This window comes from Chamaea fasciata, unplaced genomic scaffold, assembly GCF_029207755.1.
Source record: "Chamaea fasciata isolate MVZ Bird 193981 ecotype frontalis unplaced genomic scaffold, bChaFas1.0.hap1 SCAF_3, whole genome shotgun sequence".
Taxonomy (NCBI): domain Eukaryota; kingdom Metazoa; phylum Chordata; class Aves; order Passeriformes; family Sylviidae; genus Chamaea; species Chamaea fasciata.
Genome location: NW_027094088.1, coordinates 17,027,321 through 17,153,477, shown reverse-complemented (window position 1 = coordinate 17,153,477; position 126,157 = coordinate 17,027,321). Strand labels below are relative to the sequence as shown.

The 126,157-nt window shown below is 40.5% G+C and overlaps 1 protein-coding gene across 8 annotated transcripts; it reads right to left on the bottom strand.

Annotated features, from left to right (window-relative positions):
• Window positions 1–19,035: 19,035 nt before the first annotated feature.
• Window positions 19,036–109,651, bottom strand: ENAH (ENAH actin regulator). Of its 8 annotated transcripts, none has more exons than XM_066178172.1 (15): window positions 109,303–109,651; window positions 64,673–64,838; window positions 63,093–63,270; window positions 51,878–51,962; window positions 37,500–37,819; window positions 35,485–36,285; window positions 33,387–33,694; window positions 32,998–33,134; window positions 32,561–32,615; window positions 32,219–32,267; window positions 30,064–30,130; window positions 27,583–27,645; window positions 24,115–24,193; window positions 22,836–22,893; window positions 19,036–22,054 (listed from the first exon to the last, which is right to left on the bottom strand). In XM_066178172.1, exons 1-15 carry the CDS (start codon window positions 109,305–109,307, stop codon window positions 22,017–22,019), a joined length of 2,409 nt encoding a protein of 802 aa, XP_066034269.1. In that variant the 5' UTR covers window positions 109,308–109,651; the 3' UTR covers window positions 19,036–22,016. The 8 variants fall into 8 exon arrangements, with proteins under 8 accessions (XP_066034269.1, XP_066034273.1, XP_066034270.1 ...); XM_066178176.1 differs by having other exon boundaries at window positions 35,485–35,595; XM_066178173.1 differs by lacking the exon at window positions 27,583–27,645.
• Window positions 109,652–126,157: the final 16,506 nt, after the last annotated feature.

Genomic DNA, 126,157 nt, shown 5'->3' with positions numbered 1-126,157 from the left:
CCTGTGCATAAATCAGCATCCCTTGGCTTGAAAATATGTTTTTCAGAAACACCATAATCAGACCACTAAAGCCAATTTGTAGACAGCAATTGATCCAGCATCTCTCGCCGTTCCCCCTTTCTTCTGCAGCCCTTACTTCAAAAAGTTCTATTTCAAAAATGCACAAAATCTGGGGAGGCTTCTCCCATTCCTTCAAAGGAAAACCTCAGGGAAAGGCTTTTCTGTATATCCTTTCTTGCCCACATATTTACATTTCAGTGAAGGAACTGAGCAGCTCACCCAAACTGCAAACTTTGCCAGTGACGCTGCTGCTCTGCTGTTCACATGAAACCCAGTTTTGCTTTCAAGTTCAAAATGAAATGCTTTTCTCTTCCTGCACACAGCAGCTAAATGCTCCTTGAGCCTTCTGAGGCGCGGCACGTTTCCTTTGCTGGGAGAGGGGAATTTCCTCTTTTCAAAGCATCAAATCCCTCTCCACACCGCAGTCTATCCCTGGTTACTGTATACAGCCCCTCAGAAAACTGAAATACGTGAAATATGACTTGTTTGGCCACTTTGTATTTATTCAGTTGCTTTGCTCGTTAATTGTACTTGTCTAAACTTTCCTTTCCTTGCAGGGGCGTGGATAAGGAACTAAAATCATCACTTTTAAGACCAAAGGGAGCCCAGATTCTGCTTTGCTTCCCTCTGTGCTCCCCAGGTGTCCCTAAGTCAGCACCAAATATTTCCACTGACTTCCCTTTGCAAAATGAGAGCCCTGCTAGTCTTTAGTGACTTATGCCTACTCATCCTCTTTCGTCTGCCTTATTTTTATTAGCATGGTAGTGCTGTTTTGGCTTTGCCACAGCTTTTCGTGTGCAGGCAAACAAAGTGTCACAGCTCCCAAGGGGCCTGGGAGGAATGGAGTCATAGGCTGGAGAGAAGTTGTCTATAACTCAATGATCGAAACAAATCAGAGCTTATGGGCTTATGAAAATCCAAGAAACTGTTTATAAATACATAAGAAACCTGTAACTGCGGATTTATCTCATTATGTAGGCTATATTTTGCAAATAATCCCCAATATGTTACTGCTATAGAATTCATTTCCATACAGCTATGCAGAATGATGTGATTTATAATATAAAACCCCCATGTGTTATATATATGTGTGTAGAATAGAAACACCTTTTAAATTTTATAATGCAAAATTTATATGGTAAAGTCAGCTATGAGACTTCTCTTAAATTCCTGAAAGTACTTTTTACTTGAAATCTGCTCAACCCTTTTAAAATCTAGTTTATAGTTTCAACACATCCAACGTGTAAGAAGCTTGCCTGTAAGTGTTTCCAGAAGCCATGTGTTTGAGCCTTATTGTTTTGTTTCTCAGACAGGAAAAATATTGTATCCCTGGCATCCTGAGCAGCTGCTCCAGGGAGGGCAATTCTGAGATACAGTCTTCAGCCATGCTGCCTGTCACAGCAATTTCTCCTAAGCTCCTGCAAATTACCCCATTTGAGAACATGGCACAGTGTAAATGTGAAACAAAACACGAAAAGAAAGGCGGTAAAAAAGAAAGGAAAAAAGAGGAGAAGAGAAAAAAGGGGGAAAAAAGTAAGAAAAGAGAAAGAAAGGGGGGGGGAAAAGTAAGAAAAGAGAAAGAAAGGGGGGGAAAAGCACCTCAAGCTTCTGATTTTAATCTATCTGGTTTCTTTCATTACTTGTTTGCATATATCTTCCCACCTCTCATTATCCCATTACAAAGCAGCCAAACTTGCCGAACATCTACGCTAGTGGCACGGGTGCAGAGCTGAGCTTTGATGTTGTGCTCTGGATATGTGTAGCTTCATGTGAGGAGCAAAACAAACCCTCAGCCATTCCTGCTCCCTAAATTTCATGCTCAGGGTGTGAGTGCTGGGCTGCACGGCACAGCAGGGGCACAGGAGGGGAAGAAGCAGCGCTTTGCCCCTCCCAGAGCAGCATTACTGCAGTGACACTACAACCATACAGACCAGTTTCCAACCTAAAGTATCGGGGGGCTTAGATTTGGGACCATCCCCGCAAGTTATAGATTTTTTTTTAATTTATTTGTTTCAAGCTGTTACTTCTCAGTAGAAATAACTTTTAGAGATATTCTCAAAGAAACCACAGACACCAAGATCGTGGCAAGCTACCTCTGAGCTTCGCCTTGTGGTCTCAGGGGGTGGTTTCCTGCAGGACCATACAGATGGGGGGAAAACTGGGCAAGGCAGAGGGGAGAAATTCTATAATTAAATATCTTTTGCACAAAGCACAGCTGCTTTATTCACAGCTACTTTATTCACAGCTGTGGTACCCTTGCAGTCTAGTCTACGCTGTATTTGCTGTCTCATATACAGGATACAGAACAAAATAATTTTAAAATAGCAGGGGTAAAATTAACAAATACACAGCTCAATTAGGAAGAATCTGGTTTTGGTAATGAGAATATGACCTCCACGTAAATTGGTGGAAGCTGGAGTACTATGCTGGTAAGAAACATGGGAACATTATCCATATCCAACAGGACATTAAGGCTGTGGGCTATCCCATGCCTCACTGGTATTACTGTAATTCCATGTTCCTTTGGAATACATATTTCAGCTGCTGTAGTTTGTGTGTGATTGTCACTGAGCAGATCCCAACAGCCCCCTCACCTGTCTACTTGATGTGCCTACACTGAGGGCCTGACTTGGTGACTTGGTGACATTGTCTGCTCCAGGCCGGCACCTTGTGTCAGGGATGAACAGCCCACACACTGTTCACAGCATGGAAGGAAAAGGCACGCGCAAGTTATCCTGGTTTCTTCCCTCCTCTCCATTCAAAGTTGCACCTCTAAGCTGTCCCCTTCAGGTTGTTACAGGGTTTTGGCTCTGAACTGGCACTCACTGGGTTTAGGGGAAAATCCATCTTCCTGCTGCCACAGCCAGCTCTTCCTCTCCTGTGCTTTCTGAGGCCCTTTGGAAAAGCTTTCACAGAGATAGAAGAAAGAAGAGCAACCCTTACACCACAGTTGACTTGTCCTGATATCTGAATAACCCCAAGAATTGTTGGGACTTAAAAAAAACCCACCAAAACAACAAACAAACAAACAAACAAGACAAAAAACTCCATTGTTTCACTAGCTTGATAAATTTTTTTTCCAGGAAACAAAGTTTCCTCTACATTTTATCTACTGAAATTGTAGCAGCAAATTCCATCTGTAACAGCTTTGGTGGCTGTTGAAACTCTCACTTCAAATAGCTTACATTACTAAAGCTTGCAGGGGATATTTATCACAGGATAAAACCACACAATTTAGTGACTGCAGAACCAGAATTGGGTGACTTCATGACGTGATTTCTGAACCTGCATCTACTGCCCTCTCAAAATATGCATTTCTTTTATATCTTCTTGGAAGAAGCCATTTGAAAACCACCTCAAGTGCAACTTGAGGGAGACAGACAGAGGTAAACCTGTTTTTCCACTTCCTGCCTGAAAAATAGGATTGATTTGTTGTGTACATCTAACAAGCTAATGATACAACACTGGTATGAGCTGAGAAATGTTGCCCTGTGCCAATGCCATTAATATATTATTAACTGAAAAATACCTCTCAGTATTAAAATGGCAACAGTTTGCTCTTTTCAAATGCCCACCTGGGGATCAGAGATGTTCTCTGAGTGCTTTTGTGTCCAGCACCAGCACTCTGCAATAGCCTCCAGGTCTCATGAAGCAGGAGGTTGGCCAAGGCTGTGCAAATGAGTTCCCTTCATTCTTGGATTCACTCCCCTCATTAAAAATCCATCTGAATCAGCAGTTCACATGTGTGTGCACGAAGCCAGCCTGTAAAGATCAGGGCTGTGGGCAGGGTTTGCATCATTAGCAGCCGTCTCTGATGGAGGACCACACAGTACTGAAAGAGTTCAAGGTAAAATACAATTTTCTCAGCAAAGCCCACGTCCACAGCAACCTCACACAAAAAACCAGAGAGGATAACACTCTCAGAGCACAAGAGACCATTTACCAGACCCTGCCTTGCACCATGAATATGTGATTTCTGGCTTGACAGCAATTAGACCAGGGGAAAGCCAAGAAATCAGTGCAGGCTGTGACCTCTCACACTAGGTGTGTGTTAAACACATCACAATTAGCATGCTAATTATCTGTGAGGAAAACTGCTGTAAGGCCTCCAGCCCTGCCTTCTCCTGGGAAGGGGAGAAAGTACTTGCTAGACACAAGGTATCTCACAGTATTCAACTTTTTTTTTTCCTATTTTCTGTGAAAGTGGAAGCTACTGCTTCATAGAGGCAGGACTGAATGGAAGGCTTGAGTTTCACCATTTTCCTCTATGTTTTCCTCAGTCACTGGCAGATCACGAGGGCTCATTGGGTGAGAATGGCAACACTTCTTTGCTAAGCAGTTTGACCTGGCTGCCACCAAGGCATGGCCCGGGGTACACTCCCTACAGTGGTCTCCTCATGCACGCCTGGGCTCGATTCCAAAGCCAGGAGCCTGTGAGAGAATGTATGTGTGTGTGGTGTGCTTGGGAGCCAGGCCTTGTGCTGTCTTCCCCGGCACACAGCTGTGACCTCATCCTGGCCTACTTCAGATGTTGTTCTTGGGTTTATGGCCCACTTAGCTGACTAAATCCAACTCTGATTTACAAGATGTTGGTCTTTAACAGACTGTAAAAAAAAAACCCAAACAAAAAAAACCCCACAAAAAACCCAAAACAAACAAACAAAAAACCCCCAAAAAACCAAAAACCAAAACAAAACAACCAAAAAGCCAAGGCTGAGATACTTCTCATCCCTGCTCCTTCTCCCTTCCCACCCTTGTTTGTGGGAAATAATTTAGAGTATAAAATCTTGCCCTGATTCTTCTTCCATGGTCTGTTCCTTCCCCACCTGTACTTGATGCTGCTTAGAGACCTCCAAGAGCAAAGCCTGCATTTGCTGTGCCACAACACTGGTGTGTTATTTACTATATGGTACTTCTGCAACATGGTTTTAATGACCTGAAATGCAGGAATATTTCTCTACAACTTTACAAGGATAATTTTTGTCTGTGGCGATAAAAGGTGCCAGTTTTTACCTGTGATTTCAGCATTGTGAGGTTCACTGTTTACACATAGGCTAATGCACATGTGAAGATGCTGAGCAGCACAGAAAGGATTGGTCTTGTGCTTACTGGCTCCACCCTCAGCTTCCACATAGTGCCGAAAGCAGGGAAGGCTGCTTTGGCTGGCAAATTGGAGGAACTAATTGGGCACACTCTTTCACCAGGAAACAGCATCCAGCTCAGAACAGCATGCTTTGAACAAGCAGATGAATTTTTATCTGGAGAGAGTCCATGAAAACAGCAACCTTGAGGACCCTAAGGGAGCGGACGTCAGCAGAAGCTGCGGGTGCCACGCAAATCAAAAGGTACAGCATAAACACACAAGAACCTGCTCCTTTTGAAAGCCCAGGAGATTCCAAGGGAATCAGTTGTTGTGAGGCTGATGCAACCACCCCCCCCCCCCACCCCCCCCGGCACCATCGCTGCCCCCACAGAGCGATCCCGACACTGCTGTGACCTACATTGCTCTTCCCAGCCGCGCTCCGGCTCCCAGCGCGTTCTGCAGGGTGAGCACACAGCCCTTGCCTCTCGCAGCACCAACAGCCAACACAGCATCATTAGTGGGTCTGGCAGCCCACGGAGCAATAATTGCAGCCTTTATGAAGTAGCCACAGCTATGACAGGCTCAGAGGGCAGTGCCATAATCAAGGGAATGTATAGATAAGAACAATAATAGCATACGGGAACTTGGAGAAAGATAACAAGAGGGTTATTGAAATGTGCTTCGAGGAGTAGAAAGATCAACTCAGATAGGAGGAAAACTGACATTTCTTTTAATTCTTATGATACTATTATTATAAGAATTCTTTAATTCCTCTAATCAGTACGTTCAGGGCTAGCTCCAATTCAGACTACCGACAGACACATACACACCCCACTGCTTCACGTATGGAATTGAGCTAGATCACTTTAGACCTCAGCTGCACCAGAAATATTTTAAAATGTGGATTTATATAAAGTTCTGAAAATATTCAGGAGTAAATTTTTCTCTAGAAGGTTTTTGTCTTGCTAGGCAAAAATGCAGGAGTCATTGTGATTAAACCTTAGACTTGGGAAAGAATGACTATTTAAATTTTGATTGTTGAAATATATATTTTATAAGAGATTTTTAAGGCATTCAGAAGTGTTCAGAAAATTAAAAGTTTTAACATACTGGAAGCTACACATGAAAAAGCAGTTACATCCCTTTAGCATTACATCTGTGGCCTCATCAGCTGCACTTGGTAGCAACTTGTGCATATTTTGATTTTGGAGTGAGATACAGCATTTTATGCTAAACCCCAAAGTCTGACAGTTTTTACTGTATCCTATTTACAGTGGGATACTTCTAGACAAACATGCAGCAAAGCAGCATCAGTTCTAGAAGAACCTGCCTTAGAAAAAAGGAACAGAGGCTAGTTCCTGTGATTTTCTGGGTGAGGGTACACCTATAGGTCATTTACTGCTTGCTTTTCACCCTTTCCCCAAAATAAACAGCACACGCTTCAGTGTCACGTATTTAAATTCCTGTAATTCCAACAACCAGTTTAGGACCTTCCCAGAAACAGGGCCCAAAGCACAGCTAACCTGAGCTACTGGCACCAGCTGTACCTCCAGGACTCCCCGTCCATTTCTCCCCCTGGGCTGCCGGGCTGAGGGAATTCAGAGCCTCTTCCCCAGCACTTGGATTAGCAAAGGAGGGCTTTACTACTGAAAAGCAAAAGAGACGGTGAATATGGAAACTGCCACTGAGGTTCAGAGAGAGTTCACGGCTGAAGTTTGCAGGAGGGGCCAGACGCGAAGCGCGGCTCAGCCCCGCTCGGCAGGAAATGAGTTCGCCGGGGCTGCTGCGCTGAGCCCCGTCCACGCCCGGCACCTGGGGCGAAGCTCTGCAGCGGCGCTTCCAACTTCCTTCGGCCCTTGCTGGCCCCCAGGACAAGCTGGTGGCACCCGAGGGCTGTGAGGCAAGCGGCCAGGGGTTTTGCTCGGGTTTTTGTCGGATTTTTTGGTGGCCGATGACAGCGCTGGCAGCGCCCATCCCTGGGCCACCGATGGTTTCCTGCGCGCTGCCGCAGCACGCTGCTTTCGCTCTGGTCGTGCTCGCCCTGCAGCGAGGGGCTTTCCAAACAAAAGGAAGTTTCAGTAATCTCTCGGGAATCAACCCCCCAGATGGCACAGCACGAGTTTTTAAGAAGGAATATATTGGATTATTTAGGTCAGCGTTAAGATGGTTTTATGCCTTTTGTCCTTCTGTTCCCGAACAGATCCCGTTGTAGTGTTCCCAAAGTGTAACATACCGTATCAGAGCATCGGTCCTGTTGAGTTGCCTTAATGAAAACCTCAGACACTGCTCAGACAAAAATTGCACTCTATTAAAATAGTCTGAATTGCACTGAGTTTATGCTGTTGCAGCTCTGAAACATTACACTGAAAACAATTTGGTTTGCAGTGCACAATAGGCTTCATAAAGGTCCAGCAGCACTTTGCTGTGTCATTTCTCTCTTGTTTCCCGCTGTAGAGGATAAATTACATGTACAAATGGCTCTTGAAACTCTGCAGAAAAAAGGTAAATTGTATTGTTATGCAGTACAGTAGTAGGCCCATCTAGCTAATTTAATGTTTCACCATTTAATTACAAAACAGGTAGATATCTTCTGTGGAGATCTGAAACACTGAACCCAAAGAGTATCTGTGCAAGTCTACCATGCCAAGATAAAATTTTCCCAGGGGAAAAACATGTATTTCAGATGGTTGCTCCCCCCCCCTTTTTTTTTTTTGTAATTACTTATTTACTACTATAATAATTACTTATTTAAAATACATTTCAGATAAAATATGCAGCTTGAAAACAAACATATAATTTGGGTCTTCAAAGACAGCAGTACCAGACTGCTGCTTTGAATTATACAATAAAATGAGCTACAAGGATTTTTAAGCTTCTGATTGTTTCTCATTTACCAGTGATTTTGCATGTAAAGAGGTGTGTTAACAGAACTGAATGCACCAAATGCATCTTTTTACATCAGCAGTGAGTTCCTTTTGCTTTAAAAGCAGACGTTGTGTTCTTTTGCGTGATGTGTGAGATTCAGATGACTCTATCTTTTCTGGTGGGGACCCTTGGGGGTGAATAAAGCAGAGTTTTTCTTGTTTAGTTCAAATCACTGAATATTTGTCTCTGAAGCGACTTCTTTCAGCATTTAAAACAAGGTCTGTCCCTAGTGGTGAAGGACAATTCCCCAGGCTTGTGCGGTGTTTGATGGGTTTTCACAGCAATCTTAATTCGAGTGTGATTTGCATGACATATGTTCTCTCTTCCACACATCCGCGTCAGCAACTCAAGGTGACCTCAGAGAGGCTGCACACATCTGGATGAGCGCCAGGGAAATGCTTACACAGCTGGAGACGTGCTCAGGACTCTTCAGTCCCTCCTCTTGCTTGCATTGCTCCTGTCCTGGGACATATTCCTTCCTTGGACAGTATCCTAGTGAAGAACTTTGAAATTAACCAGCCTGACTAGGGAAACACATCTGCCATTTTTCATTTGTGACAGACCTTGAAGAAAAGTGACTTCAGCTGGTCTGAGATGTTCTAACACTGACATTGATTCAAGGAAAGCAAATCCTTAAAGTAAATAAGAATCAGTGGGTTTAGTCCATGATATTTAAAGCAAAGAATCAAACTCATAAAGTTTGATGTGCAGGGAAATTCCAGCTGGAACAAACCCAGGGCTCATCTAACCTTCATCTCAAAACAAGGTCAGCTGTTAAGGCCAGGCCTGCTCACTCAGAGCTTTAAGTGTCCTTGATATGGCATTTTAAATAGGTCAGCAGAACATTCCTTAGTGCCTGTACTAACACCCAGCAGTCCCACCCTGCATCTGTCATATCGCTGCAAATGCTGCAGTTGTTAACCTTGCCAGCAGATGCCACTGCAGGAAATTTGTTACAAAAATACATAAACCAGTCAAGATTAAGATTTTTTGTTACTGGCTACATTGTGGTACCTACCCAGCAGCTTTCCAGAATTGCTTAAATCAGAAGCTGGTGATTTATTCCCATCACCAAAAGCCCAAGTCCTGTATCACTGACCTCCCTCCCAGGGGACTGAGTTCTCTTAGGTTTGGTGCAGAAACCACAGCATGGCACAGCAAAGAGTGAAGGTACAGCAGAAAAGCCGGACATGACAGGCGCTGGTCACTGCGTTTAACTCCCTCTGGCAGACGCCAGATGGACAAGGAGGGACATGACAGAAACCTCAAGAAACAGCCACACCTGGAGAATCCTGCCCACGCTTTGTGCTGCCCAAATCCTCGGAGACCTGCTGGGGCTCAGGCAGCCTTAAGTATCACAGAACTATGGAATCAGTTGAGTTGGAAGGTATCCATCAGGATCATTGAGTCCAGCTCCTGGTCCTGCACAGGACATCCCAAAAATCCCACCCTGTCTCTCAGCTCCTTCCATAAGGAAGAGACTGGGAAAGGGCTTGGGATTTTTGTTAGCTTCTTTCTGAAGTTTCACTGTGAACTGTTGGTTCTTGATACAAGAAACCTGGCCAGGCACTCACATGGAAATCCAGCAATCAGCCAGCACCAGCAGCCACGTCTGGGGAGCATCAGGCTCTGCCTCTGCCTGGAGCATTTTCCTGGTGAGGTTCTCAGTCTCTGGACAACCTGACACTGTTCAGAGCAGGAAAGAGCAGCGCTGTTGCCAGTAAACTGTCCAGACAATGCATGTCAGTCCCTGAAAAGGTTGTGGGAGAGTGGTGGAAGAACCCATCTGCTTTTCTTGGCCTACATTCGCTGGAGACAGACACTTGGTGACAGGAGAAGCCCAGCTGCTGGAACACTCCTGCCTGCTGCCAGCTCAGCAGCCTGAGAAGCTTTGATAAGGCTCAAAACACCGCATGGGGCTTGGCAGTGGTGCTCTGTGACTTATCCAGGCAGCAGCTCACTCCAGCAGCCAGGCAGGAATCACCACACCCCAGCCTCCCCCAGCTGCAGCAGCACCTTGGCTTTGTTTTTAAATGAAACTCATGGGTGCAGAAGTGGTGGTGGGAGATCAGGTGTGGTGGGTCATGTGCTGGAATAAAGGTTGGGTAATGTGGAGGTGAACCTGCAAATTGCAGAGCAATAATTAAGGGACCACTGCTTCTGAGGAGAGCAGTGGTGAGCACATGGAGGCAAGAAAACCTACCTTCGAAAGGGGAATAGGAACAAGACAGACCCTTAAACAACAAGGTGTCCACACAGCTCCTGGACATCCTCTGAACTGAGGGAGCCTACCAGCTGCTGAAAGAGGTGAAGAGGGACACAGAAGAGAAGAACTCACCTACCAGCAGAAAATTCCACCCCAGGCTCCTGGATTTTTCAGAAGGGAATTTCTCCCCAGGTGCATCCCACAGGAGTCCACTCCTTGTGTAACGAGTCTCTTTTCCTTTCACTGATCTCAAGTTAAATGATGAAAACCTCCTTACAACAGCACCCAGACCACCCACCAGCAGCACAGCAGCCAGGGAACTGGAACAAATTCCTTGGGATAAAAAAAGAGCCTAAAGGCTCAGCTTGAGCAATTAAGGCCCCCTATTGCCAGGCCACGGTCTGAGCCAGATGAAGCCTTCATCCTCTGGAGATGCTGTTTCTCTCCAGTCTTTGTCTAGGCTGGGCAGTTTAGAGTTGGAGGCCTAACCAAGAGGACAGCGCTGAGATGGTGCCAGTCCCTCCTGGAGCTGTAGGTTTCCTTTAGGGTTACCAGTTTGACCCTTGGTATCTATAGCTCATGACTTTTTCCTGTTCCCAGGACGATTTCTTCCAGTCACAGGAAAAGGGGATGTCTCCTTTCCCTCAGCACCATTCCTGATTACTCCTCCATCTCTCCATGGTCAGAGTGGACTTTTAGGCAGATGAAGATGGCATCTGTTCTGCAGCAAGGTGTAACCCCCCAACACACCCCACTGTGTAGTAGCACCAACATTCTCCTAACAAATAATATTTCCAGGCTCCTGTCAGCAACAACTCTCACTTTACCAACTCCCCAAAGGCTTTTTGCCCTACCAGCCTCAAACTCCACTGGCCATGGGATGGTACCACCTGCACATCTCTATTCTGAATACATGGGCAGGGTTAGGAGCTCACGAGACAATTTTCTGCTAACTTTGATTAACTGTGTATTTGTGGCACACAAAGATGTTGCCTCACGACAGGAAGTAAACCACAGAAACATTTCCTTTTCTTTCTTTTTGTCTTGAAATTTTGGCAGCAGGTTTTGGGGTCAGCCTCTTAGAAATGTAGAAGTGTCACTCTCAGGTTTGTGCTAGAAAGTAAAATGCATATTTTTTCACTGGGTGTTTATTTGAAAGATGGTAATTTTTCCCCTTCAGAAAATTCTACCTGAATGTAACACCAATGGCTGAGGTCAGGAGCACTCCAGTCACTGGAGTAAAACAAAAGAAACAGAGGAATCATTTAATAAAATGATTAGAATTAGAATTAGAATTCTAATAATTTAATAAAATGATTAGAATTAGAATTCATCCCTTAGAAGAATGAATGCACTTGAGCAAAACCATCACTGACATGCACCAATTGCATATTTGGCAGAACTGAAGCAGCAGATGCAGATTTTCCCCTTACCCCCAACAACTACTTGTGTTTGATGGCACCCTACCATCACCACTTTTTGTTTTAACAGTTCTTTTGGAACATGACACAGTATCTGTGCATGCTCAGTAGAAATTTTGGTCCATGGGCAAAGCACGCTAAACACACAGAGTACATCTGGCTGTCCACAAACACGAAGTTCTGTCATCTGCATCCTTTTTGCACTTGAAAAAAAGTAGAAATTGTTAATTGTGGGCTTAAGTAAGAGTTCAGATTTATGGGTTAAAAGCCTATAATGAATTAAATTGCTTTTCTAGACTAAGAAAAGAGCAGATGCTGATGCAAGGAGTGGAAATACCACAAGTGTCTTATGATATTCCCTATGTAGTTTGCTAGGAATATTTAACCTGGGTATGGAAAATTCCTTTTAAATAGGAGTCCTCACACAAACAAAGCTTTGGTTTTGAATGAGAACAAAAGGGTCAGATCCTTTAATCAAAATCTTACTATTGCCACAATCTAGTTTGTGTTCTTGCATGGATTTTCTTTGGGCAAAAGTAACAGAAATGTGGAGTGTGGATGGATCATGCAGGGAAACTCCACTCATTTCCACTCTTTTCCATGAAAAGCACACCATAAGACAGAGAGGCTGGGAAGCTACAGTGGTATTAATCACTTCATGTAAGAAAAAATAAAAAGGACGACATTTTCCTTACTCCTATCTTGGTCCAACTGTCAGTGATCTTTTTGTCTCTGCATCCCACACAGTCCGCCATCTCAACAATCCCATTATATCCTGAGGCCTTGGAAAGATCTTTGATCAATTTTTCTTTTTAAACAGAATCTTGTGTGTCTGGGAACAGAGGTCATGCACAGGAACATTTTCTCCTAATAGGCCTTGTATTTTTCCTGAAGCTGCTACAGTGTAAACACACATTACAATTTATACCTTGGTTCCCACAGACCTTATTTTTCTTCTTCATGGGCTCCAGCTATTTTACACCTTTCTCATGACACAGCACAGTATTGGGCATTGTTAACTGGAGGGGAACCACCCCGCCATTCGCTCCGGCTGCTGCCTTTGCAGGGGGATTTCCCGGCAATAATTTACTTCTCAATACACAATAGCCTGAGCAACACTCCAGACTGAGCATTCCTGAGGGGTATTCCATAGATTTTATTTTTAAGTTGTATCCTTGATACTGAAGTACTTGGGGTGTTTGTACTGCTGTGTCCTGAGGCTTGTCAGGTGTTTTTCCTGCTTGTCTAATGGAAAAGAGCGTTATGCCAAGCAGCACAGTCCACATCACCTCCCTCCCCCCGTCCCCTTCCTTAGCTCCAGACTATTTTGCCATTCATTGCAGCATCACCGTTTTTGGATAACAACTGAAAAAGATCCCATTGCGGTGACAAGAGAATGAACACACCACTAACACAGGGTTGCTAATAGAGGGCCAGTAAACTCCCAGGGAGGAAGAGATCTTTTGGAACCTGAACTGAATTACTGATAGCCAATAACCCAAATCACCTTGGCCAGGTGCCACTGTTTAACCTCAGCTGTCAACTAAGTACCACACAGCTGCTTGCTCATTCCTCCCTCAGTGGGATGGGGAGGAGAATAAGGGAAAAAAAAGTAAAAAACCCCAAACTCACATTGATGGTACTATTACTATGAATGGAGAGAGAAATAAACCCCAAGGGAAACAAGTGATGCACAACACAACTCTGGCTCTGCCAAGAACTGAGGAGAACCTTCTCAACAGGCAAGTGAGAGGATGCTGAGGGAGAAGATTTAGGAAGCCTGGAGGAAAAACATGAATCCATGTCCATGGGCCTACCTTTAAAGATGAATTTAAGCTTTAAAAGACCACGAACAGTCTGAACAGTCACCCCCTTCCTCTTCTGAAGCTGTTTTTAGACTATAATCACCTTGTGGAAATTGTTCTCCAGACTCAGAAGGAAACAGTTGCATTAACAGTTCAGTGATGCTTCAGCTGTTCCAAAGCATATTTTCAGGAGGAAGAACTGAAATTAACTGGAACATGAAATCTGTATGCAGTTCACAAAATACAAAAAGACTGTTTCCAAGCCACAGTTTGCAATACAGAATCTCATGATGCTGTGATGCATCTGTGCAGCACTTCAGTGAAGTTCTCCTCTGGGTGCATTAGCTTTGGCATGACATTAAAAATCCCCTCTGCGATAACTTTGTAATGGGAGCATTTTCATTCCCTTTAAAGCAGACCTGTAGCCATTTCTGAAATTCTAGTGAGGAACACCTCTCCCTAAAAAGGAGTTACCCTTACCTGTTGCAAATTTAGTGCTACTGAAACTCAGTAGCAGAACTCAAAATTCCCTCAAGGCTTGCAGTGGTTGCATCCCCCTGCAATGCCAGCTCCAAACTGCACTAGCTGGAGATTCCATCCAGCTCCTTGCTCAAAAAGGAGCCCTTACTTGTCAGCAATTGCTGTTTATCTATCTAGTATCTCTACCTCACCTATTCCAGCTATTCAGCAGATCACCAGTTAAAAAGAAAAAAAAAAAAGAAAAAAAAAAAAGAAAAAAATAGAAAGAAAAAAAAAAGGTCCCATTTCCTGCAATTCACGTTGTATTTTATTGCTTAAAGTATTTTTCATAGATGCATAAAAAATGCTGGGCAGTATTTACTAGCTGTCAGTAACTACAAGATGATTACATCTGATGGTTGGGAACATTTCAGACTAAAAAACTAAAACTATTGACTTCAGAGAAGCTGAGAATACCCAGGCTTGAACATGTGCAATGGTTTTCTTCCTGATAGCTGCGAGCATACAGGGAAACCTTCACTATTTGGATCCAGTAAATGAAACACAAACCCTTTTGCCTTTAGAGTAATGTAGAAGGTAAATTTAGTCTTTTTATTTATTTATTTGCTCTAAAGGTTGCAGGCTGACACTGAGGAAGAGCAATGACTTCATGGCAATGAAGCTGGCCTTTAGCAGATATATAAAATGTAATCATTATACAACGAAAAAACTCAAATTTCCTGGTGGTGCTCAGGGCTTCAGGGCCAGGCTGTGTTGGATCCTGCAGTGCTCAGTCCCAAGCTATGCCCCTGCCAGGCTCTGCCTTCAGACCTGAACTCATCTCCCTTTATGCTAGTCAAATATGTAAAAGGCATGATTATGGTTACGTAGTTCACCTCTAATGAAAAAACAAAGGCATAGAAGTGAAAAGTAACGCAGCAAGAAATTGCAGTAATTTTGAAGCGCTGATTCCCCTTCTCTTGTTCTCCTCTGGCTTTCCTCACAAACAATGCTTGGGAACACATGAAAATCAGATACTCCAATCAACATTAATTGTTTTGACCATGCTAAGTGTTCCACTATATTTGAAGCCTTTTGCAACTCTACTCCTTCATTTTCAAGGAATGAAGGAATTTGTATTTTTGGCTGTCAGAATCCCTCTCTTCTGGAGTCCTCTCATTTGCCTACCACTGCCGTGGACTCCTGACTGCCCTACCTACTTGCCCTGAAAGTGCAGTACCCCCCATTCATTCCCAAGTTAACCAATAAATTGAAGTACTGTCACATTTTCAGCTTGCAAGTAATTCTGTAGAAGTCCTCAAAGAGTGCTTTTATTTTCTTTAAAGTAATTTATTTAAAGAGTACTTGAAAGCTGTCACTGGTATGCGGTGCGTTCCCATTCCTTGTATTTTGAAATCTGTGTGGGCATGTGACCTTGTGAAGATTTTGTGTAAGTTTGCCACCACAGCTTCACAAAAGCTCTCCTGACCCCAGAGCAGCTGAGAAGAGCGTTTAAGTCTCTGAAGGATTTTGTTTCCCCTCATGAAACAGAACGACCAAAGTAGATTTTAAGGCCTCACTCAGCAATGCTGCCTCCAAAAACATCTCGAGTACAAACTGAATTGCCAGGTTAGGGAGATAGCCCAATCTCTAGCTTTGTTGTGTAACAGGTACTCTTCTCTTTAATAGCAGGCTTTAGGGTGAAAAGAAAAGAAAAGAAAAAAGGTGACAAGCAGTGGATTTCCTTTCTCTGCTGGACAAAGGCGTCCTGACCATCAGACAAACCTGGCATCCATGCATGTGGCTGACTGCACTCTCCCTCGGGGGACACAGTATTTATTAGGCACTGCACCTCCCATGTCCCTGAACTTCCAGTGTCCAAAAGGACTGAACTCCTCAGCTTCCCACTGCTCCTGGGTGTGGTGGTCACCTCCTCCTCACTTCATTAAGTCATGGAACAGCCAATCTCAGTTTTCTGAGTGCCTAACTCCTACTTCAAGTCACTTTTGGGAGGTGGAACACATCAACTTCCTCTGTGACTGAGACATTCACTCTCATACAGCTAGTAAGATGGAAAGTAAGAGTAGGATATAAAAAGGTTCTCACTTCTGAGAATCCAAACACTCTGGCTGCATTTCTGTCATCACTTACTCTGAACTCGGGCAAGGATTTTTCACTTACCCCATAAACTCCTTGAGGAACCAACTCCATCAGCACTGGACTCCTTGGACCCCTCTCAGCTTCCTACACTGCACTGTCAACCTGTGGGACTGAGAGCCAAGAAGAGCTTTTCTCATTAGTGGTGCAGAGATTACTGAGCACACTGTTGACGCTCATGTTTGAAGCAGAATTGGCCAGGCACTGGCAGAGAGAAAGATTTCAGCCTAAAAGCCATGGAAAATTCAGTTTCTCAACTTCTCCAACCACAAGGCTTCCTGGCAATGACAGACACCTCTAGATCCAGTCAGGAGGCATTTAGGAGTGTCTGCACCCCCCTTTTCCTCAGGGGGGCTTCTGGGGCTGATTCTGCAGCATCATAGGGCTTACCGAGCTGTGTAGCGTCTAATGCATTTCACAATAACAGGGCTGGGGGGGAAAAAAGTCAAGTAGCAGAAAATTTACCTTCAACACAGAGGTAATTTTTTTTAAAACTTTCTAGCCCCACAGTGATGGGAAAGCAGCCTTCAGACTGCCCAGAAAGCCACCCCTCCTGCCTATCTCAATTTGTGGATTCTATCAGCATCCAGAATAGGATTTAAAGCTGTGTTTTCAAGCCTCTTGCAGCCCCGTTCATTCCAGCAGCATCCTTCCCTGCAGGTAGCCTGAACACTTCCAGAATCCCTTACACTTCTCTTCCTGTACCCACTTCCTCACTACTTTTTCTTTTCCTCTGCCTGTGTCAGCAGGACAGTTCCAGAGACTCTGCAAGGAAAAGCAGTTCAGCACACCTACAGCACATTAGCACAGGCAACTTTATTGCTGAGCTGATGTTGTTCAGGGAATAGCTGGGGACTGAAGTGGCTCCAGCTGGTTGGTGATAAAAAGTTACATTAAAGATGGTAAACATCAGATGATGATGGGAGATCCCTTCCAACTCTACTGTGCTTGAGCAGCTGAGGGAGAGACCTGCAGTCACAAAGAGAAGTGAAAATGTCACACAGGTGACAGCGCTAAAACAGGCTGAGAAGAGAGGAGAGGGCAGTGCCCATCATGAGTAACGATGGCAAAATTATGCATCTCAGAGAAAATGTCAGCTTGCAGCTGCCACAGCCAGAGAAACAGCACAGCCCAGCTGCAGCAGCTGCTCCACATCTCCTCCACTGAACAGTTTATCAGTAGGACATGAGAATAATACTCACTGAGATCCAGGACACCAAGCTCTACAATGTAAATGCTAGAGAACAGAGTCATATAATGACAGAGTTCAACTGGGATCCAGTTATAAAAGGGAGGCAATTTCCAAAGCTCCTTGACTTCCAGCAACTACCCAAGGAAGGGCCTGTGCAATGGAAGATGTTGATTACCAGGTATCCTGCAGACTGGGCTGTGACTGTAAGGTTTGCCTGAGCTTTTCCAACATCCAGAACCACCCCTCCCCTCTGCCCTATCTTTGAAAATTCCATCAATTCCTATTGCACATGTTTTTAGTTAAGATTATAAACCTAAACTGACTTGAATACATCTCCTGACGTATCAATTTCAACAGTTTCAGGTGACCATTTCCATGGTGTTAAAATAAATATTAACTCCTGGTATGCCCCAATACAGGCTGACTTAAAAACACGCTCTTCTGAATGTGCAAATATATATTGTGACAGTACTGATTTAACATACTAATTCTCTCCTTTAAGACTCCCAGATAGCATGTAAAAGCAGCCTCATTTCCCAAAACCATCCCTTAAGACAAACAATTTAAGTGGTTTTTAGCCTGTTCTTCGAGAACTTTGAACTGGCCCCAGTTTCTCTAAGATCACTGACTTCTCCCTTTTTACCTTCTCTCCATCACCTCCTGCCCAGCAACAGCCTACAGAATCAAGAAAATATACAGCCTCAAAAGGAATTCTTAAGGTCTTTGGTAAAAAGCCAATTTGAGAAAAACTTTTCTTGCTTCCCATCCTGTTCACTTACTGAAAACTGAGGGAATATTCTTGATTTTGCAAGCTTTGTATGACTAGATGTAGAAGACACTGCCAAGTAATATTCAGTACTGGAATGAAGTCCAATTAAACATTTTCAGAAGAGCGCATGACAATCCCCACTTTGATCAACCACAGACCATCTCCCTACCCTTTAGTACATAACTTCAAAAAGTAGCTACCGTCCATCTCTTGACACTGATGGACTGAGTTGGTAACACTGTAAGGACATTTAGATCAGGAATGTTTTCACTTGGCGCCTTAAAACACAGCCCCAAGAACAGCAGACCATTTTAGAATCTAGTGATCATTTTATTTAAAAAACCCCAAACCTTTATAACTTATTAAGGTTGGTGCCAAACTTGGCACTGGGACCAAGGTTTGCCAAACAACAGCAGAAGCGAAGTACAGCTACAGGATGTCAAAGTCAAGGACATTTGAGCAGCTCTGCTCAGTATTCTGCTGTAAGATAAATTAAGCAAAACTGTCCTTAGTGCACAGAAACTTCTAATCATCTGCCATGGTAGGTTTGCTTTATTACAGTATTGAAAATAAGTCATGAACATAAAAGCAGCAAGAGAAGAAGTCAGACTGACTGCAATTATTTCCCCCCCCAGTCTTTCCTTCTCCCTCCCATGTTCTCCTTGGATACAGAGACCAAAGTGTGTATGTACCATGTGTAAATCACATCATACATTTGAAATTAATTTTAATTTATGTACAGCAGTTACCATTCATGAATGTACACAGTCCCTGCAGTTACATTCTTTATAAGGTTAAGCCTTCACTATTCTCTACTGGATCTTCTGATGGAGAAACAGAAAGGAGAGGTGGAATCAAGGAACAAGGAATGATCACAGTCATTAAAAATTTGGGGACTTTGAATAATGAAACTCAGAGAGTCTTCCATGAGGTTCCAGAAATAAATGGTGGCAACGTGTATATATTGCAATTTTATTTCATTCGCTCAAACAAAACGTTAGCATGTAAGAAATTTAAAATGACACAATATGATAAAAATAGCAGAGAACGAACTGAGAAACTAAAAAGAAGGTAAACCTAAATGCATGAAAAGTCAACATTCATTAGTGAACAGCTTCAGTCTTTGATTGACACTTGATAACTTTAAAACAACGAACTGGAAATCATTATGACTGTCTGAAGAGATTTCAGCACCAGCACTAAGGGTTTTACATTCAGTTGGTTTGCGGTTGACTTGGTAGCCACTTATCTATAGTGCAGGTTTATCACAGGTCAGATCACAGTGTTGAGGAAAGCAACGCCCTCCTGGCATTAGGAAGGATCCCTTAAACTGCCCTCAGCTTAAGACATCCATTGTACAAAAGCACAGAACCACCACAATATGGTTTTTAAAGAACTTAGTCACCAGTAAGCAAAATAATCGTAGCTTCTGCAGTTCATTTTCAATACTGAAATCTCTGGAAATGGTGCAACTGTCAGTAGGTCAGGAAATGTCTACAGTAATCTTTAATTCAATCCGATTTTCTGGAAAGAACCAGTTCTGCAGGTCGGGATTACAGAAAGTATGTATGTAGAAGCAGCACAAAAAGACAACAACTGTTCCTTTTTCTTTTAAACAGAAATCATGTTAATTGTAGACCAAGGCACAAAACGTTTAGTGCATAAGCCAGTTCCTTGCACAATCTAGAAGTTCAGCCTTTAATTTTGGACCACTTATAGCCATCCATGCTATTCCACTATGTAACACCTGAACCCTCCTAGAAACGAATCAAACGTGATTTCTGACAAGGGTAAACATCCTTACTGCTCAAAAAGTCTGTGTAAAACAAAAAGCTACATCAACAAAGATGAAAATGCCTCCTCTTGTTTTGAGATAAAACAGTACTTGACAAGCTTACTATGGATTTTTTCTTTTTAATGCCTTCAATAAATGCATGCAGAAAAGTGATGTTGTTTCTCCTCTTTATTAAAAAAAATATTAATAAATGGAGTTAGACAATATTTCCACTGTTGTCTTCCCTTAGAATCTGAACCTATAAGATCAGGCAATGTTTGAATGGAAGAAAAAATTTTCTATAGATGACTCTCTGAAGCTGTTAAGTGCTGTTTTGCTTTGGTGTTCAGCATTCTAGACAGTCTGTTATTGAAAGCATCTGTGCCACGAATGGAGCTGCCTGTACTTGTAAGCAAATCTCTCCACAAGTTGTAAGTCAACTTTTCTTCTGGATCAGCACAGATCCCAAAGCAAACACAGCTTGTAAAAATGGACAGTGCAAAGGAAAAGGGAAGATTTTCATCCATATTCTTTGTTCAAAGCACTACAGAGCCAATTTGCAGAATTTCTATTCCACTGAACTTTACCACATTAAAAAAACAAAACTAAGAAAATAAAAAATTTACACTTATAAGATTGAAAACCCTGGGAAAGAGAGAGGTTATCACCTCCCCTAACAAGGATTCTCAAACTGTTGAGCAAAACCAATGGCATATCATTGCTGTTTTTTTCAGGGTTTGTGTTGTGGGGGTTTTTTGTTGGTTTTGAGTTTTTTTGGACAGGAGGGTGGCAGATAAATTAGGAGGAGAAGGGGCCATTTACTGTGACCTGATCATTCTCAGGTAACTACTGCTGTTCTGTTTCAATAAATGACCAAAAAAAAGGAGTCTCAGAAAAGAATGAAGCAGAGGGTCATGGTGAAAAGGTGAAGGACAACGCACTTACACAGGGGCATCCTCAGCAAGTCAGATGCCTACAACGTTTTTTCTCTCACCGAGAAACGAATTCGGTTCATGTGGGAGTTTCAGAACCATTACTGGAAGTTATTACTGAATTTCAAATAGAAAACTGAAAAAAGATACAAAAGGATCAAGTACCTGGTTCCATTAACATGGTTACTGATAAAAGTCATGTTTTCCTCATTATTACACATGCATGTAAGATGAAGAAAAAGTGTAGAAAGTAATAAAAATGTGTCACCTTCCCCCTCCCTCTTCCCACATCTTTCTGGGCATAAATTAAGCCTTACAAATGAAAAGGCTACTCTGTGACATGCAATTTTTCTTTTAATTAAAAAGCTGGCTGTGTTGTGTTACATTACAAAATGTCCACATGCATAAATCTAAAAAAAGCCCCAAAATCTACTGTAAATCTACAACATACTAATGATTTACATTTGACTGCTGATTCGCTTTATGTCGAAGTCTTAGATTTGGTAAAGCATCGTAACAATGTAGGAAGGCATCTACATCTTTAAACTCTGGACTGTATTTGCTTTTTTTTTCTTTTAATTTTCCTAGAAAATTGCATGAAGGCTAACTAGAGAGGCTTCCTATCATAAAATTCCAAAATCTTGATATGTCATCACCGTCTAGGTCATCCTTACTTACAAATACTGCCCTTTAAAAGCACGCGTCTCTAATTGTTCCTTGCCTTGTGAACTGAACCTCTACACATCTGATCTCTTAAATTACTCATGGAAATATCAGATATGATAGGAAGACAAACCTGAGATACATTTGAAGTACAACAGTATAACTTGCTAACTCCTTCATTAACAAAGAAAACCTCTCTGAAAAGCCTTCCCAAGCTTTTCCCTGTTTTTTTGTCTTAACAACAAATTCTGAAACATGTGCAATTTTACCTTGACATGAGTAGACTTCAAAGCACTGTGATCTTGTCTGACAGATGTAGGAATTTCTGCATAATCATTACAGTAACTTTAAGAGTCTTTTCCACCCTGCTGAAAAGGTCAGAAAAAAGCTGCAAACTAGGAGGGGAATAGCATTATCACCAGAGTGATGTGTCTGAAGCTTTTCAGAATAGGTTGTTTCTCCCTCCTTCCAAGTGTCTGTCTGTCTGTCTCCATTTTCTTCTAACAGCTCACAAAACGTAGTCAGTTTTATAACAAGTTAAAGAGTCACATCGGCTTAGTACGAGTCTTTCTATGCAGTATTGGACTTGCTGAGTTCCTGCCTGATAGCTGCAGAGAGAGAGACAGAGTCAGCAAATCAGATAAAGTCAGGGCAGGAAGCTGGAACACACAACTGACCCCTCAAAGCAGGCTCACCCTGCTCTCACAACATGAACAACCTACACCTAAGGCAGCCCCACGTGGCTTCAGACAAGTGGCATTATCAACCAGGCACTACCTTTCTTCTTCCTGTAAAATTTATGTTAAAATCTTAATTCCCACCTCCACCAGGGTAGTAAATCATACACAGTTTTATTTAATTCCTGACAGGTGAATTTTTAAGATTATGCTTTCTCAATGATTTCCCTTAAGTACAGAAGACTACATAGGAAAAGAGCTTCTCTTAAAATAAAAATGAGAACAGTGAGAATTCTTTTCTTAGACTCTGACATTACAGATCAAAGAGGTAACTGAAAGCTGGAAGCACAATTCTCCTATGAATATTACCAGTTTTGAAATATGTACCTTGGCAGCTCTGGGTTATTTAAAAATAACCTACCTCGCACCACATGATAGTAAGGATAACTTCAAATCACTCAAATACAGCGTCACTTCAACCACTCTTAAAAGACATACCGGTATCAATGTTCTAGTAAAAAACCCCAGGAGACAAATCACTGGAGCACATCAATTGGAATAGGTCTGGCACCAGTGGTTTGCCATCAGATGAAGAGCAAAGCTACTTTTACCAATAAATCACTCTCATGCTACCAATACATTTTATTTACATTTTAAAGCACCTGCAGCTACTCTAAGACTGAGCAGCAGCAGTGAACAGAGCAATACTTACCATCAATGAGTTCTTCCTTTAATTTCGTTAACTCCTTCCTCATTTCATCTAAAATGTCCTAAAATGTGTCAGAGCATAAATAACAGATTAGCAAACAGATTCGTTTTGCTACCTGTAAATTTCTGTAGAGAGAAATCCAGAATCCTGCCACTACAATCCTTCCCATCAATCCTTAACCCTTCTGAGAAGCATAACCCACCCCGTAAGCTTCCAAGTTAATCCTCAAAACCTAAGGCATCCCTAGAACATTATTAGTGTAGGTACAATGCAGGAAAAAGCAGTCCCTACAAGTGCCACAAATTGATTCCTGTAGAATTTATGAGAGAAGGGAAAAGAATGAGAAAGATTTGCTACAGGTGAAATGTGATGAGGAATGCAAAAGAGCTCACTTAACAACCACAAGCCAAGGAAGTATTCCCAGGGGAAAAAGAAAAGAAAAAGATAATCAAGGTATCAAGATCCCAGTCCCAGTGGAATGTGATGGAATGAAGGCAACAGAGTGAAGTGCTGTTCCTGCTTACTGTTTTTTCTATCTTTTCCTCTCAGCTCCTCCAGAAACACTCACCAGGCCAGAAGCCACTCTAGAACTACCTGTTGAGGCAGGACCCAATCCAGAACAAACCAGAACTGATCCATTACCCAACCTAAAGCCACCCACTACGTTGGGGACATGCTCTAGAAACAACTAGAAGTTGCTACCAAAGTAAAAGTGGCTCTAGAATTACCCAGGGAGCTGCAGCCTGCACCAGAATCACCCTCCCCACTTGGGGATGGACCCATTGATCCAAACGCCACTTGGACATCCTTCACCTCCAACACCACAATTCCCACAGGATTCCTCTGCTGTTGAACTGGAGAGCTACACAAAAGACAGCATATCCCTGGATGCTCTTCCACCACCAAACTTGTGACTCACATCTGATACTAAAATATGGTGATAGTTCTGCTAGAGCTGCCCCAAGGACTTGCTGCTTGTTTGGGTGCAGAGAAGAGAAGGAAAGGTTTTCCAGGTAAACTGATTTTCCAGTTCCATCTATAATGTCAACAAAGCAGGAATTTTGTGAGAAACTAACGGGGCTGTCTAAGCCACCATCCTACAGCTGTAGCTCCTAAGAATACTGACCCATGCTTGGGCAAAAAAAAAAAAAAAAAGAGTAGTCATTACTAAATCATTCACTTTGGAACTGGCTAACTAAACAGCTAAAAGTAGGTATTGGACAGCTGCAAGTCTTTATATCCAACTTACATAGCAATCCTTTTTAAAGCATTATACACATACCTGCTTCAATCTGTCATAATCTAGACCTTCTGACTGTACTCCGTTGGCACTGGGCTGTCCCGTTGGTGTAGATTTTGGTCTGCAGCACAAAACCACAAAATCCATGAGTTACTGGTTGCTCATTATTACAGGATACCTAGGACTCCCCCATCAAAATTGCTGACATTTGTCTAACAAAAACATAGTAAAAAAACCATCAGAATGGGAAAAAAAAAAGTTGGGAGTGGGAGGCTGGGAAAAATCAAGCAGACCCAAAATACCACACAGAATAGAAAGCAACACCCAAGAATGTTTTCCACACACTGAAAATATTAATTACCATAAGAGTTATTAGTTCAAAACAAGAACTTTCAAAGCAGCAGACAGATTTCACTGTCAGTGGTTTCTGATTTCTTCCTAATGGGCACGAAAAGCTGAATGCCTTCAAAAGTCAAGTACTTTCCTTTTTTAACTGCTTGCTCATTCAAAAGAGGCTCTCCCAAGGAAGCACTCCCACTAACTAATGACTGCATGTTGATGCTGACTGTGTGAATGCTGAGCAATCACCCTGGGGGATTTTCAACAGTTGACAGACCCAAGCAATGTTATCCAACTCCTCTGCAACCTCAGTTATTCCATCCAGCATTCTAAAGCTACTGAAAGCAAATAGTGTAACAGCAGCAAGATTTATCAGGTGATACTTGAGAGGAAGTTCTAATGTTTTGGACTATGTCATGTTTGATGTTTGCTGATGAAATACTCTCTTTTAGACATCAAAAACTTGCTTACCCAGATCACTTTGCATTTTTAACACAGATTCCAAAAGAAGGGGCATTCCCGCCTTTCCACTTCTCTTTCCTGATCCTCTCTTTCATTCAAGGGGTAATTCAGACTCATGGACTTTACTAGAGCTATGAGCAGAGACAAGAGCCTGGATGTTCACAGCAGGAATACCAGAAGAGTTTTCCAAAGAGGGAGAAATGTTCTGCTGCTCTTAAATACATTTTACATCTTGGCTAGCATTCTCCCTCCATTACCTATAAAACTACAAGCCAAAAAGCAGCTGTTAATAAAATTCCTGACAATTAATCTCAAGAGGTTTCCCTGATGTTTAGAATTATCACAGTATGCTAACTTTAAGGAAGGGCAGAGTATAAAGTAGAATAAGCTGGGTCAAATTTCATGGCCCTTCTATGTGGCATCTCTGAACAAAATAGCCTAGCCTACACTCAGTGTGTCCCTGCAAAATTCCTATATAGAAGGAATTAATTCAGCACTGCATTTTTCTGCATTTGTTACATGAGGGTGCAGACTGATTCACTGCAATGAAGGTGGACAGGAACAAGGAAAAGACTTTATTCCTTAGTTTGTTTTACAAAATCACTACCTTGAGCTTTCATGCATCTTCCCTTACAAGACAGGAGTTCATCCATAGGGAAATTATCCTATTACACTGGCTTTCTTCAGTAAGACCTGAATGAACCTCACACTGGATTGTCTTGTTGACTTTTACAACCTGACAGGACTATTTTCTGACTTGCTAAATAAAGAACACTCAAAATGTGACTCCCAACAGAAAAGGGTGCACATATCAAAATGTTGGTTTGATACTTGTTCTTCCCTAGGGATCACAAACCTCAGTTGTCACAGCTGTAAAGACTTAAAACAGTTTAAATCTAAGTTCCCAGAGAGAAATTGCTAATTACCTGAAACACACCAAAATTAAACACACAATCCACCGAGTAAGACAGAAGATGAAATATTGAATAACTTGATAGTGAAAGAAGCTGGAAAATAGAATTCACCTTGCAACCACCAGAGAACCTACTGTGTGCACTAATGCTATGAAGGCAAACCACAGTTTAGGATCTTTCACAAAAGTCTTTACAGGTTACAGTGCTTAGTTCTGTATGGAAGAATTCCTTGCTCAAAAACATTCATCAGCTGAGATCTTTGGCAATTGCTGTTTCATCAGGTATCTCGTATTTAAAGAGTTACTTGCAGTTTACACTTCAAATTGTGAGCCCTGACTTACTCCAGGCAGAACTGCTGAGTTTTTCAGATAATTCATATAATTTCTGATCATTTCCATTGACTATAGTTCTGTTCCCATACACTATGGCATGACAGCATTTATCCAACATGACTGAAAAAAATCCTCTTAAATGCAGCTCCTGGCAACTGGAAACAGGTATCTAGTGCCTGCCTTAATGGAAAAATCCAACCAATTGTATATTTTAATATTTTTTTAAAATTACTTTCTAGTTTAATGTAATAATAAGACGACTTCAAAGAAAAGCTTCACACAAACGGACTTTTTCTATTTCTTCATATCTTTAGAACAAGAAGTCAGTTTTATCCACCATAACTATCTATTGCTGCTATCTGTTAAAAAGCTCCACAGGAAAGCTTCTTTATGAACACTGCCCCTCAATCTTGACAATGTGTTTGTTACCTTTTCGCTTTCCAAAATGCAAAACATTCTTAATTCAAATACTGAAATACCACAACTAGCAAAATAGATAATTTCTAATCTCAGGAAAATCTAGCTGTGTTCCTCCCCAGATTATGCTATTTCTTTTCTTTTTTCAGCCTGAATGCAGTTGTCATTTAGGAAAACAGTAACCATTGAAATTTAGTGAATAAAAACTTCCCAGCCATTCGATCCCAACGTGGCTAAAGAGCTCTCCCGTGTGGTTTTTCATAGCATTGCCTAACAGGACAGTGAGGCAACCCTGAAAGTCCCTAACACACCTTCAATCAAGCATGCAAAGGAAAGATTTTATTCATGCCAACATGCAGAATACACCACCCAAGATAAGTAGCTAAAAGGGGAACTTTTCATACAAAAAGATTAAGTAATCACCACAACGAGTACCTTTGTGAAAAACAAAGCCAGAATTTGACTCAGTAATTCTGAGGGGCTCTGTAACACATTTACCTCTGGAAAGCTCTCAAAACCTGAAGGGTTTCAATGTCAGTATTTTATGACCACTAGAGAGTAAAACTTAGATCTCCAGCAAAAAAATACACATGATGTTAACTAACTTGTGAATATATTCCAAATAGAAACATTAATTTATGTTTTAAAAGTCTTTAATCAAAAAGCAGGTGTGAAAACACACCAGGAAAATTAATTCCAGTTCCTCTGTATCTAAACTTACAGTTTTGAAAACCTGCTTCTTAAAACACAGCAAATGGTCCACTAAATCCTGGCATATTCAACAGGAATTTGTACCTTTGCAGGTGGAGACTGCCAGAAAACCAGTATTTTATATGAATTCATACCTAGTAGTTCTTAAGCCATCTCAATTTGCCTTTCGCATCATCTGCTTTTAACCAGTCCAAAAGTGGGCTCCACTGGGCAAACAAAATGAGGAGGAGGAATGTGGTGGTGCATGTGGTGATTACCAACCCATGTAGAAAAAGCCCAACCCTGAACTGGTCAAAGGGGTTATTAGGAAGTCTCAAATCCCAACAGGATGATACCTGTTTAATGAATCATAGAACCTGTTTTCAGAAGCAAGCAGATTTTTCCACGGAGATTCCCGTCTATTAGGGGGAGAAACACTACCTTTAAAAGCTATAATAGGTCTTAATTTTGTTCAATTTTAGCACCTTAAACACCATGGGGTTTCAGTAGATTCAAGGGTTCTACCTGCATGTTTCAGGAAACATTAAAAACCCACAGCTTAAATCTTTTCTATTTGCTACAAAAAGAAAAAGCCTCATTTTAGACAGGACACTAACTTCTTTTAAAATACTTACAACATTCATTCTGAATAACAACAACTGCATCGTCTACCTCTGTGGAAGCTCTGAAGAGGAAATTTTGCTGACTTGCCAGCTTCTTAGGTGTGCTTTGCTTAATCCCTGTAAGTGACTCACATCCTCCCCTCCTGCAGAGGTCAGGAGCAGGCTCTCCAGCCTCACCAGGGGAAAAAAATCCCCTCCTGGCAAACACAGTATTAGGTGTTTTAGACAGCAGCTCCCCTTGACTAACTCACTCAAACAAAACTATCTTAACAAACTGCTTGCTGAGAGACTTGGCAAATGTAGAGAATTAAGAAAAATACAAGGATATTCAAGAGAGACTTCTAACACCTTCTCTTTCTATGAAATTTTCCTTATCCTGGCAGAGCAAGCTGTCAACACTGACTAGAAAATTGTATCAGCAGGCCTAAAGTAGGTGCTATGGCACCTTCCAGCAGGTTATGACAGCACTGGAAAAGAATATTGACATTAAATAAACACCGAATTCTTATTTTGTAGGTACTTTTAGAATATACACTCAGAGAAGCTCACATCAAGTTAAATTCTATCCACATTTTCCACTGGATGAAAGAAGACAAAAGCTTGATGGAGAGAGTGCTCCAATACATCTAAGAGGAATCTCAGAAATTCTCTGTATTCCTCTAGGTCAGAAAACATTTTTAAATAGACCTCAGCAACCTCTGAATTTCACCAGCTGGAAAAAGATCAGTGAAACTGGATGCATAGAACAGTTTACAAAAACCTACTGCTGTAGGGGCAGGTAGAGTCAAGACTTCAGAACATTCCAGACTCCCCAAAAGAGTCTGATATTGAGAGTAGACCTACTTATTAATCCCTTTACCCTATGGATAAGCAGTTTGAGCAAAGTATTTACAGTCAATGGGCTGGGTCAGAAACTGTCTTACAAAACATGAACTCTAAAACTCTCTTTAGGATTCCTCACACCAATTATTTTTGTGACAAGTTCCCCCTCAATGCCATATTTTGAAGCAGATCAAGGTATCAGCACAAGAGACCTTGGTTAAAGAAGGTCAGACCTACTGAGGGGTGAAGGGGAAGAGGGCAGGGGAAAGTCAAGGCCAAGGGTGATGCAGTATTTTGTTACACTGACAGTGTAGCAGAGAGAACATCACCACCAATGACACCTGCTTCTTGACAAAAAAAAAAGCAAGCAACCAGAATCAAGGCTGCAGACACATTAAACTCCTGAATTTATTCTAAAAGACAGAAAAAGATACTGAGAGTGTTTAGTGTTGCATTTTAGAACTGAAGACCTCAAGGACAGCCTCAACTACAAGTGAGGTCACTCAGAGAACAATTGCTTTTAATACTCGGATCACACAACCTTCTATAGCTAATTCCAACAGCCAACTTTTAAGGAGACCTCAAGTAATTTCAAACACAGCATTCCCAAGTTGAATGTGTTCTTTTGTTCTCTCTCAAGAAATTCTGGTAACATTCTCAAGATTATGGGGTTACGGTAAGGACCCTTTAACCTCTGTGTACACAATACACAGGAATTCTAAATGAACCACAAGCCTTCTGCTTAAAGTAAATGACAATTAAATATACCTCCAAAAATTGGTAAAGCAGCCATTTCACTCACTGAAAATGCTTACCAAAACGCTCCCAGCCTACCAAAGTTCCTGGCTGATGCATTGAAGGATCAATGTAAAATATTTCTAAACTTCTTTAGAATGGACTTTCTTAAATTGGTACAAGAGCTACTGAAAATTGTCACAGAATCAAATCTTACCAAGATGGCCTAAATATCCACGTAGGCATTCTATGAGCAGCAGAGAAATAGAAAGAACACCTGTTGTCTAGATTTACTACTGAATATGTGAACTGCACCTTGCAGGAAATTTCAGACTTCAAAATAAGGAATTAAACATTGGTGTAGGCAAATATACACCTTTTTAATTCAAGTTATACACCAGCAATTGTTAAAGAAACTTTTTTGGGTACAACTTTTGACTTTACTGTCAAAAATTTCACTTACCAACATTCTTCAAAAGTAACTCTTCATTCCTACTTAAAACTGCTAAAAGCAGTTTCACAGCAGCAATTTTAAACCCATACATTTTGCTTTTAACAGTATCAAGACGATCTTTACTGTTCTAGTCCAGTATCTTTAGCAGCATGTGCAACAAGAACAAATGTAAGGAAAAGACAGCTGGTACAAAAGGGGAGTACCTGGAAATAACAGGTGACTTGCTTCCATTCACTGTGTTTGTCCTTTCCCAAGGCTTTCTTGTTAGTTCTGGAAAACAGAGTGAGGAGATTAAAAACTGTCTTTTTCTATTCACTGTGTAATTTATGTGAGGAAACTTCAAGTACCTGGCAACCCAAGTCAGTGGTTTGGTGTTCTTACTACATTGCTTTAGCTCTTTCATATTAAGCTACCTCTTGTTGTATTCATCTGTGCATGCATCAAGTGAGAGCATCTTATAGTCTCACTGGTCTCCCAGACACTGTAAATGCCATTTGATTCTTACAATTCTTACAATCTGCTTACACTTTATGTATTGGATTGGTTCAGTTGTGAAACATGGAATTCTGTAACCAGTCAGCTTCAAATACTTGAGGAAGATGTTTTTAAGCTAAAGGAGTTTTCCTAAACTGTTAATGATATAAAATTAATTCAGTGCCAGTTTCAGTGACGTGCCAGCAGATACAACCTGACACAACCAGAGTATCTTTCAGCAACAAGAAAGAAGGTGGTTCATTCCTTACAATCTGCACAGGTTAAAACAGCCTTTCTGTAGTGTGGATCATTATTACTTGCTATCATTACTTACTCAGGACTTCAGTGTGCCACTGATCTTATCAGTCTCCATTTCAGATTTGGAGTTTGTTTGGTCTGCACCCTTTCTTTCATATTGCTTAGCTCTGCTAAGCTGGGCAAGCAGAGAGGCAGAGTCTCATATTGACCAGAAAATTTCCTGGGATGCAGCTGGATACTGAGAATATCTAAATGGCAGAAGTCTGTCAGCATAGTCTGTAACTCAGCCAAGTACAGGCTACTTTTGCCAGTAATAAGCCTTAAACTTGATTTTATACATCAGTCTTGAGGATTTGTCCTGCCATAGGAATTATTTTAGCAGTATTTTGGCTGTATCTGCTAAACTGAGAAACCTCTGCTATGGCTGCAGTGTGCTCAAGAATGCCAAGCATTCCTCACAAAACACTTTACAGATATGTTCCACTGATGAGGCTCAGGATTACCAGAGCATCTCACAGTAAGAAACGAAGAAAACTTCTCAACTGGAAGGAAATGGTCAAATTCTGAATGCATCCAACATTTTTAACAGGTTTGATGAGGCTTCTTATCATCAGCAATTAAAGGAACCACTTCCACTAGTTTTAATTTCCATCTTTTTGGGCCTATATTATCAGAAGTGTTCCAAATGCAGTCATTTTCCTAAGGCTAAGGTCCTTTTTGCTTAACAGAATGTGTTTAACAGAATGCGTTTAGCAGAATGAAACAGACTCCCTTAAAAGAAGAGAAAAAAAGGGGGAGGTGTGTGAAAAACTTGATTTGTGTGATGTCATTTACTTCCTTGCAGTCTGGCCTCTCTAGATGAGTGCCTGTATCTCAATATTAAGTTTGCCAGTTATTTCCATCTGGACACAGAACTCCTAGCAGTCCCTTTTATTCCCCAGTCAGGTGTCACTTGGGTTTTGTTCACACTACAGCAGTGGTTTTCAATATTAAGGCCTGTATATCATCAAGTGGTTGAATTATGTAGAGGTGTACACATGAGCAAGCAATCAGCAGAGGAAGCTGGAACAGCCTGAATGCTGGTATGTTCATTATCCAGTTAATTTCCTTCTGCTTCCACTGCTTTTTGGGATGACAAACTGCAGGGTTTTATGGCACCCCCCTCACCCTCACTTTTGCAGGTATGTACTGAGAAGTGGTCAGGGAGACTGAGGGTACAACAAGGTACTGCTAAAGGACAGGGAAAGAAAGTCTTGAGTGTCTCTTGAGAGACAATAATTTACAATATGAACACATTTGTATGCTGACAATACCTCTTGGCCAACTGCAGAATGTGTAAGTTTTCCTTACTGACTGCAGCAGAGGTGTTGGCTACACAGCTCCAAACACTGCCTCTGCAGCAGAGGGATCATGGGCAAAGAATTTCAACACTGTGCACTAACATTCTTTATTCACTTATGTTCTTTTTATCCATCATCGTCTGAACCAGGACCCATTCTACAGCAAAACCCCAGGCTGTAATCATGGGAGAAGAGGCAGGCTCCAAAATTCAGCAGAGATGACTGAGATTTGTCACTAGATTTTAGCATTACGGAGTTCCAGAGTTCACAAACCTGAGCTACTTACCAGGTGTGCTTGTTGAAGAAACCTTAGAAGATGAAGACTCTGATTCTTCCTGATTAAAAGGGAGAAGAGAGGGAACAGGGAAAGAGGAGGGAGGAAAAAAAGAATTTATAATCTATTAGATTCAAAAGAGTCAAATCTCAACTGTTTAAATATTTCAGTTTTTATATATATTAAAATGGTTCTGTTCAACTATACATAGAAAATGAGCAAGCACTTCACAACGCAGTGGTTATATGTATGTATATTTATACAGCAAAGTATAAATAACCCCTTGTACACCACTGGAATCTCTGATAATCCTTGTATTGAGTAATGTGAAGTAGATAAAACTTCTCAACTCACAGCTTTATCTTCTTTCGGCTCTGGTTCTGTTGATCCCTTTTCAGCAATTCTTCTCCTGTAAGCAGAGACAGAAGTTACCAAGCTCATCATGGCTTTAAGATGGAAGAATGTTGTTTACTGCAATTAAAGACTTACACAGCCTCATGAAAATTAGTGTTTTAAGAAGTACTTTCAAAACACCTTCAAAGGCAAAGCCCTCCTGCCAAAGCAACTGTGCAATTTGAAGTCTGTATGCCTTCCCCTACTGCTGCACAAAGGCATACACAGAAGTACTGGATTACACTCAAATAAAAATGGCTATTCATGAAACACGATCAGCTTCCCAAAGCAAGCACGAGCTGCTGTCTATCTGATCCTCAGCAAACTGCAAGCAGGCACCCCAAATCCCACCTGTGTGATAACTAAGCAGCTGGAGCAGAGCAGGAACAACTCCTCACCTCCTGGCCAGCAGGGCACTCATTTCTTCCATCAACCCACTGCCTCCCAAGGGAAGGGGTCCATTTCCACGGCCACCGTCTGCTTTGGATGAAGCAGAGCCTCCTCCTCCTCCACTCGAACTGGAGGAGTCTTCACCCTTCAGAGTGCACAAAAAGACAGCAGAAGACATCTGAAGTCTGCTTCATGAGAGCTGACTCCATGAAACCAGCAAAGTTCATGTGCCAGAGGCACAACTGCATAAAGAACGCGACGGGCTGGCAGCACATCCTGTAATGCTTTTTTCTTAACGAAGTAAGCCTACCCTAAATGTCTTGATACTGCTGTTAACCTTGAACAAAGGTTAGAACCAGGGACAGGAATCAGAAAAAGAAATCAGAGTTATATTTACCCGTGAGACTTTCCTAAGTTTGGCTCCAGCAAGTGCAGCTGCTAGTCCAGTTAAAGGGCGATTATCCTCGGACACGAATCCCGCTGAAAACCCCGAGGCTGGGAGGGGGGGAGCAGGAGGTGGCAGGGGAACGGGAGGAACTTGGCTGGGCAGGGGAGGAGGCGGCGGTGGCGGTGGTGGAGGCCCCGAAGGTGGGAGTGGAGGAGGTGGTGGAGGGCCAGGAGGAGGTGGGGCTGCTACTGAAGACTGAGCTGGGCCAGGGGGCAGGGGAGGTGGAGGAGGAGGTGCAGGTGGTCCTTGGACAGCACCTAGTGTCAGAGAGAAAACAAACAGAAGACATTAAGGATTTAGAAAACAAAGGTCTTCCTTCCATTGAAATGGTGGTTCTTTTGCTCAGTGTATGAGACATTAAAACTGCTAAGATACTGGGCAAGAAAACACTGATTTTCAGCAGGAGAGAAGCATTCTTATTCAACGTACTAAAAATGTTACACAGTATGCTGTGAGAGATCAGACAGTTCCAGAGGCATTTACATGAAACCCCTCCAGTCAGGTTCTGTGCTGCAACCAAGAACAACTTTACACCAGGAAACAGGCAGAGAGTCAAGTCAGGAATGAGCTTCGTAGCAGGAGGAACAACAGGGTCTGTTCACATGGTGCTAAACAGCATCTTATTGTATTAACAAGCACTAACACATCACCCAAACATCTGAACCCTTGAACTGTTCTAGTGCCAATGCTAATTTCTAAGATGTATGTAAATCTTTCCTTTAAAATAATTCCAGCAATCAACTTTTATAATTTAATACAAACTAATTAGTGAGTTAGAAGACACATATTTCAAGCTGATGGGAAGCAGCTCTTCTATTTTTTATCTATCACTCTTTTACTTCTTTAAATTCATGTTGTTAGCCAAATACAAAGTGTACTTTGAAAAAAGAATATTCCGACGATCACTCTATTATTATTATTATTACAAGAAGAGTTTAAGAAATTTTGACTTAGACAACAGCTCCACACCTCCACAGATCCTACCTCTGTCTCACCCAAACTGCCATAAGGCAGGAAAAATGCTGCACAACTACCTTAATCTCTAAAGGCAGGAATTTCACATATGAGTCTTCCTGGTTTCCTACTCTGCTAACCACTGCAGAAATTTAAAAGCTTGTTAAACCCTCTTGGCATCACTCTTAAAAGTACACACTTTTATTCCATACTAGAAGTGAGGCCATTCACTCGATTTCCACTCCATCCCAAAGCAGCTCAGACCTTCATTTCAGAAAGGAGGATATAAACAGGCTCCATTCTGCATGGCTTGTACCAGGCTGCTCATCCCCCAGGAGCCCCTCTGCCCACACCTTTAGAGCTACTGCAGAGTTCTGTACAAAGACCTACATCTATTAAATCAACCTAAATCTGTTAAATCAATATAAAAGCAAGATTCAGGTTAACAAAGACATGTATCACCATGTAAAATGCATTTTTATTGTATTGGTGGAGTGCTCATTAAAGCTGTCACCTGCTTAATCAAACTTTTAGTCCAAAGTTCTCTTAGATACACTGGTAAAATACTGCAGAAAGACCTGTCTGTCTATATCTAAATACACACATATATGCGTATGTGCACACAGCCATATACCAAAATACAACCACTGTCCAGAAAGAAATGTTGTTGGTGTCACACACTACTTCCTGAATTTGAATTATTCCTCACTGAAGGTCATTTACATGTCCAAAGCCACACGTATGCTGTTGTATGTTGGCTGCCATTAGGAAACCAATGATCCTGCCTGGTAACACCACTTTCCAAAGAAACCAACAGTGCAGGGTTTCCCAAGCGAGAATTTGCCAAACGCTGCTCTCAACAGGTGAGTTCTTACGAAATTAGAACTTTACTCGTGACAGGCCACAGAACATCGGCTCTAGTTCAGACCTTTTCCGCTTCCCTTACCCCAGTTTTCCAGTGGGTGTTTGGCTGTGGCATTAGGATCACTGCAGCTTTGGAAGCACCGGGTTAATTCCAGGGGCAGTTAGGGGCTCTGACACCCACGGGCTCCGCCCTGCTTAGCGCATTAGTAGCAATAACAGAAAGCCTTACCCTGCTGGCTCGGAGGTTCAACCGGCTGAGAGGCTGCCTGCAAGACTGGCTCAGAAGCAGAGGAGTCTCCCAGCACAGAGTTTAGAGAGTTCTCAACAGAGGCAGGGGTAGCTGCAGAGGGAGAAGGGAGAACACTAGGCTTGGATGAGGGAGTCGAGGCATTCGGGGAGTTGGGAGAAGGAGAAGCTTGAGGTCCAGAGAGTGACAGAGGCGGAAAGGAAGGCAGTGGGGGGGGAGGAGGTGGCGGAGGCGGCATTGGACCTGAGGTAGAAGGTGAAGGAACCGGATAAGCCAGGTTTTCAGGAAGCCCGTTAGGAGCCGTGGGAGACGTGGACATTTGGGTCACCGGATTGGAAGCCGACACCGGGAGGACAGGCCTCGGGCCAGTAGCTTTGCCTGGTGGGCTGCTTATCATTACTGGAGGAGACGGGGGCAGGGGGGCGAAACTGGGCGCGGACCAGGCCACGGGCTTTGTGCTGGGAGGCAAAGTCGCCGCGGCGCTGACGGGAGAAGGGGGCCGAGAACTTTTGTTCAGCGGACGAGGAACCGTAGCGTAATGGGGGAGAACGGGGTGGAAAGCTGAGCCTAAGGATGTAGCAAAACGTGATGCAGAGTGCCTTAGAGGCGGTGTAGGGGGAGTGGAAGTCGGTGGCGCAGAAGTCACTACAGCGTACTCCGGTCTGGCCTCTGCCATTGGTGCTGAGACTGCTTTTGCATATGATGGAGGAGGTGCTGAAGGAGGCTGGCAACTGGAGTATTCAGGAAGTGGAGTGCTATACGGGGAGTTGTCGAAAGATGGAGCTGGACAGAAGATGGAAAGCAGCAGCAAAGGCAGGATAAAAAAAGGAGAAAGAGAAAAAGGGAGCTAATGAAGCAACAAAACCAGCATTCAAACAAAATGTAAAAATGTAGACTACAGTTAGTACCAGAGGATTAGGCACAAGTGAAAATACTGTTAGGAAAGTTTTACATATTATCAATGGCTGCTCTTAAATTTTACCAACTCTTTTTGTGCCAACATTTGAATTTACAAGTATGTTCTAGAGAAAGTTTTCTCAAATCCCATCTGTGAGATGGATTAGATAAAGGGTTGAGCGATCAGTCTTTTACCAGCTTTTATCTTCTTGTTTGGTTGCAAACCGCAAGCAAACGTAGCGATCTTAACATTTGTTTCAACTCCACTAATAAAACTCTTACCATAGGCAGCAAGTGTCATCTCTCTCTACTCCCCAGAAAAAGCTCCATAGCAAATATTGAAAGTACTGGGAGTAAAACTACCAATAAAATCCTCTGCTCTAAAATGACTTACACAGTATTCCTTGACTTTCACCATGAGCTGACTTATGTAAAATGAGTTTGAGACTGAAGAACAACGAAGCACTTGACTAATGTTCCATTATACTACCAAAATGGGAAAGCTTTCAGTTATCACTGGATACATTTCCACAGGCAGTGCATTATCTTATCTACAAATACATACAACACATTTCACTGAAATGTTACTACAATGATAGATTAAGCAAGACCTCAGACTGAAAAGCGTTTCTCACACTGTTGCTTTGCCTTATATAGGAACATAACTTCTATGTTAACACACTCAACCTGATATCTTTTTGGGGTTTTTATCCAGCTTATGTAATGACAATACATTTGTTGAATAGAGCAAACAATGATAAGGTATTTAGAAAGTTTAACTCATCACACTTTAACCAACATTGGAGGTGCCCAAAATGATTCAAGTTCTTCCACGCAATCAGAGAGTGTGGCAACAGAGTGAGCAAATAGCGCAAAAAAAATTATTTCAGAGGTAATGGAAAATTATGACAGGAAAGTCAAAGCTCTTGGACTTCTTGCCATAAAAAAAGGGAAGGAATTGCAGCAAAACAAAGCCTGAAATACTGACTGTTGCTACACAGCTGTACTCACTGCCATTTGTTGCTTCTCTCACACTCCATCACCCAAACACATAAACAGCAGTCTGGTGGTAGAACACGCTCGGGTTCTGAAATTCTTACCAGCATTTGAAATTCTTCTCTCTCTTTCCCATTCCAACTGTTCCCTTTCCAACTGTTCTTGCCGTTCTCTTTCTTGCCTCTCTCGTTCAAGTCGTTCAAGTCTCTCCCGGTCCTGCCTCTCCTTCTCTTGTCTCTCCCTTTCCAGGCGCTCTTGCCGTTCCCTTTCTTGCCGTTCTCTCTCCAGTTGCTCCTGCTCTAGGCGCTCTCTTTCCAGTCTTTCCCTTTCTAGCCTCTCTCTCTCCAGCCTCTCCCGTTCCATTCGTTCACGATCCAGCCTCTCCCGTTCCAGCTCCTTCTGCCTCTGTTGCTCTTGCAACTGTCTACAATTGTGAGAAAAGGAGAGAGATTGAGCTGCAAAGTGAAAACCAAAAATATCAAGCAACTGTTAAAAGGACAAGGAGATAAACTAATCAACAATCTTGGCAGCAGCGAGAACAAAAGCACAGCACTTGTACCTATGTGGAAGCCTTAATTCTAACATGCCATTTTTCTGAGCTGGATAATAGTTTTATTATGTTTACAGTAAAAAGAATCACATATCCGATTTCCTCTTAACTAATTGAACATTCTGAGAGACAGCCTTCAACAGGCAAGAATAGAAAGCTGATGCTGCTAATTTACTAACTGATACAATCTTCCCAGTTTGGGATATGGAGTTACATTTGTTCTTTGCATGGTATTTTATACTCAAAGCAGTGAACAGAAGTACAGTGAAATAGCAGTAAGACAAATACTCATTAAAAAACCACCCCCCAAATAAATGATGGTTTTTGGACTAACTAGTCAGGTAGAATTTATGCAAATTTTACAGAAGGATCAAAAGGCACACATGTCCATCCCCACTTGCATAGTTACACACACAGCTGAACTGGCAAGAACACAAGAACACCCTGAAGGCACAACAAAACTGGACACAGTAAAAAAATCCAGGGTGCAGCAGCCAAGGAAACACTGCAGGGAGCTGGCAGGGTTTCCAGCTCATGGGAGTCCTTGCAAAGCAAAGCAGAGGGGGAAGACATGAAGAGGAGGAAAACAAGTATAAGCCAGGCAGTGGAAATATCCAGAGAGTAAGAAGAAACCTTGCAAAATTCTCTGCCAATGCCACTGGTTTGGCTGAAAGGACTTTCCTTAAAAAAAAAAATACAGTGGGAAAAGCTATACCACCTTTCCGATCCTTTCTTATCAACTTGTTTTAAATTTTCTTTAGGGTTTTTAAGGGCTTTTTTAAAGATATATCTTCCTAGTTGGTTAGAATGCAGCACTTTGATTTTCAAAGCTTTTTCATCTCTTGGAGATAACTCACTGCTAAAAAAAAATTAGGCATATCTTCCTTCCAGCTGTGGCCAGTACATTGCTGTCAGTACATAACACTGAAAATGTTGCTACTTGTTCTTTATTTGAATTCTTGAATCCTTTGTTTAAAAAGAAAATAATAAAAAAACAAACAACCCCCCCCAAAAACCCAAAAAACAAAAAAACCCCAAAACAAACACCCACAAACCCCCCCAACCCCCCAAAAAACCCACAACCCCCACAACCCAAACCCACCAATCATAAGAGTTAGAAAGAAAATCTTGTCAATAAAGTACAGAGCCTTTTTTTTCTGTCAAGTTTCAGACACAAACTGATGACAGCTTCTCAACAAATATAAAGCACAGCCAGCTCTTAAATATAAAGCAGAGAGGAGACCTGAATTTTGACACGTCAAGTCACCAGATGTGTGTTTTCTATACTATGCCACTGGGCAATTTAATTTGGACCATCATTAGCAATATAATGCTGTATATGTAGAGTCATAAGGACCAAATTCTGAAAAGGAAGGGGACTTCAGCTGTTTCACTCCTTTTCATGCCCAGAAAATACCAGCAATAACTGCAAACTCCAGGCCATGAACTATTGTTACTGAACTCCATTTGATTTTTAAACCAATGTTTCTCCATTACAAACAAAAAAAAAATTTGTAAATATTGAAATCTCATCATTTCTATAACCAAGTAAGTTCCAGCTATGCACAACAAAAGGATTTTTTTCACTATTTAACTCATCACCCATCAGAAGCAAAAAAACCAATTCTGCTCCTCTACCATTTCTTCCCTGTGCCATATAACAAAGCTGTAAGAGCAGTCACTATGAAATCAGAGCTGCAACTCAGCTTGTAAATGACTGATTTTTAGCCTCTGAAGTCCACTAAAAAGTCTGGTGATTGACCCATACATATTTGGAACCAGTACAGGATTTCTATAAATGTTAAGAGAATATAATAGAAACCACATAAATTTAAGCTCCAAGAGGTATTAAAAATATTTTTCACATTATGTGTTTGCTTGTTCTGTACAAAGGTAATTTGGCTATGTGCTCTTTTTCCCCCTCAGATAAAACCTATTATTAGAGGAAAACAGGGTTTTCATCAAGGCTAACTTCAGCTTGGTCACGTTAAAATTCTTTTTTGTAAAGGAGAGGTGGATGCACGTGTTTGTATCTAAAAGGCTATTCAGAGCAGAAGACAACACTGACAGACTCCAAAGCAGCTTTGTTTATTTTCGTCATTCCTTCGCATTCATTTGCCAGAAATGAGCATATTCTACCTAGAAATGTACACTCTGTTCATCCTAAACCTCAAATGTAGATATGGCATTTGGGATCATAAACATTTCACGTTATATTTAGTTTATAATACTGGAAGGTATCAATTCCCTGGGTTTAACAACACATCAAGCAACTGCCAGAAAATTTCTTTTGCTTAAGTTCTTCATTTCTTTACAGAAATAGAAGCTCAATATAGGTCACTCCTCACACAAGGGCAGCATTGCCAAGGCTGTTTTGCAATAAGCCATATCAAGAGCTCTGCCATTTCATATTTCCATAAGCAACCTGGAAAAGAAGCAGCGAGGCACTCGTCATAAAGCTCCTTAATATTTAGTTATTTAGGGTAGCAAGGATGATGGCTGATTATGAAGAATTGCTGATGGATCTTCTAATTCCAGCTAACCTGGGAATAAAACTGGCAAATAAAACTCAACTGAAGTGAAGCAGGGCAGAGAGAGGGAAATATCTGCTAAATTAATTTACAAAGTGATGGACTTTGAGTTGCCTATGGACTCAGGAGATATTAGTGAGATATCAGTTCTACAACAACATCCGTTCATCAATATGTCCTGTTCAAAAACCTCAACCAGATGCTGTACATCAAGAAAGGATTACAGAGCAGTACAGAAATAGCACCATCCTGCCTCACAACCCCTGCATCCCTGTTCCCACCTCAACACAGCAGAACTGAAAAGCTTTGAAGAGCAGCAACACTGAGATCAAACATACTCAACACCTTCTATTTAAAAGTAATTAAAAAAGACGGAATTCTGCATTCTGGAAAGACAACTGGAGCTCTACAAAATCCTGAGCGATGAGGACACCCCTTTACAAGAGCTGGCAGGAAAGATGTGATGCAAACAATGAGAGCAATGCTCAAAAGAAAAGAGCACCTCTGCACACTAGGCAGATAAGCTATGGATTTCCTTGCCAGAGTGATTCAAAGAAAGAGCAGGAAAAAGCCCACAGGAAAAACAAAACAAAACCAACCACCATGGGAAATCGTTCAGAAAGCAGAAATTTCATTGTGCACAAGAAGCTCTTGAACCAAGGGATGCCCAGGGGATGGGAGAGCAGCAGAGGGAAGTATTCTAGGTGTTCGACCTGGCCCAGAAGGGTTTATGTCATAACAAAATGCATCCAAGTGTTTAAACTTAGTCTGAAGCAAAAATTATTTAAAAATTATTTCAGTTGGCAATGAACACTATCAAATTATATTGGCTAAGAAAGATCTAGATGAAAGATCAGTGAGATAACCACTTTTATTCACAAAGGACCTGAAGAACAAAGTACTCATTATTTAGTAAATATTGAGTGACGCAGTATTTAACTTTTTTCTTTACCTTTTTCTTTTTTTTTTTTTTTTTTTTTTTATCCCCATTTTCCATTTCTTCAGAAAATAAAAGAAATAAACCCAGAATTTTTTGCCAGGAACAGTTAAGCACTTTGCTTACAATACAAATGCTCTACCAAGAGAGGGCAGCAAAATACCTTGCAAGCATACCTTATACATATGAGATTAAATACACCATTGTCGAGAATAATTTCTCATTATATGTCACTGAAGCATCCCTTTGTCAACAAAGAAAAAAAAAAGCCAAAAACAACACGCAAACAAACAAAAAAACCCCACCCAACCCAAAAAACCACACCTCCCAACTCACTGTCATTTAAACAATTTTAATAAACCTTTTAAATGGCAAACCAAAAGGTGCACAGAAGATCAGTACGCCAGTAACGTAATCAAGTTGCTTTAACACAACTTAATAAGCAAGAAAGAATTTCATAAACTACACACTAGATCTTAGCAGGTGTTACAGTTGTAGCTAAAAAAGATTTAAAACACATTTGATTATTTTTTTAAAAAATGCATTAAATCCCTCTGATTTTGTTTAGCTAGCATTAGAGAGCATAATTTTATTTTAAAATTTTGTCAGAGATCAAAATTATATTAGACAAAAGCATTAGTAGATTAAGGAGAGTCATCACACATCAATTAAAGTACGACTGAATGTCAAGACTGGTAGTTCAAGAACCTGGGAAAGCAATACCTGAAAATCCTTCAGTCTCAGAGAGCACATCTGGCCACCAGGACAACTTTTGAAAAAGCTAAAGAGGTACTCAGAATGCCCCAGAAAGCTGTCTTGTAGTGAAATGCTCGTTATGCAAAGATAATGTGATTATTTTAACAATTTTAGAAGTGTGACTTATTAAATCAAAGAGCTAATTTACATTAAATAGCTGAGCCTGCTGTAAAACTGTATGTGTCAGTCACACACAAGGTACTGTTACTCATGTTTAGATTCAGAGTCAACTTCAGAACCTCAGAATAGCTTCGAGCTTTATCACAGGGACTATTCATGACACTTTCTTTGGGGATTTTAATTAGCTTCATGTAAAATGCATTTTGGGAAACTTTACTTTGGGGTGTTTTGGGGGAGGCTCTTGTTATTTTTTTGTGGTGCTGTTTTTAAATTAGCTTACTTTAATACTGCAGCAGCTATTAAAATTATTTCCCTTCTTCCCCTTATATTTTTGTCCAGTTAAGGAGATACTGTCTGAGGATAAAGAAAGAATGATATTTACAATACTAACTTGTGACTTAATATGAGCATTAATCCTGCAGTTCTTTGGGCAGCCAAGCAGCAGGAGCATGACTACATTCTTGAAATAACACACGGAGAAAAAAAATGCAGTGAGCACAATTAAGCACACACTGTTGCATCCCTGCTGAAAAAATCCCCCCACATTCTGTGATGGTGAAAGTGTTTAGAATTTCTCCTACACAACAACTGCAAAACAGAATTGCAGTTAATTTACTTACCCAGGTACACACAAAGCCTTCCTGGCTCGCTCTTGATTGTAAGAAGGAATAACAATTAAGAAGTCCTGCTGTCTCAGCTCCTGTTATTATATGAAATGAGCCAACACCACATGCACACTGAGATCACTTTCCATTTAGCAAGTAACATCACTTCATTCAAAACCCAGTGTGTGTGATGGGTAGCTAGGAAGCTATCTCAAATTAATACTATCCATTATTTTTTGATCTGTATTGGGGAGGAAGAAGGGAACAGGTGGGTTTTTTAACTTCTGTTCCTGAAGGTGAATGATTGTGAGATCCTCTGATCCTTTTGCTGAAGACCTCAACATAGTCAATCAAAAGAACGGAGTCCTCAGTTAATCCTCTTAACATGTACCATTACCATACAGGTTGAAGAGAAGACAAAGATCTCAACTAGATTAAGAAACTTCAGTGTTTACTGGTAAAACCATATTCTGTTTCAGAGCAGACTTACTAGCCAGAGGGAAACTGTCCTTTTCCAGGACACTTTTCACATCTAAGCCTCCCTATCTTTGTCACCTGCAGCAGAGTTACTGTATTTGTGGAAAGACTCCTTCCAGGAGAGCAAGGATGCCTTGAAATATGAAGAAACTCCCACTGTGTCAAAACCCAGAGCTGCTGTCACAAGGGTAGCAAGAGAAAAAAAATGATGAGTAACGAATCCAGAGCTTACAGAGCAGAGCTGCTCTGGCAGGTCACCTTGCTTCCTCAAGTGGAAGCTGTGCTGTACATTCACATAAATCTTCAGCATTCTAACACTAGCTTGCTTTGCTCTTGGCTGTGAGATCAAGCCATTACATTTTTTCCTAAAAAGATGATAGGAAACTGCACTGAGCCACCCATATATCAACCTGAATAACAAAGTTCAGCCACGAACCTGGAAGGCTTCTTGTCACAAAGCCAGATACATTAAAAACAGAGGTATTTCCATGAACAGCACAAAGGCATCTTTGTATCACATCCAAATTCAGCAGGCACTGAGCTGATAGACATTCCAAGATGAACAGAAAATTGTTTGAAGTATTTAATTTTAAAACTCACTGTAGAAAACAAAGATCCAATACAAAGCCTGCAGAAAACAAAATATCTTGAGGAACAGACCTGACTAATGTAATTGCTGCATTGAATGAAGAGGTCAGCTGCAGGCAGATAATACACAATATTTGACAGCTGTTAGTTGTCAATTATGAACACACCAATTTCATATTTCATTCTTTACTGGCAGAAAAACTGTGTGTCAAAGCAGGGCATCAAATCACTCAAAGATCAATACGAATACTATCCCTGTTTTGTCTGCTTAAAGATAAAAAAATAAGGCAAATGGGGGAGAAAAAAATATCACTAATGTGTATTGAAAGAAGACACCAAAAACCATCACTTGAGTCATTAAAAAAAACAACGTGGATTTAAAAAACATACAACTGAGGGAAGATTTTCTGTGTCCCACATGGCGTTTTTTCGCTTTTCTAAAATGACAAGGTGTGCCAGAAGAGACACAAGGATGACACCCAGAAGGCAGCATGAAGGTTCCCAGGCTATTGCTGGCTTCAAATAGTGCAGTAATATTCTGCACTTATTGTTCTGAAAGTTACCATCAGGACATTCAGCACAAGAAACCAAACGTGGTTCTAAGAAAGTACTCAACAGCATCTTTCTGTGCTTCACTAGGGGTTTTTCTAAGTTTTAAAGACAAGATCTCTAGGAATAACTACTATGCCAAAGTTCTAAAAGTAAATGTATCACCTCAGCTACGATTAAGGCCGGGCTCATCAATCCGAACCAACTGAGTTGTTCAGCCTGAAGTCTCAGCGTACTCAGGCTTTTGGGGCTGCCCCAGCCCCTCTAACCCTGCCTCCAACTGCGGAGCAACAAACAAGACAGCAATGTTTTGAGTTTTATTCTCAAAGGCTGTTAGCCCCAGCATGTGGGCACAGATAGCATTATCTAATCCAACAGTCACTACTTACTAGAATACATCTCACATGATGGTTCTCCTCCTCCCACCACTGAGTCACTGCAACAAACAGAGCAGCTGGCTGCAGACAGGCTACACAATGTCTGCCTGAGCCACCGGCACCAGCACCAGATGCAGGCTGACCTCAGCTCCATCTGAAGCACGCTGTCCTCTACACAAGATCCTTGTGATCACCCGGAACTGCATGTGCTCTCTGGACATCAACAGAAGTAGATACAGACACAGCCAACCTACTTTATCCCTGTTGAAACTATTAACAGGGGGGAAAAAAGTGCTTTGACACGTTATTTTGAACGTAGCTCCTAGCTTGATTTTTAATAGTTTAATCCTCTGATCATCTCCTGCACAAGTTCAGGAAAGTGTGTCTGTTATGGCCCTTCAAATTTGCAGGAACTTATCTGAGTAATCAAAATGGAGTACCAGCATTAAACTAGCTCTTCCGTCTTTAATATTAAATATTTATTCACCACTTCAAAATTCAGCATTTACCACAGAGCTCACTATCCTGTATGGTCACGCAAACCTACTGAATACATATCTCAGTGCCTACACATTATGTACCATGGAATGAACACGCACCACCCCCCAAATTTCATAATTCATGTACAAAGAGAAAATACATCCACATCTTGGAAATTTGCAATCTGTATTGACATCAAACACAGGCAGCCTCCACAGAGACTGAGAATCTTCATAAATAAAAAGTACAGGGATGCTCCAATAACATAAGCTCAGCAGAAGTGATCAATATTTAACCTCCTTGCATCTTCCTAAGCAATATCAGCTGCATAAACTTCACTTTACATTATCTAAACTAAACTCCTGCTCTAAAACTTTTACCAAGTCAGCTTTATTTTCTATCAAGTGCTTGACACTCAGGACAGCTCTACCTGGGCATAATGCACATGGTGTCAGAGAAACGCAGACAAGACTTAGTCAGCTTGGTACAACGAGCAAGAAAACAGGGACTCGGAATATTTGCCAAGTCTGACTGCTAAAGGCCAGAGGTTTGTGAAGTGAGTCTACGTATATGCTCTGGAACTGACAATTCCTGCCACTCTGAACAGTGCTGTGGACCTTTGGTTCTTTAAGCAGCAGTGAGAGGTGAGACTGTTTCAAATTATGGTTTGGTTTTTTTTTAAAATTCATATCAAACACTTTACACAATGTGAAATGATAAAGGCATGTAATTGACTACATGTATCATGATTTTGAAACACTGCACAAATCTAGGTCCTTACAGCTACTTCCAGTGTTCAGGCAGCTTTCTTTTGATCAGCCACAATTGCATGTAACACTTACAAAGTCCACTTGATTTTCCCTGTACACCAATGTGGTCTACAGGTTGGTGGTTTTCCTCTCTAAAAACAGGAAACTACTTGAACTCTCATTCTATTCTGATCATCAAAATCTGCAATATCATCCAACTCCTCCTGTTCTCCTTCATTCTCACATCTCAACTCACATCAGCAATGAGGACTTGCTTTTTTCAGCAAAACACCAAAACAAATTTGATTGTTACAGGTCCCATTGGTGCACTGATGCCGGTTCTTGCGCTCCTCACATTCCACAGCAATCCTCCTCTCTTCCACATTAACTAGGAAATTGCCTCTTCATACTTGTCAAATGCTTTACCAAAGACCAGGAACAGCCTTTCTGCTTTTGCAAAGAAAATAGTCTGGATCCAGTTTACTGTCCTATGTTTTATCTGTTACCAAAGTCAAATTAACAGGCTTTCATTTCCTTGATCAAAAGGGATTTAAGGTTTAAGAAGAAGCTTTTATGTTATAAGCTACAAATGCATTAGCTGGAAGTAATATGAACTAGGTTTTATCAGTCAAGCAAAAATTAGTATCCAGCCACCATGATAAAGACATGAAGAGACAAACAGAAACCTGAAATGTATTAGATAGAGGAATTCTAATAGACTAAGGGATCTATTAATGCTCTTGCATCAAACCTCATTAAATCTAATTTTCCTCATCTCCATCTTTTCAAAATATTATCTCAAACTAACAGAACACGAACTTTCCTGGCAGAAGCTAGATCACAGAAAGATGATCACCTGTACTCATGGAATCTTAGAAGAAGAATCTCAGCAAAAGAAAAACCTACCTTCACTGGTGACTCCCTTTCAGTATTCCAGTGAGTACAACTGGAACACAATTTCATCAAAGGGAACCACAATGACTAAAAATCTGGAAAAATGTAGAACAGCTGCTAACTCCGATTTCATGTTCTGCATTAAACAGAAAAAATCCCCACAGAACTGAATGATTTCAAAGCAATTCTATCGATGTCATCAGAACACTGCTTAATGGAAGAGTGACCTTCTCAGTCTTCTGAATACATCAATGCTACCAGCATCTACAATTATACTGTAACCACACAGCACCCAGTACACATATCCAAAAAGCCGGGTAAGTCTCTGAAAGCTTTACTACAAATAAAAAATGAGACAGGCAAAAAATAAATTAAAAAAAGGGGGGGAAAGCCCCTTTTGATTCAATTTAAACCATATCTGTGCAGAGTTACAAACAATACAATCACATGAGTGGATTCCACTGACGTCTCAAACCGTAAACCAAAAAGCCAACAACTCCATCATATTCATGTGTATCTCAGATTAGAGCTGTGTGCTCAGTTATAGTCTAACCAATCCATATGCCTTCTAAAGAAATCCTACTTCCTTGAAAGAAGCTGTTGTATAAATGGCATGATTTCAGAAGCAAAGGAAAACTGGAAGCTGTACATCTGGCCACTAACTAGGAAAAAGTTACAGGCTGTGGGAAATCAGTAGAAACAAGGCTACCAGCGACACAAAGCCATGGGCAAACTTTCATTCCTTTAATAGCTACATTGATACTGAATTGCAGGATGCAAATTTTTTCTCTTAGCATTTCTATGTATGTTTTCAAAACAGCTCAAGAGTACGAAATAATTACTAATTTTCAGGGGGAAAAATATTTTACTGTAGTTAAAAAGTAAGATTAGTAAAATTCAGAAAAAAATGGGTTTAATCTGTAAAATAAAAATTTTGCCTTCAAGTCTCTCAGTAAATAAGAAACTGCTACATCTGACAGTCTCTGAACTTGCACTAAAACTAAGAATCCTTCCACAGGATGTCATGAAAACCACACCATATCAATACTAAATTCTAGCACAGGCACACCCTGCATTTTCTTTAACACTATCATCACAAACCAAACTAAACCTATAAGCAAATAGAGTATTTAATAATTGCAATCCCCCCTAATATTCTGCTGTTGCGTTTTGCAAACTTGCAATGTTTTCGAGTACTTACGAAAGAATTCGGTCAAGTTTTGGTCCATGACGTCCCTGCAGGACGGTAGGGGGCTTGTACACCCTCATCATTCCTTACTATCTGTACAGTTCCTCTGTTCCTGGAGCTACTGGTCTCTTTATTTATGAAGCAGTGACCATTTTGAAGTTATTTATAAACATTAACTCATTAAATTCCCAAGTGTCATATTAGATACCAACTCAGTGACTCATATTCCTGACAACGTATTTACCAGGGCTGGGAGAGAAGGTAAATTTACATGCACGAGTAGCACACACAGGCATGCCATGAACTAATCTTGTATTTTAAAATGGTCTTGGGCATTAGGTAAGTCTGAAGTTATTAACAAACACGTGTGTCAACTGAAGCTGGCTCATTATCAATCAGTGGAATTTATAAAAACTGCCTGGCCACCATTCTGACAAAATGAAAAACAGCCCACAGAACAAAATATCCCTTCAGTTTTGAGGGTCAAAAATGGAAGCTGGAGTGTTTTAAAGCTTGCTATTACTGTACTTAAGAGAGTGCAAATTAAGGAAAATTACAGCTAGCTTCAAGTACTCCCTGAGAGGGAAAGCATCCGCCATGCGTTAAGGTTTCTTAAAAGACAGTAACAAAGTTATCAATTCACCAGAAGAAATTACTTCATTACACCTTATGTGTAATCTTGGCCTCATAAAAACCTCAGTGTTTTGGATGGCACATCTGGTCCTAGCAGCCTTAAAAACTGTATCACTGCACAGTAAGCAATCCAAATATTCAAGTGAGAAGTTATGCAGCAAAATAAACAAAGTAGTACTAGTACTTTAGCACTTTTACCCAAAATGTAAGGGCATCTGAATCCTTTCTAAAATAGAGAAAAATCTCTGAACCAAAATAATGTACTTCTGCTGGCAATGAACTAATTTCACTCTTCACTTCCCAATTTTCCCAAGATTCCTGAACACTGGTTATGAAAGCGAAGGAAAACATCAGATCTGTTGAAGAGCTCCCTTTATTATGCCACTCTTCACTGGTCAGTCCTTTGGCAAAATATTTCTGAAGAAATGTTTCTATTTCTGCCTAGAAAAACCCTGAGGCTCCAAGCCACATAATTTAACTTTGAAATTAGTCCTTCTCTGAGCAGAGGGTTGGACTAGACCTCCACAGGGTCCCTTTTTCAACTTTAATTTTCATGCAAGCAGATATTTTTCTCCAGCTTAGAATAATTTAAAAAACATTTTCCTGCACTTAACATGGGAGTCAGTTACACACTACTAAATCCAGGTACACCTAAGAGGAGGGATATGAGAGTAGAACTCAAAGACAACTATTACCAAGCCACACTTTTAAAAAAAACCCCAGCCAAGAGACACACATTCCAGAAGCCATAGACTTGGCAAAGCCTTTTTCCTGATCCATCACAAACCCCATGTTCCTTCCCACGCAGTAACATTTATTCCCATTTCTTGCATTCCCTGTAGTCTTACTGCTCCCCACAGGATTCAAGTCTGCCCACACTGCCTTTACCCTTTACTGAGATTGGAAATGTCACTTGCAGATATGTTTAAAGTAATATATACTTAAACCTTTTCTTCCCAACTATTTACTACTCTCTACATTATGGTAGTAACTCCTGTTCTTACAGCCTGAAAGCTGCAAGACAGTTACTACAGAAGAGAAGTTCTAACTCAGAGTTAATTGAACTTTATTGAAACCACATAGTTACAGGAGTAATGAGACTGAAGAAACATTTGTAAAATGTTTTAACAAAATTACATGTTCTTCTTAAGCTTAATGACACAACAGCAATAGTCTTTCCACGGACAATCTGTCTAGCAGCATAAGGAGACACTCATTCCAGTGCCTCATCCTCATTTCAGGGAAAAGCAAGACAAATCCAGAACCAGACTTCAAAGAGGACACTGCATTAAATGGAAACAAGTAGAGCATACTGATCAAAAAAGCCAAGCCATAAGAATGCCATCTGATAGGATGTCCTTCACATACCAAAAATTTCAAGAGACTTTCAGAGCTCTTAATATAGGGCAGCACTTTTTTCTGAGGAGATGCTGACCTACAGCGCTTCTCTCAAAAGTATTTCAGCATTATAAATTCCAGATAATGCAGCCTTCTACAGGAACAGACAGCAAATGAAAATACTAAAAGCCACTAATGTAGGACAAAAAAAAAATCAAAAGAAAAAAGGCTTTTTAAAAGTCTGTCAAAAGAACTGACATAAAAAAGTCTTTTATCATGACAGCAAACCTGCACACAAACACATCAAACAGACAAATTTGTAATGAGCTTCTTGCTATTTGTTTTTAAACAAGATAACTTTTAGATGAAGTGATTCCTGCTCAGATTTAAGAACACACGGAAGAAAAGAAACAGACAACTATGACCAGTTTTGCTGTCAACCCTTTGTTCAACATATATCGCTTGTTTATCAAATGAATTATTCCTGAATTAGCAATCTGGTTCTGCTCACCTTTTCATAAACAAACTAAATGCTGAATAGCAAAATAGAAAAAAAAAAACCTTGAGTGCTAATTAGACCCAACACATTTAAGCATTCTTCCAGTTACCACAAAGTGCTATTAGGTGCATTTACACCATCAGTCTGGACCACCTCCCATTTATTCAAGGCTCCTGTTCCTGTATCTGTCCTAATGCATGTGACCTAAACCATTCCCAGCATCCCTTCAGGAAGGGAACAGCTAATCTCCTGGGAGTATTTTGATGGTAAAATAATCCAGGATTGCACCACAAGCAGTGTGCTTGGGACAGCCCAAGGTCTTACTGTTTTCACTAAGCCCAGTGTGACAGCACTGTCCTATAAGACTTTGCCCTGACATACACCCATAACCCAGGCACTCACCCTACAGCACCACCCTATACTGCCATGAAACAAAAGTGGGAATATGGTAACCACAGAGTCTGTAGAAATTGGGCACTTCATCAATACATAATGACTATTAAAAGAAATGGGGGGAAAAAAAAACCCCTGTATGTTCAAAATGCTAGAGGTCTGAAAAAATATCCCACAGGGATAAAAACTGAATAGAACAGCTTAGCTTGGAGGAAGCACCAACATGTGAGGGGAACACAGACCAGTCACTGAGGGCAGCACACATATAACCAGCACTGCTCCAGTTGAAAATTAAACTCCTAAAGGCTCCATCAGTTTATACACTAAAGCAGAAAATTAAGGGGTTTTTGCTAAAGAATCCAGTGTAAAGGCAAACAAGATTACCAACAGAATGTCCTGACCTAGTACATCCACATCCAGGACAAAAGCTCTGTCGTTCGTGATGACTCAATTCTCTGTTTCTAAACCTTCCTTCCTCGCTTGCTGCTTTTTTCAGTGTCAAAAACTGAACACACAACAGTCACTGGAAAATTAATTAGCCTGGTTGAAAATAACAACAGTGAAATCTCCCAAGGCTTCCCCTCTGATCTTCAACTCTTTCCTGGCATGCCAATTCCAATTGCATTGTTTGAATGGGTGGAGAGCACGAACGAGGGATCCAGTGACGAAGATTTTACAGAGTGGTGCTAATGAAAACTGTGCACATACAAATGCTGCCCCCATGCAGGAGAGCAATTCAGTCCTTGACATTAATTTTCTCCTCATTAGGAGTTATCACGTCCTTGAACTGAACAGCTGTTCATTTTTAATACCATACCTTCTCTGGATTTCCATTTCTTCTTGTGATGGACCATTCTGTACTTGAGAGGGAAGCTGTGAATTCTGTCGAGGCAATGTAGGACCTAAGAACAAAGACAGATCATAAATTCATGGTTTGAATTTTTACCACGCAGAAAAAAAAAAGCACAAAATCAAGAAAAAAGGCCAGCCATCACACAACATTTTAAGAACTGCCCACTTTTGCTTTTTAAGCCAAACAAGCTCAATAACATAATGCAGCAAATAAAAACTGCAACCTCACACGTGTACAATGTTATCTCACGCATCTGCATAATGAATTAATTTCAGATGGATGGAAAGGTCTCACAGAAATGCAAAACAAACTTTCTATATGACAGAATTCGACAAAAGCATTGAAAAGCACTCCAAGTCTGAATTTTTCTTAAAACAATGAACAAGTACTCTCAAAGGAGCAGGAAAAGCTCAAAAAATTAGAACACTCACCTAAATAGAACACTGGAAAAGGGGGAGAAAACAGAAAAAGAAAAAAAAAAAACAAAAACAAAAGAACAGGAGAAAAACCATCAGAACCGTATCACCACATTGAGAGAAGGAAGATAAAGCATGTTTCTACAGGTCACACCAAAATTTACTCAGATTTCAGGACACCAACTTGGATCAAAGACCTTTTTTACATAGGTAAATATTATATCCAAAGGAATGGGGGCATATAACAAGTGTGCAAACTGTGAATTCTGCTAAGCACAAGAGATGCAAAAGGAGAAGGTCATACAAAATCATCTTCAGCCTTTACTGATGGGAAATTCTGAACCAAACAACTTTCAAGTAATTGTCGACATGAGATGAGTATTCCAGGAACAAAAAAAGCTTTACCATTTTAATCACAAACATATTTACAGTACAAAACTGTGTAAAAAGAAGTGAAGACTGACAAAGTGTGGAATGGAATACAGGAGACCATAAATGCATTGTGGCTGTCAGGCCGTAATCCAGGAAATTATTTAGACTATAGCTATGATCAAGGATTATGAAATTTATAAGAAACAAGACTTAAAATCAATTAAAACACCCAGTTGTAAAATGCCCAAGAGCAAAGCAATAATTTCTCAATGATATTCCACCAAACTAGTTAAGAGTTATGGAGTTGTAATGAGATCTTCCCCATCTCAAATATCAAAATCCAAAATGTTTTCCTGTATGAACTTGTGAAAGTCACCCAAACCCATAAAAAGACCACGTGTGATAGACTGACACATCAAGGACAGGCAATTTGCTTGAGACACAGCAAACAAGTGCCTTGTTTAAAAGCCTTTCAAAAAGGTTCATTTTCTCAAAATGCCACAGTATTGTGTCCACTGTGATCTTTAATCACGAAAATTATAGAAGTGTACACTATCTAAGTACCCTACAATTACAAAAAGTAATGATACTTAATTGTGGAGGATAAAAGCAGGCAGTGTACTACAGAGGTGGTGGTGTCTTCCTTAGTTATTTTTTCTGCAAGCATTAGGCCCTTATTCCTAATGGCTAGATGTTGCTTGGGATGCACTATTTTTGCTTCAAGTATCACCAAGAGACAAACACAGGTATAAAACCTATGGTATTTTAAATGCAAAACATTTAACTGCGATGATAAATTAATAATTAAATTATCACTAAGTAGAAACATCTGCCACATGGCTCATCTGGAAAACTTTTCTGCTTTAAAACTTCCATAAGACCCACGTCCTCCTCTCCTGTCCCCCTGTGTGACAGGTGGAAAGCTTTAATGCCCATTAAGCCATGACTGCAGCTCCCAGGCAGCTGGGCTATTTGCTGCCTGCACCAGGCTGCAGCCTTTCATGGGCTTTTACAAGTAGACACAATCCAGCAGCAGTTAAAGGTGCTATAAACACCGCCACTGCTGCTTGCCATGCCCAACAGAACACTTGGACTAAGTCAAGGTTCACAGCTTGAGCTGCAATCTGCAAACAACACTTTAAGTGTCAGATACGTAATGAAATTCCCGTCCTATTCCTCAGAATGAAACATGCTGACCTAAAAATTAATAATGAAGAACAAAAATAAAAAGAAATGGTCACAATGTGTCCATATACCAACCTGAACTGTTTTGTACTGAAAATGCAGCAGAAATTAAAAGTTCAAGCTTCCACCAATTTAATATTTGAGAGTATTTAACGGGATTTTTTGAAGAAGGCAGTATCATGCTGCTGCAGCAGCTGGATGCAGACCACCACTCTCCAACCTTTCTACCTTAGTCCCTCTTTAGCCTACACCTCCAGAAAACAAACACCAAGCTTCACCTGCACTGGCTATTCCAACATGCCTAGCTATGAGAAAACCTGTTCTTGCAGCCTCAAATTTCTTCCAGAGCACTGTCCTTCAGAAAACCATGTTACCCGTCAATTCTGCACAAGGCAAACACGAGCAAGTCAAGTCAGCTTTAACTTGGCCAGCCTGCTGCACTGATGGGCTTCTTTCATAGCTATGCACACAGGAGACAGGACAAAATCACCTGCTGGCAATTAACCTGGTGGTTCCAGAACTTCTTATACATTTCTGCCACCAGGAAATGCAACTTGAGTATACCAAAGGCTTTCAAGAAAGGAAAGTTCAGCTCCAAGTCATCTGTCCTGTTTTCTCATGAAATTTCCCTCTGCAGCCACCCTGTTTATGAACATTAGAAAGTTAAAGGTACATACCAGGTGGAAAAGTATGTTTTACCCTAGAAGGTTTATTACAGCAAGCCAAGACTACCACTTCATTGCTAAAATACAACTGCCTGGGTAGCAGGACAATAAAACAAATAAACAGGAACTAGCTAATAAAAACCTCTCTCAGAGGCTTTTGAACACTTCAAGATACTTCAGAAACAACAACCCTCACGAGAAATACTCAGATACTGCCTGGAAAAGAACTCCGATCCTCCTACAGGATCACTTTATCTTCAGAAGCCAATATAAGCCAAGTGAGAGATGGAGCTGAATGGTCTATTCATTCTCAGTTTTAAAGAAAACCTAGCATCTCTCTATTTCTAAAAACGCACAGATGGTGCACTCTGCAGCACATTCTGACAGACAGAGGATATAATTTCATACTAATTTGTTCAGCAGCCATTGCAGTTTCAGTGCTTTCTGTTTTTTAGCTTATTCTCACCTTTGCATCACCCTTCCTCTACGACAGTTCAGGCAACTGCGTGGTGAGAGATGGACTGGAAATCTAACACATTAAAAATCCCAGGGAAGAAGGCCCGCATTAAGCATTCCTACCAGCTAGAGGACGGCCAGACCTGGTTCTTTGTGCAGTCACACAGACAATTATGGTGGCATCAAAATCAGACATCGGAATATCAACATCAGACTGCTGGGGACTGCTTGGACCAAATCAAGCATCCCTTTTAAACCACCTCCAGAGTCATAGTTTATCAAACTGCTTAATTTTTCATCCCTGACTGCTTACCTTGTATCTCTATTCGAAAGCCAAACCAATTTCAACTGCACAACCCTATGAAAGCATAACTGGCAAACTGGGAAAGGAAACACATGGTTTGTCCTCTCTCAATGCCTTTTGTTCCTCTGTGCTTCACTCTTTCAGTCACCTTGTCTGTTTTGGAGTGTCACACCACACCCTACTCCACTTCTTTTAATGCCAGCTGCATTGTATGTTATCAGTGTTGACACTGGCTGATATGGAAAATATCACATTCCTATAGCCCTAAAAAACCCCCAAGCATCAGCTGTTCAAGATTGGCACAACACATGTCCTGCAAAGTTATACACTGAGCTGCAGTGTGTGTTTTCATTTGGCTGGACAGGCTTACCTGGGAGCTGGTAACATAAGGATGGATGAAATGGGGTTTGCAGGGGACCAGTGGCAGTCAGATCTTGTGAAATCTTCCTCAGAACCCCACATGCCCTAATTCAAGAAGGTAAAATCACACAGAAAACCTCACACCTGCGATTACTGTACTTCAAGGTACAGCAGTAAAAGACAAGCCCTAATTTTTGAATAAATCTAGTAAAGTTGGTCAACTATCACATGGAAGAATTTTAGTTTGAGGTGAAGATCTCCATTTTCTCCCCAGAGAAACAGTTTGTATAAACAACTCAGTAACTAAGAATTTCCACTCTTTCACTTCTTAGTATGTTAGTGCCAAAACTAAGCAGTGTTCCAATTATACAGTCTGATACCCAAATCAAAGTATGACTTGTCTTTTAGAAGTCTTTTCAAAGACTGAAAGCGGACAGCAAATTTATTTACACATCTATATGATATAAACATAAGTGAGCTGGCTAATTACAATCTTTAGAAAATATTTTCTTTAAAGACAGTTTGAATACTCCTACTAAGCAAAGCCCACACCCCAGGCAAGAGTTCAAAGCTACAGCCAAAAAGATGAATTTTTGTTAGGGAATATAAGAACTGACTAAAAAAAAAGTGTTTTACTAAATGGTTAAAGGTTTTCTGAACGAATGAAAAGCAGGCTTTTCAGAGATCTGTGCAGGAAGCAATAAGAACAATTATGGCGAAGCATCCCTCTCATGTGTTTCCAGCTCCTTCTCCCATTCAGAGCCTGTCCTGCTCTAGGGCCATGCCAGAACAAAGTCTGGGTTGATTTGCTAACCAGCCTTCAGCAGAACCAAAACCACGTCACTCCTCGAGCCCTGGACACGTGTTATGGGTTTATATACAAGACTATACATGGACAAAAATGAGGGCATTAACTAGTGACAAAATTTCCTCTAATACCTCTGTTTGGGTGAATCATCTTCCAGCCAAGGCTTCCCCTCCCTTCAAACACCCACCTCCTCACTCACAGTTACCTTCAGCTGAGTTAATTCACTCATCACTCCGAACTTGAAACTAAACACTTTCCACTTCAATCCACAAGCTCTTTTAATTTGATCAAGGTAATAAAAGGCAACAAGAATAACAAAACCATTCGCTAAAACACACATGAATTTGAGTAGAGGTAAACCTCCTATCAGTGCCAGCAGAACCCCCTATCAGGGCCAGCAGTGCCTTGGAAAGCAGGCTCTGATAACCTGGGAGCCAGGCTTGGCTCAGCACCAGTGTGCTCCAGTTCCTCCCTGCCATCCTTTCATGCTCGGGGACACAGAGCTACACCAGCAGGCAACTACGGCTGCTTGATGAAACTACAACATCACAAACTTAAAGGAGCAAGTACTGAAGTTAAAATACATCAATACCATCTACTGTGGGATATTTAGAGCTCCCCCTCCACCCTCAGCCGTGTCAAAATAGTAATGTTATAGGTGACGACTGTCACTATAGGGGTATAAGAGTACAGAAATGAGCGTAACCAAAGTATATTTCACAACTATCTTCATGACTTTTATGAAAACACTCTGCTCCCAAAAGGCAGATTTAATCTATCCACAGCTTCTAATGATAATATTTTTAAAGAAAACACTATAAACCCTCAACAGTAAAATACACTGACATTCCTCTATGTTTATTAAACAAAACTTTATCCATAAATTAATGTATCTCTATTTCTATTTGTCATGCAGTTTAGACTAGCTACCAGATTTTAATTAAATTCTTCAGGTTGTTCACCTAAAATCTAATGCTTTCACATGGTACACCCCTAATTCTGGAGAAACAAACAAACAAAAAAAAACCCCTCAACTTAGAAACACCATACGGGCAACCCTTAAAAATTTGTATAACTCTGAAAACTTAGCAACCCTCCCTTCACTTCCAAGCACTACAACTAACACTGATGATGCTTTCAATAATTTTATGTGCAATTACAATGAAGAGGAAGTACTCTGTCCAATAAACAGATAGAATTTCCTGTAGGGTCAACATTTTGGCACCTAAATCAGGATGACCTAATCAGTATTAGCCATTATAAACACCTAGTAATGACCTAAAAAAACCCCCCAACTTAATCAATACTGCATTTAAAAGGAAGGGGAAAATCTTGCTAGCAAGACCAGAGATATTATCCAACTTTTGACAATACAGGTAATAAAAATACCATCATGTTACTCCTGTTCTGACAGGGAGAGCTGACAGCCTGTTCCAGAAGCTTGCTAGGAGTACAGGTACAGCATAATTACTTCACTGCTGTAGAATTTTTCTTCTCTCAAAACAAGTTTTAGCATGACATGAACCAAAACAGTACAAAGAAAAGCATCCGAGATGCCCCCTGCAAGCTCCACGTACACTTTTCTCATTTCAGTCTTTTGTAGTCTCTCCATATATTCCAATTAGGCAACCCCAATTTTTGTTTCAGTTTGCATTTCCCAAAGATATTAAATTATTCAATCCGTGATTTGAGTGCATTCCCTGATCAGCAAGGATTTAATTACCTATCTCTGCTGGAAGAGAAAGGACTGCACATCAACATACAGCTGTGAATAAAGATTTGTTTATTTAGTAACTGGACAACCTAACTTCAAGTTATTAATTCAGAAGAAATTCAAAAAACTTGAACTACAGGGGCTTTTTCCTCCCCAAGGTCAGATGAACAAAATAATGAGACCTTGGAAACAAAAAAATCCCTCTGTTTCTTCATTTTCCTCCCTATTTTCCTATGAATTAAACTGTGATCTAAGGCAATATTAGAACAGATTCACTGAAGCCCTTCCTGACCCTGCCTTTATATCCAGAACATTCCAAAATCTTTTCAAGAACCAATATATAACTGCTACAGATTAGTACAAAAATCATCACAAATCTTACATCTATGTAATTCTATTAGAAAGAATTAAAATAGATTTATTTACTGTTGTGACATCCTTCCTTCAGTTCTTTCGCCGCTTTCATCTTCTGCAACAAACAACTCCGAGGACCTCAGATGCAAATTACACATCTATAAGCCTCACATTTAATTTCCTATTCTCTTAGCAAGGCTTTCCTGAGGTTGAAGACAGATGCCACACAAAGCAACACCGATTCCAGCTGAACTAGAAGGTGCTTTTTGCAGCAAAACCGAGTATGATACTCCTTTGTTCCTCCCAACACAAGCTTCCCTTACGTGACCTTATTCCTTCAAAGAAATAATCCATTGTCTCACACATCAGAGAATTCTCAGCCATCTAATTTCCCTTCATTGAAGCTTTTCTCTCATTCCAGAGCCACTCTGATTGCAACAATGAGCCCTACTTAATGCAGATATGAAAATTTTCTTTGTAATGTAATGCAAAACCTTTGCAGCGAGCCGTCATCTCCAGACAAGACCAATTACTGAATATCTGAACACATTGCACACAGCCTTAGAGCCAGAAATCCTCTTCATTTGACCTCTTAAACTCGATGACACGCACTTGTCATTTGATGAAGGTGTCACTTTTGACCACATCAAACAGTTATTTAATGTAACCAGTAGTAAGTCTTTCAAAATTTTCCCAAATGAGCGCCAGAAAAAAACCTTGGCTCACTTCTAATGCATTTCTGAAACGGTGTGGGGCAGGAATCTGCAGAATTTAATTCTTTAAAACTCCACAACAAAATGCAGTCCTCTCCTTCTCTTCTGGATTTGAAGGTTGCCTACAATCTGCCCCGCTAGCCAGCAGGAAAATAGGGTTTGCTAATGCAATCATTCCAACAAGAATGGAGCTAAACCACTTTGATATTTATTTAAATACACAGAGTCCATTTGAGAAGTTAGGATTTGATCAGTTCTATAACTCAGGGGGAGGATAAAATCCTAAATCTGCAGAGCATTTGCAGCAGTTTCACTGATAAGGCAGCCATTGCTTCCGAGTCCTTTGAGACAAACCTGCACTGTTTTTTTTAGCAGAAAGCTGCCACTTGCAGTAAAACCTTTACTCTTAGCTTCAGAGATTTTCACTCTGCATTCTGAACTCATCAGAAGGACAAAAAGCCCGTCCCTGTGAGCTCAGAGGTGCCTCAACTCCAGCAGATCCACTAGAGGGAGATCCTAAATTAAACAACCTCCAATTTTGCCAGCAGCCAGCAGAACAGCTGAGGATGCCAACTAAAAGATCAATGACATTTTTCAAATATATGCAAGAGAAGGAGACCATGATTTAATTTTATTTTAAAAAGAATGAGAGCCATACCCAACAGCTGACTTGCAAACCAAAAGGTTGTACACAACTTAATCTTTAATATCCCTCAGAACTCGTTTAGATTTCTGTGAACCCTTGCTTGAAATTTAAAATTCATCTACAGCTTTATGAATTTCTGAATAGTATGCTCAGCTAACATTAGAACTGCTTTCCTTTTATGAATAAAATACAACATAAAATAAGCAAGCTAATAAAAGAAATAGCCAAAATGAGAAAGCACAGCAGAAAATAAGGATACTGCAAGAATCTAACTTTAACTGGATGTAATTCGAGAATAAAAGGGAAGCTATCTATGTAGGATTTCTTTATTTTATTTGAGTTGGAGGTTCTATATGCCATTTTGGATACACTAGGAAACACAACAATTCATTTAAACTAATAGAGACAAGTTGTCATCTTCAAGTACAGATTTTTGAAGCAGTAGCATCAAAATACCAACAAGGACTGCATGTGTTAGAAATTTTTAAAAGGCAAGCAGATACATTGAAAGAAATGAAACAAAACTAACCATACATCATGTATTGATCATCACATATAAGTGTAAGTTTATTTTATGACACATACCCTCCCAACACCTTTTCAGAAAAAGTAATCTGTTCATAGAAGGGAGACAGTTGCAATCCATTTCCTAAAAGAGCTAATATTAGAGCCTCAGAGCCAGTGACCTGTCTAAGTAAATATTCATCTACTTCAAAGATGCTGGGGGGGAAAAACCTAACACCAAGGATTCATTTCTAGCTGCACTTTTACAAAATTATACCAACTACAGGGAAACAAAATTCACCGAACTCTGAGCAAGGAGCACAGTTAGTTTGTTTCTAAACTGCAAGCCACTTATCAATCTATTTCCATTACTGAAGCAGCACATATAGAAAGATACTTGATCTTTTTTACTTCTTACACTGAACAGGTCAGAAAAATTAAGTAATATCTAGATCATACACTGACAAACTTCCCAGCTGATAAAACTTAGGAATGCTTGTTGACAGTACTCCAACACAGAAACATTATGAACATTTATCTTTAAACATTGTCTGGAAGTGATATGAGGCTGAGAGTGCAATTCTGTGTGCCTTACTAGGAATTTTTTTTTTTTTTAAAGCAGCAGTGCAAAACTGCTCATCTGCTGAAACAACACTGATAATGTTAAGGTTTGGTTTTATTTCATCTTGATGGAAGCTAGAGCACCTCTCTGTCTGTGTGACACAGGTGACAGCTAATCTTAAACCACCACAGCCCTTGGCTGACAGGGGCCAGGGAAGAACAATTATCCCCTGTGCTCACCATCAGCCTGTGATGCAGCTAATTAATGCATTTTGACTTGTGCCTGCTGCTTCCAAATCAAATTCACAAGAAGGAGACACAAAGTGACAATCGTGGAATTCAAAAAAGGTTACACTCAATCACTTTCAAACATAGTTACAAAGCTTAATTCTTGTCCATCTCAAAATTGTTGAGAACAAACCAGAGGACAACAGCACTGCAGTCAGCAACCAGGCTGTGATAAGCCATATGCAGTTATGAAATTTTACAGTCATAAAATTTTCGTTTTAGCCAAGTCTTTACAAACTGAAGTACCATCTCTGTTTAATTAAGTTTCTACTGCTGAACAATATAATAATGCAGCAGCCCGCAAACACCTTGCCCAAAGTAGCAAGAGAAGGAGTCTTTAGACAAATTACAAGCCACAAAATGAAAAAAGGGCACACACTGTCTAACTAAAAATGAGCAATGCCATGCCTGCCTACATCATTTCAGCCTCTCTAGGAGCTCAGGTTTAGTGTTCTGAGGAGTTAAACTGAATTATGAAGATATGAATATGTATATACGCACACTGAAACACGTAACAAATTCTTTAAGTACAGGTAATGGGAAAGAACTTAAACTCCTCAAACCTGAGGCAATTACCATCAATCAGGCCACTTCATCAAAAAACTACAAACCATCACTTCATGTGTTCCCAAATGTTGGTTGGGAGACAGGTGATGAACAGAATGCATGAAAAGTTTACAACTGAGTAACGCTTAGGGAAAGCAGAACTGAGGGATTTAGAAGAGAAAACACCCAGCTGAGAGGTAGGAGACTGGGAATCACACCTGGGTTATTTTAGCAGGCAAAAAGAAACCTCCTAACTCTAGCTACCTTTTCTATTTGGGCCTCCTATGTTGTGTAACAATATAAGCACTGCAGAATGTATCATCCACAGTTTAGACAGCTTGGTTTCAAAAGGTAAATCTTGAAACAACTACCAGAATAAAAACCAACTTGATAAATCCTCTTTTTTTGCTGTAGTTGAGACAGCCCTAGTATAGTTATCTACAGCCTCTCTTCTACACAAGAGAAAGAAAACTGGCACACAAGTACTATCTCTTGTTACACGGGCAATCTTTAAAGTTTAATGAGGACAAAAGAATTCTATTTGGTTACAAGAACACAAAAGACTCCTAGTCTTTTAAAAGAAACTCCCTCCGTGTGTGTCACAGTGTTACACTGATCAATTTCCTGTAGTGCCTACCTAGAATATGTTACAGGTATCAGTGGAAGACTGAAAGCCAAGAATTTTTTCACCACTGTTTTAAAGCTTATGTCACCCTGGTCTTCAAACAAAAGAAATTATAGACCTGATGTCTAAATCACATGTGCTCATCAGAATGTTAACCCTGGATTCAAGGTCTCTGAGCTAGAAAACTCCATATGGTAAGAACTGCCAGACAAGATTACCTGAATTCCAAATTTTGAAGGAAAAAAAACTTCACATTTTTATAATAAACCAGAAATCAGTGAGAAGCAAAAATACCAACACACAGTAGGAACCTGGATGTCTCTAGAAATCCTGAAAGTATCCTCGTTACAAGGTACATGCTCCTTGGGCAGGTCTTTTTGTTTTGCTTCCTTAAAAAAAAGGCAAAGCCAGCAGTTTCTGTATCTAATACAGAAACATGAAAATTGATTTACTTGCTAGGAATTGCAATTACAGGGATGCCAGTTGAGTTGAGAAGCACTGTTAAGAAGCAGTAATTAGTTAGACAAAACACCCTAATAATTAAAACACCTAGAGGCTTAATCATGATTAGAAACAAGACTTACAGACTTTTATGCATAAACATTTGAATTTTTCTGTACTTGAGCAATCTTAGGAGAAAAAAATAGTGAAGAGACTCTTACCAGCTTCCTGTGAATTCAATACTTCTAAGGCATGCATCATGGCACTTGCGAAGACATTGGCATCTTCTTTGCTGCCAAAATTCAGACCATACACCTGCCTAGCATCACGCCACTGGTGGAAGGTCTGTGTAGCCTGATTGTACTTCAGCCCTTTTGGAATGGCACAATTTATTACCACCTATAATCATTTAAAAAAAAAAAAAATTACTTATGTTTAAAATGGCCGTTCCATCAGAAGTTTCAGCTTTGTGTAGATTTTATTCCTCCACCACATGGTTTAATTCATGACCCATAATCTGTGAAACACAATGCTGAAAGCACAAAACCATTTCAATTTTAATTCCAACTCTGTCTGTAATCAGTGATGGGAATACACAAGAGGACTAATGAGATATTTTATATCAACTTTTGTAGCTTAAGTGCTCTCACTTCAAAAGATGCAGCGATGTTTCCTAACAGCAGTGTAGTGACATCAACAGCTCTAACTTCCAGCAGCAGACTACTTGATGTGAAATACACATCTGAAATTCAGAAACTCATCTTCCCATGAATTTCACTATTTGTTAGGTTTCTTTTTCAACCAAGTCATCACCCTCTCCCTATGGCTGCTGCTCTTTGGCTTGCAGGGCTTTCAGCAGCAGTTTACTGGATTTGTACCATGGATCACAGGGTATCATTTTGCAAGATTGTTATGGCTCACACAAAAGATGATAAATTTGAGCTATTTAGGGCAACCATTTAGTACAAGCCATCCACTTAGAGGATCATCATTGCACTTGGACAACTATATCCTCTCACCTTTTTCTGCTGAATAATGTGAGGAAAAAATCCTCTCAGAGGGGGTTTGCTCTCAGATGAATGCACAGAGACTATTTATTACTTGGAGTAAGCGTTTAACAACAAATCACACTGGAGATTACCAGCTGTGCCTTCAGGTGTGTGGAAAATGACCAAGAACAGACCAAAAGTATTCTATGAAATACTGGGAGGGAACGAAACAAATATAAGAAGCTTTCCTCAAGCAAAAGATTAGGTTTTTAACCCCATCGCAAGTATCATATGGCAAAGCACATTTACAGAGTGCTAATTTGCCATTTAATCATGATCCAGTAACTTCATCAAGGAAATTAAAATGTAATCCCTGTTACTCCCTTCTCACAGTCACTTAAAGTGGTAGATGAGCAGCATTACCAAATATCAGAAGGTTTTTTGAACAAAATGATCTGGGGAAATGAGACATCATGCATCCAAATTTTCATGAGATAGGAAGAGCTAAAAGAAGTGCTGGTGTCTACACAGGCTGCAGCTCACAGTGTAGAGTGGGGGAGAAAAGCTTTCAGATTGCCACTTTGCCTTAAAAAGAACCAGATGACTTCTGTGTACACCACTAGCCTTTATAAATAGATATCTGTAGGAAGGAATGGCAAAAGGACTATTGCCTTGGGGGTATGCAAAGTGCTTAGTTCACAGGGAAAAGGCAATAAAAGTTCTGCTACTTCAGTGAAAAAAAGTTGGTTTTTTTATTGGTCCCATAATTTTGCTGAAGACTTAATATTCTAAATTTTCAGAGGTTTCCTCACCTGATGATCCTGAATCTTCCTGCCCACTACTCTGAATGTGTTGTTGCCTGTGTGATGATATATGTGAACTCTGCTGAATCCAGTTGATCCACCAGCTGGTACCCATTTCTTATTGGCATCATCGTAGACCATTACAGCAGCTCGTGCTTGGCAGATACTCTGTTCACTGTTAATATACAAAGTGGAGGAGAAAATAAAATTACTTGTGGCAAAGCATCATCTTTCTGGTTAACTTTTTAAAACGCAAAATGTTAAAGCAATACTCCTTGCAACTTGCTGAAACCTCCACCTTTCTGAATACAAAACCACCAGGACTCTGACATCTTGCTGACACGTGCTCATTCTGAAAAGCTGTGGTCCAGACAGACAGGCCTAACAACTAATAAAAGAGATCAAGAAGGTATTCACTACTTCTTTTTGCACTTTTCCTCCCTTACAGGTTTTTTCCCCTCCTTTTTCCCCACCACCAGCCATGAACTTTAATTAAATGCCATAACCACATACAAAGCTTTCTGCAAAGACCAAAGAATCTGGAGTTGCACTGGCTTCATACAATCTACACTTCTCAGTGGAAATTACTTCTGCAAGAGATAAGAATTGGAAGGCCCTTGCACCTTTTAACATAGAGAGAAGAAAACAATTACACAAAATAAAGTGCAGCACAAAAACTTCACCAGCTCATAAATGAAATGCACTTTGGTTTTAATACATGTTATAGCAGTTAACGCCCAGACGTAACATTTTCTCTCTCAGAAAAGGTTCTACTGATCACCAAAAGCGCAAATTCAACGAAAGATTGCCAGCAGTAGCTAATCCTGATTATGCTAGTCATCTGGAAGCTGAGCTACAGCCTGAAGTTAAAAAGGAGCATAACATGAATGTCATCATATAAGAAACACATGAAATGAGACCATACCAGAAACAGACTATTTATTAGGAGAGGAAAGGGTGACACCATGCAGGTTGTCTTTGCGGGAAATGTCCAGATGCAGACAGGAAATAAAAATAGAAAGGAATGATTTCTTATCAGTAAGTCAGATTCTCTGAACATACCACTCCAGCACATCCAACATTATAGACAGCACATGATGCCTGGCTTGCAAGGAATGTGCCTGCCATTTGGAAAACTGAGAAGGCTGAAGAATCATGCATCCTTCATAGGAAAGTAAAGGAGTATTTCTTCATATTTTATGAAAGAGGGAAAGGATGTCTCCCCCACCCATCCGTCTTGGGGTTTTTTTGTGGTTTTTATTGGTTGGTTGGTTTAAAAAGGGGTGTGTGTGTTTGTTGGGGTTTTTTTTCCCCGAAGACCATGCTGAATTTCCCAGTATCTTATTCACATCTCCCAACACAAGAAAATTCTGAAGTGCATCCAGCTGTTTAGTTAACTTTCAATACCAACATTTTTGAGAAAACAGAGTCAATTTCTATCACACTTTCCATGGTATTCTAACAATTAGAAAAGTGCTCAACACTGGGATGCTTTTCAAGGCTCATGGAGAAGACAGAATACTGAGATCATGTCTCATGCACGTGGGAGATTCATGACCAAATGAGGAAATAGGTTCCAAATTTTAAAAAGGCACGTGTTCTAATCCCATCACCTATTCAACAACCAGATCAGAATGGGATTACAACCTCTAATTAGACCACCCTTTTTCTAGCTCAATTAGGGATCTTAAAGCAATAATATACATAACTAAAGTGCTTCTTTTCTAAGCATAATTTATAGTTTAGACTGGAAGGACTACATCTGAACCAGGAAGAGAGATTAACTGCAAAGAAAATAAATTTTGGTAAAACTTTTAGGCATTTTGCAGTCCCATTAAATATATGCCACAGTGAAATATGGTTCCTTCACTTGAGAAGAGGACAGTGCAAGAACCTACTGGATTTCTTTATTTTTAGATATTTTGGCATACATCCTAAAGTTCAAACCTAGAAACATTCTGTACTGTTCACAAAGTACATGACAAACACTAGTGGTTTTTCTAAAATGCTTGACAGTAAACTTGGAAAACTTCTAAACCCATAATAAATTTTTCCTATATTTCAATTTGGATCAATCACAAGCATGATAAACCATAGGTGACAGGACCTAGATACTGATTTGGAAGCAGAGCCATGTGGTTCACAGAGTTCTTGCCAAGAAAGTAACGTCTACTCAGTCATGTGCCAGACAGCTTTAATAAAAAAGATTCTATTAAAAATTAAGACTATGATTCTAAGCTAATATGTTCCAATTACAACAAAGGCAGAACCACAGAGTGACTGAGTAATGGTACAGTGAGCTGAAGACTTAATTAATAGGACAGACCATCAAATTTCAGGTGCTCCTATTCAGCCTAAGTTTATAAAACTTTTTACATGATTTTATTTGACATACCAAAAAAATAAAGGAAGAAGAAAAAACTATTCATTTTAGAACTGTTTGGTATTCAAGTGGCAGTCTTCACAAGTGCAAATAAGATGACCTTGAATTGAATTTCTAGCTTTTCTTAACAACTGCTAAACTATTTTTAGTTCCACTTCTCAGGCCATGTCTTATAACTGGAAGTATTAACCAAGTCTAGATCTCAAGTACTTCATGCTCCATTTAAAATAAAACCATTTTCATAACAGGGAATTATTCATATAAAAATATGAGATGATTCACAAACTTTTAAAAGTGACAAATACAAACAATTTCCAGCTGACCTTTTCAATTACTACACAATAAACCTTCTGCCTTCATTTCATATAAATGTTATGACTAAAATTTCAGTGTTCCAGGTCTGTAATTTTCATATCCAGGTATCAATCTGAAGGTGACATACTCCCCTCCTGCCAACAGTTCCCAACACACAGCACCTTGTTTATCAGACTGCAAGAGTAAGATGGAAAAATGAAAGAAAGAAAAGATCCCTATGAGAAAGAAATTAAACCATCACAGGACGCTAGCCTATTTCCAGGGTTCAATAATGGTACATCAGTAGGTGAAGGGGAGATTTATTCAATTACTCTCTCTTAGTAGTAAGTTCTCTACAGTGATTAAACTTCCTTTTGAAGAAAAGCTTGGAGGCATGAGCTTTAGTGAAAAGAATCTTTAGTTCTGCTCTTCAATGGCAGAAGTTAATAGTTTAGCATCTAAATATAGTATATTGTATATTATAATTAGACACCATAAAATACTTAAGTATCAACCCTCCCCTAAAAAAATGCATACTAGAAATCCACTAACTTCAAAGGGCTACACCAAATCAAAAATTCACACTGTTAGCTCATGACCAGCTCTGACAGGTCTAATGAAAAATAAGGTTTAGGTTTTCTTCTGAAGATCCACCTTTTTCTAGGAAAATTCTGACTTTAGCATATACCTGAACCAGTCTCTTGTGTTCTACAAATATATTTGTAATAAACAATGTATAAACTTAAACTTCAGTGTAAATGAACAAGAGTCAAGTGAGCCAGAATGGTATCATTTATTGTATTTCTTGCTTTTCACACTTATGACACTTCCCTGCTGTACTTTTACTAGGAAACAGATCTTCACCCATCTCCGTATTTATACATGAGCTCTTTACAGTCCTCAGGGTTTGCTGTAACACGTGTGTCCTTTTCATGACCTGTGCTAGGGTGGCTTCCTTCGTTCACTACACCAGAATCACTCTGGTCTGATCACAAATGCAGATTTTTTACCTTACACTGGTGGCAAATAAACAAATTGTCTCCAGTTATGTTGGAAGAGAAAGCAAAAGGGTCTTCATCTCCTTGCCATGTCATTAGGCCTTCAAAAGCATCCTATTGGGTTTACTTGCCTATCTACAAATTTTCCTCTTCCTGGTGGGGTGTAATGGTTCCAGAAACCATTAGACTTGGATTAGCCTGCACCTTTTCAATATGTGAGTTGATTAGGGGATGTGGGAGATTGAGCATCTCCAGCTTCACATGCTACTGCCAAAATGCACAGCTGCTCCAAGAACTGTTTGCTAAATTATTAGGGCAGTGCATTGGGGAACTACAGTGAAATATTAACAAAGAAAACCTGAGAAATCCAATGTTCCCAAGTAAACTTACTAAACTTAGTATATGAAATTATTTGCAGAAAACAGAAAAGTCATACAAGGGAACATTCATGCAAAAAAGTGCTTACCAAACCTTAGGAGACAAAGTGTACAAAGCTCTCTTCCCAAAATGTAAAGCTTGACAAATAGCTGGATAAATATATGTTAGGAGGAGTTATTCTCCAGACAAAGATGTAAGGCTCTGATTGTTAAAGCCAGCCATTATTCTGGTTGAGTCCACCTACAGCAATACCATATAAAGCCAACGACAGGGTGGCTGGTTTTTATTTGGGGTGGAAGAGTGGGGGGAGGTCTGGCACTCAAAAGGCTCACACAAAAAACCACAGTAGTAATGAATCATAAGTATAAGATTATTCTTATGGGAGAATATACTTTCCTCCTCCAGTGATGAGATCATACAAAAAGCTCAAAAACCATAGCAAACTGAACCCTAGCAGACATCATTCTTTCGCCCAGATGGAATGTGTTCATTCTTTCACATCCCAAGTTCTTAAGCTCAATGCACAGTGACACCAATCCAGTCTGCTGACCTAAGCCTTATTTCTTTTTTTTTTTTTCCTCTCTACGAGAAGTGGATGCTTGGTTTTCCTCTCTCAAGAACTAAAAAGGATAAACATAATTCAAGGATCAAACTCATATGAAACACAGCACAATTGCAGCCACAGAAAAGATCATTTAAATACACTAACAAAAGCAAGGAAAAGCTGTGATTGCTCTGATGCTCAACCTTTGGTATTTTTGTCAGCAATGTAACAATAAGGGGTTTGAAAAATTATGTCCCATTACCACTGCTTCTGGTGATTCAGGCTTTTTTTTTTTTCTCCCTGCTATGTTCTCAATTTACAGAGACATAACAACATGTTCTTAAAATGTGCAGTCTTTGCAGGGCAGAAGGAATGGAAAGAGACACTGATTCATCAAACGCCTGTTTAGGATTTTCAAACCATGTGGCACAAAGCTAGAAAGAAACTCTAAACATTTCCAATTCTGATATCTTAAAAATACACTTTTTTTTAAAAGTAGCTAAATGCTGGTCCAGACATGAAGTTCTGTAACTTAGCGGTGGTGTTTTGCAAGGTAATTTTTCCTGCTTGTTCCTGAACCCCAACTGGCACAACACAGTGAAAATGTGTATTCTCTGTTTTGCCCTTTCAAAGTGAAAGCCAACCAAAATCAAAACAAAATCCCACATATACTGTACCACTACTTTCTATTAACTAAAACAGACACTGTAGACAAAGTTGCTGTGTATTCTAAGTTGCTCATCTGGCTTAACAGTTAAGCTCCTTCTTAGCATCTTGAAGTTGACACAGAAATGTTTCCTGTGCCCTCAAATATGCTCCAGACTGAACTCAATTACATAGCTTAATATTTATTTTTGGGAGTAGGGGAAGGAGCTTGGATTTCTTGACAGGGCTGATGTGAGTGAGGAGACGGGAAGAACTTTGGGTTACTTTAGGTTTTAACTCATAGTCAGCCGCTTTACTTTTATTCATTTCTTGAACTTTAGCACTTCAGCCAGAAGGACATCTCAGAGGAGGCTGAGTATAACAATTACCACCTCCTCCTGCCAGCAAGACATCCACACCATCAACAGGACATCATGGAAAAATATAAACCATTAGGACTCTGCAGAGGTTAACACAGTAGTTCAGTAAGTTCAATAAGTTAAGTTTCTCTAACACATCCTCAGCTGAAAAGTAAGAATCTCAACTTTCCCTGCATTACTAAAAGCCAGTTAAACATGCTGCTGGTAAGGGAACATCACATGTTTGGTACAGCAGAAGGAATCAAGATGTGCTAGATGTGCTGTGCCACTTGTACCCAACTTCAAATGATGCAGCTTGCCCACTCCAACACTTCAGCCAGTATGGAATTTACTTGCTATTTAGGTTTTAAAATAAGACTCAGTTAGGAGCAGCTGATTAATGTGACCTGTTTCCATGTGGATTCTTCTTCAGACACTACAATCCCCCACAGGACAAGAGTCCTTGTTGATTCCTTCCAGCAGATCCAACTCAAACAAGAGTGGCTGTTAAAACAGGAGGTGAAAGCAGAGGGAGAAATCCCAGATTGCTTCACTAACAGCTCTCCTATACTTGCCTGTGCCTAGAAAACTTTTGATTGATAACTGAGAGATTCATTCATCTCTCCCACTTTTCCGTCTCTGATAACCAAGAGATTCATTCATCTCTCCCACTTTTTCTTCTCATGAATTACTCAGAATACAGATTAGCTGCAACATCAGAAACCAGCAGAAAATCCTGCATGGAAAAGTCCCAACTAGAAATAAAACTAGTACTGCTGAGAAGCAGGGGAAACTGAATCATTGGAATTAATAGTTGGCAAAGGAAAGGTGCTTTGCTTTTGGCACAGGATTCTGCAACCCTCCAGAGTTTTAGTTGGTACAGTTTGCTGGGGACAAACTTTCTTTGCTCAGTGAGCACCTTCTACCAAAAGAAAATTGGTTTTCATCTTGTGTATAAAAGCATTTAACATTAATTTAGGAGAAGTCTGCTCTTGAAGCCAGAAAATTCTTATAAATTTCTCATGTTGCTATAAATCTGCTCCTTGATGATTTTGCATTTGTAGCTTGTTCCACTCCAGCAGGTGAATATCAAACAGCTGAAAGAAATCATGGCAGGACATTCAGGCAGAAAGAGAAATTATTTAGAACAGCAGGCTGATGTCAAGTGAAAGCCCACTTTTCACACAGAATTTCCAATTTAAAATCCAAAGAAATTTTCTTTACCCAAACGTTTCACATGCCATATTTCATGCAATGGACAAAGCAATTTTGTGTTGGCCATTCAATATTGTCTCTAGATTTGTCATACACTGGTTCACATAAAAATTCACCTATTCTGTCAAAGGAAATCAGGAAGATCTAGGAGAGAATACGACAAGTCAAACCAATAAACATTGACACTACAGAGGCAAACCTTAAAAAACCCAGAAGTATTAATAGGAATTAAGAACAGCAGACTGAAAACCATGGATATTGAATAGCATGGAACTAGTTGTATTAACAATGGCTAACTGTATATGCAATAATGTAATGTAGTATTAATAAAATATACATATGTGACTAAATTTATCTACCCTTAAATTCATAAATACTCTCTGAAGTCCAACCGAAGATGATATTAAGATACTTCACTTCTCAAATCTCAGTTTAAATAGACTGTGTAATTACCCAAAACCAGATACCAGTTTTTTAAGAGAAACAGACACTAAAATCCTTTCATACACAAAGGTAGGGTGTTTTTTAAGCAATTCCTTCAGCAGACAGAAGGAACAATCATTTGCTACCTTGTTCCTTTAAAAAGTATAGAACTCTGAACTTTTATCATCCATCATTCCAAGCTTGAGACAGAGAAGAATATGAATATGCTAGAATTTTATACAGAGATTTGGTCCTTGCCTTGTATGCAAACTAGTGATAACTTCATGGAAATTCTTTATTAGAAGCCTTCATTATTTTAGCTTGGAGGTAAGATTTTCAATGAAACAGCCTGCAAGAGACAAGAGCAACATTTTCCCACTTTCTTCCACTATTTTCTAGATCTTTTCATCCCACAGAGAATCATGAAGATATTTTTTCTCAATAAATGTTTCCAACAGATGTTTTGAAAAAAAAAATCAGGACTACACAGAGGCCAACAATTTCGTTATAACACATTTACACTGACAGGGGAAATCTTTCTAGCCATTATTTTTATACTGGTAGAATCAAGTCCTGCATTTAGACTCCACAGAACCATGAAATAAGATAATTCCGTTTATGCTTGCTCCATGCACTCATCCATATTCTCGTTTTCTTTTATCCTCTTATACAGGGGTGTTTCCCCTTAGACATGGCATCTTCGGTAATTTATCCTGATTTTTTCCTGAAAATATTACATTGTTACAATCAAATCCACTTTTCCACTGATTCTTCAAACATATTTCTTCAGGGCATTTACTATTTTGCTTATGCTAAAAGACTGTGCAGAATCCATGCAGTAATTGAAGCAGATTCCATTTCCTCAAAGCAGATTCAATACAGTACCATCACAAGCCAAAGGTTTGGCCCCAGTAAAGGCTAATTTTGTCTGGGTACTGATTTTACTCAAAAGTAAAAGAGGAGCAGAAGATTCCTACCATGCTCTTTTACCTATCTCAAGACAGATTTTTATCAAAAATCAATTTCTTGTTTTGTCTCTGTTGTCAAAGCTAATGGAAAAAAATCTCTACAGCAATATCTGGGGATGAACCAATCTGGAAGGACCAAGGTACCCTGTAATTGAACAATGCTATCAACCATAGAATCAGTATCTTTACCAAATAAGAACAATCATCAGAGATTGAAAAGTTCAAAGCTTTTAACCTGAAGGTCTTTAAAGGCCAGGACCAAAAGCTAGCCAGACACAGTAGTTCTTTCCTACAAATAGTCTATTTCTCGAGGGCTTGCTGCTTTCTCTGCTGTGATTCCATGAATCTGAGCCCAACATACTGTGGAAAGCCTTTTTAAGTAGGCATGAAAAACATCATCTCCAAGACTGACAGCTGATGACTTCCTGTGAAAAACCACTTAACATACATACATTTCCTATGTTCTATACATATTTTAACAAAAAGTGACCTTCTTCTGGTATTTCCTAAGCTTTCAACACATGGTACAAATCACAGCTTTCAGAGCCCAGATTCCCCAGGCAATCCGAGTTCCCGAACACGCTGCAACAGAATCCATCAGTACATTACCAGCACCACAGATCATGTAACTCATTTTACTTTCAGATAGCCACTGCCCAATTCCTCTTGGAACAGCAAGAGAGCAGTGTTTTTACAAAACCCACCACCATATTTTGTTAATTCAGCACTTGTTTTTAAACACCAGGTTGACGTTGACACGAATGAGAAAACTAGGCCAGGTTGGATAGGGCTCTGAGGAACCTGGTCGAGTAGAAAGTGTCCCTGCCCCATGGCACAGGGGTTGGAACTGGGTGATGTTTAAGGTCCCTTCCAACCCAAACCTTCTATGGTTTTATGGCTTTATCATGAAAATGTGAGCAGCAAAGTACAAGAAAAGGCTACATTTAATTGCCTTGGTCTCAAAACCAAGTTTTGTTCCCAGAGTTTCCAGGTCTGCATGAGTATTGCATTAGAGGGAAATAAAGTGAGGGGCTCCCGTTGGATGAACTGGACACAGAATCCATCAAACCAAACAGTATGCACCCAACACAGGTGAAGGTACCGTGTGGTGACACCATGAGGTCACTCTAACAGCTTTATGGGGTGATCAAAATAACTTCCTGACAGCCTGAAAAAGACAAATGTCATGGCCATCCTCCAACAGAACAAGAAACAAGGTTTGGGGAGCCAGAGGCCCAAAGGGTTGCAGGGAACAGTTTGACATCTACCTGGTAAGCCGTTACTGGTGCATTTCTCAGGGGGGTCAATACCAGCTAGGATGCTGTTTAATGCTTGTCGATCACTAGGAAAATGGGATGTAATGAAACTTCAGCAAGTCTGTGGATGCGTTTCTGTAAACTGGGGTAGACTGGTGTGCTGGACAGCAGAGCTGCTGTTCAGAGGTTTCTCAGCAGGCTGGAGAAGTCAGGTGACAGAAACCTCAAGAAATCTGGAGGCAAGGGCTAAAACTTGCACGTGGGACAAAAATAACCTCAATCATGTAGAAAATGATTATCCCCTCTATTCAGACTGCATCTGGCACATTGTGCCCAGTTTTGGGCTTCCCAGTGAAAAGAAAGACTTTGACAAATTGGAGCAAATCAAAGAGAAAACCATTAATGGGGCTAGAGGAAAAGATGTACCAGGAGCGGCTTCACAGCTGTGCTTGTTCAGCCTCCAGCTAAGGCAGGAACATAATGGCCACTCTCAACTACTCAACAGGGAATTACAGGGAACAAGAGTCACAATCTTCTCAGAAGTGCACTACGGAAAGGTAAGAGATAATCAAAAAGTGCAGAAAAGGAGCTTTTAACCAGGCAAGGAAAAGTTGCACCAAGAAATCAGTGAAATACTGGGAGAGGCTGCCCAGAGGAGCGGTGGAATCTCCAACCTTTGAGACTTCAAAATTCAACCCTGCCAAGGTGATGGGAGCAGATGAACCCCAAGAACTCCCACCTTGACTAGGACAGTGTGTGGCTCTAGAAGAAATAAAATTCTTTGAGAACACCCCACTGAATTGCAGATATATAAGTACCTTATTTATGACGATTTCTGCCTTAGCACCTCATTTTATTGGAATGCTCTTCCCAAAAATAACAACATGCATTTCACACTTGAAGTTTCAAGCAGCCTCTCCTTCTGTAGCCTTTAAATGAAGATCTTAAAGATTGTTGGTAGTTCTAACATTCAAAGTCTAAAAGTAAGAGGTTTAAATAAACAACATAGTATTTATATCACTGATGTGCACTACCAAATAAATGTCTAAATATTTAATAATACGCAATAAGCCTTATTTCTTTCACACTCCTCCCAACAAAACACAAGATTGATTCATGAATTTCTGACATCTCTTAACAAGTCTGTACTACAAAATACTTCAAATATAAACAGAGCTCTTGACAATCCTGTCCTCATTTCCGAGGGCACCAGGATAAGGCAAAGTTCTGGGCCTTATTCAAGCTGCTTGAAACAAATGAATTCTTAAGCAACCCAAGACCTGTCACGGTGTAGTAAGCAAACACTGATGTGTAAAAATTACCCCAGTTACAACTGCTTCCTTGTACAGGAAAATCTAATGAGCAGTCTTAAGTTGAGCATTCAGTAGAGACATTTATGATAATGTGTAAAACAAAGGAATACTAAATTTCCACTTAAATGCCTCTCTACAGTAGAGCTCTGCTCTCCTCTTTGAGCACAGGTTTCCACATAGAAATTTCACAAATCAAGGAGAGGTTACTATCATCAAGTTCACACAATCTGGAAGCATTCTGCTTTCATTTCAATTATGGGTTATTTACATTTGCCATTGAATGCAGTCGATGTTATCACCTATATTGAAATATGAATTCAATTTTCGTGCCAAACTACTGCATTTACCCACAGAACAGCACATTTTTCTTGCACTTTCCTCTTCCGTGATCCAAATTACTTTTTGGCAAGGCTAAGTCAGTCTTATTTTGAATAACTCTGATTTCTTTCCCACATCATTTTATCTCTCAATATCATTTCTTAAGCTACAATTTTTTCACTCCTCCTATATATTAGTAATATCCTTCCTGAAGTGGCTACTCACACAGCTACTTCAGTAGCTCTTCTTCCAAGTATGACTGCAAGTCAGTTAAGACTAACCTCTAACTTGAAGAAATTCCTGATTGAAACTCATACAGCAGTCCCCAAATTCCTCCCTTCTTCCAGCAATGCTTACTAATACACTTCCCTCAAGGTACTAAGGCTTGTCATTAAAATCTAGTTCCTTAGGTATATTCTCAATTGCATACACTCTTCTACTAAATACACCTTAAATTAACCTATAATCACTCAAACCTGTGATCAGTTTTTCCTCTAAATATCCTTAAACAGCGCTACGTCACAACTAACAGTAAAAAACTCTGCATTTCCCAAAGTCTGAATCTTGGTTTCATCAGTTAATGACTTTGATAATAACAAGGTGGTAAAGGTAATATAATCTAAAAATTCTACCACTATTTATACATTTATTTATAAATCAAATCCTTTTTCTGGAGCTGGCAGAGGGATTCAGAGGAATCTGTCCTGTCATGTATGTGCTACTGTAATTCTAACAGAAGGGACAGGTTACTTGTACAGTAACTGTTACCTGTACAAGCAAAAGGCTTGAAGTGCTCTACTCGTCCTTTCCAGACTAGCAGGCAAAGACCAGCACAAGAAGAAATTGGAAAATCAATGCTAGAATTCATTGCAAAAGTATTTTGAGACTCAGTGACCCACTTTTAACTTTGAACACCAACAGACGACTGCAGTAACTAATTCAATCTAGTTAATAATTAACATTAACATTTGTGCATTCATTACATCTAACATTCTGTCCTAGAAATTTGGATGATCTAGATGCACCATGAAACACTGAGTAGAAGCTGTTTGATTTTCCCACAATGTCAGCTATTTCAAGCATCTCTTGCAATAAAAATTAAGCAGCTAGAGTGCAGTGGCAGTAAGCACACAGCCCTTGAACAGAAGTGTATCAACACAGATGTGTGCTTGAAACACTTGTTTGGAGGAGTTTTACCCACACAGAGCAGCCAGCACAAATGGGCATTTGCACCATCATCTCAATGAGTAACACCAAAAACTATTTCTCAACATACCTTGCCTCTCTGAAAAAGGTCTGTATCAAAACTCTACCAAAATTGTTACAGTCAAAAAAAGAAATAGGATTCTCACTCCAGAGCAGACAACACCCACAAGGAAAAAATGAATAAATTATTATGCAAGGTCATTAAAGTTACCATATTGATCAACATCTTCATCATGATTTACACACTGGTTTTTCTTCTAGAGAGCAGCTCCTCTAGCATTTCAAACCTCTTGGCAAAGAAATTATTGCTTCAGACTGCAATACTTTGTTTCCCCCATTTTAGGATGCTTTGCTTGTTAGCTTCTTAAATGTTGTCACTGAGATCTGCCTTCACACCAGAAAAACAGTTACCAAGTTAAACAGTGAGAAACTGTGTTTGCCTTGCTTTCCTGCTCCCAATTTTTAAGCAGTTCAGCTGTCTCTCCAGTTGTTCCCTTTGCTTTGCAAATGCTCATGTTTAGAGACAAAACCTCGATTTTAAGACTCGAAAGGCAACTCTCTTTCACATTTACACTAATCTTAAATGCGTGTCCCGGCTGGAAACAGGACAATATGCTAATCTGTTAAACAGTAGGATCTACAGTAACAGGGACATATCCATGTTCTGTTCCATTAAAATACCACCTACCTTTACCCCCAAGTTTTACAACAAATTGCATCACATCTACTGGTGATAGCAAAAGGAGATTGTATTTCCCAAGAGTCCTTTCATTTTAAACTTTCCCAGACATGACAAATCACACTTTCATGTATATCTGCATGAACAAATACAAATAATTACTCAACAAATCCAAAACCTCTGCATGTGAATTTCCATCTGTACTTGGGCACAACACTTGACTCCCGAACAGCCAGGATTTGATTAAAACATTTTCTTCTTCACTCAGAAGAAAAAAGTATACAGATTCTTATATTTTCATATATTATGTTGTACACATAATGCATTACTTTACAAAAAAAAATCCACTGTGTAAGTCCTTTATATCCAATGGTATTACCAGGTCGGGAAGTCCCTTAAAGTTCTGATAAAAATATTTTTTTTTCCTTTAGGGCAAGGACAAAAGTAGTTGCTGGCTTCCTTTACTAGAAAAACAGGAAAATAAAGTTTTCAAAATAGCAATTAGATCCAAAAAAACCCTGATCTAGCAAGAGGACATTTATTACATTACTATCAAAACTGGAAGATATGTTTAGATATTTTCTTCTAATATTAGTTAGAATTGGATGTCAGCTATTCTATTTCCTCCTTTTCAAGGAGCACAACTGACTACACCTTACCACCCCCAAGAGCCCAGTACTTAAACTGAAAATAGTATTACTTTGTACTTAATTTTACTGCTTATCTTTTCTTACCCAAGTTTATTCAGTGAATCGTTACAGATAAGGAAGAAATTCTCATTAAACTGAAATTAGAAATTCAATCTAGAAAGTAGGAATACAAACAGCCCAAACAGAACAGCAGCTCTAGCCAGTTAAGGATTTTATTCTGTGGTTTTAAGTATTAAAAATACATCAGAGGAATAAAAAGGTAGAGGCCTACACTAATCACTATACATTCCAAATGAAAAAAAGACTTGTAAACTCCAACTGGGGAAAGAGTATTTAAAAGCAGAGTTATACATTCCTTGATTATTTGCCCTAATAAATTATTTAGAGGAGAAACTACAACGCAAAGGTGAGCTGAAGAACAATTTTGCTCACACTAGAAAATTAAGACTCCTTATCAGCATATCCATTGTTTAGGTTTGCGCTAGCTGCAAGTGCCAGAAAGCTTTATCTGAACAGGGATTTTCACTGGTTCAGCTAATCCAGCAGTAATTATCGGAAAACGCTATTTTAACGCATAAAGGCAGCACAATCCAGCTGGCATCCCAGGGGCCTCTCTCATTGTACAAGATGGCTGTTGCCGGGCTCCAAATGGAACGTGCCTTTCATTGCTCTAGATCAACACTCCAACCACTGTATTATCATCCCTCTCCAGCTACAGCTCCGTTTTACAAACCACCTTTCCCAGGCCACCTCGCCTTGTTTTAACCAGCATTTTGTGATGTTACTGTCTCTCGCACTCATTTCAGTGCTAAGATAACTTGTGCTTCATGTCAGAGAACATTTGACTGCTTTTTACAGCCCGTACTACTAAGTCGGGTTTTTCCAGTGTCACGACACTCTTTTAACAGCTATGCTCCGAGGTTTAATCTTTAATCCGCACAGGGAGTGTTCTGCATCTTCCCTCTTTACAGAAGCTTTGGGATTCCTACTCTCTAACCAGAGCCTTCAGGTCTGCTTGCAAACAAAGACTTTTGAGGCAGCTTGGGTGGGGTTTTTCTGGTTTTGTTTTGTTTTGGGTTCTTCTGGTGTGTTGATGGGAGATTTTTGTTTTTAACTCAAGAATACTTCCATGCTGTAGCACACACATCAATTTGATGACACCAGCTACGTGCTTAACAAGATTTAGCTCTATCCAGTTGTTACCTGCTTCTCAAAAGCCCTCTTTTAGGCAAATGATACACAAGACAAGGGGATTAACACCAAACAGCATTTTCAGACTAGCTATACATTCATATTCCAGAATATATTATGTGATCAGCTGCTAACCTGAGGTAAGCAAACAGACTGCACTACCAACCCCAAATAGGTATTTTGCAGGGAGACAGAGGGAAAAGAGAAATTTTATTACCAGCTTTATGCCATATGTGGTCACATGTTAAAACCACAGTTCAATCAGCTGGTCCCTGATATAGTCTAATCCAGTTTCCATTTCTGCACATCCAATTGTCCAAATTCATTTCTTAAAAGCAGATGATGAAATGTAACAATAAAATTTGGTTAATGTAAAGTGACACAAAGTCAACAGAACTTAGTTTACACATCTCCCTGCACAAAACAAATAGGTAATGTTCCAGAAAACACTAAACCCTTAAATAGGCTGCAAAAAATTACATACTTGCAACTTTTTTTCCATTATGACCTTTTTTCTCCCCTACATCAGCGTATTAGTTGTGGGGGTTGTTTTGTTTTTCGAGTTTATCTTCAAAAGCAAAAAGGTAAACTTCTCCCTCCTCCCATGAACAAAGAACAGCATTCACTGCCTCTATGAAGGACCTAAGGGCTGTGAGTCATTTGTTTTGGAAAAAAGCTCCCAAAGGCTATCAAGCAAGACTGTTGAGATAAAGCCTTTCAAGACTTACATCAGGGTTTCCCAGACACTACGTGTACCAGTAAGTGCAGACTAATCATATTTTGTCAGACTGCACACTATTTCTGAATCCATCTACCAGCATGCCAGCCAGGATAATGTAACCATAAACTATTAGAAGCACATGCTACTCCATATAAGAGTTCTTCTGCTTCTGCATCCTCATTCAAGTTGCTTCAGAAGTGCTTCGGGGCTTTTAACAAAACTGAGACAAATTAGAAGCAAAACCAAGCAGGGGGACTCAAGGTTCCCATTGCCAGCAATGAGTGAACAAAGCAGAAAGCTGCAGAAAGGCTGTTCCAGGCCAAACGAGAAAAGAAGCCCCAGCAAACTGGTTAGCTACCCTACCCGCACAATGCTCTGAATTAGCCAAAGTTCTGGTTTGGTTTAGAAACTTTTATTCCAGGCACCTACGGCTGCCAGCAACCTAGGCAGTCTAATCAACTCCAGGCCTTGTTAGAAGCAGCAGTTGGGATGTCAGTAGCTGTTTCCCTTATGGTTCTGTGTCAGACCTACAGCAGCATTTGCACTCAAAGCAGGACAGAGGCTATTTAAATCCAGCTATGGCAATACATCTTCCTCCACCAGCTGGGACATCAGGCAGTGGTTTTTAACAGCTAATATCTGCTAAATTAAGTGGACACACACAGATGTCCACAGGAGCAAGGCTTCTCAAAAAATAACCCCAAACCAACACAAAAGCACAGGAATTTTGAAGAAAATATTCCAATGAAAAAATACAATAACAAGCACCAGCATGCAGTTTTACCTCTTCCTGCCTAACAATGGTCAGAAAAGTAGTCAACACGTTAAGGGAGCATTGAAAGCAAACTGGAAAGTCTGGAAATGGACCAAATACTATTCACAGTTCCTCACAAAACACAGCATACAGTGGGACCCACCATGAGCACCTGTACTTCCTTCACCTCAACAGCCAAAAAAACAATTAGAAAAGCCTTCAAATGGAATAAAGCAGCACCCTCAAACACCTAAAAATACTGTTGTATCACATAAAGACATTCAGTTTATGGAACAGCTTCATGAAAAAACATGCATGTCTTTCATAGAGCAGTATAAGCCCATCGGGAATACCCTTATACAAAATCTTTTTAAAAGATAAATAACTGTACAAAGTACAGACGTATAAAACAGTTTCTTCCCCTCCATTAAGTAACCAGCATTCACACTGCAAGACCTAGTGATATTAACAATGGCTTGGCCAAAACAGTCCAAATAGTATTGTTAACTGCCAAGAGCAGGGACTTCCTGTTGAGAGGCAAATCCACTGCCGAGTATGAAAAAACTAATGCTCACAAAAACTAAGATTACTTGTGGAATCTAAGATTTACCACTTTATAACCTTTTCTGTGACAAATCCATTGATGAGTAGCTTGTCATGAAATAGTGTATGTGGGGCGGGGAAGCTGTAACTACTAGTGGTCACTTTGGAACTGTTTGTAATAATCTGGGTAATATGGGCACATACAAGGCTACAGGCAAAGTACCACCTTCCTACCAGGAAGGACAAAAGATCACACAGAAGCGACAGGCACTGCCTTTCATCATTAGCCAACTTATTTAGGGCAGGGGGGAAGCACTGCATGCTAAGTATATGGTATTGACATCTATCCACATAACGTAAAATCTAAAGCATAAGGGAAAGTAACTTCAGTTTGCTTTCTACAAACACAAGCACAAAGTAGAACACTTTGGACTACAGCAGACATACAAATTGTATGTGAAAACACTTGGCAAGGCAGAAGTGCATCAAAAAAAGACACGGGAGTTGCAAGGTTACAAAATAAAAGAGCAAACCATTCCACACCAAGGAAAAAACCTGAGGATGTACTAACAACATCCTCCATAAACAAGAATAACAGGAAAATTCCTCTAACAGTAACAGCAGTGAAATACTAGAACAGACTCTGTAGAAATATTGTGAAATCTCACAGAAGATTCTGAAAAAAGTTACACATGTCAAGAGAAGTTTACTGGATTCTTTATTCTCAGGCTGCTATTTTTGGAGCATCCCTGTGCACAGGCAGCCCCTTGATCACAGAGCCAGCAGAGCACACTTGCAAGCAGAAAGCGCCAGCAGCCCTTTCTGACACCACTGCGGGGAGGGATGGACCCCCATCACATGAAACCCCCCAGGCAGTGATGCAATTCCACAGGTATCCATCACGGGTGAACGCTGTCACAGGAGAGACCAGCACTGGCTCCAAGCAGGACAAGGTCAAGATCCAGCAGCGGAGTTACAAAACGTGTTGCAGCAGTTAGGTGCTGGTTTTACGGCTTCCAGAGCAGCAGGAGGGCTGTCTCAGAAGGTACGGAGTAAGAATCAATCAGCCAAATCAATTTGGCTCAGATGTTCCCAGACCATGGCTCCACTCCCGTGTCTGAGAAACACCCAAGGAGCATGCATAACTTTATTAGGATCTGAAGCTACAGCTCAACTAATTTGCAATTACGGCACCAGCTGGTGGCCCAAAGCACCGTGCTGTGTCATTTGAGCCTCTCAATGTCTGTGGCAGTAAAAAAAAACCCCGATGCCTACAGTATCCCAACTTCCTTTAACGTTCGAGAGACAAAGTTACACGTAGGAAATCAACAGAGCAAGGATGAAAATACTCACTCATGATAGTTTAGGAAATGAGAAGTCTTCCCTGAATTCAGAATATTTTATCAACATAAGTGAGACACAGCTCAGCAGTGTTCTTACTGTTTTTTCTCACACTTCTCCAAGTGATTTGTATTTTGACTTATCTGGCCAGGATAAACAGTCCCTCAACTGTCTAGAAATGATCCTGGTAAATTATGAGCAGGCATCTGATTAATTCAGAGTCCCAGGATAAGAGATTACAGAACAAGCTCTTCATGGTTAGAGCAGAATGTTCTGTCTGCTTACACGTGCGACTTCCACAGGATACACTGACAACTTTCAGCTTGATGACAAAGGAATAACCAACCCCTTCTCACCAAAAAAAGAGGGCACTACCTGCATAATAATGACTTTAACTCAGTGTTTCCCATACACTGGCAGAGACACTAAATTGTCTGTTTTCAAGCTCAAAAAGTGGCATTTGTCGTATATATTTCAGACAAGGTACAGGAGACAAATATTCCGAGTTTCAAATATTACACGTGGCAGCACATGCAGAGAAAACTTTTTGGGCAGGGGGAAGAAACAAAACAGAAGTTCTTCCTTTACCATCATAGGAGGCATTGACTATTCTGAGAACCAGAAACCTGGTCCTCGTAAATGATGAGGGACTGTGAAAAGTAAGGCTGCATAATCAACATCAAGTGTTATCTGTTTTTATCATTTCTGGAACCCACTGGCCTTTAGCAATAACTTTCTTTAAAATGGAAAAAAAATGAAACTAATGAATCCCTAAAGGAAACCAAACGAATCCCTAAACAGTCTAGAAACAGACTCCTGGTTGCAGTTCGCAACAATTTTTAATATAGTAAAATCATAATTTTGGTTTTAGTATTATTCTATATACGTTTCGGTGGTTTCAACTATTAAGGCTCCTGGTGAAACTCATCCCACTGTGGTTACTCAAATGGTATTTGTTCCAGCTGATAAGAATAAGCAAATTTTTTGGTCAAACAGTCTGGATCTTTATCTGCTTCTTTTAAAAATTCTGGATTACGAATGGTTTTAAGGAAGTCCTGAGCATGTACAGCTTCTCTTCACATATTGTGCCCCATCAGCTTTGCTGTCTGGAGCATCTCCCTTCTGAGGAAAGGCTGAGGGAGCAGGGGCTGTTCAGCCTTGAGAAGAGACAACACGGAGGGGACCTCATCAATTTGTGTCAGTATCTGAAGGGAGGGTGCCAAGAGGAAGGATCCAGGCTCTTCTCAGTGATGCCAGGCAATAGGACAAGAGGGAATAAGCAGAAACTGAGGCACAGGAAGTTCTGCCTGAATATGAGGAAAAACTCTTCCTGTGCAGTGACTGAGCACTGGAACATGTCGTCCAGAGAGGTTGTGAAGTCTCCCTCCCTGGGGACATACAAAAACCATCTGGACACAATCCTGTGCCATGCGTGCTCTGGGATGACCCTGCTTGAGCAGGGAGGTTGGACCAAATGACCCACTGTGGACTCTTCCCACCTGACCCATACTGTAAAAACACGCTGTGGCACCAAAGTTGTTCTAGAAACCCAAGGATGACAGGCACCACAAACATCTGCAAATGCCTGGCAATTCCAACTATGGCAATTTGTTTGTGTCTGTTCACAACCTCCAGACATGCATTAGCTTCTCAGATGCTGTAGTCCACATTTAAGCCTAATTTAACTTCAGTTATCAACCACTTCAGAGGTTTATCCTCCAGCTGCTACTACTTCTGCCAGAGCATTAAGTGACAACAAATGCCCAAGCCGTCAATCTTACCAATGTCCCTGAGAAACCTGGGATCATTTGCCCTGGGTAATTCTAGTGTCTGGATAAATTCTAACACCTTGGGACAACTCTGATAATTAGATTCAAACAACCGAGCACTGAAGGCTGAACAACTATTAAATCACTCTTCCTAAAAAAAGAGGTTGAGAATTTTAGGCTTGTGGTATTTGGTGTTGGTTCTGAAATAGGCTTTTGCTCTCCAAAGGTCCAGCCCCTGTGAGTGGTCTTTCATGCCAGGTGCATAAATATGCATAAAAAATGAAGAGGAGATGCTGAACCCTCTCTTCTGCTTTTTGTAACAGATTGGTCTGAATCTGTCTGCAAAAAAAAATGAGAAGAAAATTGTGTAGGAAAGTTTGCATGGATGTTCTCTGTGCTAGAATTAGGTCGTGCTATCCATGCTCCCCTTTCATATATGAAGTGACATTTTTAGAAATACTGGCTAATGGAAACTTAGAGCTAAAACTTGCAGATATCAGCAAATTTGTATTTTTGAAAGTATTGACTTCAGCATATATGGAGAGGTTATATTTTTAACAAACTGAATTTAAAAAAAACCTGTTAGACGGTACACAAGGTCTGTTTGCAGAATGACTGCACAAATTCCTGCTCTGTGCATGCCATTTGACTCAAAGTGCAATCCCAAAGACAACAGGTCCCTGTTTTTCACATACCAATTGTTGGCTTGAATCAGTGAATTCATTGTCTGAGTCTGCATGACCATAGCTGTAATGTAATTTAAATAAAGTTCTCATTCCTCAAACTTTTAGAAGTACTTCAAATACCTTCTGGTATCATAACGTCACTTATTATTCTAAAGCAGTCTCCAGACTTGAAAACTATATAACTTTGGGAAGAAACAAAAACCACCCTACAAAGCCCCACATGCTTGATTCTGAGGCTGTTTAAAAGAGCTTTCCATCAAGTCCTACACCTTAAGAGACTTCCACTAGGTTTCTGAGGATTCTTTAGGACCAGAAGGCAAAGCACTGACTTCTCCCACTGTCCCACACCTCAGGTGGTGCCTGCTCAAACAGTGGCTTATTGCAGAACCTGCCGGGGCCTCTCCTGGCACCCTGGCAGGGTGTGGCACAGCACCCGGGATAAAAGCTCCCTCCAGATCCCTCTCCAGCTGGTAACAAGCCTGCTGGATGCTTGCAAACAACAGCAACACACCAGCCCTTCCGCTGAAGAGAAAGCCATAGCATCGAATTAATACATCCTGTAGTATTAAGCATTGTATTTTAAGTTTAATTTACTTGATGCAGCCTAGATTTAACTCACCCAAAAGCTCAATGCTTATGTTTAACTAACAATCCCGTGCCATCATTTCCATTTACGTTGGAAAAACCTTTCTTCTTACTTAACACTTTTCGTTTGGTTCCTTTGCTGTACACGGTGTAGAATCCCAACAGCAAAAAATGCTGTCCTTTGCAAAATTTATGCTGCAACGACAGCCAGAATCATCTCTACCCTTCATCAATATTCAGTTCTGGGTACTCCAGTGATAAAACTTAAACCAAGTGATTCAGTTATAATAGTAAGTGCCTCTAGACAGCATTTCATTATCAATTTGCTGCCACTACAATTTGAGTGGGAATCCAAAGTTACTGCAGTACTTTTGGATTTAATCTAGGTTGTGGTATTATTCACCTATAAAAGCAATTAGCAGAAAAAAATATTCATTTATTAAAAGGCCCCAAACAAACAGTGAACACCTTTTCAGTCAGAGTTCCATTTCCCAGGATCAAAAAAAAAAAAAAAAAAGGAGAAAAGAAAAAAAAAAAAAAAAGAAAAAAAAGGCATGTGAAAATAAGTTATGTTTAAAACACCTGAGTACACTCTGATTTTTGCAGCTAGCCATCAGCAACAATACTGCAGAGAAACAAAACAGCTAAATACAAAGTTAGGCCTCTTAACTGGATCAGAGAGGTAATGAATTAAGCTCACAACTGCTTTCAAAGGAAACATAAGGCAGAGGCTTTCTGTATTAAAAGAGTTCCCCACCTTAAAATGGGAGATGAGTGTAAGTTATTTGTAAAGGCATCTCACTGTGGCCAGCAAATATCCTCACTAGGTGTTACCCCTCTGTAATTCTAAGAGTAATTCTAAGAGACAAGACAAGTAAGGCCTTTCCTGCATCATTCACTGTTCCACTTTACAGTCCGAAAGAACCTAATCTGGCCTAAATTTAAATTACATAACCTCCACTCCTTTCAATGGGAGCTTTACGACCGTAAATAAAGACAGCTTTTGGTCCTGACATGGAAACATAATTGAATTTTGAATTAACTAGAACACAACCACATTTTCTTACACACAGCTACATTCTCTCTTTACAGCCAGCATCTAACAGGGAAAAAAAAAAAATTCAGCTGTAACTAATTCTGCTGTACCTTCTGAGTGTACCTGTGAAGGTTTTAAACAGCATTTCAGAGTGCCCAGAACAAATCAGGAACTCATCAGTTTCTCGCCTGTATTTCAACATTAGATTGTTAACCTCTTCAATATCCAAAGCCCACAAAATTTCCACCTTTCATCACTGAAGAATTACTCCTACTCCTGTTTATGACCACGAAGGATATAAGAGAAATCAAGCCCAAAACCTTTATTAGTGTCAGATTAAGACTTAAAACATTCAGAAATGCTATGAGAAAATTTCTGGAGTAATCCTAACACTCGATACACATAATGATACACAGACTATGCCAAACCACAAACATAAGCAGTAAGAATGCAATGGCCAGCATACAACTTAAAAGAGGAGTAAATTCAAGCATTTCACTAGACTTTAACCATATCACAGATGCTGGGGTTCTTTGCAGTCAATATTATCTCTTACACTGAAAAACTCAAGTGTCAAGCAAAACACTTCTATCAAAGTCACAGTATACAGAGTGCTGCCACCATAACTATCTTCTGAGGCCACTATGCCTCAGTTTTACAACTCTCATACCAGGGAGATAAAGGGAAGGCAGGTTAAAGAGCCAACCGGTACTACTACACTATAAAAGTCTACTGACTTTCCTCCTGACATACCAGGGTCCTGTGAGTTTAAACTTTAAGGACCTAGTACTCACATTCCTGCATTATAGGTTCTAAGCTTACAAATGTAATATTCCTTCGTGTCACAGGATTTCTATTCAGTATTCTGTGCTTTGTTCTAAACACAGCTACCTAGGGATAGCTAAAAAAAAAAAAAAAAAAAGAAAGGGTGGGGGGGGGGGGAAAAGAAAAGCAAGCAAAACTGACCTGTAATCTGAGTAACGAAACAGGTACAGCAGCAGGACAGTGACCTGACAGCAAGAGCTGCAAGGAATAGCTGCAGGAAAGCCCTGTTCTTGCACAGTGTAAATCATACACAGGAGCTGTGCAAGTTTCAGGCTCTTCCCTCCAGCCATAAAAATTACGCAACATGCACTGCCTCTGTGCTAGACACACAAAGAACACTTTTATAGAAATGGTGCCACAAAAATATTACAGACTGCTAGAGCAATCACTAAAGTAACCTGTCAAAAAATTGTCAAAATGTTTAGAAAGATCTTCCCTTACTAGTGCAGACCTTTATTTGCTAAAAGGAATAAATTGGAAGGTGCTGTTTGAATACTCTAAACTCCTTCATCTACGTATCCACTTAATCCACAGTGAGGAAAACTAACAATGCCCTTTTGGTCTTAGGGTAGCACAAGCAACATGATTGCCCCTCCTTTCCATTTTACTTGCAAAGAAATGTATTCACTCTATTGCACTGCATACCATAAACCAGGCTCCCTAACAGAAGCAGAACGCACAGTGACAGAGCAAAGGGAAGCAGTTGCAAATCTGAACTTCTGATTTGACTTCATGCAAATAAATCCCTACCACCCTAAAGGTTAAATAGTTACATAAAAAGATAGTGAATTTCTGGACTTTGTTGCCACAGGAAGTTATGGAGAGAGATAAGATCAGCAAGCTACAAAGGAATTAGAGGAATTCATGGGTAACAGGTTCTTGAAAAAAAAAATAATAAAAAGGAATCTATAGGCATGTTCCAAAACACCTCAAAACAGACAATGGATTCCAGGGTTCTGGCAGAGGGAGAGGAAAAGAGATCCCTAAGGAGTTGCTGGCTATTTCTTCCAAGCAGCCTCTCCTATTGCTACTCTCCAGGACGGTGTATGGGACGACATGATCAGTGGTCTGCCCCAGCAGAGCACTTCTCCAATTTTAATGCTACTCTAATATTAAAATCTCTGTGGTTCACACAAAACCTAACCCCTTCCATAGTCAGGGAATCACAGAACCTTGGTGTCTGTCTTGTTTAAATTACACATCCTGTTTTCTTTGTTTTGTTATCAAGGCAGTTAAATCTAAGATAGGAAGCAAAGTCTTTTAGATAAAAAGTCATTTTCTATTGTTTTTACAAGTCAGAAGGAAGTCCCAGTCTAAATAAACAGCAACTCTGCCCAGGGATCACCACTGGGGAAATGCTGGCAAGCTTTCTTTCTTAATCTGACATTAATTTTAGAAGTAACAGCTTTCAAACCTATTTGCATTATTTCATAAGAAAACTACTGCTACAACACTTTTGATATATTTTTATCTAATATTTCATAACAAACCGATCAACCTAAACCCAGTGCCTACAAAGCCCTGTTCTCTGGTTATCAGGTAACACCAGAAAAGCACTGCTCCATGACCCTCTGAGAGCAGGCTATCAGATGTAAGGAATTCAGAAAGCACAATGCAGAATTAGACTGAATTTGAGAGAACTAACAGATCTGTGAGCTCTGTGAAGAAGCTGTGAGGAGTATCCATATCCAAATTTTATGCTGAAGAGAAAATAAAAGAACGAAGAGATGATGATCTCAGCAGCAAAGGTGCACGTGTACGTGTGCTGGCAAGGCTGGTGTGTTTACAGGCGAGATGTGACAATGTTGCCCTCATTACTATCACACACACAGTGTTTAATCTCTGTGGTAAGGAATTATCCAGGAAAAGCGCTTAGACTTCCAAGAGACACTAAACCCAACAGGAAAGCTGAACACAGTGAACTTTACAGGCTTGCAGGGAGACACTGCCTGCAGTCCTCTGAAGAATTTTAAAGCAGTCCCAACTACTTCAGTTATGATCTCCCACATCTCAGCTCCCCCACGGCTACTAAAAGGATGGGAAGTTTGCCAATCCTATCACCTTTAACTACTCAAGACTGATACAGCAGTGTCAGGCTAGACCTGCTGCAATGTCAAAAGAGAAAAACAACTCCGGCTCTTGCTTCAGCTGGAGAGCTAACAATAGATGCAGTGCATTCCACGGATCAAATAGAGCTGCAAATAATCCCAGCATTTTTTGCCATGGTCACACGGAGTACACAGGCTGTCACCGAAGTTCTCCCCAAACTGGGGAAATACTGGGGGAAGTCTTGGGGCTTCTGTAGCCTGCAGCCGCTTTTTAAAATGGCTTTTTACACTATTATCTCTGAAGATGAGCAAATAGATTCTAAAGTGGTTTGAGCTGACCAAGCCTTGCCTAAACCATAAAGCAAGATATTCTTAAACCAGGAAACAAAAATTCTCATTTTTAGACAGCAACCTGTTCTGCAAACAAGGCATATAAAAGATTTTTTTTTAAATGCAGACTAAATTTAGGATTGATATTTCAGCTGCAGTTTGTCTAATTAGTCCCAATCACAGAAAAAAAAATTAAAATATCTCTAGAGGAATAAAATGCTTTTTAAATTGTTTCAATTAACATTAGAAAAATCATTCCATAAACTTCAAAATTTTTAGGAAAAGAATGGCAAAAGAGCAGATAACAGTTTCAGACAAAAATTCTGCTTCTAATTTCTACAAAGCTTGCAATGAAATACAATTTTAGCAAGTGCTAGACATCACTCATCAGCACTTAGTGAAGCTTAGACAAAGCACTGATCAGGTAAGCCTTCATAACAACATTTATTTTGACCAAGCACAATTAAATTCCAAAACCTTGAGCTAAGTTACAGGTAAAACACAGAAAACAAGGAGGATGGCTATATGCATTACATAAGCTTGTTAAAAACCACTACCAATCAAGTCCTCTACATCCTATTACATTTTTCTGTAGCAGCTCCACAACTGCTGGGCTATAAAGATGGCCTTGTGGATCAAGGATCCTTGTGGATCCTGATCATCCCATCAACAGGTATCTGCAATCCTACAATAATCACCTGGAAAGCATCCTTGGCAGAAAGCTGACAGAAAGACACTCACTGCCAAATGAACATTTGTTTCATTAAGAATACCACTGAGAGAGGTTTAAAATGCAAGTATCTATTTGAGGTTTTCACTTGTGCCTTTGCTGGCCCCATTGGTTAAGATGTGCAGCTGGGAGCAAAAGGCAGCACTCGTTTTTGAAAGGTACATGATGCTCCTAATAGGAAAAACAGCCACTTACCTCACACCTCTGGATTTTACTTAGAACAGTAAGTTAAGCTCTCTCTGTACATGGAATTTGCTGGATAAAAGCTTGGGCACTCTCCCCACTGCCATTCCTCTTTTGATCTGTTTTTACATACTGTCTATGAAGTTTTTTAAGCCTAACATCCAAGAGGGAGACAATCACCATGAAGTTACTCACTTAAGCCTAAAGATACTCAGCCATGTACAGGAGATGAAAGGAATTCCATGAAAAGACCATAACTACACATAGTAGCTTGTTGTAACACAAAAGGAAAGCAAAGTGCAAAGGTTCTCACGTTTCCGAGCTGTTTTACAGACACAAGTGGTTATACTGTCACTTTTTAATAAAAATCCAAGTAGTTTCAAATAGAAGTAAATAATCCATGATTACCAGTTTAAAAGCTTATCCCCTAAGTGTACCAAGTAGCTACACAGAAAATTAGTATTTGATAACACAGTCCAGCAGTATTTCCAACCCTTTCAGACAATTATGAAACACAAATAAGCTGTGTGCAAAGGAGACAAACCACCTGTCTCTTCAGGTAATATTTTTGCTAGGTGCAGAAGCCAGGAGTACTGCTAATTACATCTCAGCAAAACTATCTTTCATGGTACAAAGCTTCTTCAAGCAGAGATTCATTTTCAAGTAAAACACTTTGTTTTGTGATTTATAGTATTTTCTTCTACAGGATAAAGTTTGTAAGTCTAATTAGTTTTTAAATCATTCTCTAATGCATTAGACTTCCTTAAAGGTTTCTAAACTATACAGATTCCTGTTATGACAATATACCTCATTCTGATGAAAACATGGAATTTCTGCTGAAAGCCAGAGCAAATTTAAGATTCTGTACAGAACTCTGCTACAATCCACTGCAGCAAACAACAGCCTGGGCCAGACTGAAAGGATTTTAATCAGGTGCCTGCAACACACTGGTACCACGGTAAGGGAATGAAATCTGAAACACAGGGCAGTTGTGTAACTACAGCAAGGAGAGTTTACAGTAAAAAGAGGGTTATTCCTGCAATCAGGAATAAAAGATAGCTCTTTCAGGCTATCATCAGTAGGGTGTAACTCAACATCTCACCCCTAAACTGGTCTACCCTGCTTGGATCCCAAGAGGGTAATCCTCCACAAAGCGATCCCTGAGCATCACTAGGGGAGCTCCCACTATTCTCATTCTTCAGGCTTTAGTCTTTTCTCTCCAGTACTATCAGTGACACCAGCAACAGATTGCTCCACACTGCTTTTTACAAAGCTCATTTTCTCAACTGTGCAAAAATTTGCAAGCTTCAACCACGAGTGATTACTTTGTTTGCATATTTTGTGTCTGCATTTACTATGTACCTTCTCCCCAGTGAGAAAACCCTGAATGTCATAGCTAGAAGCCGCAGTTTTCAGGAGACTGCAGTTGCTTGGCTTACACTGAACAGATACAATTCCAAGCTGAGAAACTCAGCAACATTTTCCATGAAACTACTATATTTCAGCTGGTGTTCAGAAACTCAGCCCATGGAGGGATGTCAATCAGGTTTGCAGAAGCCCATGGCCCAGTGTTACATCCAGAGCAGATGTGAGGTTTTGAATGGGGAAGGAAGCTGTCATGTCTACAAAGAACCTATGTTTAACTTCAATCACAAGAAAAACACCAGTATAAACTATTAGTAAAAACCTCCTTAAAAAAAAAAAATGCATCTTCAATGCCACTTATGGACTAATGATACCAAATAGGTGTAATTTCCTCCAGTTCTTCTGGAGTCCTACACTAATTACCACAAAGGGCAGATGCTGTCAAATGACTTTGTTCTTGACAGCATTCACAGGGCATTTCTGTAAGAGATGTATACACAAAATTACTGTAAGGAGAGCAGAAAAGAGATTTGAAAACCTTATTCAGACACCAGATGCAACACTCAGAGAAAATATATCAAGTGCAGCTTTGCAATGCCTGTGCTGCAGCAGAACCATAAAGAAATGGAAGAGTATTCTTGCTATCAGAGAGGACAGGAACCCAGAAGAAGATGTAAGTAGGGAAAGAATCCTGACTAATATTGGCATACTGGAAGAGAGACAGAAAAAACAAGTTCAGGTCTACATTTAGATACTGTACAGATGCAAATCAGTACATGACAGACTGGACAACAATCAGCATTAGCTTCCAAATGATGAGGACCACGTGGAGAGTAACAACTGGCAGGACTTAAAAACAGATCAAAATGAGAGATTAATGAAATTGGTGGACTAAATCTTGAAAAGACTCAGGAGAAACACAAAGCTTCACACACACTAGAGGTAGCTTCAGAGAGAATAAGCTGGTCTGTACTGTCCACAGTTAGTGAGTATGGAAGCTTTAATATACAAAAGGAAGATTTAAATAATGAAGAGAGACAAAACCTCCAAGGATAATTCAGAATGGGAAAAAGTTTCCTAATAGAGGTGATACCACCTCAGATTAAACATACATTTAAATGACGTGCCCAAACCTCATTTAAACAGAGAGACAACATACAGACCAGAGCCTGCAGGAAAAATCTGTCTGCCCGGATGGTCTCTGGCATCATTTTTCTCTGGAGCCTCCAAAGATTCAGGCAGAGAACACGTACAGTTATTTTGAAAAGCTGTTCCTTGCTGCTCAGAGGGTACCACAACACCTCCTTCCTTAATAACCAGGCCTACATTTGCCACATAGCCAAAAGTGAACCACCTCATTATTTACTGTAGACCAGGTGCACTTCCAATTATCTAAAAGGGGTCACTGAAGTAGACTGTCACAGTCAAGTGAGTATTGTCCATCTTTTAGTTGTATGGTAAAGGAGTGATCAACTTAGTCCAATCCAAAGCACTTTCAGAGAAAGCCACCAAGTCTACCATCTGGAAACATCACAAAACATCAGGACAATGAACAAAGTGTTCCAGTCCTGTCTTAAAAGCTGATGGACAACTATTGATGGATGTTAGCTTGGCTGAAGTTAGCAACTCTGATTAAGCACAGTACAAGGAGAGCACTGATCCCTGGAGTTCAGGTTCCTCCCTGGCAAGCACACCTCGTTATAATCCCAGTTTCAGCTTCCTTCATGTGCACACTCTACCAACAGGACAAGAACTACCAAAAGTTACAGCGATTTTAGGGAGCACATGCAGCTGACAATCTAGCTGTTCCAAATTTATGAGTCTTTCAAATATCATGGCACATTGCATTTGATCTGTTGCTTCAATTCTTAAACAACATAAAAAATTACACTGTATTCTGCTTAAAAAAATAAACTTCAAAGTTAAAAAAAAAGTACATAAGTTAAGAACACCTCGAAGTTCTGGTTGCTTATATATGAAGGAAGGAGTGACTTGCAGTTGTAAAACCATTAAAAAGTCTTAGTTACATACTTACTCCTCTCACCCCTCCCACCTTTTTTCTCAGACTGCCTCTGACTTTGGATAGATGAACTGAGGAGTAAACGAACAGCTAGTAGGTTTCTTCATTATTCAATGTGTAGTGACGTTTTTTGCACATTAATCAAAACTTGTTCTGAATACCAAATTCAGAAGTTATTCACAGTTTAAGCACAGTGTCATAAAATATAGCATTTGAGAGCTTCAAACTTGAGCACAGCTTCTTTTTAAGAAATTAGCAAAAGTTGGGAAGGGAAGGAGAAACAGACGGGAAGTTGTTTCCTCCATGGGAGAGCTGAAGCACAACAACTGGTGCACCCAGTCTTCTGATATTGCTCATTTAATCCAGGATGATCTAGAGATCTTTGTTTTCAGTGGCCATCTAGGATTCTCTCTGCTTTGAAGGACTAAGGTAGATGCTGAATAATTTAATGTTTTGACAGATCAGGCCCACAGTCTTAAGTTAGTCAGTAAGAAAACAAGCCAGGACACAGCTAATGAACACCCCTGACAACTCTCAACCAGCACCAGAGGACAGAAATTCTTTGAAAAGTAAGAAGCAGTCAGCGCTTGCACAAAACACTGAGCTAAGTCCATGAAATCATCTTATCTTCAAGCAATTCCCTACCTCATTCATTAGAGACTTTCCAACCTCTGCAACAGAGAAAGACAAATCAAACAAAAAAAACCCCAAACAAACAAAAAAAACAGGCTTCAAATCACTATCTATTTCTACCTGCAAACCAAAATCCAGGCTATATTGTAAGGGAGGAAAAAACAGCATTAAATCATTCACATGCTCCAACATCCTTTTTGAGATAACTCTGCATCTGGTGTATGTATACAGGTATTAATTAATTGACCAAGAACTAGTAGGGTAGTGTCACTGCTCACATAAACACAAAGATTGTATTGATTTTGCTTCAAACAAAACTTTGGACCACTGGTACCAAATTTACAAGATTTGCCCCAACTTTAATTTCAATTTGGGGAGAAAGATGATGGATATGAAAAGCTGACTGCCTTGTCATAGCCCTATTTATAGCAGCATAGCACCTGAACTTAACATTTAAACGCCCTTTGTGCTACAACCAGAGTGTTTCCAGAACCTCTATGTTCTACTCTGAGTTCCTTTAAGATTTACCTAAGCAGCCTACCAGCACACTGCTTAAAACTTACAGCTCAAATTTCCCAATTTCCTGGGTATATTCTAGAACTTCTCCATCTACACACTAAAATAAGTTCATTTCATTAAAGATGAAAATATTATCTTCACAATTAAATTACATTCTGCCTCCCCTCTCAAGAAGTGGAGACATTTTTACAAATTCCTACTGTTTCCTGTGCCAAAAGACAGAACTGAAACAAGCCATCCACAGCATTGAAAGTCACAAGCAGTTTTCTCATTCTCATCGGTTGAGCAACAGAAGCAGAGATCCCTCTTCCCAAAACAGAAAGCAAAAATCCCCCAAGCATCCCCATCCATGTATTTAAACCATTTCTGTGACAGAGCTCAGGTTTTATCTCACCAGACGCCGTAAGAATTTTTTAGGTTGTATCAAGTTTTCTTTGTGTTCACAAACGTTTTTCATTGGGCCTGCTTGAGAACAGGCACACAACTCCCTGGCACTGAGGTCTGAATTAAGCATCAGACTACGAGAAAGGCATTTGTGTTACTAAAGGCTGCCTGCTCAATGATGCTTTATAGATTAGAGACACCCCATTGGCAAAACAAGCATGAGAACAGTACTGAGAGGTGTTTTGAATCTTTTCCTAGCTTTACTCCAACTCTTTCTTTTGGTTTCTGCTTTATTAAGAAGCCACACATAAGTACATTTACTATATATTTTTTAAAAAAAAACTACTTTCAAATCTACTTCAGATTTAAAGAGAGGTTAGACAGTTCTAACAGCAAGAAAGTGATAGTATTTGACTTGCTAATTTAAGTATCTACCTTAATTTCACCTTAGATTTTGTGAATTGCCTTTCAAAACCCACATGAAAATTCAGAAAACTGACTAAAATAAGATGGATTATTACACAGTATAAACACCATGCCACCTGAGACACAATGCATATGTTACAAAACCACAGTATTACAAATCCTCAGCTTTCTAGTTTCTGTATTTCAGACATCTATATTGCTTGACAGACTTTGAAGCAATTAACATCTTTCTAGATTTCAAATATTACTTTTGCCTTGTTTTCCACTACAGAAGACTAACTAGATTATAAAATAATGCCTTACCAGATGTTGTCATTTGTCCATTACTTAATTACTGGTTCCAGAGTCACAGAGGGCAATTTTCCCAAACACGCTCTAAACATTTATTCCAGAATCCACTGAGAGCAAATGTACAGAATTTAGATGCTGAGAGTGGTTGGGTTTAGCGCTGCGGGGAATGGGGAGGTAGGCAGAGGAGGTATGAACATATTCAAGTATTAAAGTTAAATCTAATGGTTAAAAATTACCACATATTTTGGTTTAAAGATTCAGATAGTGCCATCTGCATTTACTTTCTCTGCATCACAAATACAGGTTTTCACAATTCACAGCCTAATATTTTCCCCATATAACAAATTTCTCCCTTCTGAAGTGTTAACATGTTGCTTGGCAATGCCATCCCACCTCGGGGAAGATAACCACCACCCCTTTTTGTCTGCTTGGAAGCCTGATTGTGTTGCACAGGTGTCCCATCCATCGGAAAACAAAGAGAGGCTCTGCAAGTGCACTGACGTCACCGCAGCTCCAGCGAGCCCCAGAATAGCAGCTCAAATACATACTTCATACTCCAGTGCTACAGGAAGCCAGAACCATACCCTCCTGCTAAAGTATAAAATGAACGGGCAGAGATATGTGCCGGGAATACCAATTTAATATATCCTGTACTAAGTGACATTCTGTTTGTTGCATAGCAACAGGAATCTACTGCAGAAAAAACAATATGGAACTTTTTTTTTTTTTACTTGCCAAGCTACAATTAACCCCAGTCTTCCTGAGAAACAGAACATCCACAGCATAAACATGACCTTTGTCACCAGTCCACCAAAGATGCTATCTCCAGCATTTACTCTGTTCTACATTAAAATGATTCTGTGCATGTAAGTGGCTGGAGGGTATGGTGCTGCCAAGAGAAAATACCCTGCTGCAGTGCACAATGGCCAGCAAGATCTTAATTCTATAGCAATGACCAAGAAAAAGTTCTTAGATGCACAAAACTTCCATTCTTAAGCATGAAATGCTTTAGTCATACTACATTATTTCTGTCCTACGACGTAAAAAAAAATAAGGCACTCAAATTCTGAAAGAAAAGCCTATGGCTTTATTTCTAAAGGGTTTTGCTTTGCTTTGTTTGGGGGATTGGTTTTGTCTTACAAAATATTAAAAATGAGCACCTTCCCAAACTACTTTGAATTTAAAATCAGTTTATCTTCAGATTTCATAACAATGTATGTACATCTAAACTCTGCCTCTTGATGGGAAAGTTTTTTGTAAGACAGTATGAATTGCATAAGATTTCTCCATGTTCCCGAAAGAACAAGAAAATTACAATCACTCAAGTGGTTGGGAAACTGATACATTGATACATCATAAGTTAGCTAAAAATATATACCAGCAAATTGGAGAGAATCTTCTCTCAGGTGTTTGTGTCTTTGCTAGTTCTTTCTTAAACATCCTCCCCATTCCCAGATAAGACCAGGGTAATCTCACTGAGAGTTACAACCAAAATACCTCATGAGTGGGCTTTGGGGAGAGTCTACTCCCTACACCCACCCCAAGCACAGACGTACTCAAGGACTGGGAGGTTAGCTCAATTCAGGAGGAAAAAGGTGAGATTTCAAATATATGGATTCCAAATCTGTTGACTGCTGAGACTGGTACTACACAAATCACCAAATCTGCAAGCATTCCTCACTGTTACATGGACAGTCTTCATATCAAGGTTTTCTTTTTATTGTTGGGGCAGGGACCACAGCAAGAGGAGAGATGGCTTGCTTTGCATCTGCCCTAAGAAAAGGAGGCATGGAAATTCAAGGCAAGATATCCAGGGTACTCAGAATTGGCTTAACAGTACACTCCTCTATCCTGTGGTAACTGGGAATTTCAACAGGGAAAAAATAAAATCCTGCTATTAAGTATTAGTCATGTCTAACGATGCAACCCTTGCAATGCAATCCACTTCTATCTGCATCGTACAGATTTACTATACAAAAGTCACACCAGTGACCAAGCCCATGTCTTCACAAAAATAACAGGGATGGACTCTTTAAAAAAGGCATTCCAAGCATCCTCTTCCCCCAGTGATTTCCAGTAGTCAGATGCTTCAAAGGAAAATATATCTTCATGCTTTACATGGAAACAGTAACATTTGAAAAGTATTTTCACAGGTTTACTTCCTGATATTGCCCTTTGCAACGCAATCTCCACTTCCTTTATGCAGACATCATCTTTGTAAAGTAATTCTAAAGCAAATAGCAATTTAAATACGTCCTACAGCTGCTAACCTGTTTTCAAGCACCCAATTATTTAATTTCTGAAATAAGAATTACACCAAATATTGCTACAAGGTCAGACATCAGAACTACGAGCTTCCTATAAAAAACACACCACACAATAACATTTACCTGTATCTGCAACGTGCCTGCAACAATCCACACAAGTACAAAATCTCCACATGGTGTCTCCAAAGAATTGAGCAACTTTCTGAGGAACTCAGCCCTTGGATGTGTGAAATTGCCCGTGTCCTGTTCCCCACCACTGCAGCAGGTGATCTAATAAAAGGTATTGCCTCTCCCTATAAAAGCTTTGTCATGTTTATAAGCTTAGAGCAACACAGCTACAGCAACAGTATTCATAACCTGCAAGGCAACCTTTGTGTTTGTCTTACTGCCAGCCATTTGTGGATTTAGCTATTGTTGGAAACAGTGACAATTATAGGAACATAGACCTGTTCTTTCAGTGACTAAGAAAGGTAACAAAATAAAAGGAATACCCTTTGGTTTCAAAGTCACCTTTATAGTGTGCCAAAGAAGAAGCCTGAAGCCACCCCATTCCTCCAAACTTTATGAACAGACTACTCGAAGATACTGCCAGAATACAAAATCAGGGCCCTGAGCACAGCAGTCCCGATTTCTTCCCCTCACAACTTAGAGGCAAGGTCAGATGTAAAGTGCAGCAGTAATCATTCTGAGGATAATTCAGATATGATGCAGTTAACAGAGCTGATCACCAAATTAAAGGCTACTGGACTCATCACACCACACTGTGGAAACCAGAACAATGGTTTGTTCAATCAAACGTTTGTTGAAACGTTGTTCAATCCTTCAGACTGCAGCATGAGATCTTTAAGATGCAAAATCTATTTGACTTCTTTTATTTGTTTACTGCTTTGGTCTTCTTCCTCAAGTAAAAGGAGGAATATCTTTTACATCTCAAAGTAAAAATTTTCATCCAAAAGTCACTACAGCATTTCCACTCAGTAGCTAAAAACCCAAGGAAACCATTGAAATGGTACAAAACTGTGACAGTTCTGGCTTCTTTTTCTCTGCCAAAGTACACGGGAAACGAAGGTTTCGAGTTCGGCCTTGGATGTTTATTATTTCTCATCTATTTACAGACTCACGAGCTGTGAGCTCTAACTAGCAAGTTAGAGAAATGAGGTAAAATGGAGTACCTCTGACTCTTTCCAAGGTTATTGTAGTGATAATCACCCAATAACGAGATGACACCTGTATCATTTATACTTTTGACCCAATAATGATCACCCAAGACCTGCAATGAGGACTTTTTTCACCCAATTACAGAAAACCACCTAAAGCCAGGAAGAAGGAAGAAGGTGAAGAAGGACCTAGACAACACCTGAAGTCCTCTATCTTGACTCGCATGTATTACTATATACTAAAATCTTAAATCTAAGTTTCGCACTGTAAGATCACACAATACTATTCAAACTACACACCCACAACCCCCGTGCTATCACTCAATCTCGGGAGCCTGTTCCAAGGTCTTAAGTCAAATGTGATGCTTGCTTGAGGGTCAGTACCTTTTAACACAGAAAGCCTGAAATTTTCAGCCTCCAGGGTTCCAACACAAAACCTCATTCTCAATTATTCTCCAAAACACGTAACACTAAAGAAGCAGCTGAACTACTGGACTCATCTTGTGCTTAAGTTCCAACACTTACTACTCAAGTGCTCTAATCATTCATCTCCTCATCCTCCTACTCATGATTGGACACAGGTTCCCCGCGAGTTTTCCAGAATGGACCTCTCTCCTCAGCCTTTTCTTGGTCAGAACAACACGGAACTGGAAAGGTCTTTCATTCCTCCCTCAGCCCTCAAACAGCAGGCTCTAACCAAGAGGGAAAAAGCTCTGAGTACTAGAGACTAGAGACAGATCTACTGTCTCCAGACTCAGCTTCAGACCAGACAGTTCTTATCTGACTAGGAGAGCAGTCCTGTGTTCCAAATATGTTTATTTCATATACATACATCTTCCTGCATCATCCTCCTGTTCTACTCACACTAATGTGATTCAACTAAGTAGATCAGTGTGTAACAATAAATTAAAATATAATATAGTCTCTGATTATATTCAGAGATTTCTATCAAAGCAGAAGAATTCTGAACTAGGAAAAAAGTACCTCTAAACATAATTTAAAAAGAATAAATCAGTATTTCTACTAGAGTAGTACATAACCAAAACCAAACCATACCTGTTCTTAAGTAGCATGTTCATATACAAATGCAAAGCTTCAATACAGATCATTTTCCTAGTACTGTCATTCACTATTTTGAATCATTATCTTTGCCAAAATTAGGCTCAGTTGGATTAAGTGTCACTGTTTTGTCAGCCTGGCCACACCATCTATTTCAGACAATAGGTAACTTTGTTTATTCTGAAGTTGTAAAGTCCATTTACCATCATCCACAGTAGCCAACTGCAGATTTCTAAAAACGGGCTTTGCAAATGCATTCAAGAACACAGTACAAGTTTTCTAGGAAAGCTTCATTGTGAACAGTTTTAAATACAAATCCAACAAGGTTTTATTTTAACAAATCTGTTTTATTAAACTTAGGCTGGGTACTCTTAAAGAAGAGTCACTATTGTTTAATGGACTAAGGCTTGCCAAAAGGATCATACCCTTTCCTCAAATATCAACAAGAGTTCAACACAGGAGATATAATAAAAGGGTGTACACAACACTATGCACAATTTATAGAAGACTCCAAGCTTTTAAAGGAAAGCAAAGGGCAATGAGATTTTTATAGAACAGGAAGATACAGGGAGAAAATAAGTTTTCAAAATGAGTCGCAGTGTTTAGTGTTCATTGTAATGCATTACTGACATGAACAACATACACTAGCTAGAAAAGGAAAATTCTTGCTCGCCTGGAGCTGAAAGCTTGGAACCTGAAAAAAAGCCACATATTCAATGTAAGTTATTTGAAGAACTAGTGATTTTAGGCAGTAATACTACCAGGTTCAATGCCCAGATTTACTCAGAGCATATGTTTAAGTCACATTTGCAAAGCCAACCAGAAAGCTGAATGGAACCTAAAACTACCAATCTCCTCTTTCCACCAATGCCAGTAAAAATACCACTAAATGCAGCAGTACTGAAAGTTTTGTTGGAAATACATGAACTACAACAGAATCTTAAATCATCTTTCCATTTAGTACTTCCATTTTCAATCCCATATGATAGGAAAAAAAATGCAACTTCAATGGAAATCTCCACAAAATATAAATTTCTATCAGACATGAGCACACATGAAGACATACTGGTCTACACAACTGAAACAGAAAAGTGTTCACCAGGAGCCAGATGGGACCACAATAAAACACTACCTGAACTACACGCCCTTCAAAGCATTTCAGTTTAAAAGTTGCTTTCACTGTATTTCACCTGCAATAAACTGATACCAGTCAGTGGCCTAAAAAATGATTTAGGCATTAAACTACATTTTAGGAAACTGCTTTAAGGACATACACAGAAATTGATTTCCTCTAAAAAAAAAAGTTTAAATATTTCTTTACTTGCTATAAAACTGCAACAGATGCATAATACAGGTTTTAGCTATACCAGTGATTATTCTTGCTCTTTTACCATTCTGCTTAATTCCAGGTTTTAAAAGTTCTTCTGTTTTGAACTAGGTGGCACATATACTAGAGCAAATAACAACCTTGCCTCACCTTCTGTATGGAATTTGCAGTAAGTATAGATTACTTTGTAATGCAGTTCAGGAACCAGAAATTTCAAATTTGTGAAGAAAAGACAATGAAAGAACAATTTCAAACAAAACCCTTCCAACTGTGTTTGTGCTGCAAATTAGAAGTTCAGAGTTATTTCTGGCAGCACACCAGTCCAGTAAAGTAGCATTTTTGTATCACCCTCTGGAGTGCAATCACTTTCCACTTCTGTCTCCTGTACTTCACCTGGTGTCAGCACCTTTCTTCATCATAATTTAAAAAAAAAAAAAAAAAAGAAAAAGAAAAAGAAAAAACCCACAACACCAACCCACACACTTCACAAAGAAGCAGACCAGTTCTGGACTAACTGAAAGCATTTTTCCTATTCATCTTTTACATAAAACAGCTTTGCCTGGAGAAGTTTCAATATGTGAAACTAAGAGCAGATTTTTTTTTTTTGCCTGAATAATGACAGTGTTTTCTTTTAATGAGCCTCGCCTAAAGATTACCCACAGAGACAAGAGTCGCACTTCAATTCTTCACATTAACTTGTGCATTGATTCCCAAAACATGTGCTTATTATAAGCAGTTCAACTGGAAAGACTAATCCGAAGCGGATTGACACATCATCTCACATCCCACTGAACAGTCCCATTTTCTCCACCAGGCTGTCACCAGCATTTGGGCAGGAGACCCAGAAAGATGTCACATCACCTCCCCAGCAGCAGTTCCATAAGCCTCCCATAAGTGCCTACAGAACCACAACATTAGGAGCAGCACACACCACCACATAACACCATCAGAGGCTGGTAAGCACAACATTCACTTTCTCTTCTGGAACATTTTTAACATTAGTCATGAAATAGCTACAGTGAAGGAGACTTGTAATACATGAGAGCAAGGGAGAGGTTTAGCAATTAGGAGAACAATTTATTAGGAGTATTTGAAGTAAAATTCAGTATTTTTTTTTCTACAACCAGTATTGGTATGGTGCATTTTCAAATCAGACTCAACTACTTCGATATACATTTTTAATTCTCATGCAAGAAAATTTGAAAGTTGAATTAAGGTGGTGCAGCTATTTCTAAAAGGGGAAAAAGTTTCTGTAAATTATTTAACCAAAAAAGCTCCATACAAACCATGTTTTTTTCCAGATCTGTGAGAATCCATGGGAAGTTAGGGCAGGAGAGGCACAGCAGGGACACACAGTAACTGCTCCTCACCTGGCACGTTTAAATACAGGCAAATACAAAAGCAGCTTCACTCCCACATCAATCCCAAGGGAGATTCTAAGAGCCCAAGAACACAAAGTAGTTGTATTCAATTCCCAAGGACTGGCAGGGCAAGGTGCGGTGGAAGAGTGAGGTAGGCACCAACAAATATCACAGCTGATAGTTCAGCAAGGCTGATGTGACTTCAGTCTCTGCTACATTTAATCTGAGCTACTACCAGAAGTCAATTTTTTTGAATTGAACGCTAAAAGCATGTATCTTCTGCTCTCTCAAAACCTGAAACATGCCTGGATGTTTAAAGAGCTGGCACACGTATTTCTCCACTGCTGAGTGGAAGCAGGCATGAACCGTCAAAAGCAATTCTAGATGAAAGGTCAAAGCAAAGAAGGGAATAATATCTGTTTCACAAAATACATTTGCTCCCTCTAGTAATGAAAGCAAATGACTCTATCCAGTGGGTCAATAACCTACTTCTATAAAAGTTCCACATGAGCTGCCCTGGCATGGCAAGAAGCAGCCCTCGTTACAAAGTATTTCCAATCACATGCCTAAGGCAGCGCCGAGAGACGTCACTTAGGGCAAAGCATCCACTGAAACAGGTGCTGGGAGAAAAATGTTTCTGCTTTTTATGGAAGTGGAGAAAAAAGGCTTTTAGGCTATAGTGGCCTGAAGCAGGATGCCAACTAACTGGCTCTTGTTTTCTGACCTCCAACAGCAAACATGAAACCCTGAATCAGAGTCAAGAAAAAACTTGTACATGCCCTTCCAGAGAGCATTCCTGAATTATACACACTCCCAGACTGTTTCTAATTTTTAGAGGCTGACAACATAATTGCTAAGAGGGTCATAAATAGCTTTGTCTAAAAAAACTGTATTCTCATTCCTGCACTCTCCATTCACATGGTAATTTTTTAAAGATTTATACTTTTACTATGAAAATAATTCACTAAACTATCCAGAGGCCTTGCGGGCAAAACAGCTGTCAGATCCCATATCAGGTGGGCAGAAACAGCCTGTCCAAAAATTACTTGCAACTGTCACAAATAAAGTGCGAGCTAAAGACCACACTTCTATCAGACAGATGACTCAGTCCATCTGTTAGTTTACTTAAGAACAAGGAAAGTAACCTGAATTCTTGGATCCACCTGAAAAAAAAAAAACCCTGCCCACACCACCAATTTTTCTCTTGAGATACAAGCAATTTTAGGAAAAGTATTGCTTGCAGTTATGCATATCCAGTCTAATTTAACTGCCTGCCTGCACTTCCAACATTTTGTCAAATATTTCTCAACTAAATTAAGCTTCCTATTTCAAATACACCATTCAGGCAAGTATTAAAACCAAAGGCACAACTCCAAAGAGTTACCTTACGTAGCCAACAATAACTTAATGTCACCATCAAATTGATGGCCTTGCTGCTGTGCTATTTCACCACCTTAAATAACTGCAGTTATTGCAGCAGACTGAACTGTACTATTGTCACTAATAATGCTCTTGTATACCCACTTTCCTGGAAACCCCAGGAAACGCGTGTGGGTTCCTTCAAGAATTCCTAGTCCTAATGAAGGTACATGTTTTGTTACTTCTGCCGTGGGCTTTCACTCAGTAAACAGTGAGTTTGTATGGTATTAGTTTTCTCAGCACAACACTTAAAATATAATGAAGGCTTATCAACCCAGGCATAAAATATGCTGACTTTTAAATAATAACATGAAGTGCATTCTGTAGCAACATATTTAAGCAGAAAAGCTCCTGATTGTAAGTAAACAGGAATTTCCATGTGGCTCAGAGACCACAAATTTAGCTACCTTTTTAGCATGAAAACACATGCGAGAATACGACATGACTTTTCAGAAAAAGCAAAATCTATAATAATTTAGCTGTTTGCCTCATCTAAACATGGAATTAAATTTACATATATGCGATCTGCATAGTAGCCCATCATAAATACAAATTATTATACTGGGCTCTGGAAATACTCAAATTTGAAAATCCTTAAAAATACTGTTTCTTTCCCAGTTCTTGGGAACTTGGGAAATGAAACCCGACTGAGCAGTCTGCTTTCTGACCAGCACACTAATGAAAAACAATTCTTTCCCACACAAAGAAATGGATGTAGTAATCCCAAGAGAAGGCTGTACAGTTTCATTTTTTAAAAGTCGGTATCTTGTAAAGCTTATTTATTTTTATTGGAGTTAACACTCAAAATGAGCCTGATATGAAGAAGGAGAAAAAAAAAAAAAAGGTAATTGAGCTAACCTTCACTTTAGAATCCCAGCTCTAGCAGCAGAGTTGTGTTTACCAGCTCCCGTAATACAGACTCCAACATATGCTACAATAAAAGTCTGTTCACACACGTTCTTCTTGTACAAATACGATGGGAAGTCATGTTACTACTAGAACAGGGGCATCAAACTGCTGTTACCTACATCTTCACCACCTCTTCCCCCACCACGTTCCAGTCAGCTGGTGAATGAAAACCTCACTGAATATGCCCATTCCTGGATACCTATTATAATATAAGTGCTTTCAGGAAACTCTGTTAGGGGCAGCACTTTTGTCAGCTAACCAGAGAACAAAGAGAGCAACAGGTGTTCACGGGAATCAGATGTTTACCTAGGGCAGGAGACACAGACACACAGCCCTGAATAGGGCTATCCTGAACCAAGTAACTTCATACTTAGGCTAGACCATTAAACTGGGATATTTAATATTCAGAGTACCTCGGCAACCTAAAACCCTTAACAGATGTTATTCAAATAGCATATCATTTCAATTTGAATACAAAGCAGACTTCTGCAAGAAGTAATTCTTGTGCAGTGTCGGTGTTTGTGTCTTACAGAATTGCTGATTGTTTTAACATTCAAGGATGCTCTTCACAACGATGTTTAGTATTATTTGACAGAAGAGAAACCAGTTTGCTTTTTGGCAACTGACCAGCTAATCATCCAGACAAGATGCAAGATCTTAACACAAAATCATCAGAATTAGTTCAGGGTCATGATGGCTGAAGAATAGCCAAAGCACAGGAAAGAAAATGAGGGTGCTTTCCCCCTCCCCATCCCAGGTCATCTATTTATTTTTTTATTCTTTGGAGCACCAGCTGCATACTTACCTGCCCAACAGCAATGACAGAATGCGGTTTACTCATTCCAAGACACCATCAACATTGTGCCAAAAGTATATTTTTAGTATAAACTGCTAAGATTTAACAGCACCTGCAAACAGAGGAGCTACGTATGAAATGCTGGTTGCTTGTCCCATCTACCTTGTTAGTCCTCACCCATCAGACCTTGCCTTGACCAGCAAATGCACATTAAAAATCATTGCCTGAACAAAATACAGCATGAAGATATTGTTTAAACATGTTTCAGAAATATACCATCAACCATAGTCTAAACAAGTCTAAAGTGAGAGCGTGCAGTGAAAGCTTGCCATTGTACTGGAGTCAGACCAACTAAACGAAACTGAGTGAATTTAATAGTGCCTCTATAGAGAGAAAATACTTCTTTAACCACATCATTTTTTTAGCCTGTGTAGTTTAATTGATACAGCTTGTTTCTTTTTTTTTCTAGAGGGCAGGAACCAAGCGTTCTAGAAGTCAGTTTCCTTTGAAACATCCCATGACCACTTATCAGAGCGACCCTCCAAATCACAACTGCATCTCCCCCTTACCAGCTTGATGCTCGGCAGGCACGAGCAGGTGGAAAGCTTCAAGGCCAGGAATATATCCATTTACCTACATTTACTCACTGCTGCAAGTCAGCTAATCAAACATCTAAATAAGCAACCTAAGGGTAGGTTCAACCTAGACACTTTCCTGTTGTGCTGGTTAAGAGAAATACTTGTGCTCCCTCCAAGCTGGCACAAGTCCTAGCACACATACAGTTACACCAGTGAACAGTGAGCACTCTTGCTGCTATAGCTCACTTCACTCAGCATCACCCGAACAATTCAAGCACTTTTTGCCAGCATGAAACCCAAACTTACACGGGGCTTCCCAAGGTATTTATGCCAAGTCTTCTTCGATTAGCAGAATTCATTGTGCTAAAGGCTGTCAAGATAATTTAAAAGAACACCTCTGCTTAAAGGATCTGGATACAAACCGTAGGTTTTCCAAGCTGTAACTTTTCATTTGCAGGGTATCTGACTTCTACATGAGCAACGTGAATAACTGAAAATAAATTATCACAAGACAAAACAAAGCTTAAAATAATGTAGGACATAAATACCTACAGTTAACAAAGAAATCTAGTGGGAAATACAGGAACACAATTCTAAATAAAACAGCAGGGAGATTGCTCCCGTGCTTCCCACTGCAACGCCACCTTTTCCATTGAAGGTGCCCTGAAAGAGGGAACCCTCATTGTACAAAAAATTTTTTTAGGATTTTCCTGTAATTTACAGGGAATTCTAATGGCTCATCAGTTTTATGCAGCAGAGGAATTTGCCGACTTTGATCACACAAATCTTGCCGGACCTCTACTCCAAAGGACCTCACGACTTACAGTCGCGTCTTTAGACAAAGAAGGTTCATATCCAACTGTAAGGCAGACAATAACTTCCAGGCGAAAAAAAAAGGAAGGCATGAGTAACTCGTTTCCCCAGCTGTCTGAGTGAGGGGCAGGCCTCCAGGGAGCACGGCGTCCCCGAGCAGCCAGACCAGCGCTCGGCCACCGAGCCGCATTTCTCACCGGGTCCTGCACCAATCCAGAAAGGAGATTATGGAAACAGAACAGGCGCTAAAAGCGAGATGGGGGGAGGATGGCGGGGGGAAGGGGGGGACGGGCCGGGGCGGCAGAAAATCGCCTTCAAATGAATGAGCCGGCGGGGAGCGGGAGTTCCCGGCGGGAAGGCAGCAGGCACCCACCTCCCTCCCTGCCGCCCCCAACCGCGGCCACCTCTGTGTTTACATCCCAAACCTCCAAACGCGACACTTTCCCGGCTGCCGAGAGGGGGATCCCCCCTCCCTCCTTCCCCCCCCCCCGGCGCCTCTTTATTGATTACCGAGGGAAAAGCCCAGCTGCTGCTGCAATGCAACACGCGCCGGGTAAGGCGGAGGGGAAGGGTGTAAAAAAAAAATCACCACCGGCAGAGAAAGAAAGGAGACGGGCGCCGGGGGCTCACGCCGTGCCCGGCCCGGGGGAGGCGCCGGAGCGGGGCCGCCCCCCGCCCCGACCCGGGCCCCGCCGCCGCCCCCCGATCGCAACTTCGCCGCCGCCGAGGGGGGACGGGGACGGCGGGCCGCCCTTCCCCCGCCGCCACTAACAATGGGCCCTTCCCCCACCGCGGGGCTCCCCTCGGCCCGGCCCCCTCCCCCGCCGCCGGCCGATCCCCCCGGCTCCCATTCCCGTTCCCGGCTGTGAGCCGTCCGAGCCGGGGGGCGCGGAGCATCGCCCCCCGCCCCGCGCCTGCCGCCCGCTCCGGAGCCGGCCGCTCACCTCATGGTGCTGCCCGCGGTCGGGGAGCCGCTCCCGCTGCCTCGCTCGCTGCGCTGTCTCCCCCGCCCCGCTCCGCTGCTCGCCGCGTCCCCGCAGAGCGAGACCCCCGGAGAGCGAGACCCCCGCCCGGCAGCGCCGCCCGCCCGCCCGCTCCGCCGCTCCCTCCGCCGCCGGGCCGGGCCAGACCACCGCGGGGAGCCGGGGGTGGGAGGGGACGGGAGAGGTGGGGGAAAGGGGCGGGGAGGAGCGAACCACCGCGCGGGAAGGGCGGGGGGAAAGGAGGAGGAGGAGGAGGAGGAGAACGAGAGCGGGCGGGGGCAGCGCGGGGGCGGCCGGAGACACCGGCGGGGCCGCGGGAGCGGCGGCGGGCGGGGGGCGCGGGAGCGGCGGGCGGGAGGAGGAAGGAGGGAGGGAGGGAGGAAGGGGCGGGCGGCGGAGGCCGCGCCCACCGCCGCGCTGTGCCCGGGCGGCTCGCTGGGGCTCGGCGGCTCCGGCGCGGGGTGGCGGGGGTGGAGGGACGGGGCGGCCTCAGGTGAGGCGGCGGCTCCTCCTCGGGAGTACCGCCCGCCCGCCCGCCCGCGGCAGCTTCTTCCCCGGCGGCCTTGGGAGTCGCCCCGGAGTGGAGGGGTGGGATGGGTTCCCGGGGAGCCGCGTCCCGGCTGGCGGAGCCCGGCGCCTCCCGGCATGTGAACACTTCTGTTCGTCCGCAGACCCTTCCCCGCTCGGCCCTACGCTGCCTGCACCGGGCTCTGTCCGGCCGGGAACCCTCGCCCGGTTCAGCGCTGCCGGTGCGGGAGGGAACACGCAGCCCCCGAGCCCCCGCTGCCCGAGCCCGGCAGGTCTCGACGGGCGACAGTCTGTGGGCAGCGGCCCCTCCGTGCCCCCGGAAGCCAGTGGCCTAAGCCTTTTTCAGGAATACAGGAATGTTCTTTCTGCATCTTTCCGTAGCCCCGCGCCTGTCCTAAGTGCAGATTTACGTTCTGCTTTCGGTACCCGCAGCGGACCCAGTACACCGTACAAGTAACTTTACCCCAGCTCGTGTTCGGCTCCTTTCTGGCAACTAGCGAGTGAATGAATACCCGTTCTCTTTCGTCTCGGTTAAATGAAGCGACGAGCAAGTGCCTTTGCAGTTCCCAATGCCGTTAAGCCATCTTGGTGTTTTTGCACCTCCAAATTCATTTTTCCCGAATGAATACTAGTGTTTTCTAGGGTCTAGTAGTAAAAATATACATGAGAAACAAATTAGTAAGCATCTTCTTTATAACTGTCTAGACTTTTAGGCATAAAAAGTGAAGAATTTAAAAAATATATATGTTTTTCTGATGTAGGTTCCACACACTTAAGGGGATTTTACCAGGAGTCTCAGCTATTTGATGCCACCTCTTCCTTGATCAGTGAGGCAGAGTCACTCACTGTCAATTAACCGTGTCAGTAGCATGTAAGAGATGAAGTAATCAATGAAAAAAAAATGGCCAGCTGTTAGAAAACACTAACTCAGGAACAAGGACAGGCTCTGAAACTGAAGCTAATGAGGAACAGTTTAGTAAGAAAACATGTTTTTACTGGCATAGAGTGATGATGTCAATGAAAATGTTGCAGAAGAGGTGAATCACAAAATGCAGATGAGTAATCAGAAGAAAAGCGACATCGTGATCTTAAAAATTGTGTACCTTTGTCAACAATGTAAAGACAGTCTGAAAAAGGGACACAATTGAATCTGGTAAATAAAATTACCTTAATTGCTTTCAGCAAATGCTGAGGACTCTAATGACTGGCAGTGGACCTCAGTTCTTAAGGCGTAATGAATTTTCTAAATCTGGGCTTCCTATCACCAGAACATCCTCCAAATAAAAGCTTTGGAAAGAAAGCCATTCTGGCTGCAAAAAGTCTCTTGAAGGCAGCCAAGCAGAAGTGTTAAAATCTGTATCTAATATATCTCTGTATCTATATAGATACATCCAAGATGTATGTCTAATGGGCTTCAGCAGATACATCAGTAGAAGGAATGGCAGAGACAGTCAGAACAAGGAGGATTTTGTTCAAAGATACCAGTTGATCTATAACAGAAAAAATCAGGATCATAATGTGACTGTCCTGATGCAACTGTCTGGTCTTATTAGTCAAACCTAAGAGAATTTTGACTGTGACAGGTATGTAAAAAACACTGACAGTATGCCTGGGCTCCAGGTCTGCCTGAGAGGGAATGAAAATAGCCAGAAGCTGTTACTCCTGCAAAATAACTATTATCACTATTTGTGTTATATTACTTGGTGTTCTTAGCCAAATCAGATATGGTCATAGCTGGATTTCTCAAGACCTACTCAGTGATACAATAGAACTTGTAAAAATGCCAGAAGAATCATTTTGCATGCTGGCATCGCAGATGTCACCAAGTGCAAAGTCATTTTCGATGCTAGCTTAGTCAAAAATCCCATTGAATTAATCTGTAACAAAATACTAAATCTGCAGTAACTCATATTAGCAGCTACATGAGGAGAAGGAGAGCCAAAATTATATAGGGCAGAAATTAAATTATAAACGTTGAATGCCCCTTTCTTTCCAGGTCAATTTAGTGAGGTTATTGTCAAGAAATTAAAGTAGTCTAGCAGAAGAATGAGTTAGTGCTGTGTACATGTTTATGGTACTGAATTATGCATTGAGAAATCTGCCCACTCTCGTAGAGGACCTCATGCTCCCAAGCTGTAATAACTCGGTGTGTCCTGTGTCCAAGTCACTTAGTGTGCCTCTGCTGTCACCTTTCTTGCTGATAGGATCCTCCTGCAGCACCACATGGGCGTCAATGCCCTCTGCATCCTCTCTCACCGCTCTCCCTTCTTCTGGCAATGACAAAACCAATGTGGCAGAAAGCCTTCTTAGCTGCTGGTGTCATACTAATAACCTGAGGCCCGTAACAACCTATGAGGCAGAGCCACATGATGGTTCTTCTAATCTGTGTCCAAGGATTGTGTTCATGCCCTTCTTCCTCTGGATCCAAGCACCTCAGAATACCCTAAAACCACTTTGCATTTTTCCCTCTTGCATTTTCTGCTGCTCAGCTGCAGCTGAGGACTGGAATTGAGATGCTTCCAAAGCCAAGCCAGCTCAGGTTGAGCAGTGTAGTGTGCCTCCTTTCCAAATAACCTGACTAATGAAAGCTTTCTGAATGCTACAGAAATGGCTCACCCAGGCATAATCAGACAAGAATGTGTTCCTGTTTCATATCAGCCAAATGCAAGAGGCTTGGCAGGCTACTCCTGAATAAACCCAGCGGATCCCATCACATCTCATCAGTATGGGTCACCCTTGATACAGGGTCATGAGGAGGATGCATGATATTCTAATTTTCTGGAGACATTCAGGGAATCCAAAAGCAGACTAATCCTTTATCTCACAGTGAGATTCCCCTGTCTTCTCTGAAACAATCTCCCACATTCCAGTCTTTGTTTCTTTAGAAAGCAAAAAGTAGCTGAGATCTTCACATGTCTTACAAAAGTCAGTGTCCCAGGACAGCAGCTCATATGCAAGATTACTTTTGGCCTTCTTCAATGACTGTAAATAACGTAATGCAGGATACAGTCAAAGAAGTTTCTGGAGAAGGGGAAAGTGTTTTTTTTCTGGTGGTTTTGGCTTTTTGAGGGTTATTGTTCCTTTCACTTAATACATCCAGAGTTTGGTTTTTGAGTATGAAAGAAAAGATAGTTTATTTCACTTGTTTGGATTATTTTCTATAGAACTAGTATAGAAAGAAAATATAATTTGCCATATAATAGCAAAATATAATTATATTTCCTATATAATAGCAAGTGAGAGAGTTGCAACAACAGAGCAACAAAGCATGAGCTTTCTTTCCAGAGATAGTGAAGGACTTTCCAAAAGTAGTGGACTAAAAGAAAATAGCTCTGACAGTGGGCTTCTGGTAGCATTGAAGATTATCAAAACAGAAGCAAATTAAGTAATTGAACATATTATTCTCATCAGTGATTATGTTAATCTAATTTATAAATACATCTTTGCTCTGGACCAGACACAGAGCTGATGCCTGAACCAATTCTGTGAGGTCATGGTTAGTTGAGCAAAATGAAGATCCAGCTATTATATAGATAGTTAAAGTATACTGGCTAGTATAATTCTTCCTGTCCACTTCTTGCTTTCCCTCAACCCCAAGTCATTTTCAATTTCAGGTTGCCATGAGTCAGCCGACTGCTGAAGTGTTGCATAGCAGACCTTTAAAGGAAATGCTTTCAACTAAAAACTCCATAGTTTTATTTTATTTATGAAATTACACAGTTTTTCCTAACTGCCTTCTGGGGAAGGGGGAGTAAACTATCTCTAAAATTCTCTAGGAATGCTAAAATAAACAATTATTGGCATGACTCAGCAGATAACAACAGCAAGAGCCAAGAAGGTCCTTTCTTAAAGGAATATTTTTATTCTGTTGTAAAAAAGGCAAAAGAACATCACCAGCAAAGGAAGCAAATTTTTTGCTATCGAACACAGTCCTTTGACTCCTAAAGGTGAAACTTGGTCTTCCTATCAGCATACTCTGCTCCTTGTTACACAAATAAAAACTCCTAGATGTTCCACCAGGCACCTCTGAAGAGGAATGAAAACAGCAGCAGAAGCTTTCCACTGTGCTTCTTCCCACCAAGGTTCCTAAAAGTGCCCCCCCACATTGGCAAACAGCACTAGCACATCAAACCACAAGCCTCTATAGATGTGAGTTGGGAGTATGGTATGCGTCTTTCAGGCTGTTCCCAGTAGACTCAAATATTTAAATGAAAATTCCTTGTATTAAAAGGGATTGTTTTTCCCCCCTAGGTTTACCATGAAAAGAATTTGTATTGTGCTGCAGGCTATTCAGTGAGGGTTGAAGTCTTTTTGTGTAAGTACTGTCGATCAAGTGTAAATCGATGTGTTGTGTACTTAGTGTGAAAATGCTTTTCTGACACTCAGATAAACTATGATTGTTGTTTTGACCCTCGTCTTTCATTCACCTCCACTCAGCTGCTGACTTTTGTGGTTTCTGAGATGAAATGTTGATTTAGGACCAGTGCAACTGACCAATGTCATCTCTTCTTTTCCATCTAATTTTATACTCTTATCCCCTAATAGTCTTATTTGCCACCACTCTGCATTCTTCTTATGCATTACCAATAAAATGTATTCATTACGTCCTTCTCTCTCCCTTGTCTTAGAACAAATTGTACTCTGCTGCTTTATCTTTTGCTGGAGCAAAGTCCAGGCACAAAGCTGGCCCAGGATTTCGTTAAGATTCTTTTGAGCCATCTTTTCTTGCAAACCTAGATGAGTTATTCTCTGAGGTCCTCAATCACAGCCAAGGATTTGGGCCATTATTAATTAGTTATTATTAATAATTGTTAAGTGCCTACAGTACTCTTGAGGAATAAAAAAGGGCAGGCTTCTTGCCTAGAAGAGCTATGTAAGGGATGTCTACACTGCAGTCTCCCATATCTAAGCCACCTTCAAAATACTCAGGTATTACTTATCTGGTGCTCAGTGCACTCTACGTGAAAGTGCACTGAGCACTGCAAGCAGCTTCCACAACCCCAGCAGAGGTTTGACTTCACCAGAGCACATTCACTGCACTGTACCCCTTCATCCTGTCTGAGATTAGGCAGGCAGATGCCAAAGGAAATGGTGTAGCCTTTCAGCTGGAAGCCTGTACTGAATTTCACCTTAACTTAATGTTACCTTGCACTACCCTGGGGTCATTTTACTCAGACTCTGTTGCAAATATGTTCTGCACTTTGTCCATCTTTCTCTTTTCTCCTCTCTTCTATTTTAGACAAATGACAATACACTTACTATTGCTGGTAAGTTTTCATTCACTACAAAGTTGGAATAACTTACGATGGAAGTACTGTCCCAGTTATAGATGAATGACAACACTTTTACTATAGCTGGTTAGTTTCCATTGACTGCAAAGTCGGAATAACTTGCAGTAAAAATAATGTCCCAATTATAGATTAATTACAACACTTTTGCTATTGTGAGTGAGCACCTGTGGATTGCAAAGCAGTTAGTAACCTACAATACAAATATTGTTCCAAGAAAGGTTGCAGCTTAGTCAGATGATAACCTTTTTAGTCCTTTTCCAGCAGTGCAGATTCTGCTTTCTGGCAATAGCTACAGCCAGTTCCATAATTTGGATTTCAAATTTAGTAAGTGATAAATCATGCATGAGACCCAAAATATACAAAGCAGCAGTTGCAAAAATATTCTTCCTCAGTATTTTAGAAAGAACATCACAATTTTTTTTTTGCCAAAAGAATTAATATTTCTATAAAAAGATGTGAAGAAATGAGCTCTTAAGAGATTACAACACTAACACATGCCATTATTATTACTATAACTAGTTAGAAACTATTTCAGAATGTAGATATACTCTATAAAATCAATGTGAAGGAATTCCTTGCAGCTGGCCCTAAGTCACACTTCCAGGACTAGGGATCCATATCTTCACCATAATCACTCTCTCTGTTGAGTATTTATTTATTCTCCACTTCCTCTGTTAGTTCAGCTCCCATGTGTCACAAAAACAACCACATAAACAGTGATGGATTTTCTCCAGCTCCTTCCACCCTCAGACAGCACAAAACCACTTCATACCCTATTTCCTGTGTCTCAGGTTTATTTCTAAACAACTCATCCTGAGTGTTTGACACTGACTGGTGTGCTGCAGTCAGGAATTCACCTACTACGGTCAACTGACTGCTTTCCAAGAATTCCACTCATTAAAAAGTACTGCTGGAGACTCTACATTCAAATCCTTGCTGAATGCTGGGCTTTCTTACTGGTTAATAAGAAAGGATTCATCTTTTGGAGAGTGTAAATAAGTAGAGGTAGGAAAAGACCATTGAAAATTCCCCACCAGGCTTTTTCCAGAGTTTTCAAAAAACAACCTTCTACTATCTGGAATACATTTTACTGTCAGAAGTGCTTCTTTGTAAAGCTTCCCTTGTTTCTCTTAGGCTTACTGTGTCTAGATAAATTCTATCTTTCCTGTTTTTTTTCTTTACTAAATAGCTGTAGATTTTATCACAGGCTTTTTCAGACATCAACTATCCCAAAAATATCAACTGCTTTCTGTCAATAAACAAAATTTTTCATTGTTCCCATAGCTCAGTTTCTCAAAAGCTTCCACTAACAGTCTGTGGTTTTGTTCTAAGCTCCTTCCCATGTCTCTGGTGCTGCGCACAAAACTGGTGTCTTTATTCAAGGTACAAACAACTGCTCTTTGCTTCTGAACAGGGAAACAGAAATCATATTTCACGAGACTGTTTCCACTAGAGTTGTTGTTAGTCAAAGATTCTGTGGATTTATAATAAAGGACAGGTAGCACCAAGCGGAAATAGAATGATTTGTAACCCAAAGAGATGCTCAAACAAGCATTTTATTTAATTGTCATGACTGTTTGAACATTTCTAACCTTCCAGTTGTGAATAGAGATTGCTTTGTGCAGGGAAATGACTCTTCTAACAATGATCCATTCATTCTGCTGTGACTACATCAGTGAGTGAAGGGGAAATGCCAGCTTTGCAATGTTTTAAATTATTATTATTATTAAAACAACTGTACTAGAGAATTGGCACATCTGCAAAGAAATAAAACCCTTTCATTGCATACCTGTTCATGGTTTAAAATAATCTTAAACTGGTAGCAGCCATAACCATTAGCATCTGATAGGGTTGGTCTATTCATAAAACCATCAGTAAAACCGTCCAGGAGCTCCTGGAAAAACTCAAACAGAAAAAGGAAGCCTACAGAAGGTGGAAGCAGGAACAGGTAGCCTGGGAGGAATATAGACAAAACTGTAGCCAGGGATCAGATTATGGAAGCCAAAACCCTGATGGAACTAAACCTGGCCAGGGACATCAAGGAGAACAAAAAAAAAGCTTCTATAGGTACATTGATGATAACAGAAAAACCAAGGTAAATGTGGGCCATCTCCAGAAGGAAATGGAAGATCTGGTTACCCAGGTGGGACATGGAGAAGGGTGAGATCTCGACGATGTTTTTGCCTCCATTTTCACCAGCAGGGGCTCCAGCCACACCAAGCAAGTCACAGAAAGCAAAGGTGGTGATTGAGGGAATGAAGAACCACACAGTGTAAAGAGAAAAACAGGTACCAGAGTGTCTAAGGAACGTGAAGGTGTACAAATCCATGGAACCTGATGAGATGCATCCATGGGTCCTGAGGGCACCAGTGGATGAAGTGGCTAAGCCACTATCCATCATATTTGAGAAATCGTGGCAGCCTGGTGAAGTTTGCAGTTGGTGGATGAGGAATTGGCTGGACGGTCACTCTCCATGAGTTGTGGTCAGCAGCTCAATGTTCAAGTGGAAACCAGTGATGAGTGGCTCCTCAGGGGTCAGTTTGGGGACTGATGCTGTCTGGCACCTCTGTCAGTGACAGGGACCATGGATGGAGTGCACCCTCGGCACATTTGCTGGGGACACAAGCTGAGTGGTGCTGTCAGCATGCTGGAGGGAAGGGATGCCACAGGGACCTTGACAGGCTTGGGCCCACGTGCACCTTATGAAGCTCAACAAGTGTAAGGTCCTGCACCTGGATATTGGCATTCATCCCTGGAAGTGTTCAAAGCCAGTTCAGGTGGGCCTTTGAGCAACCTGGTATAGTGGAAGGTGTCCCTGCCTAAGGCAGGGGGTTGGAACGAGATGGTCTTTAAGGTCCCTTCCAACCCAAATCATCCTAGGATTCTGTGATTCTACAAATATGAGCTGATGTGATGGTAAAAACACGTTCAGATAAATAATGCTAGGAAGATAAGACACATCTCTTTCCACAAGAGGTGATGGATAAGGTGAAAAATGCACAACTGAATGAGGATCTATGCAAGGTTGTAAGCCCGTTCTTAAAACGCAACAGCAAGGGCAACCCTTGTGTGCTCCTTTGGAGCAATGACTCACAACAAGAGCAGGAAAAGAAATGGGGCTTTAGCAAGAAGGTGGTGAGGTTATAATGCTAAAAAATTGATAAAACCCTCTATGAATTCATCAGCATTTGTCCTGAGAAGAGAACAGGTCATTGATCTACAAAGGCAGGGAATCTATTTTTTAAAAAGGAATTACCATATAATCATGTTTCACAGACCATTATTCTAAACCAAATCCCAAGAAAATATAATACCAAAGTCAGTCTGCCAATGTAGAGGTGGGCTTTGCATTTATCAGTTCAATTTTGGCTTTAAAACCAAAGGAAGCCAATTACTCATTCTGATAAAGCATTGCCCTTCCGTCTCTTAACTTCATGAAAACTCAAAAGGAGTTTTAAAACAGACACATTACAAGATTCATTTGACAAAAACCGTCATTAACTTCACGTTCTTCTCCATAATCTGGAACAGATGGAGTGTCCGGAGGACAGCTGAAAGCTGATATGTGCCTCCTATTCCACCAAAGCACAGGGATTCCTGCCTCATAATGGTCCTTTAGGGTTGACCATGCTTGTGGTAACTCAGAGCAGGCTGGAAGCTGCTGTAGGCTTTGCTCGGGAAGCAAGAGGAGTTAAGTAAAGCTCAGAAGATGAACTAGCCCAGGGAATTACAGGGGGATTTCATGCATGAATTGGATCATGTTAGGTCAAAGCATACCACAAGAAGTGATGCCTTCAAAGCTGAACAAAATGAGACTAAAAGCACTTTGGAATCTTGGTCTGTGACTTGTACAGAGGTGTAGGAAATTTTGCCCTAGTAAACAACTTCTGGTTGCATGCATATGTTAACTAAGAGAGAGGTGCTCTTGCCTCCACTTACATTCAGAACACTGAGGAAAGCCCAAAGCTGTCAATTTTTTTGGGAAGATCAGCCTGGCATAGGCTGCAGGAAGCTCTTGGACACAGGAGTTCCGCTTGAGCACAGCTAAATCCATGAGCTTTCTTTACAAAGCTCTTCATCTGTAGCATTTTCAGGTAATTTTTGGAATGGATCTTTTAAGTCACAAAAATAAGCAAGGTACCCTCATTATCACTGCATTACCGCCTCACCTAGGACAGCAATACTGGTTCATGTGCTACACAAGTACCTGAGCATGTTCTCCCTGTGTGAGTTAACCTTTAACAGAAATCAGCTGAGACTCCGACCCACACAAACTGTGACCTTAAAACAGGGCATTTCTTCTTCCATTCAGTTTCAAACACAGCATCTTGGCTTTTCATTTACATGAAGATCTTTTACATCAATTACATCTGAATTTTATGCTATAATTAAGATCCCTTTGCACCAAAAAAGAGTGGTTCAAAATGCATTAATTAATTACATTAAATAAGCGCACAAGAGACTGCCTTGCATTTTTTGTTCCTCATCTAAGAATTCTGTGAAGCCAGCTGCAATTCACAAAATTGCTCAGCTTCACAAGCATTTTGCCCTCAAATTCTTGGACATTTTGGACACCTTACTGATTTCTTTGAGGGCTCTCAAGCAGCCAAAAATGTGTTTCTCTTCCTATATCCTGCTGTGTGTACCTTAGCTAAATCCTTCACAACAGGTTTTCCTCAAAAGCTGAGAATTTTCCATAGCTGAGGTTTTACTTACAAAGTTCTGTAGACAGACTCTCCTGAGATGCTGACCTCACTTGTTTAATGATTTCTCTCCAGCTACTGCATTCTTACAGCAACTGCACAAAGAAGTAGAACCAGGGAAAGGCTTGTCCCAGTGTATTCAGGGGACTTAAAAGTAACAGGAAAGACAATCCTGTTAATCCACAAGGCAATTAAAAAAGTTCATCTTAAGTATCCAGGATTTTATTGTCATTGTCTCTTCTCATGTTATTATGTAAAGAAAATTTTTGTTTAATGTTGAATTCATTATTATGGCTGTGACAGAAGGGTATAGAAACTCTGGAGTAATTGCAGAAGGGTGGTCGTTGGTAGGGAAAGACAGAAAGAAATGCTTAGTTGGAAACAGTGATCTTCCGTAATTCATCAAAATGCCAAGATTGCTGAATATTCACTTCAAAAGACAGATTCTTTGCTGCTATTTCACTTTACAATGAGTTTGTCCAAATGGGAGAATTGTGCAGAATTCTGTTTTACTGGTTTCTGGTGTCTGTAGCACAGTGGAAATAAATGATGAAGAATCCCCGTGCTCATCAAAAATAGACCATTTGCAGAGTTTACTGGGAATCTCTGTGCAAGAAGAGGGAAGGGTTGGAAGCTATGACCACATGAAACACAAATCATAGTCCCTGTTCAGAATACCTGGCTGGCAGCACCCAAAAGGCTGGAGGGATGGATGTGCTAATGCTATACAGTGTGCTCTCCCTCTGCACTGCCTGTTTAGCTCCTCTGGGATGGAAGAAAAGATAATGGCAGCCTTTGGCTTCGTGCCTGTCATTGCCATGACACTACCATACGTTCCCTTCAGCATTGTGTATGTCTCTCTTTACCTCTCAGTAGCAGCAGCACCAGTTACTCAACAGGAAATGTCTCGAAATAAGTCTTCCTTTTGAGTAGTCTGCCAAAATGAAAACACTTTTAGAAAGAGAAAACTGATCTTATAAACAGAAATAAATCTGAAATTAACTGAAACCAAAATCACATGTTTCCACCCCCCCCTCCCACCCCGCCATGCCCTCACCCAGGTCTCTGGATGTTGGAACCTTAAGCTCCATTCTGAAACTGAATTAGACTCGCAGTCTGAAAACTGACCTCAGACTCAAACTTAGGTGGAGTGGCTTCCGATGATATGTCCTCTACTTAGATATAAATGCAGACCTTTAGATCCCCTGTACTCACAAGTTTTTTCCTAGAAATAAAATCCTATGATTTTCCGTTCAATTAGATTGTGTTTTTAAATTAATTCTCTAGTCTTTCTCTGGAAGCAAATCATCAAATAGAAGAGACATCTGCACTATTCTAATTGACTTAAATAGAAATAATGAATGTACAACCTTTGGGTTGATTGGACACCTGGATTATTTCTCACTGAGAAGAATAATACATCTATCCACAAGCAAATTTTGGGAAGAGAAAGTGTGATAATTCCATCAAAAACACATTAGGAAAAACAGAGGGCTAGAATTACACATTTACTGAGTAGAGCGTCTACTCCATCCACTGTTAGGACTACACTTTGAAGACTGAAGTGAAACAGCAACAGTTTATTTCTTTCTGAGATTTCCATAATAAAGGAGAAGGGAGGATCTAGTCCATGTATTTAGCTATAGACTATCTAGGAATTCCTCTGAGTAAAATACACCTGGATTTGTAGTTGCCACCTTTATTACCTCTGCCAGAAATAATTCTACTGATGTCTTTTTCCAGAGACATTGGGTTGACATTTTATTAAGAGGATAAAACTGTTGTTATACCTAGAAAGCAAGAAGCCTTTTCGAAACGGAGTACCTTGAACTAATTTTTACAGAATACAGACCATTTACTTCACAAAATAAAACTCTTGTACTTGGAATTTCATGTACAAAACACAAACCTCGGGAACAATTCCCATAAGGATTCATTTAACAGGCTTCATTATGTGGAAAGGGTATAAAGCAACCAAAAACCTAAAATGGCTGCTCGGCATTAAATTGTTCAGTGGCTGCAAGCGTGATTTACAGCTATGCATTTTCTGCTCTTGTTTCTTTAGCTTAGTGCTGAATTATAAATGAACAACTGGATCCTGGCATTCTTCTTCTAGTTCAAAAATAAAATTAACCTGTTTGAGGGACACTTTTTAAACACATTCAGCCAACGAATTCTTAATAAGGAAATGCTTTATTTGAAGAAAAAAGACCCCAACCCATCTCAGACCTTTCTGTTCTGGTCTTAAACAAAGAGTAAAGATAGCTCAATGTAAAACCAGGCCAAACAGTTCCATGTCAGCTTGTTTGATGCAGTTCAAGTAACTGTGGATAACCAACTCACAATGCTTTGTGTGAACAAATATTTACGCAACAAAAAGGCAACTGGTTTGCTTTGGCTTGATTTGAATTTAGATGTACAGTAAATTTGTCCACTGATGTAGGTATTTGACAACACATGAAGTCTGCAAAATCACTTTCAGTCTGCCTGACAACATGACTCTTTTTGTCTGCTCAACGCTTGTGGTCCATATCCGTTATTAAATAATGTACACAAATGCTGCAATAAACGAATCATAAATAATCACTGAGCGTTTTTTGGTTGTTTTTTTTTAAATAGATGACGCAAGTCCCTGCCTCAGGGGCTTGCTGTCTACCTCAAAAATGGGCTAAAAAGATGGAAAATTATACACCACACCAGAAATTAGCAGGGGTCTGGCACTGCTCGGTACTAAATGCTTGAGAGAAGACCATGGTATGAAGGAAGAGGAGACAGAACTGTGAACTTCAAAGCCAAGAGCACATTAACACCAAAAAGCCATCTACATTTTACCTTCATAGTGGGTGTGAGCTCAAGACCTGCTGGAGGGAGAATCACCAGGTAGCCAGTCCTTGACGTATTTTGAGCTCTGTCACAGCTAGACCTGAATGCTTAACATCATTAAACAGATGCAAATCTAGGAAGGTGTGACTAATCTGAGAGATGCTGCTGTGTTTGGTGTTTGCAGGCCTCCAGCTGGGCATGGAGCTTGTCCGTGTGCCTTTCCAAAGCCCCGGCATGTGGCCATTTGTGGCTCCATGGGGCATTCCCAAGGGTTAAGGCAGACTGGTGGAGACGACTGTCCGGGCACTTTGCATCTTCTGACCACAGCCACCAAAATAGCTCTCGAGCTGTCAACCACAGCCCTGGGGAACAGGGAAGGTTCTTCAGCTCTCTCCTTGTATTACAGGCCTGGATTAGGCTGATTTAGCCCTTTTTTTCTTTTTTTTCTTTTTTTTTCTTTTTTCGGTTTTTTTTTTTTTTTTTTTTGTAAATAAGGCATCAGGATCTGCCAACAACATTCCTCTCATTTTATCTGATCTCATAAGAATTATTTTTAGTAAGAACTGGTTTGCCCTGAAAGAAAGCTATTCTCTAAAAAAAGCTTTGTACACTTAAGACATATGGGACAGAAGGAAGCCTGCATCTAGCATTACTTTTTTCTTTCAGTCACCAGAAAAACCCTGAAATTGCCCTTTTTAGCAAAAAGAAAAGATAAATGGGTTCGTTCTGAATCAAAAATAATAGATATGTCTTGTGCCATTCTTGACAACCTTTTCTGAAGTCTCATTAGCTCACAGAACATGTGCACAACTCCTACCTCTAAGAAATTTACACAGGTGTAATTCCACCGAAATAACACTTGAATAGCTGTAGTAGAATGAGAGCTATTTTTGTCACTTCTCTCACAAAAATTAATTGAAATAGATACTTTACAGAAGCAGCAGCAGCCAGTTCCCCTTTCTGACAAGCTTACAAGCACTGGAGACATTGCATGGGGTCATCATACTCTGTATTTTGGTGCACAGACTTAGTGAATGGCATGCATGTTATGCTTACTAAGCTACTTTGGATAAACATGGAAAAAATCTAGTGGTGTACTTGTCACAGACCAAAATGGTTTCATGTGATATGTGATTAGAAGGGAGATTCCTTTGTGGTGTGTCATTTACCTTTTATACATTGCTGCTGTGCAGTATTTCATAACCATTTATTCTTTGGATGCCCACACTGACATTGTTATATACATACAGGCATAAAAAAATGGGAACTGTGAGTTCTTACTCGACGTCACACTGTAGTCCACAAACAGCTTTATTGCTCTTTACCATGTTTGGGAACAAAGGCAAAGGGATGACGTATGTCTCACAGAAGAACAATTTCCTTCTCACATTTGGAAAATAGAGCCACTCTCTTTTACATGTGGTTTATGTACACATGCATAGCCTTGGGACATCAGGATCTGAGGAGAAAAACCTCTCATGTTTCATATGTAAATCAGTGACAGCCATGGTCATGTGCTAAATTATAAATAAACTGGCATGGTGGAGTCAGCAAAAACTTCCATGCTTTAATTTTTAACGTCATTTCTCAAGCCGCGATGCTGCAAGTCATAAGGCTTTTTGAGTACGTGGGGCCCTGCCATGAATTAACTGTTGGCATAACTGATCCAACAGCAAACAGCTTCCTAGATAATTAACTTCTTTGGGAAAAGCACTGCTTGCGTCTCTCTAGCATAGAGCACAAAACCATCTCATTGATTCCTGCCTTTCCTGGCACACCTGGAGTGCACTCATTCTGCCTCAGTCACTGTGAATTCCTGGCATCCATTGATACCGTGGGGAGAGAATTATGATATTTAGGATACAACAGGAATTTAAGGTAATGTGGGATCTGTTTCACCCTCCTGTCCCCTGTGACACTCTAAAACCACCCTGGGATGCCTCTGTGTCTCCATTTCTGCCCTCATGGTGATAATTTCCCCATCCTAGGAAGTCTGAGAGCCTGTAAATGTGTTTAATGTGAACTGAGGTCTTCAGTTGCAATTTTCAAAGCAGAAAAAGCTATTTTTTAAAGGAGGCTGTGACATTATGGATAATAAAGATAAGGCTTCCTGTAGCTGAGGTTTTTACACTCTCCATTTAATTCACTATTTTCTTGCTGAATTACAGTATTCCAACAATAGCAAGTACTGACGATGACAGCTGAAAGTTACGCTGTTGGGCATTGAGCTCATCTCAATACTTTGGGATAATTCCAGCCCAAGTAACCCAAGCAAAAATGAAGCCTGAAAAACATTCACATCCTTTCCTGTAGTAACACAACCCCATCCTTACCCTGAAAGAGGGATGGATCACAAATGCTGATATCAAGGAGGTAACTTTTGCCATTCCTTTCACAAGCCTCTCAGTTGAACCAAACCTCTGAAAACTGCTTTTCAGTCATTCAGTAAAGAATGGGCAGGCCTGGATTAAACTTGTGTGCTGTGACAGAGAGCAGGCTGGAAATGCAGGGGGAGCAGCCCTGTGGCAAGGTATTTGGGGTACCTGGCATACCTTAGAGCATGGAAGCAAAGGAGCCTAGGAGGAGGACTAGAAGAAGGAGCTGCTGGCAGCTGGAATATGGCAATGGTGGGGACTAAAACCTGAAGCTGAAATGAGACTGAGAAACAGGGATGGACACAAAGAGGTGTAAGGCTAAAAGGCCTAAACTGGGAGTGTAAGAAGGAAAAGCCAGAGTAACTAGGAGTTGAACACTTCACTAGGAGTTGTGTTAAGAGCTGACACTGTGCCTAGATGGGTTCCTCCCAGAATCTGAAATAGAACCCAAAATTTCTGACTTACATATTTTTCTGTTTTTCCTACTGAGATCTAGCAAAAAAAAATGGACACCTTTTCTCCTTGCAGCCTACACAGGGATGATACACTACTGCATGGTGAGAGTTGTCTGTGAACCTCTGCTTCAATCTCTGGATCTGGAATTCCTTCCAATAAAACAAATGGAACTAAATGTAGTAACATGTGAAAGGAAATCAACTTTCCTTCCCTAAAAAAACTAAGAAATTCTCCGATATGCATGTGTTTGTGTATATATATACACACATACATAAAGTAGTGTGAAGGGAATCTGTAATGTCACTGCCTGCAGAAAGCAGGAAGTACAGGAATACAACAATTGGAGCTCAACCATTGCTCATTGGCTCTGAGCACTTCCATTTTTATCCAGTCTATTTCTTACATGTCGTGCAGAGGTTCCTCCAAGTCCTCTGGCGCTCCATGGTTACTTCAGCCTTTTATTCTAGGGAAGTGTTTGGGTAGTCCTTAAGTCAAAGATCTCTTCATGGACAACTTCACAATCTAAAGAATCTGGACTGTAATTCCATAGCTGGAACTTTTCACTGCAGTGCTCAAATAGAATTCAACCAACCCCCAGCTTCTCTCGCTGTTCTTCCTACTCTTCCTCCTTTCACTTTTT

Excerpts from the sequence above, each read along its gene's own strand:
- ENAH (XM_066178172.1), bottom strand. Across the intron at positions 33,695-35,484 it reads TGAACCTCCGAGCCAGCAGG|GTGCTGTCCAAGGACCACCT; the intron begins GTAAGGCTTTCT and ends CTCTGACACTAG. Across the intron at positions 22,894-24,114 it reads ATTATGACAGATTGAAGCAG|GACATTTTAGATGAAATGAG; the intron begins GTATGTGTATAA and ends GACACATTTTAG.